At 26.0% G+C, this 136,283-nt stretch overlaps 4 protein-coding genes across 5 annotated transcripts; 2 read left to right on the forward strand and 2 right to left on the reverse strand.

Moving 5' to 3' along the window:
• Positions 1-36,941: 36,941 nt before the first annotated feature.
• Positions 36,942-59,019, forward strand: LOC145835500 (syndetin-like). 2 transcript variants are annotated; one of them, XM_082943131.1, is made up of 23 exons: positions 36,942-37,033; positions 37,774-37,871; positions 38,768-38,923; positions 39,177-39,302; positions 40,101-40,171; positions 40,640-40,793; positions 43,072-43,176; positions 46,724-46,843; positions 48,361-48,507; positions 49,300-49,414; positions 49,750-49,903; positions 50,595-50,859; positions 51,636-51,794; positions 52,206-52,312; positions 52,486-52,578; positions 53,036-53,150; positions 53,444-53,533; positions 53,709-53,818; positions 54,049-54,157; positions 54,536-54,735; positions 56,916-56,996; positions 57,196-57,294; positions 58,162-59,019. In XM_082943131.1, the coding sequence occupies exons 2-23, from the start codon at positions 37,827-37,829 to the stop codon at positions 58,394-58,396; spliced, it is 2,856 nt and encodes a 951-aa protein (XP_082799257.1). In that variant the 5' UTR covers positions 36,942-37,033; positions 37,774-37,826; the 3' UTR covers positions 58,397-59,019. The 2 variants fall into 2 exon arrangements, with proteins under 2 accessions (XP_082799257.1, XP_082799258.1); XM_082943132.1 differs by having other exon boundaries at positions 52,206-52,309.
• Positions 59,020-68,962: 9,943 nt separating this feature from the next.
• On the reverse strand, positions 68,963-71,951 carry LOC145837032 (uncharacterized). Its single transcript, XM_082944799.1, has 6 exons — positions 71,615-71,951; positions 71,456-71,530; positions 71,136-71,252; positions 70,409-70,591; positions 70,017-70,113; positions 68,963-69,421 (listed from the first exon to the last, which is right to left on the reverse strand). Exons 1-6 carry the CDS (start codon positions 71,949-71,951, stop codon positions 69,190-69,192), a joined length of 1,041 nt encoding a protein of 346 aa, XP_082800925.1. The 3' UTR covers positions 68,963-69,189.
• A 7,248-nt stretch (positions 71,952-79,199) lies between these two features.
• On the forward strand, positions 79,200-87,530 carry LOC145836495 (pyridoxal kinase-like). The gene is made up of 8 exons (XM_082944293.1): positions 79,200-79,286; positions 79,758-79,917; positions 80,627-80,710; positions 81,475-81,618; positions 81,787-81,921; positions 82,330-82,521; positions 83,892-83,995; positions 87,000-87,530. Exons 1-8 carry the CDS (start codon positions 79,200-79,202, stop codon positions 87,528-87,530), a joined length of 1,437 nt encoding a protein of 478 aa, XP_082800419.1.
• Positions 87,531-100,295: 12,765 nt separating this feature from the next.
• On the reverse strand, positions 100,296-102,669 carry LOC145836497 (protein anon-37Cs-like). Its single transcript, XM_082944294.1, has 7 exons — positions 102,516-102,669; positions 102,169-102,274; positions 101,803-102,096; positions 101,278-101,559; positions 101,048-101,216; positions 100,878-100,965; positions 100,296-100,576 (listed from the first exon to the last, which is right to left on the reverse strand). Exons 1-7 carry the CDS (start codon positions 102,667-102,669, stop codon positions 100,296-100,298), a joined length of 1,374 nt encoding a protein of 457 aa, XP_082800420.1.
• Positions 102,670-136,283: the final 33,614 nt, after the last annotated feature.

The following is a 136,283-nucleotide window of genomic DNA, read 5'->3' on the forward strand; positions in this document are numbered from 1 at the left end:
AATCTTAAATAAAATATAAAAGAATAAATGAAATCTGCTCGAGTTGCCTCTGCTCGAGTTTCTCCTGCTCGAGTTGCCTTTGCTCGAGTTACCCCTGCTTGAGTTGCTCCTGATCGAGTTGCCTCTGCTTGAATTTCCTCTGCTCGAGTTACCCCTGATTGAGTTATCTCTGCTCGAGTTACCTCTGCTCGAGTTTCCCCTACTTGATTTACCTTTGCTCGAGTTACCTCTGCTCGAGTTGCTCCTGCTAAAGTTGTCTCTGCTTGAGTTGCTCCTGCTCGAGTTGCTCCTGCTTGAGTTGTTCCTGCTTGAGTTTCCCCTGCTTGAATTACCCCTGCTCGAATTGCCCCTGCTTGAGTTGCCCCTGCTCGAATTGCCCCTGCTTGAGTTGCTCCTGCTCGAGTTTCCCCTGCTTGAGTTACCTCTGCTCGAGTTGCCCCTGCTCAAGTTGCCCCTGCCCGAGTCGCTTCTGCTCGGCTTGCCCCTGCTTGAGTTTCTTCTGCTCGAATTCAACTTTTCTTATTGTTTTCGCGTTGTGGTGAAGTTTCAACAACGATCATGGTTTAATTCAGATGGTGCTGAAAGTTTATGCAGCTCCAGTTTTAAGCTCTTCAACTAATTTTTGTATTGAAAATTTGTATACGTTTAAGATGCAGCTGACTTAGATTGAGCTTGCAGCTCTTATTTTACGATCATTTTGAACATCAAATATAGGAAAATATTTACCAGGGAAATTAACAAAGGTCATGTACACATTCGGCTGTATTTTGTATAATTTCATGACTATATAACTTTCTTATTTTTTGACCTAACATAAAAACTTTTTATTATGATGTAGTTTAAATTGATACAGCTGAAACAAGGCCCCATATAAAACAACGTATTTATAAGCTTAAAGTCTATTACTGAAACTTTTTGTACAGCTTATTTTTCTTTTTTTAAGTGGAACAACAGCTCCAGCGTTCCACCCCACGCGACGCCCCTGCTACGTACTGTAACGGACGACTTTGATCAGGGCTCTCTTTTAAATCTTAAACGACATTTATGTTAGTGACAGGAGCTGATTTTTTTTTTGAAAGTCTTTTTCATTTCCAGCAGCTGGTCGGTATAAGTATAAGTAGGTAACATTTAAGTTTAGATCTGTTTACTAATTCCTTGTGTTTTCCTGACTGGTGTTCGTTTCCTACAGGGATGTTGTTTTTCACTCTGTCTTAACCGATTGAAAGAAAGGCGGGTTGAAGCTGATAATAATCACTTTTTGTTTTTGTTCTTTCTCACTCCTTTAGCACTGTTAAAACTAAATCTACCATTGAATTTTGTTTTAGTGTTGAAAGTTTGATTGAGGACTTTTAATTTCACTCAATTTTTATGCATGCCTTAGCTTTCTAAATTATTTTTATATCAATTGAGCTACACTTTTACCTTTAACTATTATATTTCTAATCTTTATTCATCTATCTCTCTTAATTTCTTTTACAGAGTTTCGAGCTCCTTTTGAAAATCGCTTTTGTAACTAGTTTTAAACTTTTTACTCACTTTAAATTGAAAAATATTTAGAAATCAAAAATAGTATTTAGTTCTATATGCATTATACTGGTTCAACCTGTTAATACTTTAAGATTAAATCGATTAGTTTTTTATGTTAGTAAAGAATAAACTTAATAACAAACTTGACATACTATGATAAGTATATAAAAGTAATTTATGATATTTAAAGAAAGGTTTAAAAGGACTTATTATGTTAAGAAGAAGTTAAAAGCTGAGAAAATGTGATAGCTGCGTTTTTATATTTAAATTTTTGTATTTATTTTTAGAATGGTACACGAAAAAACAAACCTAAAGTTCTTATAAACAAGAAATTTTGAAAGTATTTTAACTAACAATCAAAAACCCTTTGTCTTAAGTAAAAATAAAACCAAGTAGTTTTAAAAGTAACTTTTGCCTGATTTAAAAAAAGTTATTTTTAGGGCTGTTTATTAGTGTTTACTAAAATAAATCTGAGACTTGGCTTTTTGGTAAACGTACATGTTGTTCAACTGTTATCAAAACTGCACAAAAAATATATTTAACTAAAAACTTAAAAGCAGAGGTTAGTTGAACTGGGTGTAGAACTCGCAGTTTCATACTACTTTTTATAATAAGACAAGTACTTAAAATGTCTTTATAAACAGTTACATTTAACCTTTGTCCAGTTTTAGAACATTATCAAATCTACAATGTATGCAGATTTTAATAGGTGCTTTACAGGCTTAATATTTGTTTTTAATTCTTCGTCCATTATATGAAATACTTTGGATTATACATAGCTTAATTTTAACGTTTAACTAAAGTAAATAAACTAAATAATAAGCTTATTACACGCAATGTCTAGTGTTAATTGATTAACTTCTCCATCTTACAAATATATTTTTAGTAAAATTCTCTAGTTAAAGCAGTAAAATATAAGTCTCATTTTCTCATAAATATAAAGCAAGAAATCAAATATTGGGAAGATCACTAAGTAAGGTATATGTTTTACATATGTTTTTGTTTAAAATTATTCTCTACTTAAGAATTACTCAAGAAACCACATTAAAACATAAATAAAGAATGTTTCGTTTTTTAATAAATTAAGTTTATTATTGTAGCGAATAAGCGATGCTAACTTCTTTATATGAAAAGAAAAATAACAACCAATTTTGATAGCGGAAAGTTAAGATATAAAATTGCTTTTTATTTTAGTTGGTAGTAAAATAATGTGTTTTGTCAACGTTTTTACTTTAAACTTTTTACTTTAAAGTTTCGTAAACGGATATTGTTAAATAATAAACAAGTCTGTACGTAAGAAAAGAAAAATGAAATTTGCTTCCTATAAAAAACAGACAATGTTTTGAAAGCATTGGCGTTTGGTAGTCAGGTGGTAAGTTGTGAGCTTTATAACTTAAAATATTTCGGAGTTTTGTTTTTAAGATGTAGACTGTTCGTTATCTTAAAGTGTAAGTATGCGCTTATTTGTTATCAAACTGTGTATTTGTGTTTCAATTTATTGTTAGTAGCTCTGTAGTGTGCGTTTATCTGCTGTTTTTTAGTTTGTGAGTAAAAATAAGCCTTTTGATTTGTATATTAATATAATCTTCTATAACCAATAACCATATATTTTCCTCTTTATCTAACCCGTAAGTACTAGTATACGTTACATTAAGCTCAACGTCTGTTTTAGTATACGTTATATTATAAATGATAAGGATCTAAAATATTTTAGAACAGGATAAAAATGAGCTAAACAACACTTTAATAACCAAAAATGTATGCAACAAGTACATTGTTAGAGCTTAAACAATGACATATAATTTTTTTCTGTAATTATCAATCATTACCTTGTTTCTAAATTAATAATATTGATGTTTACATGGATTAATATTTTTAGGAACTATTTCAGTAAAAATACTATATGGTTAAGAGTTCGAGATAATGATTTGATTAGCGCCATCATATTAGCGTATAACTAAAACTTAAGGCATATGAAGGTTTTCACTTATGAAACTTGACTAGCAAACACTAAATGCCTGCTAACCTTTGGTCCACAGCTTCTATTTTCTTTACTTGTTTAACTTATACTTTCCTTAATTAAAGCTAAGTATTTAATGAATTCTAACTTACTAAATATTAAACTAGACACGACAATTAAGTAATAAGTTTCCATTTTAGTAAGCAAAGTAAACATAACAATAACTCACAAGTTGTCCAAAAAAACAAAATTTTAAACTTACTTTAAAAAAAAAAATATTTCACAACTAAAATTATGTATTAAACAAACTATTATAACAAATTGTTTAAATTATTTAAATTTTGAGCTGAAAAAATTCATTTTAAACCAAAAGTCTAAAAAAAAAGTTTTCTTTAAAAAATATATACTAAAGACAACAAATTAATTAAAACGCAACAATTCAAACTTAAATTGGAAAAACTAATTATTTAAGTTTTATAAATTTGTAATGTATTAATTCAATCTGCATCGAAACACAGTAAATTTTAGATGTTTTAAATTTAAAAAAAATTAGGTACTGATGTAAAAGTTAAGTTTGTTGTTTTGCAACTAGTTTTTGTAAACTATACCTTATTAAAACCAGGATGTAAAACCCACGGTCTAATATCAAGTTTTTCTGGACTGCCCCACAAAACGAACCTGGCAATTTCGCCGTAACTCGTCTGCAGCACTGCGAACTGATCCAGAGTCCTTTCTTTATCAAACTTGTCAAAAGACCTCGCGGACAAATGAATCAAAAAATGTTCAGACCAATCTATCAAACCGTGGTGCAGCAATTCGCGCTCCGCCCAGTTGGGTCGAAACATGACAACCTCCACCACCTTTACTTCCTCCGGAAACAAGTGCCACAAAGCGTGGGGGGTCCAACAGCTCCATCCGGCCCACGACGCGTCGTCAAAGCTCTGGTACTCCTGGAACCAGCGCTTGAGGAACCACGAGTTCTTGTTGGCCATTATGCCGCCGTTTGCCAACGTAAATTGCGACTCCTCGCCGAGCACAACGTCGTTGTCACGCCTGAGTGCGTCCAGCGACTTCAGGACCACAACGTCGGTGTCAAAATAAATTCCCCGACCTGAAGAAGTATTTGGAGGCGGGCGACGTCGAATTGGTGTTCCACGACGGAAATTTTTTTACCAAAGATTTGCGTCGTCGGGGACTTTTTTACAAGTTTAAGTTTTTCACCGGCAGCCGATTTGAACAAGTCCCAGTACTTTCCTTGAGGTTCGCAGTTTCCGTGAATTAATATAAAATCCGGATTTTGATGCTTCAACGCGCTGAGCATGGATAAGTAGTGGGAAATTTTAAAAGGATGGCAGGAAAACCAAACGTAATGTACTAAATTCGGTATTTTAAGACCAACATTCTTGGTACTACTGAGATACTCTTTCAAAAAGTCTAGACTTTCTAAATTGTCGTCTCCTTTTTTTAGTCCGTCGTTTTTAATTTTTTCTAATTCGTTAGTAATAGCTTTTTCATTAATTTATTTTTTACTGTTTTTTACAAACTTTTCCGGCTTCAGTCTATTTTCAGTTTTACCAAAGGGCAAAAAAACATACCTTTTATTCATATATTTTACTTTTGCATATTGATCTTCAACTTTTACATCTTTAACTGTTACAGAATGTTTTTTTTTCAAACTCCCTTATCTTGTCTTCTCTGAAGTTTTCAAGGCTAATAAAAGAGTTGCTAAACAAATTAACATAAATGTTTTTGAAATAGCATTCAGGTAATTTTTTGATACCATTTTCTTTATAATTTGAAGATTGTCCTTTATATTGACCATAGTTAATACTAGTGTTACCGTAATAATTTTCTAACAACAGACGCAGTTGTTCACTGGTTAAATTTTGTTTTGTTTTACAAATGGGATCGACTAATTCTTTTTTAGAGTAAGCTTCTCTGATACTCGAGTTGAGTGAAAACAATAGTGCAATAGTGCAAAGTGAAATTAAAAACAAAAAACATTGAGTAATGGTAATAAGCTTTTTTTGTTCACACCTCATCAGACTTATATATTTTTATAATTAAATAATCCTAAAAAAAAACAATTTTTACAACACTCAAATTTAAAAGATGTTTGAAAACTTAGTTTATAGAAATTGACAACTCTAGAGTCTAGCTATACAACGAATTCAAAAAGTATTTCAGTACAACTATTAAAGGTTTAAATATTAAAAGTATTATAAACACTTACAAAAATTTTGCAGTGGTATTAGGTCTTGAAGACTCATTTATAAAACCTAAACATTATTATATAAAGTTAACTTTATATGTTTTGATTTTTCGAAAACTAATAAAAAGATTTCAACTTCTAGAGATTAAATTAAACTTTCAAGATATTTTAAAGCAGACTCAGTTTCGATCACAGACCTATTCAGTGCTTATTCAAACAAATCTAAAAAGGTATATGACAGTCATGGAAAACAGTGCTAAAAAAAAAAAATAATAAATACAAATAATCTTTGCTTTAAAACAAATCTTTACTTATGAAACAAAACTAACTAAATTTTTATCTAACGGTTGAATATATGTTGCAGTTTTGATTGCTTTGGGTTAAGTATCAAAATCAAATGTTAACAAAAAAGTTATTATAGAACAATAATAAGAATCTAGATGCGGGATTTTTTTCTTCTTGAAAGTTTTTAAAGTAAACATTGTTGAAATAAAATTGTGCTTATTAGTAGTGCAAGAGCTTTAAGTTAAAAGTTTGGCTAATTTGATATATGACATAGTTATAGAAAATTTAAAGAAATTTTTATTTGTATCGGCTATAACAAATTTGAATTTTGCTTGGGTTTTTTAAAAATTTTAGATTGTTAATAATAATAGTCACATAAAAGTTAACTTTGTATATTTATTCTATTAGCGTTTTTTTTTTGCAATATTTACCTAATTCTAGTGTTTTAAACGTCTATTACAATATGTAAAAAATAAAAATTAAACACATAATAAAATTTTATGTCTAAACGCTAAAATTTGATCATTAAGTAATACTTCAAATGACTTTTAAATTTATTTGTTTAAAACTAAAAAGCTCAAATTTTGTTAAAGCTGAAAGTTTTTATTACTTTCAATAGTTTAGTGAAGAAATTTGTATAAATTAACTTGACTACAATCCTAACAACAAGTTTTGTAAATTTTTTATGACTTTCTTATTTTTATTTATTTTAATTTCATTGTGTTGTCAGTTTCTGAATACGGCTAAATGACGCACCTTTTATTTTTTCATATAATCTCATCTTTAATTATAACAGAGTGTTTATTTTTAAATTCTTTAAACAATTTCTTCTGTAACTATTTACACTAATCAAACTGTTATAAGGAGAATCCAAACTAGCTTTTAAGGTAGCAGTCAGGTATTTATTTCAGCAAAGATTCTTCATCAGCCTCAAAAGTTCGTCTCCATCTGTATTAGCTTTTATAGAGATTAGTACTGTGACATTAATGTTACAAAATCACTCTGTGCTTACTTTAAAAAACTCTGTATTTTGCAAAACGAATCGACTAAAACAGTTTTTCAATGTAATTTTATAGTACTGTCTTCGTCAGTTGCTGTATAAACGTTACTTTAGTCAACTAAAAATTTGCGAAAAATCTTTTCTTGTAGTGCTTAAGTCGTTGTGAATAGAAAACGCAAATACGAATAGTATTTGAATTAGGCTGAACTTTGGTTTGATTCTTTTTCTACATCTCACCATAAAAATTTTAATTAGTAGTTTGTTATATAAGATAGCTAAAAAAAAATTTTAGCTAAGAAAAAGTTTGCATTAAAAAGATATTTTAAAAGTGTTTTTGATTAAAAATTCTAAACGCTTTTAAAAACAGTCATAAAAAGTTTTAGGTAAACAAAAGAACAGTATAATAAATCATTTTGTCTGCATGGTTCTGGCTTCAAAAAAAAAAAAACACAAATTGTTTCAAAGTTAACCTGCAACTTTTCCAGAAAGTTTTAGTGTTTTAAATATTTGTCTATTTTAAATTTTGATTAAGTTCTCAGCTGTGGACGCAAGTTGTGTTTATACATCCTGATATTTATAGACAAAAGACAAACAAATTACTGAATCAACTTATTATAAATTGGTAATAATTAAGTTGTTTAATACTTATAAAATAACTTATTTGAAGAATAGAAGTTTAACAAAAAAGATAAAATGTTGTTAAGTATTTTTAATATTGCTTGATAAAAAAAAATAAAAAGATTTCAAACTCATAGAAGGAGAATATATAAAGTTTTTTTTTTCAAAGTTTGGTAAATAAACAAAGTCAAATTTAAAGAGCACATTATTGCATTAACTAAGTACTGAGAAAACATTAGAGTCTTGGAAGATACATTGTTAATTAGGTCAATAGTCATTAGCTGATGATTAAACATTAAATAAAACTAAAAGACAAAACAAAATATCATTCTCAAACAAAAGCTAAAAGTTTAAATACCTAATATTTTATAAGTTTTTAGATAACTAATATTTTTGGCCTAGATAATTTGGAAGTATCAAAATATACTTTCGGGTCAAGAATAACAAAATAAACAAGTCTAATTAGCAAAGTTTGGTAAATCGTTAGTTGAGAGATGTTAACTGTTGCTTGTTAAATTTTAAAATCTAGGTAAATCACAATTTTCAAACATGAACCTAAAAGGTAAAAACTATAAAATCAAAAAACTTGTTTTTGTTGAACTTTAATACTTACGACTTAAAAGTTTCAATGTTATTGGTCTACTTTTAGAGCATAAATTAGGTAACTTAAAATCCAATAAAATTAACCTAAAACTTTTTGATTTTTGAGTTGTTTTGAAAGTTATATTTAAAATTAAATTATAGTTTAGGTATAAGTAAATTAAAATACTAAAAAAAAAAAATATCTATTGTTGCTTCTGTTTTGTTTAGACCAGAGTTTACCCAAAGTGGGTAATATCAATCATTTGAGAAAATTTGGCTATAAGGGGGCATTAACTAGTAAGGCTTCTAAAAATTAAATGGGTAATGAACTAGTGTTAAAGGTAACATCTAGCTATCTTGAGTAATCTAATCACTCTCTACAATTACCCAATGAAGTTGCAATTGGTTTAAATTTACATTCAAAAAAGAAAACATAAATGAACTTTAAGAACAAAAACAGTTCAACAATAAGTATGAAAAATGTACACCAAGTTAAAATGACTTTGCAAAAGTAGATTTTATTAAAAAATAAAGAAAAACTAACGTTTGTAGGTTAAACTCACAGTTTGGTGTTCTTTAATTGGCAGGATAGAACTTTGAGGACAATCTTCAGTCTGCACAAACAGTTAGTTTTATGAAACTAAGACTGTTTCTAACCAGACTATTTTGTACAATATGCAAATGAGACGTTACGTCGCACATTTTCAAACACATTTGCATATTTTAGCTAACTCAGGGCCAATTTTTTAATGGAATTTATCACACTTTGTGTTTTAAAACAAGTTTTGTTAAAAACTTAATAAACAAATTTATAAACAAACTACTCATTTTGAAGGCTCGGAAAGTTTAATTTTTAACGTCGTTTAGTGCTTTACAGAATAGAGTTGCTAAAAGTTTACAATAGTGTAGTATGCGTTTTAGTTATGTTTAAAACTTTTGGAACATTTAGCTATAAATAGTTACGTCTCCAAATATCAAGTGTAAGTATTTTGTGTAAAGGTTCAAATACGGATTACTAAACACTTTACAGATTTAAAGTTATGTTTAAGATGGAATAAATAGTACAAAATTCAAAACATCAAAGATAACAAAAAATTAACTAAATGCTGAATTAAAAGTAAAACATTACAAAAACCTACAACAATAAAAATACAAAAAAAAACGCTATTTATATAGTTTTGAGTTATAAACATCTCGTTGTTTACAAACTTTCGCTTCACAAGTTCTAACGAACAATGATTCTAGAACTGATAGATGGTAAGTGTTTCTTGCTCTAGAACCAGGGACAGGCAAACTGCAGCCTGTGGACCAAATGCGGACCTTAAAGACAAAATCTGCAATCCGCGAGGTACTTTTTAGCTGTAAATATATTTTTTTAAATTAATAAAAAAAAATATTTTGTTGGTAAAAACTACAACTAAGCTTTTAATTTTAATATTACTTTTACCCTGTTCTTTTTCATTGCTTATCTCATTAAATTTTTGCTATAAAAGCGTATTTTTTGGTTTTATGCTACAATTGTTTTTAAATAACAGCTGCCCGCGAAGACTTTTTTCTATTCAATGCAGCCCGCGAGCAACGTTTTTTATGGAAGTTGTTCCGCAACTTATAAAAGGCTGTCGACTTCTGCTTTAAATAGAATTATGAACCTACTATCCCTGTAGTTCTTAGCTGTAGTTGTGCTCAAGGGCGTTTCGTGGTGGAGCGTTCGAGCAGAGCTGAAAAAATTAATAAGTTAATGTAATATTATAAAACGGTTTAAATTAATGTTTTGTTCAAACAAACTTTTGCAGACAAACGATTTGTTGTAAATGTGGTACTTTTATCTTACTAACTTAGCTTTAAAACTATCAAACTAAGGATTTTTTAATAGTTGTAACTTTACCGTAAGTAACTTTTGTAGGTATAATCTAAAGTATAATTAAACTAAGTAGTTAACATAATACATACCCGTAGTAGTTAATGGATAACTCAATCACGTGCATGTGAACGTACATGATCGTAAACATTGAAATCTAAGGGAGGAGACGGTGTGGTGTTCATGGTAGAACATGGTTTCCGTAGTCAATATTGGCAGAAATGGGTATAAAAAAGAGTGCACACCAATTTTTTCTCAAAAAAAAATTGTTTTAAGTTAATATAGATACTTTAGAAAAAAAACTACTAATAAATAATGATATTAATTTTTCGTTGATCTTAAGTTTCTTTTATTGTTTTAATTAAAACTGCTCAAAAACTTTTATAGAGTGTATGGTGTGCGGCTCGATGACCGAAAGGTCTTCCTCCACACCCCTCCATTGACCATAGTTGTGAGCGTTTTATTTTTTATTTTTTTCACTTAAGAAAAATTATCGAAGGCTTTTAGTCTGATGGTCGGATTGGTATCATCAAATGTTTTTGTTAAAGTAAAGCATTTACATTTAAGTTTAAGTCATGTAGAACAATCATCATAACTAAACTAAATGTTCTATGATTTGTTAAAGTTTTCTCACTAAATACAACAAATTTTTAAACTTGTGGGCAGATTACGTTTTATCAAAAGTTGGTTAACTTTATGCTAAATGATAATGTTTTAAAGAAACTTCGAAACAAAAAATTTACTTAAAGTCCAAAATAAGAACTTCGAATAATTTTGTTGGCCGATAAAAATAAAGCTGGTGCAAAAATACACTAAACTCCTTTTGTTTTTAAGAGTAAAAGCAAAATTTATAAACAAGTAACGCTTGTAAGCTTTAGATTAACAATACTGGTATAAACCGATAAAAACTAAAAAATCACTCTAACACTCACTGTAGTAATAATATAAGTTCAAAAAATATGGTATTAGTAACTTTTTTATAAATATTTTTTTCTGGAAAGTACAAAAACAAATAAATAAAATAAATAATGAAGTTGTGAGACCAGTTTATAAACTCAAGTTTTAAAAAACTTAAATACTAAATAATAATACCAAAAAATAAAAAAATTAACGCTTTTTTAGCATTTTAACACTGTTTATTTCATGGTAATTGATAAACAATAAAATACATGTAAATTTAATATTAATACTTTTTGAAGCATTTCTGAGCATTAAGTTATTAATGAAGTTATCAATGAGTGTCATGAAAAAAGCCACCAAGGGAAACTTATAAATTGATATTGTATTTTTTAAGAAATCAACAAAGCAGAAAAAATATTTGTGCAATTTTATTTAGAAATAAAAAAAACTTATCAAAATCCTACATATAAAAACATGTATTCATATTTTATTTTCATGAGATTCTTTTCAAAAATTAAAAATAACAGTTTTTTTTAGTTATAACGATAAAATTAATTGTGTTTTGTACATCCTTCAAAGTTTAACACTGTATGATTTCTCTTGATTGCAGTGTATATGACATAAATTAAAATGATTTGTACAGATATATTTACATTTTTCAAAGTAAATTTTTTGGCAAATTAAGTTAAATTCTATGCGTTGCATACAAATATATACAGTTGATCCTTTTTGAAACAACCTATTTAATACAAACTAGATATAGGGTTGGTAAATTTGTAAAGTCTGATTATTGCTAATCAAAACAGTTCAAATTTAAGCAAATAAACAATATAACCTTACCACACAGCTGCAAAGTAAACTTATAATATATGATTTGTTCAATTCATAGTTTTGATTTTAATTATAATATATGTTAAACTTTAAGTCTTTTAGCTATTATAATTTCAAATATTACTTTTGTTGTTATATACATACACATAAGTGTGAACAATCATTGACAAAAAATTCTGAATTCTAGAAAAAAACTTGGAATTCGACAATTTAGGCTAAAAAAATCTGAAAAAACCTGGAACTTGAGAATTTAAAAATAAATCTTTAACAAATTTTACATGTGGAGTAATGAAGTTTCGATAATACACAAAAAATCTATCATATAACTATTTTTTTTATGTTTTCACCAACTTTTTTATCAAAGAACATTAACATTAACTTTTTAATGTTGCTATACTATTTTAGACAGTTTTTTATTTAAACTTAGTTTTATTCTAAATATAGACCTAAAAACTTGTACTTTCAAAAGCCTAGAAGAAATTCAGAGGACCTGAAAAAAATCTTTTAAAAACCTTTGGCACCCTGGAACTGTTTCAGTTGGTTAAAAATAGCACAAATGTTTATTTTTTGACATATGTTGTGTTTATACAACACAGGAAAAAACAAGTTTTTTTCTACATATAAAAAAAAACTCAAATATTTTTCTTTGAGCTCAATTTTTGATCTATTTTTAAAGTTACTACCTGGAATAAATGTTATCTCTTTTAAATTAGTGCAGAATTAAATATGTCAAGGTAATTTGCATCAAAGTACACCTTGTCTAATCGAAATTTTTATTTGATAAAAACAACTATATGGGAACGGGTCAAAATTGTACGAAGACAAAATTGCACGAGGAGACTTAGTTGCACGAAGCCAAATTTGCACGAGAGCACAAAGTTGCTCGAAGCCAAATTTGCACGAGAGCACAAAGTTGCTCGAAGCCAAATTTGCACGAGGGCACAAAGTTGCACGAAGATAATTTTGCACCAATGGTCAACTTTGCATGAGTTACATTTTTGCATGTTACAGAAAAAAAAAAAACAGAAAAAAAAGTTACTGACCGAAGGTAAGAGTTAGGGGTAACAGTGATAGTAAAAGAATAAAGTTAAAAAAAACAAAAAATAAAAACAATTGAAAAAAAAACTAAAAAAGATAATAATAACTTACCGACCGAGGGTAAGGGTTAGGGGTAACAGTGATAAATAAAAAAATCAAAAATTAAAAAATTAATAAAAAAATTAAATAAAAAATCAAATAAAAAATTTAATCCGTGCAAAAATGTCTTCGTGCAAAAGTGACTCTTCGAGCAAAAGTATTTTCGTGCAATTTAATTCCTTCGTGCAAAAAGGTCTTCGTGCAAAAGTTTTTTCGTTCAATTTTGTACGCTCGTGCAATTTTGACAGCTACCCCAACTATAAAACAAAGATATATTTATTTTAATTACCATAAACGAAGCATAGAAATTTTAATATTAAGCTATAAACGAAAAGTTTAAAAAACTCTTTTTACGAACTCGTACAACTATGTTTATTTTAATTTTTTAGTTAAGTTTATCAACTAAAACTAGTTTCTGTTACAAACATTTTTATTGGTTATCAAAAGTTATTTCAAAAAAAAAACTTTAATCTTATGAGTTTTTAAAAGTTTGATCGTGGATAAGTAATATGATGTTTAAGAAGATAGGTAAAGTATAATTTGTTGAATGACAAAACGCTCAAAATACTAGGTCCTAGTATAATCCCCAAGGCCATCCATATAAGTGAGAATATAGAACACCTGATTCATTAATAACTATATTTTATTACAATTTTAATTTAAATGAGTAACAATTTGAAACAGGACCACTATTGCTAACCGTATTTATTTATAAATAATTAAAACAATATTGTTTTATCTCTTTCTTTAACGGGTATAAATAGGTATATCAACTTAATTTAGTTATAAAATATACAATAAAAACTGTGTACAATTTATTTCTTTCACGAACAAAAGATACAAAATGGTGCGCGACGCTTGAGTTTTCTACACATTAATCTTATACAACAATGATAAATATGGAAAAGACGATGTTTCTTAATGTTTAAATTCTATCAAAATTGCTTCCTATTGTTTTATATTTCCTGTCTGCGGCCTCGCAGTCTCACGTTAACCCTTTAAAATCGTACCACAGCTTACGTCTTCGGCCTCGAAGTCTCACGTAAGCTGTTTTACATCGTTCTATAGTTAACCTCTGCGGCCTCGCAGTCTCAAGTCATCTATGTTATATCGTACTGCCATTCACGTCTCCGGCCTCGAAGTCTCACGTGAAAAGCTGCAACTGTTTCCACGGAGGAAGAGTCGCACCGTTGAAGCGGCCTAGGTCCGCTCCGTAGAGTAGTTGAGGTATAATAACCTGTTTGTCGATGTGCTTCATCGTTTATATACATTTTACTCTCTCTTTTGCATGTGGTCTGACATGTTGTCAGTTGCAGGTGTCTCGGCATGTTGGAAGCTTCAGATGACTTGGCATCTTGGAAGCTGCAAGTGTCTGGGCATATTTTCAACAGCCAGCTTACACACTCACCAGGCTTGCACACGGCACTTAATAAACACAAAATCGTATTTTTTGCATTTGTCAATCGAAAAACATCGAGTAGAGTTCAAAATATAAACTAGAAAACTGTTTTTGTTGTTTATTTTAAACTCGTCTTTTAAAAATAATTTTTAATTGAAAAAGTTTTTAAACACAATTCTAATGCATGCATCGATATATGGACGGTTGAAGTGAAAGGAGTATAATTTCACATCAATGTCCAAAACAACTATTTAAATTTTTGTAAATAACAATATACAGATGTATTTCAATTGCAATTGTTTAATAAACAACATCACGCAAACTGATAAAAATTCAATAACACACTAAAAATACTTGTGACAACTAAAAATCACCATGCTCACCACAAAAATAATAACACTCTTATTTACCAAAAACTGTGGTGGAAGTGCACCAAAAGCAACAAAATACATTTTGGTACACTACGACCTAGGGCGCAATGATTCATTGTAACTTCTTGTCCAGAATAAGCTGCTTGTATGAATAAAAGCTCTTATGTGTTATATTGCCACATACTGCAAACAAATAATTTTAAAGTATTGCTAGAAAAATACTTAAATTTATAGTATTTAGTTGGAGATCGAAAAGACATTATAATTATAGAGTTTGCAAGCTATTAACATTTTATACAGTTAGTTTTTTGAAAAATTGCTTTATGTAAAAATTATGCGTTTAAATTATTTTTAAATATCTATATTTTAGTTTAACAGTAGAATAAAAGTCTAATGTTAAGTAAGTTTATAAAATAAACGTTTTTTTTGTTAATAATATTTTCTTACAACGACCTTGTAAGATCTACTATTTTAATGTTATGAATATAAACTAACTATCAAAAATAAACAAGTTGTTTCAATTTTACTTTAAAAATTTATTGAAACATCATGTTTTTACCTAATTTGACTAAATCCATGGACTTAGGCATTAGTCATTTAATCACAGGAGATTCATTTTCATTACATGAATTTATAAAAATCCGAGATTCAAGCATTAAAAAGTTATTTAAGCATATTTATATATCAAATTGAAACCTTTTTTTTTTCAATAAAATGTTACTACAATAGTATTTTATCTGCACTTGAATATTAGTTTAATCTAATCTAAAGGTTTTTTAGCATAAAAATCTAACCACATAACTTGTACTAAAGTTCAGTTTATTTTTTTAGTAATAGCTTTATAAGAAACTAACAAATATAAAGTTTGATTGTATGGTTGTTGTAGCAGTTTTATTAGTACACACATATACATATAGTTATTTCTTAAAACTTCTGTTAAAAGTTATTTTCAATAAGTTTATATTAGTTCTTGTTTAGTTATACTTTAACAAAATATTTACAGAAATTATACAATCTAAATATGGTTGGAAAAATTTATAAAAATTTAATTACAATGAAAATTACTTACATGATATGATTACTTTCAACAAAAATCAATATAAATTGTATATACGTAAACAAAAGTCATAGTTCTAGTCTAGTCAGTTAATTTCTTAAGATAGTGCTTCAAAAACCTAACTTAACAAAAAAGAGATTTAGACCTAAAATAAAGTTTTAAATTAAAGTTAATACTGGCATAAATCGTGAGTATTGTTTTGTTTAACAACTTAATGATGTTTGTTTAAAATTCTTTGTTTCAAAAAGATATTAAACATAATAAAATTTCAGCTTGATATTGGTGCGACATCATCCTAGGTAATTACCAAAAAGTGTTTAGACTTTTACAACTAAATTGAAATATTTTTAAATTATAATTAAATGTTTGCCTGATGGTGCAGGAATTCTTATAATGATTTTGAAATGTTTAAACCCAGTTGGTTGACAAACAAATAATATAAATGCTTAAGTATAAACACAACATTATCATATAACAGCATAACACAAAAGCTTCACACAACATTATTATATACAATAAACTAACCAAAATAAAACTTTAGTGATTATATTGGAAATTTTTTTAAGTAAAATTGTACTTACTAGTTCAAAAACAATACTGTATGAAAAGTTATTTACACTAAGTTACAATTTATAGTGGGAACTAAAGCATCTTAGTACAAATTTTCCTAGAAAGAAAATGCTACTTTAAAACTTTTACCTATTATGACGTCACGATTGAAACTTTATTTAAAATCTATTTCAGCTGGGCAAAAACGAGCATTTTTTGTTAAGGAAACTTTTTAATCTTTCAGTGTTATAAATTCAATATTCATTATTAAAAGCTTATCAAACAACCAAAACAAAGTCAATAAACAACGTTTTTAGTGATATTCTAAGATTTTTTTTTCTTTTCTTTTTTTTCAGGGGGTTCACAGGAAACAGGAAACCAGTTAAAACACGCCCCTGCTATGAATGCTTTAACAAACCTTTGCGTTGTGAATTTTAAGTAATTATTTTGCTCGTTCAAGTTTTTAGGTTAGTTTTAAAAACAGCATTACAAACTTACAATAAAATGAAAAAAGTTTTACTTTTAAACCTCAAACAACATTTAGTAGTTTTATATAAAAAACAAAACATAACTAAGCTATAATCAAGGGTAAGTGTAAAATATGCACAAGAAGACTTTTTTGCACAAAGACACTTTTTTTCAAGAAATCTTTGCAAGAGGGGTCATTTTTACACGAAGACACTATTACACGGGTGAAATTTTTTTTGTTTCCTTTTTTTTGGTTTTTTTTTTAAACTTTTACTGTTATCCTTAACCCTTCTCCTCGGTCGGTAACTTTTTTTTGTTATTTTTCGATATTTTATTAATCTACTTTTTACTTATTATTTAAATTTTGTTTTGTTTTATATTATGTTTTTTAATAGTTTCTATTTAAGTATGTTTTTATTTTTTATCTTTACTATCACTGTTACCACTAACCCTTACCCTCGGTAACTCTTTGTAATATTATTACGGTCTGTTATTTTCTTGTTTTCTTTTTGTCTTTTATTTTTTATTTTACTCTCGTGCAAAAATCACCCTTTGTGCAAAAGTGACTCTTCGTATAAAAGTCACCCTTCGTGCAAGTGTCTTCGTTCAAAAGTTTCTTTGTGAAAAAATGTCTCTTAATGCAAAAAAAATGCCTTAAAGTATATTTGACTCGTCCTCATAAATCAAACCTTACAAAATTTTTGGTTGCAATTTAGAAATGTTTCTATAAAATATTATTTATGAACTTCTGTTTCTAAAGTTAAAAAAGTAAAGTAGTAAACATAACAACTTCGCTAACTTTCCAAATTTGTAACTTTTATTAATTAATACTTATATAGAACCTACAATTTGTGTAAAGTTTAAAACTTTGGATCGTTAGGAGTTTTTTAAATAAGTGCAGTAGAGATATTTGTAACATAGTTTTAAGAAAATATGTAATATATTTTTCAAACTTACAGTAGTATCTTTTTAAAAGATATTATTGGAAGAAAACCACACAATTCTTTATTTTTATTCGATTAGAGCTTAACAAGGTTTAACGATAAAAAAGTGCATAAGAGATATTTATAACACTTTCCCAAATTTTTCTGTGATAGTTTATACGTATTACACTACTTTTCGTCACAATTTAACAGTAGAACAAATTTAAAATTATGAAAAGTTTTTAAACAAAAACACAAAAAGTTAAAACTAACCAAGTAATAAGCGCAATAAATAATCAATGTAAAGAAAACAGGTAAGCCGTAACCCGGGGTCAAAAAACAACTCCAATTAACTATTGTTTCAGACAAAGCTATACTTAAATTTTCAAATACAAAAAAGCTAAACTAATAGCCCTTAAATAGCTGTCTAATGAAACAATAACCAGAACACTTTAGTTGCAAAGCTTTCGTCCTTTATTAGACATTTTCAATACAAAAATACGGCTGTAAAAACATAAATTAAAACATAAAATATATATATATAAAAAATTTTTTAATTGATAAAATGACATTTTAAACAGCAAACAAAACACTTTATATATAAAAAAACTTTTTAAAAAAAAAACACATTAACTTTATTCCCATAACATTAAAAAGAGTTTTGCTCCACAAAATTACATATGCAATTAATATATAAATGTATGTTAAGAACTACTAAATAACACAAAGAAATACAAAAAAAATATATACAAAACAGATGCATCTAACAATATGTACTTTAAGTACTCTACCCCTATAAATCACTGTATTGTGTTTTAGCTAAATTAATATATGATTTGAGTTTATTTATCCAAAAATATTCTTTATAGTCAAGGTTCTTAAAATTTGGTTCTTCCAAAAAAACAACTTCATACGCGTCATCAAAACAACACTCTTTCTGTAGATCGTTCTTGTGTTTAACATAGTAGTGTCTATATAAGGCATTTTCATCTGTTATATCGTTTGGGTTAAAATTTGACTTTGATCTATTCCAACTATATCTATGTGCTGTCCATCTTGTACTGAAGCTGTTTTTAGTTTGTCCTACATAGTTGCTATTACATTTTGTGCATATAGCTGCGTAAATTCAATAACTCTTGCAGTTCAGATTCGGTTTCAATTTTATTGTTTTACCCTGAATGTTTAAAATTTCTTTATCAAATACCATGTTTTTATGTTTGCCATGATTACCACATAGTGCGCATTTTTCACATTTTTTACTTAGTTTAGTACTCGTTTGTTTTTGTTTTGCAATTTGACTAAAACTGTTTAAAAGTTTTCTCAGGCTCGCTGGTTTTGTAAAGGATATTTTACCTGAAGGAAAAAGTTTAGATTCCTTTTTAGTGAAACTTAGAAGCTTCTTAAATTGAGTAGACCAATATACATTTTCGTTTTTAGTTATGTCTTTTTGTTCAATTGGAACGTTCTTATTCTCATTTTTGCAATAAATTTTCTTAAATTGGTCTTCTACTAGTCTGGGATTGAAATTGGATGCTAAACATTTAGTTTTAAGTTTTTTCAGACTCTCATAATAATCTTCTTTTCTTTCATTTATTCTTTTCAATCTTTTTTCTTCGCCTGTAATTATACCCTTAAAGATGTTCAGTGGGTGGAAAGATTTTCCGTTCAAAAAAGTAGAATTTACAGCGGTAGTTTTTGTAAAATTTCTGGTGTAGAAAAAAGTTTTTTCGTTTACTCTAGTAAGAATGTGCTCAATATCTAGGAAAGGTAACTTATCTACCTCATTTTCTCCCGACATTATTGTTGATGTCAAATCTAGATCGTACTCTTTAAATGTTTTCCTGAGATCTTTTATTATTTCTTTTGATACTGAAATATTCTCTGATATCAATAATATATCGTCAATGTAACGTCTTACAAATAGTGATTTGTTTAATTTAGAAGCTTTCGTCATTATATAATGTAAAGAAATATTAGCTATGACATCGGAGTTGTTGTCACCAGTAATAATACTTTTCTTCTGTTTAAAATATTTTTCCTGGAATACTATAAAGTTGTTGCGTAAAGCTATTTCTGATAGCATTACTAAGTATTTGATCATCGGTGTCTCAAAATCTGAGCACAATTCTAATGCTTCTACAAGAGCTTTGTTCACTAAATCTATTGATAATGATGGGTACAAATTTACGACATCAACTGAACTTAAAATACAATTTTTATCATCATATGACTTTTTCCAAGTTTCCAAGTCTTCTAAATAACTTTTTGAATCTTTACAATATTCATTTATTCCCTTTTTGCAATAAATAACACTAATCGGTTCCAATATTAGGTTGAGTACAGCTGTTAACCTACTTAGATATGTATTACCAGCGGCTTGGACTATTCTAGTTGGTATATCTTTAATACTGCAAGTTTTGAGAATATCTGGATTTAACTTATGGGTTTTCCATAAAGGATATATATATATCCGCAGTTATTATTAGTAAAGTATTTCGCAGATGGTCCCGCGACTTTTCTTAAAATACCAGTTTTAGTTTTTTTCATACCAGTTGTAATAAATAGCAGGTTATCGTCTAAATAGTTCTTTTTCCACATATCAACTAAAATTTGACTAATATTTTCTTTTAATTTTGTCATTTTTATTAAAATTTCTTTCTCATTGGAAGGCAGTTCCACGTAGTTTTCATCTAGAGCTTTTGTTATTAATGAAATATAATCCTTGTAATTTATTACAATAGTTTTGCCGTCTTTGTCTGAGTTTCCAATTACAATTTCTTTGTTTTTTGTTTTGATTCTAAGTTTTTGAAGAGATTTTTGAAGATTTTTATTCAGGTTGTTTTTAAACTTATGCATGTGCATAACTTGAATCTTTAAATTACGGAATTTGTTTCTAACAACTTGGATATATGACTCAGTATTATTTGTTAATTGACTTTTATCTGGTCTAGAGAAATTTGGAACTTTTAATTTGTGGCTCAAATTACATTTAAAATGATTTGTTTCAACTAAACTTTCATCTTTATTCATGAAGACATCTTTCCACTCTATTGCTCTTATATGTTTTAACAGATTTTCTTTTTCTTGATGAATAACTTTATTTTCCCACTTTGGCGTTGGAATGAATTGGGGCCCAAAAGATAAAAGCTGTAAGTCATAATTGCTAAGATTTACATCTGATTTATTTAGAACTATTTCATTATTTGATTTATTAATTTTGTTTTTCTTTCTGATTAAATATCGTTGTCGGTCCTTTTTATTTTTAAAAACTTTTCTTTTTAGGGTAAAATGTTTGATTTGGTTTGCAAAGTCTTCTTTCCTCCTTTTGTTTGTTAAAAAGCCATGAAATTTTTCTTTTGTAGTGTTGTTTTTGTTTATGGCAAGCTTTTTTTACAAAACTTTTTTGTTTATTTGATAGTTGGTCAAAATATAATTTAATATTGTTTGTATCTTCTTCAATTTCCTTAAATTGTTTATTTAGCTTTCTTTTTTGTTGTATTAACAATAAATCAAAATCAATACGTTTATTTCTATTTGAAGGTAGTAGAATGTCCAAGGTGATGCATCTTTTCAGAAAAGTAAATTTTTGATTTAGTAACAGCCGTTTAATTGTTTGGTTTACAAGCAAATTGGTATTGTTGACCTCCTGGTCCATAATTAATTAAGAAAACAGGTAAGCCGTAATCCGGGGTCAAAAAACAACTCCAATTAACTATTGTTTCAGACAAAGCTATACTTAAATTTTCAAATACAAAAAAGCTAAACTAATAGCCCTTAAATAGCTGTCTAATGAAACAATAACCAGAACACTTTAGTTGCAAAGCTTTCGTCCTTTATTAGACATTTTCAATACAAAAATACGGCTGTAAAAACAAAAATTAAAACATAAAATATATATATAAAAAAATGTTTTTAATTGATAAAATGACATTTTAAACAGCAAACAAAACACTTTATATATAAAAAAACTTTTTAAAAAAAAAACACATTAACTTTATTCCCATAACATTAAAAAGAGTTTTGCTCCACAAAATTACATATGCAATTAATATATAAATGTATGTTAAGAACTACTAAATAACACAAAGAAATACAAAAAAATATATACAAAACAGATGCATCTAACAATATGTACTTTAACTACTCTACCCCTATAAATCACTGTATTGTGTTTTAGCTAAATTAATATTTGATTTGAGTTTGTTTATCCAAAAATATTCTTTATAGTCAAGGTTCTTAAAATTTGGTTCTTCCAAAAAAACAACTTCATACGCGTCATCAAAACAACACTCTTTCTGTAGATCGTTCTTGTGTTTAACATAGTAGTGTCTATATAAGGCATTTTCATCTGTTATATCGTTTGGGTTAAAATTTGACTTTGATCTATTCCAACTATATCTATGTGCTGTCCATCTTGTACTGAAGCTGTTTTTAGTTTGTCCTACATAGTTGCTATTACATTTTGTGCATATAGCTGCGTAAATTCCATAACTCTTGCAGTTCAGATTCGGTTTCAATTTTATTGTCTTACCCTGAATGTTTAAAATTTCTTTATCAAATACCATTTTTTTATGTTTGCCATGATTTCCACATAGTGCGCATTTTTCACATTTTTTGCTTAGTTTAGTACTCGTTTGTTTAACATTGTTTGTGTTTCCGTAATTTAAAGATTCAAGTTATGCACATGCATAAGTTTAAAAACAACCTGAATAAAAATCTTCAAAAATCTCTTCAAAAACTTAGAATCAAAACAAAAAACAAAGAAATTGTAATTGGAAACTCAGACAAAGACGGCAAAACTATTGTAATAAATTACAAGGATTATATTTCATTAATAACAAAAGCTCTAGATGAAAACTACGTGGAACTGCCTTACAATGAGAAAGAAATTTTAATAAAAATGACAAAATTAAAAGAAAATATTAGTCAAATTTTAGTTGATATGTGGAAAAAGAACTATTTAGACGATAACCTGCTATTTATTACAACTGGTATGAAAAAAACTAAAACTGGTATTTTAAGAAAAGTCGCGGGACCATCTGCGAAATACTTTACTAATAATAACTGCGGATATATATATATCCTTTATGGAAAACCCATAAGTTAAATCCAGATATTCTCAAAACTTGCAGTATTAAAGATATACCAACTAGAATAGTCCAAGCCGCTGGTAATACATATCTAAGTAGGTTAACAGCTGTACTCAACCTAATATTGGAACCGATTAGTGTTATTTATTGCAAAAAGGGAATAAATGAATATTGTAAAGATTCAAAAAGTTATTTAGAAGACTTGGAAACTTGGAAAAAGTCATATGATGATAAAAATTGTATTTTAAGTACAGTTGATGTCGTAAATTTGTACCCATCATTATCAATAGATTTAGTGAACAAAGCTCTTGTAGAAGCATTAGAATTGTGCTCAGATTTTGAGACACCGATGATCAAATACTTAGTAATGCTATCAGAAATAGCTTTACGCAACAACTTTATAGTATTCCAGGAAAAATATTTTAAACAGAAGAAAAGTATTATTACTGGTGACAACAACTCCGATGTCATAGCTAATATTTCTTTACATTATATAATGACGAAAGCTTCTAAATTAAACAAATCACTATTTGTAAGACGTTACATTGACGATATATTATTGATATCAGAGAATATTTCAGTATCAAAAGAAATAATAAAAGATCTCAGGAAAACATTTAAAGAGTACGATCTAGATTTGACATCAACAATAATGTCGGGAGAAAATGAGGTAGATAAGTTACCTTTCCTAGATATTGAGCACATTCTTACTAGAGTAAACGAAAAAACTTTTTTCTACACCAGAAATTTTACAAAAACTACCGCTGTAAATTCTACTTTTTTGAACGGAAAATCTTTCCACCCACTGAACATCTTTAAGGGTATAATTACAGGCGAAGAAAAAAGATTGAAAAGAATAAATGAAAGAAAAGAAGATTATTATGAGAGTCTGAAAAAACTTAAAACTAAATGTTTAGCATCCAATTTCAATCCCAGACTAGTAGAAGACCAATTTAAGAAAATTTATTGCAAAAATGAGAATAAGAACGTTCCAATTGAACAAAAAGACATAACTAAAAACGAAAATGTATATTGGTCTACTCAATTTAAGAAGCTTCTAAGTTTCACTAAAGAGGAATCTAAACTTTTTCCTTCAGGTAAAATATCCTTTACAAAACCAGCGAGCCTGAGAAAACTTTTAAACAGTTTTAGTCAAATTGCAAAACAAAAACAAACGAGTACTAAACTAAGCAAAAATGTGAAAAATGCGCACTATGTGGTAATCATGGCAAACATAAAAACATGGTATTTGATAAAGAAATTTTAAACATTCAGGGTAAAACAATAAAATTGAAACCGAATCTGAACTGCAAGAGTTATGGAATTTACGCAGCTATATGCACAAAATGTAATAGCAACTGTGTAGGACAAACTAAAAACAGCTTCAGTACAAGATGGACAGCACATAGATATAGTTGGAATAGATCAAAGTCAAATTTTAACCCAAACGATATAACAGATGAAAATGCCTTATATAGACACTACTATGTTAAACACAAGAACGATCTACAGAAAGAGTGTTGTTTTGATGACGCGTATGAAGTTGTTTTTTTGGAAGAACCAAATTTTAAGAACCTTGACTATAAAGAATATTTTTGGATAAATAAACTCAAATCAAATATTAATTTAGCTAAAACACAATACAGTGATTTATAGGGGTAGAGTAGTTAAAGTACATATTGTTAGATGCATCTGTTTTGTATATATTTTTTTGTATTTCTTTGTGTTATTTAGTAGTTCTTAACATACATTTATATATTAATTGCATATGTAATTTTGTGGAGCAAAACTCTTTTTAATGTTATGGGAATAAAGTTAATGTGTTTTTTTTTTAAAAAGTTTTTTTATATATAAAGTGTTTTGTTTGCTGTTTAAAATGTCATTTTATCAATTAAAAACATTTTTTTATATATATATTTTATGTTTTAATTTTTGTTTTTACAGCCGTATTTTTGTATTGAAAATGTCTAATAAAGGACGAAAGCTTTGCAACTAAAGTGTTCTGGTTATTGTTTCATTAGACAGCTATTTAAGGGCTATTAGTTTAGCTTTTTTGTATAATCAATGTAAAGTAGTACATAATCAAACTCAAATGCTACTAACGAAAAAAAAGGAAAATTTATATAAATAAAGACACTTTGTAATCGAATTCCTTTTGTTTGCACAATTCTGGTTTCTCTAAAAATATGGAGATAGCCTCCGACTTCACGAGATCAAATACACTATTGCAATGATGGATTATTCCAAATCTGGGTATGTCATATTTCCTAGCACAATCTCTATTATTTATTAGATTTTTTGTAAGTGAAGATCTTTTTGCTGCGTTTTTTGTTGCCGTTGTCTTAATTTCAGGTTCTTTTTCAATGAATTTCGAAAAACAAGCAGGTAGATGTTCTTTTATCCTGGTTTTTAAGTGCCTTGAAGTCTGACCGATGTAGCTCTTTTCGCAAGAGCAATTAAACTTGTACACTAAACAATTTTTGCCTTGGTCTGGTACAGGGGCGTGTTTTAACTGGTCTCCTGTTTCCTGTGAACCCCCTGAAAAAAAAAGAAAAGAAAAAAGAAAAAAAGATTCTTAGAATATCACTAAAAACGTTGTTTATTGACTTTGTTTTGGTTATTTGATAAATTTTTAATAATGAACGTTGAATTTATAACACTAAAAGATTAAAAAGTTGCAGTAACAAAAAATGCTCGTTTTTGTCAAGCTGAAACAGGTTTTAAATAATATTTTAATTGTTACGTCATAACAGGTTAAAGTTTTAAAGTAGCATTTAATTTCTAGAAAAAATTTTATTAAGATGCTCTTAGTTCCCATTATAAATTGTTACTTAGTGTGAATGACTTTTAATTAAGTATTGTTTTTCAACTAGTAAGTACAATTTTACTTAAAAAATGTGCATTATTATCACTAAAGTTTTATTATACTTAGATTATTGTATATATTAATGCTGTTTGAAGCTTTTGTGTTATGTTGTTAGATAGAATGTTGTGTTTGTATTTAAACATTTATACTATTTGTTTATGTATCAACCAACTGGGTTTAAACCTTGAATAGTTCAATTCAGAGAGATTTCAAAATCATCGTTAGACAACTACACCACCTGGCAATTCATTTTCTTATTATTTAATGTTTTTTTAATTTTGTATAGCTGTTGGCCACAAAGTTTATTCTTGACTTTTTGAAACTTTCAACCCAAAGAGATTTCAAAACCATCATAAGAATCTCTGAAGCATCATGCAAACATTTAAATGAAATTTAAAGATAATTAAATTTAATTGTATAAGTCTAAACATTTTTTTTATTGAAATTTCAATTTTTATAAATTAAATCACTCGCAAAAAACATTTTTATTATAAATAGATATTAAAATGTAAAGAGTTTAAAATTTAAATAAAAAATTTGTAAAAACTCCATCTAAAGTAACATTTAAATCAAAATTGAATTTTTTTTTTAATTTTATTTAAATGTTTTGAACTAACAAATTGTATATCAAAATTCAAACCTGTTATTTAAAACAAAAATATTACAGACCTAACTAACTTATCTATAAAAAAAATAACTTTTTAATCAGGAAACAATGTTATAAAATAATTAAAACTAGAATAAACTTTTATAAAGATTTTTTAATTTAATTACAGTAACCTCTCGCTTATTTACGCACATTGTGTCCACAGAATAAGTGCGTAAAGATATGAGAGATCGTAAAGAAACGAGAGGTACCAAATATACTCACTAAAATGGCTGTTTTTTAATATTGCTTCTAGTTAAAAGAAGACTGGGCACTTTCCCACTTTTAACAATTTGTTTACTTTATTTATAAATATGAAAACAACAGATAAAACTATACATATATTAAAAAAAATGATTTGAATTTCTATAAAATAATAATTCGAGTAGAAATAATTTTACTATTTTAATAAAAAGTAAAAATTATCTTTATTTATATGTGAAATTTATATTCTATTCTACTTAGCAAGTTCAATTTATAATTAAGCATTTCTTTACAATTATAAAATGGTGTTTATTAATATATAATGCAAGACTGCTGTATTATTTCTTTGTGTTTTAAACTCTCATTATTTCATTATACTTTCATCATAAAAACAGTCATGTTTATTTCAGAATTTTGATTTAATCTCTTATTGTTTACAAAATTTCTGATATACTGAGGTATAACTAAATGTTTATCAATTAGTCAAGGAACATAAATTTACAAAGTCTAAAGATATAGAGAGGTGTGTTAGCATTCAAAAACATATCTTAATTTAAAAATATACATTAAACCTAATTTGTGTAAAATTAAAAAAAAATAAAAATTTTATTTTCTGAATTTTATAGAATTCTGAAATGCGTAACTAAACGAGAGTGCGTAACGTCACAAGTGCGTAAAGATCCGAGAGGTCACTGTATATAAGTCTTAACATTTTTTATTGAAGTTTCAGTTTTTATAGATTAAATTACTTGAATTTTTTTATTATTATAAATAGATGTATAAATTTAAAGAGTTTAAAACTTATAATAAAAATCTGAAGAACTCCATCTATATTCTATACTAACATTTAATTCAAAATTAAAATTTTTTTTATAAAAATTTATAATAGTTTTAATCATTTTATAATATTGTTTCCAGATAAAACAGTTATTTTTTTTATAAAGTAAGTTAGTTATGTCTGTAATTTTTTTTTATTAACATATTTGAATTTTGATTAACAATTTGTAAATTCATAACTTTTTTTCTGGTTCTTATAGTTTTAATTTATCTAGATTTAATACAGTATAAAAAATAAAAAAGTATAATATTTTTCTATTACTACTTATATGTTTTTTTTATATCTAAGCAGAAAAAAAATATTTTAAACACAGAGTTTTTCGGCTAATTATTGCGTACTTAACTGACAGTACATACCTAAGAAATGCGTACTTAAGCGGCAAATTAAGAACAAAAAAATTGTGAACCCCATTTGAAAAAAGTCTAGACACGCCCCTGGTCTGGTATCGGATCCTTCAACTGCACTTTTAATAAAGGTTTTAGAAGAAATAAAACTCCTGGACAAACTAAAAAAAGGTTTTATTCTTCAAAATCTACTTGGAAACTAGTTATTTGCACAAAAATGTTTAAGAACACTTTTAGTGACAGACTGTAAGGCTCTCTATTCTAAACTAAATTCATAAGCTAATTTCTAAACTAAACGTGTGCACAATATTTTATACACAAGTATAAAGTTTTTATTTTATATACCAGTTTTGTGCATAAAAATGTGCACAATTAAAATAATATATTCTCAGTAAGTTTGTTTACACCATTAACAATACTTGCTTCAATAATGTTATGATGTAAAATTAGTTTGACAGTTAATTTAATGTAGGTATACTGTTAATTGTTATATTTTAACGACCAAATACATACTGTTATATTAGTCGACAAATATAAGTAAATTCAAGCTTACATAAGCAGAAATAGTATAGTACTAATTTTTTTAGGAGTTTACTATTTTATTAGTATTTGACAAGGTCAGAATATTTTTCCCCGGAACCTGGTAATAGGTAATAAATAGACTAGCTAATCCGCACTTTTACTATAATTAAAATTATTAATGTAACAGACTCATTAAAAATTAAAGTAGTTCTTATTTTACCTAAAGTTTGTTTAAGATTTTTTAAAAAACCATATAATAAACTTTAATCTGAACAGGTTTTTGTTAATTAATGTTATAAAAAGATCTTTAGAAAAAATATGAAGTTTTATTAAATTTTTTTTTACTTTTATAAAGAAAACACACTTAAGTACTTCAAATTTATACTTTTTTTTTGTTAGCAGCATTAGTTTCTTTTTTAACTGCTTTAACTGTTATTATTTTTGCTATTTATAGTGAAGTTTGTATTAAAATATGAAAAAAAAAGCTTTTAAACTAACAACAATGTACAGCTTGTCTACAAATAACTGCATACTTATAACCACTAAGTTTAGTATAACTTAGATTTGACAACCATGCTTAGGAGCACACGAAATTATAGAAAAGTTATATTTGTACCACAAAGTATTACTTAAGAAATTGCATCCGACTAACGGAGTTTTGGGGCTTAACGTGAAAGTCAAAGTGATTATATATGCTAAATCTTTTATTAAGAGCTTTACTATTTATTTTGGATTATTTTTTACAAAAACCTACAATTAATGTTATCGTCTGTTAATATTTTAAGAAAAAATTTCACAATGAGCTTTAAAAAAAAAACTTTTTATACAGAATAGAATGACTTTGTATTTATCGAATTATTTTATTTAGATCAATAAAGAATTACAGTTAGACATTTTAATGAGTTTATTAAATTTTGTTTTTACAAATTAAAGCTATCTTTAATATTGAATTATCTTTTTAAAAGCACTATGTAGTCTCTAAGAAAAAATCAAAGCAACTATAATAAACATATATTTTTTTGAACTTGTCTTATTTTTTTAGCCAATGTATGAAAGTCACTAACTAATGCTCTATGCGCAAACTATAAAAAAAGTTCAAATTTGTTGTTTTAAAGTATAACGAATTAACAAGTTTTTAAAAGCTTAAAATTTTTTCAAATTTTATTTCAAATAGAATTACTTAAACCACATCGTATTAAAAAACAGCGAAAAATTAATTATAAAAAATATATAGTAAAATCATAAAACCATATGCATACTTACCAAACGTAAACATTCTATCGATTGGAAACTATAAAAAACTATTGAAACAAACTAATTATACAATTTTCTAATTTTTACAAGGTTTTAGTGATTTATTTATAAAAATAAAACTAATAAAGTCTATACATATGATTCAAAATTTAATTTAGTGTTTGTCTTATATCTCAAAAATAAATAATCCATAGTTTAAAATACCTTCTATACTAACTTTGTCTGGTATTTTGCGGAGCCGATCATTTCTAACCAGATCATTTATAACCCGATCATTTCGAACTTAATCAGTAAAAATTTGTTTAATTTATTTTTTATTTTAATCTAGATTTAATTCAAAAACAAACTAGTCTTACAAAGTTGTTAATATAATTAGGTATTTTTTACTTAAAAAATAATGACTTTATTGTGTTACGTAAAATGTAATTCTAGCATTAATTAGTATTAACTTAATATAAATTTAATAAATTACTATTAATTCATATTTTTTAGTTTTTTCAACCTACTTTAATTAATACTTTTCTTTAAATATATAGAATTTACTAAATCGTTTGAAAATATTTTGAACTGTTCTTTGTCTTAAAGTAAGTATTTATAACCAGGGGCGGGGCGTGTCTAGACTTTTTTCAAAGGGAGTTTACAATATTTTTTTGATCTTAATTTCCTGCTTAAGTACCATTTCTTAGGTATGCACTACCACAGGGGTTCCCAACCAGGGGTGCTCGCCGCACCCCTTGGGACCTGGGGGTGCGAGGCAGCATTCCAGGGGGTGCGAGATGGCTTTTCATTTTGTCTGAGAAATAAGGATTTTTTCACTCTCTAATAAAGTTACAAAGTACATTTTGTTATTAAAAGAAGTCGGCGCTAATTATCTAAAAACATTAATTGAATTAATACATAATAGAGCAAGAGCGCTTTTCTAGAAGCAAATTAATTTTACTAATTTTATTTAGTAGCTGTTAGTTTAGAATTTACATTTCAGTAAAAGTTTCTTAGAGTTTTAAATCTGTGAATTTATTCTTTAAGTATTTTATTTTCTTAACTGGCATCCATTTCCATTAACTGTTTGAAGCAACTTATGAGCTAGCATCTATTTTAAATTAAATACTTGAATTAAAATTAGTATCTTCAGCAGGTTTTTTATAGCTGTTAAGAACAGGTTCTGTTCATTTATAATGTAATCTTTTATTAAGCTGAGTTGTGCAAAAAAGTGGTGTTTAAAGATTTAACATCAGTAAATTGTAAAGTTCACAGAAATTACTGTACGTTATACTATTTAAGAAAACTTGTTTTTAGCTTTAGTGAAACCAACTTTTATAGATCAGCAAAAGTATTCAATGCATCAACTTTATTTCTATTCATTCCTTTTTTGAACTTAAAGCGTTTACCTTTTTCAATCTTTTTTTTTTCTTGTTGTAAGCATAGAAACTTTTTTTTTGTATTTGCTTTTATACATATCTTTTGACAATTTAAGACTAAATATCTTTTAACTTTTTAAAATCTTAACTCAAACCTTTATTATTTTGAAACCTCATAGCTGCTAATAGTTTTGAAAATAAAACATTACATAAGCCTAACTTAGAACAGCTGATTTTTATTTTTTATGTACATATATTCATAACAAAATGTATAAAAAGTTTAGTTTTGAGTTTAATCTTAATATTTATTACTTTTCTAGTGCTTTTTCCTCACTTCTTATGTTTTTTCAAATTTTAAATTAAATGACGAAGTCATAGGCTAAAGCATTGTTTTTGTATAAATTTTATAAAAAAAAATGTCTTAGTAATTCACTTTTTTATTTTTCTTAGAATACAGTTTATTTCATTAGTACTCAATCATCAATAGTACACAATTACACTATTATAAAAATTAAAATACAAATTATTAATTAATGAAGTCAATGATTTTATAATCAAATTATCAATAAATAGTTATAGCATACAGTGTTAGGGGTGCGAGATCAAGTTAAGAGACTTTAGGGGTGCGGGGCATCAAAAAGGTTGGGTTGGGAACCACTGCACTACCAGTTAAGTACGCAATATTTAGCCGAAAAACTCAGAGTTTAAAATGCTTTTTACTGCTTAGAAATAAAAAAAAACATACAAGTAGTAATGGAACAATATTATACATGTTTATTTATTATACTGTATTAAATTTAGATAAATTAAAACTAAAAGAGCCGGAAAAAATTATATTTATAATAAAAACATTTTTTCAAGTAATTTAATCTATAAGTATTGAAATTTAATTAAAAAAATGGGCAATTACCTAGGATTATGTCGCACCAATATCAAGCTAAAATTATGTTAAATTCAATGTTGTTTTTTACCATGATTATAGGCTTAAAAATTATACTTTAAAAATACATAAATAAAACTTGTTTATCATAAACCGATAAAACTTATATATTTAATTGCTTTTATTTTATAAATAAAGTAAATGATACAATAACTTATATACATTACTGTACTGTAAAATAAAATCAATTAAGTATTTCAGTTTATAACATGTGAATTAAATTATAACTATATATTTATATAGCTTGTTTAAAACCAAGTATAATTTTAGATAAATCATATAAGGCTTAAAATATTGATTCTAAGCCTAAAATTATGGTTCAAAAAGATATTAAACACGATATCATTTGAGCTTGATATTGGTGCGATATCATCCTAGGTAAATACCAAAAATTGTTTAAAGTTTTATAACTAAATTAAAATATCTTTAAATTATAATTAAATGTTTGCCAGGTGGTGCAGGAATTCTAATAATGATTTTGAAATTTCTCTGAGAAATTTCAAAAAATCAAGAATAAACTTGGTGGCCAACAAATATACAAAAATAAAACAACTTAAATAAAAATATTAAAATACCATTATATGGTAAAAGAATAAACTGCAAGTTTGTGTAGTTGTCTAATGATGATTTTGAAAACTCTCTGAAATGAACTTTTCAAGGCTTAAACCCAGTTGTTTGACACAACAAAAAATATAAATTTTAAAGTACAAAAGCTTCACACAACATTATTATATACAGCTAACTTGGTAAAATAAAACTTTAATGATTATATTGGACATTTTTTAAGTAAAATTGTACTTACTAGTTCAAAAACAATACTGTATCAAAAGTTAATTATACTAAGTTACGATTTAAAGTGGGAACTAAGAGCATCTTAGTAAAAAGTTTCCTAGAAAGAAAATGCTGTTTTAAAACTTTTACCTATTATGACGTCACAATTAAAACTTTATCTAAAATCTATTTCAGCTGGGCAAAAACGAGCATTTTTTGTTAAGTAAACTTTTTAATCTTTCAATGTTTTAAATTTAACATTTATTATTCAACGTTTATCAAATAACCAAAACAAAGTCAATAAACAACGTTTTTAGTGATATTCTAAGAATCTTTTTTTCTTTTTTCTTTTCTTTTTTTTTTCAGGGGGTTCACAGGAAAAAGGAAACCAGTCAAAACACGCCCCTGGTTATAACTATATTTAAGTTTGACTTTCTTGTAACTTACGTAGCTAGAATAGTTTTAACAAAAGTAAATTTAAAGAAGTAAATATTGACAATTGTAATATTGAAATTAAAAAATCTTTATATTACGGTCTATAAACTACATTGTAAATCTGGCGTAAGTGTTGTTGACTAATCTTTACTGTTTAATAGTCGGTTAGTTTTCAGTTACATCTTAAAAATTTAAACGAATTGTTCTACAACTTTCATAGGCCTGTTAAGATAATAATTTTGACTAAACATTAGGAGAAGTTAAATAACTTTGTTATATACAGTGGAAAAGCACAATTTTTAGATACAACCTCACTAATAAAACAGTTATGTCATGTAACAAACTGCAAAAGTTTGTTACGTCGATTGACAGTCTTGAATTTAATTATTAAATTACTTCTTAGACCTAAATAAAAAAAAACCTCTATAACTTAAACAGACTTGTTTATTACATAACATTTACGAGGGTAATTGAATCTTGTTTAGTTCATCTTATTTAAAACTTTTACTTAATTTTATATAATATCCGATTTGTTTTAATTACGACATAAATTAGTACTTTTCTTTAGCTGACAATTTTTTTAATCTACTTTAGTTAGAAGAATCGAAATAATGAAATCAAAAACAAAATATGAACTGATTTTCTTTTTTAATTAATAAAGCTAAAATTAATATAATTAGGAGCAGAAGCTCATAAAAACTTCATAAAAGTTTTTGTTTCCTTTAATTAACTATTTTTCAGACGGTTAATGCAGTGTATTTAATTTATTTATTACAGTAAAGCCAGGTTGAAGTTTATTGACTTTATTCTTGTTTTTTTTTATGTACCTCTAAATTTCTGTAAACGGTATTATTTTTTCTTCATTAGAAACTTTAACCTATGCATAAAGTTTTACAAAACAAACATTTTTAAGTATTTTTTTAGTAGTTTTAAAGTAATATCAATTGGTCTAATAACTTATATTTTCAACTATCTAGAAAATTACAAAAGAAAATTCTACAATTAATCGCGGAAAATTGTTTTAGCTATCTCATATTTTGAATACTTTAAAACTTTTATGAAAATTAAACTTTATTTTGGTTTCTATACTTAATGTTTTAAAAGAAAAACTAAAGAAGGCAAAATAATAAGTTTTATAGACTTATTTATAGAATAACTCAGGAGTCAGGACAGTTTAAAATATTTGAAAATCCCAGGACAACTCAGGCTATTTTAGGCTATTTTTCTTTTTTTCTTTCAAACTCTTTCCAGTTTTGTTTTCTTTCTTGAATGAGTTTATGTTTTTTTTTAGTTTCAATACTTTGATATTTTATAACCAATTTTGTTCAATAGTTTATATTTTAAAACAATAAAAAATTGTACATGTCGAGTTAGAAATGATCGAGTTAGAAATTATCGGGTTAGAAATGATCAGGTTAAAAATGATTAGGTTAGAAATAATCTGGTTAGAAATAATCTTTTTAGAAATGATCTGGGTAGAAATGATCGGGTTACTTATGATCGGGTTAGGTGTGATCGAGTTAGAAATGATTGGGTTAAAAGTGATCGGGTTAGAAGTGATCGAGTTAGAAATGATCTGGTTAGAAGTGATAGCGGGTTAGAAATGATAGTAAACCTGTATTTTGACAAAAATTAAATTAACAAAAACTAAGTGAATTTTAAAAGTTATGAATTAGTCATAAAAGTTTGTTTATACTAATGTGGACCAGCATAGTAGTAATATTCCAATTAAATATCAGGTAGTAGAATTGTGACAACAAAACTAGCAAAACTTTTTGAAAATGATAATAGCATTTATAACAATTCATTGCAAAATAAAAGCTGTTAAAGAAAGCTTTACAGCTTAAATTTATTATTGTGGAAGTTATAAAATTATATTAATGTTGCCTAATAAAATTTATTACTCAACTTTTGAAATTTTCAACCCATATAAACTTTATACTTTTACCAAAATATAACTGTTGTGACTAAACATTTCTAGGTACATACTGCAAGCAATATTATAAAATTACTTATAATATAACAAAAAAGTTAAGGACCCAGTCAAAAATGTTGAAAGTCATATACAGATTTCAAAATTTGTATATTTATTCTTTAATAAATCTTATCCCTTTTTTTACAAGTTAGTGTTGTGATGGATTTGTGCAACAAATTCTTAAATAAAACAAATATGTTGTCTAGTGGTTTAGGAGTCCTATTAAAGGCTTTAAAAACTTTGAACATTGCATGGTCAAAACCAAGTGGTTGACTCATATAAAAAAATAGTTTTAACAACATGGCTGCCAGATGTTCAAGTTACTCAGGCTAGTTTGTAAAAAAAAAATCCGACCAACTAAGGCTAGTTTGAAGTTTGTTGAAAGTTTTAAAAAACTCAGGCTTGTTTAAAATTAGTTTGCAAGTTTTAGGCTAGTATAGATACTTTTCCCAATTCTCAGCTAGTTTATATACTTAAAAGTCTTTAATTTATTAAATAATTGTGTTTTTGTTTCTAAATAGTTTTGTTATTTCTATATCTTTAGCTTTTTAAGCTTTTTTTACAGTAATTACTTTCACTTTTTGAGTAATACTACTTTTTTATAGTTCTATAATTAAACCATTCAAGTTTTAGGTCACTGTTTTAAGTTTTGGATATTTTGCTTCAATAAGCTGCAAACCTGGTTGCTTAATAACTAAATAAATGTGGCTTAGATGCATAGGGTTCCTTATGACAAGGCAGAAGACTTTAATGTTTGTAACATAAGATCTTGATAATCAGGCATATATAGAATAAATTAATAAAATTTAGCAACTAATTTTACACCTTAAGTTAAAATTTTATAATAAGTACTCAATCAAAAAAGTGCTTGCTTACATACAGTAAAAATGATCTTGATTTTGAAATTGAAATGGAAAACTGTATAAAAAACACATATTGTTTTAAAAGTACTTATAGTTTTTCTTAGTACTTGTATTAAAAAGTTAAAAGCTGTATAATTACTTAAATTTCTATAAAAACATGTTTAACTAGTTAGTTACCTATACTAGTTAAATAAGTTAAGATAGTTAAAGCAAAAGTAGTAAACTAACTTACTAAAAGTAATTAAATGTAAGTTAAAATGACTTTGTTATTAATTATAGACTTAATTTTTCTATATTCCTTTTAATAGTAAGGCATTGGTCTGAGAGACAAATAAAAATTTATTTTAATTACTAAAAGTAGAAGATGCTAAAACAAAACAGAATATTTTCTATTATTAAACAGTTTGTTGGTTATTTTGGCAAACAAAGAAGATAAATTACTCTTTTACTGCAAAGTTTTTTATTTAATTTTTAAATAGTAGTTGTTTTGGTTATGCTTAACTTTAGGTGAGCACCAATATCAAACTGAAAATATAATACATTTGATGTTTTATTTAACCATAATTTTAGGCTAAAAAACTATACTTAGTTTTAAACAAGCCACTATACAAGTTTTAAATGCATAGAAAGAACTAAATTAATAAATTATAAACTAAAATATTTAATTTATTTTTTTTTACAATATCATAATCAATATAAATTGTTGTATTGATATAATCACTTTATATTGTAAGATAAAAGCAATTAAATATTTAAGTTTATCAGTTTATGATATATAAGTTTAATTTTATTCATGTATTTTTAAAAGATAAATTTTAACCTCAAATTATGATTTAATAAGACATCAAAGGTATTATAATTTCAGCTTGATATTGGTGCTCACCTAAAGTTAATCATAACCGTTGTTTTTTTACAATTCATTGATAAAATGTATTATAATTAGATTGAAAAGATATAAACTATCTACAAGATGGAAGTAATTTTATTTTTTTATTATCGGAAAGTTTCTTGATTCTTCTTAAAACATTTAATTGCTTCTTGTAGTCATCAATTTGTAAAATATACAAATAAAACACTGTATTACTAATTGATTTATTACTTTTGCTAACTGTTGCAGCCTGTTTTGGAAGAGATGTATGATATATATTTACATTTTTTAGCTAATTTTGTAGTATATGATTTTCAAAGGCATTCAAATCTTGTGAATGAAAGATTTAGATTAGAACAAAGCTTGGTCAGAACTCCTTCAGGTATTTGTGACTTAAAAATTAATATCTAGGTCTGGTGAACTTTTTAACTTAAAATAACTCCATAAAGTTTTTTTTATTGAAATTTTCTTTTATATGTATATGATTATAATTTTATGGCTAAATATGCAATGTACAAAAAGAGTTGGTTTGTTCAGAACATTGTCAAAAGTTTGAATTATTAAGTATTTAGAGAATTAATAAAAAAATAAAAAAAAGTTCAGTTTTTATAAAAAAATAAAAATTTATTATTTAATATACATATTCAATAAAAGTTATGATGCCATTAAGATGAAATTACAAATAATAACAGTAAAAAATGTCAATAGTATCCAAAAAAAGACATCTTCATTAAATAGTTTTTAAGTTCTGGTATTTAATTTAAAATAAATATTTTTGTAAAAACTTTTTGAAGTTTGAAAAAATATGAAAACTTTGATTGCACCATAATCTTGATGCAAGATTAAAGTATGTTACTAATAATGATAATTACTAAAAACTTTCAGTTTTTATTAAACTAAACATTTATAGGTAACAAAAAACAACATAAATATTTTGAACTCTTAAAACTTTTAGGCATTTTCTAAAAAAAAAGTGTTAAAGTTTTTGAATAAAATACAAGTATAATTTAAAACTTATTTGATAATTATTTTTGTAGCAAAAAATGTTTAAAAAATTAATATATGAAAAAATTCTTTATAGATACGTATTATGTTATATTTTTAATTAAAATAAATTTACAGTCACTAACTAGAAAAGTTTTTGGGAATTATTTGTTTATACATACACATTAACCATGAAGAAGATTAAAGAGTTTATTGAATCTAACAAGTCTCATTCAGTAAGTTCTGATAAATTTATTAAACTACTTATCAAGAAATGAATGCAGTTTCTTATAATGGCAAGTATATTAAACAATTTATATAGGATTGAAAATAAACTTACACTTTCTTATTTCTAAGTCTAGGTTTAAATTTAGATATTATTTAAGATATGATTTTTTAAAAACTATTGATAAAATATTCCCTTTATAACTTGTATAGTTTATTAAAAAAGATGTATTTTTAAAAAAGTATAATTTTGTAAATCTGAAGCCTATTTTCAAGTTAAGTGTAAAATTTTTGTTTTACTTATTTGTTTTGGGTTCTTTACTTTAATTATAAAATATATAAATTTAATTTTTTAAATGCTATTTTCCATGACTGTTACATATCTTTTTAGATTAATTTTAAGCACTGACGAGGTCTTTGACCTAAACTTAGTTTGTAAAATAAACTCTTGAAAGAATAAGTTTATAAACAAGTTTAGATATATTTGTATAAAAACTACTTTACTTCCATAAAAAATTTAAACACAACAGTATTCTTCCATAATTTATCAATAGTTTAATAAGTTAATAAAACAATTTTTTTTATTCACTTCTGGATTAAGTAGCTTGTTGAAAAATATAAATACAAAAATGTTTTTAATGTACTTTAATTTTGTTTTTATTATATTTTTTGTGTCTTAAGTATTAAAATTTAGTAAAGTTACAAAACCATAAATTAATTTATGTTTTCATGTAGCCAACACCTTAATTTATTTAAACTTGTTTTAACTTTGTCATAACTATTTTAAATTTAAACTATTTAATTTTTTAAGGTTGATCTTTATGTTGTTAAGCCATTTTATTAAGTACAAACCATTTTGTACAATTTTTAGTTTCTAAATTATTCCATTAATTTTGCTTTGTGATAGGGTGGGGGCAACAACACAAACTTCAACATTGATAAAAATTCAATCAAATATTACCATCATGTAGTGGACAATCCAATAATTGACCAGGAACTCATCAAGCATATTGATTCTGACTTTTTCAAGCCAAACACCGACTCTAAACTAAAAGAACTCAAGGTTTTTTTTTACTTTTACAACAGATAATGTAATAAACTTAACTTATACATAAAGTTATACACTAGTTAAACAAGTATTTTCTATTTGAAGTTTTACTATATGTTTGCTTAGTAGAAACCGTAAAAGTACATCTTTTTCTTTTCACTTTTCACAACATATAAAATTCATCCTTATGTACAAAAATTTATAGATTTATTATTAGGATTTTTTTTAAATGCAAATTGACATACATTAAAAATCAATATGTTTTTAGATATTACCTGGAAACTTAGTATTGGAAACAGTGGAAGCAAAGAGAAATGTTTTGTGCAACCAACTTGCTGCTGTCACTAAAAAACTATCTGATGTTATACTTGAAAATCAGCCTTCATATGCTAAAGTTTGATATTTTTACTGTTTAGTAGCCCGAACATAAAAAAAAGTTTTGTTAGACAATAAGTAATTTGTTTAGCATTTTTTTTTCTTAAATTGCTGTTAATTTAATTTTAGTGTAGTTTGTTATAATGCACATTTTATTTCGTTAATTATCAATAAGTATTTTCCTCATCATTAACTTTTGATGTCTGTTCATAGATACGAACCAAAAGTTCTAATACTTTAAACTTTTTAGTGTATCTGGTGTCATAAAAGTTTGTTTTAAAAGTTTGAATAAAACACTTGAATTAAAGCTTTATGTTCATAAAACTTATACTAAATTTTTTATTGTTAAAGTAGTAGAAAGGTAATTAAAAGGAGTACTTGTTAAATAGGTTTTAATTAGGTTTGTTCAAAACGTAGTTTAGTCCAAAATCTTTTGAAGTTAAAGAGGTGTTAGTAAATTGCAAACTTCGAAAAAGTAAACAAGTATATACTATCTTTGAAAAAATTTAAAAGCTCTTTGATTTACTTTTGTTTTGTGAGGTAGTAATTTTACATTAAAACTTAACATATATATTACTAATAATAACTTGGTAAATAAGTAGTTAATAAGTCACAAAACTAAAGTTGAGATGTTTAAAACACAGTTGATTTTAATTAAAAGATATATAGACAATAGTTCATTAACTTCATTTTTAAAACCTTATCAATCTGTAAATAAATTAGTTGTAAAATAAGATTAAATTTTAGCTAAAAATTTTTTCGTAGTTAATGCAATACGAACAAATCATAATATTTTTTTCAAAATAAATTTGTTTAGGAACTGAAACAAGTTCAGGAACTTCAGCAGAGTCTTTACAATGCGTTCAACATTTGCAAAAATGGTAGAAGGTAAATTGATGTTTGTTAAATACATACAAATTTAAGTAACTGATAAAAGTTTATACTTATTTATATAGTATACACTTAAAATAATATAGCAAAATAAGTATTATTTAAGTACTTTATCTACAATCACATTCTTTAACTTGTTTATATTAATAAAATAGAAATTTAAAGTGTTTTTTTCATAAAACTAATTTAAAATGTGTCTAATAAAACTGTAAAATATCTAAAATTTCAAAGAATATTTTTTACACTCTGTTATAAAACTTTATTTACATTAAAAAGTTTGCAGGAATAAACTTGCTATTATAAATTCTGTCTCAAAGAATTCTTAAAAACAAGAAAAATAAAGCTCTTATATATTTTATCTAATTTTTATTTTTGGCTAATGATCTCTTATTTGTTTTTAGACATATTTTGATTTTATCTGTCCAAAGTCTAAGGTTTTTCAAACTTCTATTACTGAAATCTCAGGTTTTTAAATTCTGCCAAGCAACAAAATAAGGATACACATTTGTCGCTCCTTTCCAACCACAAAAAGAAAAGGCAACTTTGCATATTGCTAGACGCACTGAGGACAATTAAAACATTACAAAACACCGATATTAGACTGAGGGAGATGCTACAGGTAGGGATTTTTGGTTTTGTACTTATTTTCAATTCGTAAATATCAAGTTATCATACATTTCTTTCAGTGTTGTTTTTTGTACTATATGAATACTCATGGAAATACTGAACTTTATTTTTTTTAGTTTTGTTGTTTGATTTCTTTATTAAATAAGTTTAATTGGTATATACCTTTAAATAATAACAAATTATACAGTATCCTTCTTTTATTACACTGACATATGTTTCTGTGTGTTAACGGATTAACATACTTCAACTGAGCTCTGTAAAAAAAATAAATACTGTAAGGAAAGAATAGAAGCTAAAGTAGGTGTATACATGTGTTCATTAAAATAAAAATAATTGCTATAGATTTTTAGAGGTTAATGGTTAATAACAGATAAAATACTTAATGTTAAATCCGACTTTTATAAAACTATATAATATTTGTAATTATTAAGTCTAAACTAAACAAATTGTATTTTATCTATTATTAACCATTAACCTCTAAAAATCTTTAGTAATTATTTTTATTTTAATGAACACATGTATACACCTACTTTAGCTTCTATTCTTTCCTTACAGTATTTATTTTTTTACAGAGCTCAGTTGAAGTATGTTAATCCGTTAACACACAGAAACATATGTCAGTGTAATAAAAGAAGGATACTGTATGATCTGTTCTTATTAAATATTCCCGTGAACTTGTTTCACTAAGATCTTTTGTTAACAGACACTTGAACTTATATTTTAATTAGTTATATACCTTTAATAATCATTAACTATTCGATTTTGTAGTGAAAGCACTAAGTATAACTTAAACTAATCATATGATAATTTATTTTGTACTCTAGTAGGAGTTTTTACGGCCTAGGTTTGCTCAGGCTAACTAATGGTAGTTTGAGCGTTAAACGAGTTACTTTTTTCTATAAGTCAGGCTATATTTTGTGAACTTTAAAGAAATTAAAAGAATAAGATTGTTCAGTTTTAAATATTTCATTTTATAGCTTTACTTATATGATTTACAATTAGTTTTTTGTGCTTATTTAATATACTAGGTGAAACCTTCGCTTTGCAGCTAATTGTAATTTATAATATTTTAAATTTCTAATAATGACAATAATAATAGTAATTATTATTATTACAAGTTTATTGTCCACCGATTTTATGATTTTTAACCACAAACTTATACTTATTTGCGCTTTGATGTAGAACGATCAACATGAAAAATTTAAATGCATTGACTAACAACAACAATAAAAAATTAAAGCCCCAAGCACATTAACAATAGACAAGGCAGATAAATAATCGTTTAAAATATTGAAAAAGGACTCATCATTAATAGAGGAAAGGCGCTGCTATAGAAAATAAACTATGGACTAAGCTAACTCTCATAATAAAATCAACGGTTGATAAAAACTATTTATCAATTTTACTAACAAAATTTTATTTAAATAAAACTTTTTTAGCTTTAATCGAAGTTCTTCAACTTTTTTGCAAGAAACTAATTCATTTTGAAGTTTATTCCATATTTCAACTGACCGATAAGAAAAAAAAAATCTTCTAAAATTTGAAAGATAAGATTAGGATTTTATAAGTATTTTATGAACATAACAAAATAAAACTTTAACTTAGTTTTTAATTAGCTTATCATATTAAAATTTAAGTTATTTTCTTAAAGTTAAATTCTAGTTTTGTTTAACATTTTTTTAAATAAATACTTAACAGTGGACTGCAACTAGAAATAGAAATTATATGGTACTAAGATTGTTATAAAGATTGTAATTTAATTTTAGAAAAGATATTGTTCTTCAATCTGAATAATTCAAACTTTGTATTTGAAACTGTTTTAAAAGTTGTTTGAATAAAATATTTGTTTCATAAACTTTTATTAACTTAAATATGTTTGTTAGTTTAAAAATAATTTTAAAATGTATGTTTAGATGTTTGATGGTTGTTTACTTACAAGTTTTGTTAATTAGTACTCAGTGTTCTTTGTTTGACAATGAAAGTTTAACTTTTTTTTTTTGTTTGCAAGCATATCAAAATGTAACTGAATTGATTTTTATTTTATTTTTACAACAACTCCAGTTTTATTTAGATTTTGCTTTCATTAAAAATAAATGATTAAACTTCATTATAATAAGTTCTAAACTTTTAAATTCTTATTTAGAAATCATAATTTTCAATTTATAAAATGAAATGAAGTAGTATTTCACTTGTTAAATTTAGATCATTTTGGTTAATGCTAATTTAGTTCTTGAAAATACACATACAAATAAATAATTGTTTCTACATAGGATTCTGATTATGACGAAGCAGTGCAGTTATGTTTGGAATGCATTAACGTCGCTTCAACTTATCGACAGTACAGCTGTATCAAAGATCTCACTTCTAAACTGCAGGTTAATTGGTATACCTTTGAAATATTAATATTATATTTTAATTACTGAAGACCAATTTTTAAGTATAACAAAAGTCATACAAGCTTAAGAAGTATCTTATGTTACATATCTTTTAAACATTAAATACAAAACTTATAATAGTTTTATACATTTAAGATTTAAAACTTTTATTATACTAAATGTTAGATAGATTATGAAATTTCGGTTATTGTTTTTTTAAGTTTCATATTTAATAACACCCAAAACAAAAAAAAACTAAACTGTAATGTAATATTTAGTTATTTGTACTATTTAGGCTATTATCAATTAGTTAAACAAAATTTAAACTATGATCTTTAAACACATTAATGTTAAAGTTTTTATATTCAGCTGATAAGAGTTTAGTTGTTATAACTTGTTGTTGGTGCATCTCATTAATTATTCAAACTGTTTCAGTAAGTTTTTTAGACAAAGGAATTTAGTTTTAATGAGCAGGTTTGTACAATATAATTTCTGCAGTTGTTATTTCTTAAAAGGCTTTTGTTTTTTTTTACAATAATCTTAAAATTTATACTTTTATTATTTGTATTTATCTAGTTAAGAAAAAATAAAGTAAACCATATTCTCCAAGTTGTTTTTTTACAGCATTTTAATGACAATTATTTACACAAAAATTTTAACCAAATTTGATAAACAACTAAAAAATGCGTATATCATGTATGATTGAATAAGTTATAAGTTTCAGTCATAATTTCTTAAATGTTAATGTTTGATAATTTAAAGTATTTATAGAATAAAGTTTCCGGTGTCTTAAGTGAATTGTTCTATTATTTCTAAACATGTTTATTCAAACTACATTACAATAGAAGTTTGCCGAATTGAAAAATCAATACGTGATACGCGTGAAAGCTTTTTTAATTTATAAAGAGAAAAAGTTTGTGGTTGAAACGGGACGTTCTAGATATAATTAAACTTTCTTTTATAGATATAAGTTATTTTTTGAAATAAAGTTTTGTATAACTGAAAACTGCTCGTATGATTTGCCTTATACGGTTATAATTTAAACTTGTATGTTAATAGGGGTATTGATATTTAAGTTGTACTTTTTATTTCCTTTTATGCCTAGAAAGCCTAATACGATTAAACTAATACGTAAAGTTTTCAAATATTTATGTTCATTTATTTAACTTCTAAATTATATTTTTCCCTAGTTTTTTATTATTTTATATTTTGATAATTAAACATTATTTTACACTAAAATAATTCTTTCAAACAATATAAATAAGACTCAATTTTTCAGAACAAAATATATTTCATGCTTCTTTCGTCAGTTGTATACTAAAGTCCTTTGATGTTGTATCCTTTGATGTCAAAACTTTATTAACAAATGTACCGCTAGATGAAGTATTGGATATTTGTGTTGACACTTTGTATAGACTTTAGTCACCCAGTATTAGCAGAGAACAATTTTCGTAAACTTTTAAAGTTATCAACTAGTGGTGTACAATTTACATTTAATTCACAAATGTACTCCCAACATGATGGAATAGCCATGGGCTCCCCATTAGGGCCAACTTTGTCAAATATGTTTATGGGCTTTATGTCGACGATTGTTTTGTACTAGGAAAAGATGAGGAAGAGAAAGATGAACTCTTTAATGTGTTGAACAAAACACATTCTTCAATAAAATTTACTTCAGAAAAGGAAAATAATGATGAATTGGCTTTTCTTGACGTTCTAGTTAAACGACACAAGAACCAATTTTTGACATCCGTTTATAGAAAGAAAACTTTCACTGGTAACTACTTAAACTTTCATTCATTCTGTAGCATGAAAAGAAAGACAAATTTAATTAGAACGCTCTGCAATCGAGCACATAAGATCTGTAAAGAGAATTATTTGATGACGAAATAAAACAGATAAAATTGATATTAAATAAAAATGGCTATCCACAAGAACTTGTTAATAAAATTATAAATTTACATTTTAATAGTGTGAACAAAATAAAGCCAGCAAAGCCGGAGAAATGCTTGATTCCTTTAGTATTGCCTTATGTCAATATGAACTCAGTAGTTTTAGAAAGAGAGATTTGTCAATCAGTAAGTAGAACTTATCATTCGGCAAAGCTGACTGTTATTTTCGTATCCAAACCAATGTTCAGACCTGGAGGAAAAGATCCGATAGCAGAATTTAAACAAAGTATGGTAGTTTACCAGTTTAACTGCTTCTGTGAAGCTAGTTATGTCGGGATGACCTCAAGACAATTTGACAAAAGAATAAAGGAACATATTCCAAAAAGTATCGATGAATTTTGTAAGAGTAATAAGAAAACTAAATCTATTAGAGTAATAAATGCTTCAAAAAGATCTTCTATTGCTGAACACTTAGTAAATAACCTTGATTGTGCTAATAATTATAATTAAAAAAGATTTAAAATTGTTAAAAATTGTTTTCACATTTCGGATTTAATTAATCTTGAGGCTATTTGTATTTTGTTAAGAAAATCTAAGTTGTGTAAACACAAAGATTTTGATTATATTGTTTCGTTGTTTTCTTAAACTTTTTTTTAAGTTGTTGCTCTGTTTTATTATATTTTTTTAGTTGCATTATAATTAGAAGTACTTATGTATTGTTAATTACTCTTTGCTTTATTATTAATAATAACGTTGATTGCATTTTCACTATACAAGTTATATTTGAAAATTTATTTTTATTGCTTACTATACAACTGACGAAAGAAGCATGAAATATATTTTGTTTTGAAAAATTGAGTCTTATTTATATTGTTTGAAAGAATTATATATTTTAGTATAAACAAGTTATATTTTCATAAATTTTTTTCTCTTATGAGCATTAAAGTAAGAAAAAAAACTGTATATTAAGCAAAAAAATGTTAGAAATAAGTTTAACATATCTTGATATTTTATAGAAATTTACTGTAAAAAGTTAATTTTGAGTTGTTTATTAAAAATCTTTATTGTAACATATTTAAATATCATAATAGCATGAAACGTTAGACTAAATTGTATATTTTGATAAAATTAAATGCTCGTTCCTCCGAATTACTTTTTTTTTTCCATCAGATTGTAAACATTTTTTTTTTGTATACCATTACTTAAGATATTATTTTAAAGCCACCTGACAAAATATTCATTTAAATATCTGATAATTGAAGTACCCATTGATTTAATGTGTTATTTTTATGACAATATTGATGTAATTAAAAACATCTAGGTTTAGATTAACAAATTAATTTTCTTGCAATATTATCAAATGTTTTAAAATAGTTATTAAGCATCATAATTCATTTAAGTATCATAGAATCAAAACTATTAATGATGCCAAGTTTTTTTGAAATTTATCTATTGCCAGATGGCTTCGAAATAAAAAAACACTAAAAAATAGTTGTTTACATAAGTAGTGTGGCGTTCGCGATCTTATTCAAATAGTACCATAGTAGTACATGAAGGTTGAAAAACTAATAAATAAAAAATTTACAAGTTGCATACTGCAGCTTTCTTCAAATGAAATTAGCAATTTAGAAATTTAACTCATAACATTTTAACAGGACACGCTGGAACAAATAGAAGAGCAGATAGACGTGGCGTTGTCTTCCACGTGCAATCGGTTCGACGTTGGTTTGTACGAGAAGCTGCAGGACAGTTACAGGATGCTCGGAAAATCACAAGTATGGTTGTGGAAATTTTTTTTAATTAATTCTGTTTTATTTTTTGTAAAGTCGATGTGGTTTTAAAACATCATAAACAGTTTTAGCATTTTATGATATCCCTATGAAAATTTATGTAAATATAAAAGGTCTGAAATATTTAATTCACTAGCTGTACTTGTATATCCATATTTCAAAACCTAAACAAAATACTTGTCAAAGGAACAAAGTTATAATAAAAAATTCTATGTTTAAATAAATTAAATTTGACTTAAAATGATTAATACATAACAGTAATATACTTAAGATTTTTTATTTTTAATTTTACATAAAATATAATGATTGTATATGTTATCAAAAAGTCACCGGTGCTTAATCTTTTTTTGATATTTTTCCCTATGTGCAAAGTATTTACGAAGTTTACTAAATTTAAGAAATGTCATATACAAAGTAATTATTACAAATGTAATTATTAAGATATATTAAGATTTGTTGAACTTATGCTTTTAAAGTTTAAAGAGTAAATATAACTTAAAATCAATACTAACTAATAAAAAACAAAGAAAAACAATTAAAAAAATATTAGTTTATATAACTTGTAATCAAAAAAATTTACCTCTTTAGGTAACGGAATTTACCTGCAGGGGTAAACTTACTCTAGGTTAAGAATATCTGGTTTGTATGATTACCTATTCCAAATGTTTTTTGTTTTAGTATAACATTAATAGTTATTTAATAAAAAAAATATATGTCTATTGTAATGATTTTAACTTATCCATAAAACTGTCTTTTACAAAATTGCTAATTTGATAGTTTTAATTTGACTGTAGTAAGGAACTGACCGTTGAATTTTAACTTTTAAAATAAAACCGTACCATAAGCAATCATTTATTTTCCATGTATTTTCTTAATATGCTTAATACGTACCAAAAAAAATTATTAGAAATAATGAAACTATTTAAACTAAAAAAGTTTTTGAAGTTTATATGTCTTTTACAATTCGCATTATTTAAATGCTCTAAATATCATAATAATTGATAATTTTTGTAATAGTCTAAGGTAGCTGTGTTTTCAGGTACACAAAAGAGCTTGAAAAGTTTTAACCTGAATTTTAGTATGTGATAATTTTTATTACCCTCATTTTAAGCTATTTCAATTTTTTGCTGAACTTTCTTTTGTAATATTCAAAATTTTTTTTTTCAGTTTTAGCTACAACTTAAAAACAAAAACAAGAACTTTTTAAACATTACAAATTTTACCACTATTTTCTTAATTTTTAAAGTATAGTTATCCTAAAAAGAATTTTTTAAATAAGTTTACCAGCAATTATTACTTTATTAGAATTTTTATAAATTGTTTTGATTAATTTTTTTTTTATAGAAATAAAAACTTACCATATGTGAAACTGGAACTTTATAACTTTCTGCCTATAAATGCACATTTTCTTGTATTTTTTAAATCTAGAAAACGATGTGCATCCGTTAGCGCAATACATGTTTACAAACAAAATTTTGCATAAAACAATTGTATGCTTACAGGCGGCAGTCGACCAGTTGCTCATGCACTACACCAACTCAATTCACATCACTGCTCATCAAGTTGTGTCTAGTTTTACCACAGGGAAAAACCCCAATGAGCAATCAACACCAGACTCGAATACTTCTAACTTCATAGAGCTGTGTTCGGTCAGATTAGATTGTATTATGTTTTTAAAGAGTGAACTTTGTTATAATAAAAGTGACGAATGTTAACAATTCTTTTAAATTGTAACAGGTTTGTGTTAAACAACATTTTAAACTTGCTTGCAATATTTATTTTATTTCATTTGTGAATGTTTTATATAGGAACATGCTTTCATTTTTAATATAATCTTTTCTGTTTTTATCTTTGCTTTTTTTGTTTAAGGTAAGTTAAATACTTAAACAAATTTTTATATCATAAAGAAAAAAAAGCTACTAATGAAAATTAAAGCTACTTATGTATATGGCATACTATAAATTCACTTTTATAACTCACCACGTTTTTATTCGAGCTGTATCATTTAGGTGCTAAAAGGACAAGTTAATATGTTACTGTGAATAATCGTAATAAGAGTATTTCATTTATAACCTCAAAGTCACAGCCGAGTGTAAAGTACTGTCTATTAAATCAAAACAAGTACTAGTTTCTACTTTTGCAAGCCAAGCAAAGAAAATTCAATTTTACATAGCATAACAGAAATTGAACCATGAAGTTTAAATTTTAATACATGTTTTAAACATATTATTAGGAATTTTATTTTTCTAGTTAATGAATGTTTGACACAGTTGTTTTGACAGTGTTTCTCATACTAAATTAGTTACCATGTAATACTTTTTTGTAAAAAAAGTAAATTATTTCGTAATCCTTAAAATTTTACTTTGAACCTTCTGCTAATAGAGCACAGGTTTATTATGAACTTATAAAAGTAGAATAAAATAAACATTTTGTTTTTACAGCAAGTGAACAACGAATCCTACATACCGTGTCTTTTGAGCTTATGCAAGAGCCTGTGGAAAGTTATGTTGTCTTATCACAAAACAATAAACTGGCACACTAATAATCAAAATGATGGTTTGAACTTGTTTATGTTGTTGTGATTAATAAAAAAATATGAATGCATGTTTCTCCCTATAAACTTTAAAACTTAGAAGTTAAGTGCATCCGTGGAGGAAGAACTTTATTTTGTTTTATCAAGCTTCTTTTAATTTAGTGAATATTTCCTAACACTTTTTGTAATTTCTGTGTGTTTTTTTTTTATAGAAATTTATTTTTAAAAATTAGGTAAATTTATAAATACTAATTAAATGTTATAAAAGTAAAAATTTAATTGAGAACCATGTTATTTTTTACATGTTGAGCTAACTGTTTAATTTAAAGTATATTAATTTTAATACAAATCTCAACAGACGATTACGTCATGAAGCGGTTGGCCCACGGGCGTCGGAGGGTGTGGGGGGATGTGCAGAGCCGCGTGAAACTTTTCTTTGTGACGTCATGCAGAAACTTGATGACGTCGCTCAACTTTGAACAGTTCATCATCGTTCTCGACGTCATCAAAAAGTATTTTGAAGCTTCCATTTGTTTTTGAGCTTAATCTGTACTTTTTGTATTACGTTTGAATTGTTCATCCAATTGATGAAGTTAATCTTTAAAACAGGGCAGAACAAACGTAATAAGCTTAATTTATATTGTCGTTATAAATTATACTTCGTAATATATTTGATAACATAATAGAGGCAAATCCAGAAAATAACAGCAGAATAAAATACTAAAAATAAAAATAAAAAATCTAATAATACAAACAGTAGATACTTTTAGTTGAGCTTGTAGAGATAATTGAATTAACTTAAACTATTAAAAGTGTATCAATATTTGAGTTAGTTTTTGTTTGCTTACTTCTGTTACATACCCCAAACAAAAACGTTGAAATTAAACTTTTTTGCATTGAACTTTTATTTTTTAGTTTATGAATTCAAAAATTATAAAAACTGTTATAAAGCAATGAAATATAATTTTTAATTCTAACTGTTAAAAAAAGTCTTTTTACTGATATTATCTCAATAATAAGTTTAAAAAAATGTCAATATCTGTTGAAAAATTGTCATACTTATTAGCAATCACTATAAACTTGTTACGTTCAAATAAAAAAAAAAAAATTTAAATCGAGGTTATACCAAGCATTAAAATAAATCGACACAGCAAGAGTATCCCATCAGTGTGTGAAATTTCAAAACGCAATACCACTGCACAGGTTCATCAAGCTGGGGGAAAAGTTCAGCTGTGACCACGGCGCGATGCCTTCTCCGTTACCGACGCCCACCAGAAGCAGCGCCTCGTCATCGGAGCAGCGGACGCCCGCCCACAAGCAGCACCTTTCGACGTGCCTCCGCCAGCAAACGCTGGAGTACTTGAGGCACCAGCACGGGAGCTGCACCGAAGAGCTCGTGATGTTCATCGAGAACGAGTCCTTCCACCCGCTGCAGGTCAAGCACGGCTTCAACGTGCAGCACATGCAGGTTTAGAGGAATTGTTGAATGAGTCGGTTTGAAACTGTTTACTTAAAAAATGACATTCTGGAATAAATTACGGTTTTTGAAATTGGGAAGAAAAGGTAATCTTAGGACAGATTAAAAAAAAATTTCTATTATTGTCTTAAGACTTTTTTATTATAAATATTCATAAAAAAAAAGTCTAATTGATATAAGCTTCAAGTATTTTTCGGTGTCATTTTGATTACTTTTTACAATATTCTAGTAGTGCTGCTTAAATATTGCGATATTTCTGTATTATATTGTCTCTCCTTTCATGTTTTAGGGCTTGATTGTTTTACTTACTTAATAAATATTGTTTAGTTTGAAGTTCTAATCTAAATTAATTAATATTTTTTTTTTAAATTTTGTTTGTAGTCAGAAAAAAACTAACTCTACTACTTATCCAGATGCTACATATTCCTTTTATAAGTTGCGTAATTGGTTTTTATCACTTTAACTTTTTATAGGTCTTTATTTTTTGTACATTTTTGCTGTAACACTAGTTGGCTAATTTATTTTTCTTATAGATTTAAATTTGTAGATATATTTATAGTAAATTTCTAGTACTTATTATTTTTAAAATATGTTACAAACTAAAGATTCCGTTAAAATTTATTATATTTTTCTATGGTAATCTTTTTGTTGCATAATTTTGTTTTTGAATGAGGTTTGTGAAGCTTTTATCATAAAATTGAATATTTTACAAATACTAAATGGTGTTTTCCTTTAAAAAAATATAAAAAAAGTTATAATTATTACAGGAGTTCAAGTTTTTACAGCAAATTGTGTCAAACAAACTCGATTCATCACAAAACGGAGATCATAATAATGATGTCGATAAAGATTGTTTTGTTGGGAAATCTGATGAGACTCCATTTGATTGCTTTGATGTATTGTTAACAAAATTAAAAGAAGACAAGGTTCTTAGTTTTGTGCACGATAAGAATAATATATGAAATATGTTTTAGTTTTTTTTAATAGTGGAATATTTTGGTAAGAATTACAATTGTAGCTAACAAACCTTTAAGAAGAGACTATGTTAGTGAATTAAAACAACCAATCGAAAACATTTTTTGGTAATTTCATACTTATAATTTTTTAAATTAGATTTTAAAGATATCAATTGTTTGTATAAAAATGTAATTTAAAATAAAACACTTAGTTTTAAATATTTGTTGTATAGCCGAAGCAAATGTTATATTTAAGTTTATAAAAATAATTTTAAAATTTGATTCCTTCAAGATAAATTTAACAAACTAATTAACTATCAAGTCCGATCAATAGTATTGACCCAGTACGTATTAATCGTATAACAAATGATTTTTGTGCAGACTAACCATCGTGACGAAATAACGGACGATGATGACGTAATGAGCGATGACGATTCAAAAATTGAAGATTACGTCGAAGCTGACGATTTGGACATCGCTCTGAAGTTGTTAGTTAAAATAATATTTAAGTTTGTATAAACCACCAATTTACTATTTGTCTGTAATATTTATTAAAATGTTTTCTTTTTTTCTAATTTTTGTTCTTTGAATAAAATATATTAAAAGTATGATTAAAATTATTGATGATACTAAACAAAATACATTGAAAATAATTAAATAGACAGGAGTCTTCTACCGAAGTTATCAGTGAAATAAAGAAGATAGATCCAATAATAACAAATTGTTCATTACATGTGCTAAGACTGTGTGGAAAGTTTGTTCATTTTGATAACATTATTTGATTTACTCATGGCCAAAGTATAGATAAAGAATTGTTTAGAAACTAAAAAAATAAAGTTCCAATGACTTTATTTAAAATTTAAAGTTACACGCAAAAAAGTTTTTACGTTTAATAATTTAATCTAAGCGATTGTAACTATCAATAGTACTTTTGCATGGGTTTGATATTAAATACTAATATTGTGATAGTTTAACGGCTCTCGATACTATTTTGACAGTGTTTGGTCATGTTAAATTATTAAACACATTTTTTTAATTGAATTTTTGTACCAAGTATACCATTGAAAAGTTATATAGTTTTCAATAATCGTTTTGTTTTAAAATGACTTATATGAATTACTAAGTTGGTTGAAAATTATGAGATGAGTTAACAAAATTTTTAAACGAAAAAGTTTTCACACGTGATTTCTAATTTTAAATATATTTTATAGTTACATGAAAATGGCAGAAAAACTAAAAGAAATTTCAAGCGATGTAGTGATAGCAATGTCACAACTTTTTGACATTTACTTCTATTCCATATTCAACTGTTTGACCTCGCAACAAGTTAGTTACTGAAATCAAATATACAAACACTGAAATAGCATTAACTTGAATATATACATTTTTTATTTACGAATGGTCTCTTTTTATGTTTACTAAATTATTGTTTAATATGGTTTAATAAAATTTATACATAGCAGTTCATTATTTTTTTTTGTTAAAAACAAAAAAAAAACCTTAAAAAAATTGTTTGTATCAGTTTAAAATAGTAGTATTACTACTAAACGTTTAACTTAAAACTCATTGTTTTACAACATTTTTTATAACAAGTCATTTGTAATCAGTTTATTTAAAAGGGCCGTAAAAGAAGTATGAACGACCGTCTTGAAGTAACAATGAAAGGAATAAAACAGACTCTTTTCAGTACAAGAAAAACCACTGAAAATGTTAGATTTATTATAATGTCCACCACTTAAAGCCTCAAACTTTACTTTACTAAGATAATAGGCCTAGAAAATACATAGTTTGAAGCATTATTTCTATATCTGTTTTTTTTTGATTCGAATGTAGTACAGATAGTTGTTTAACATTTTTCTTAAATCATCAATTATATTCTTATAGGGCCATTCTTCCAGTATAAGTGTGAATGAGCCTCAAATAAATCAGCAAGTATACAACGATGAAACAACTCTGTTTGGTGTACAAGAAAGAATAGTTGCTACACAATCATTGTTTGTTTTAATTGATATTTAAAAAAGTTATTTTAAAGTTAAACAGTTTAATTTTAAAATCAGCTGTATTGGCTAAATTTTTTTTAATGTATTACGGCTTTCTTCATATTTTTTAGAATTATATAAATTAACTTCATCGTTGTTTTTAGTACAAATTTTACTATGTATATATGAAAAAATGAAATCATTTGATATTTGATCAATCATTATTATTATTTATTTTTTTAAAGGTCATGGCTTGCAGCACAGTTCGAATCTGTGAGAGAAAATTTGCAAAATTTAATGAGCAGTGACAATAACAAAAAGCAAATGGCCTTTTTAAATCATTTCTTCTCCCAGGTAACATGTATCTAGTTTGCCACTTTTTAAAGTTTAAAACGTTTTTCATAGTATAAAAGTTATTAGTATTTTAGGAGTAATAAAAACCAGTAAGTATTAAAGTTTGGATGAAATAATTAGTTTAATTTTTTTATACTTATTATTTTTATACTTTACTGCTTTTAAAAACCAATACTGTATCTCAATAGTTTAAAACTATAAAAAGAAAAAAATATTATTTAAAATAGTTTTTATAATTACAACTATTTAAAAAAAGCTAACAATTTTTTATGATTTAAATAATTTTTGAAATAAACAAATGTTTCTATACTCAAGTGACTAAGCTCATTTATAACAAAACAAATTTCTAAAACAACAAATTTTCATCCGACCAAACAGACGGTGGGTCTGACGTCAGATGTGCAGTGGTGCGTGCTGTTCGAAGTGACGTCACAACTGCCGTGTTTCAGCCAGTGCGTGCAGATGATGAAATCGGTGAATTGGAACGTGGGCGACATTATGACGCAGCACAACGAGTACGTGGACGTCCTACTGCGGCAGATGGCCGATCTGAAGCTCCTGCTCAACCACATCGTAACGTTAGAAAACGAGATGATAATTTTGTGTACTAATAAAACGGGACACGTTCAAAGTCCACCCAGTAAAATTCGAGAACCGCTTACCGATCGAGGGTAAGGGTTAGCGGTAACAGTGATAAAGAAATATAAATAAAAAACTTATTTAAAAAAATAAAAATAATGGATTTTGAACGCGGGTGAATTTTGATAGTATACCTAATAAAATAAGGGTGGGCAATTTTTTTTTGGCGGGCAAATCTATCATAAAAAATGTTTCTTGTGCCTTACTTGTTAACAAATTCTTCGCGGTCTGCATAATTTTGAAAAGACAAACAATTAGAACTGAAAACATTTAAAAAAACTAAATTTAAATGAAGTTATACTTTTTTAGTCAGTTATGTGTAACAAAAATCTTATCATTACCTTACCTCAATATGTTTGTTATGAAGAAAGCTCGACTTGAATCGGTTTTCACGAGTATTTTTCAAGCTAAAAATTACGTCGCTGGTCAAATTTTTCCAGCGGGGTTGCTCACACCTATTGTTTAACGTTTTAAAAAAGAATTATTGCTAAAAGTCAATTTTAAGCATTTACCAAAAAATGTAAATACAGTCATCTTCTGTTTGACTACAATTTTTGAATTTTTGACTACAATTCGGTTATTAGTCTAAAAGTGCGTAGTCAATTAAAAATGTTTATCTAAAGTTTATTTTTTTAAGACTTATCTAACTATTTTGAAAGTAACTGATATTAGATGATCTAAAAGTCCACTTAAAAAAATGGTTAGTATTCTCTTTATTGAAGAGTGTTGAATGGTTGAATTAGTTTGTATACATGTTTCCAACTTATAAATAATTTTATATAAGATTACCTCCTATAATTTTTTTAATGTTTATTTTTTTTAATCGCTAAACGATTTTTATTTTATTTTAGATGTCATTTGAAAATGTAATACTTCTAATATTTATACAACAATTATCATTTCAATTTACTTATGAAGTTAAATCAGTTTTCATTACAATACTAAACAGAAAAAAAATTATGACTAATTTCTTTGAAGTTTTGAATTTTTTTATCTATCACCCCATTTACCCTTGATGGTGACCTTTCCCTTTATTGCCACTTATCTTTTTTCGACCAACTAAATTAAATACAAGAAAAGTTATTTAAAAAACTGTGTTTTTATTATTGACTATTGAAAGATTTCAAAAGCTTAATGTAAAAGAAACAACAAAAGATATGCATTTTGAACACAACGTTTTTTAGCTCAAAAGTTTTATTCAACTAAACATTACTGTTTTTTTTCGGTAGGAGTCTAGTATGCACGAAGAGACACTTTTGCACGAAGACATTTTTTTACAGCGTCAGTTTTGCACGAGTAGTCACTTTTGCACGGGTGAAAAAATATTATAATTTTAATTATTAACTTAAATTTATTGTTTTACTTCACGATCAATATTATCCCTTACCCTCGGTCGGTAATAATTATTTTTTAAATAGTTTATTTTTTATTAGTTTTTTATTTATTTTTTATTCTTTTTTTTATTAACTAATAAATTTAATTAGATATATATATATATGTATATGTATATATAATTTTTTTTATCACTGTTATCCCTAACCCTTACCCTCGGTAACTTTTTTTTGTTTTTTTATTAGTTTATATTATTTTGTTATTTTTTCTTTTTTGGTTTTACTATCACTGTTACCCTGACCTTGATCGACAACTTTTTTTTATTCATTGATATTTTTATTTATGTTTTTTTTAAAAAAAATTTTTTTCTTCTTACTTTTTTCTTTTTACTCTCGTGCAAAAGTGTCTTCGTATAAAAATGTCTTTGTGCATATTTGACCGGTTCCCGTTTTTATTTGTTTCGATCTTTTTAGGTGCTTTAAGTTTTGTTTATATTTTATGTAGTTTAGTTATTAAAACTGTTAAATTGTTTACATCTTAGTTTTATCCTTTTTACTGTTTTCAGTTCTGTGTTAATTTTAAGGCTTAGATAAGTTCAAAACCGGTTACTTAAATGGGTTGCTGAAGAAATTTATCAAGTTTTTATAAACTATTACACTTACTTGTTTTTTATAATCGTGTTCAGTTGGTTGATTAGTTTTAAATATATTATAGTTTGAGTAAACCTGTCATAAAAAAGCTTACAAGTCTATTATACAACTATTTAAGACTTTTATTTGCTTTTTAGGCAATTTGCAATACCCGAATCGGTGGAACAAACAATATGGAGACAATGCATAGTTCTATCTAATCACTCTTTTGTTGAAGGGTATGTTTATATTGATGTTTAGTTGATAGCTTTAAAGCTCTCTTTTTTTTATACAATTTTAATATAGCTTCATATAAAAATCTTATTTAATACTACGAACTAGCTGTTTGTTAAAATTTTTTTGTTAATAATAGTTTACAAACAATTCTAAATAAATAACATTTTTTAATTTTACAACTAATTTAATTTAACTTTTAAGATTTTCATTAGCAAAGTCGTGCAGTAATGAAGGCAGAGCTTTAATGCAACTCGATTACCAGCAGTTTCTTAATAAACTAGAAAAAATTACAAATATCAGGTAAATGGTTTTTTTTAATTTATACATGTTGTTTTATAAAAAATCTAAGAATGCTTTACATAGCGTGATCGTAATGCTCAAACAGTATTTAACATTTCGCTGTAAATGTCAACTGATGTTATTTTGTTCTAACTTTAGTTTCCCTTGAAAGAAAAGCTTTATAAATACTCATTTCGTTCGAACTAAGTTCTTAAAATTTTTATTTGTTTCACAATAAGTTCTGCTAGTATTTATATTTTTAGATTGACTTTAGATTCGGCTAATGTTTGAACAGATGTTCATTTTAATAAATACTATCGTAAAAATAATTATCTAGTTACTAGAATTAACAAAATTATATTTCAATTAAAACTAGTTTGGTTGCTGTTTTAACATTTTTTTAAAGTTCAGTAGTATTTAAAAGAGTGACCGAGTCAACATAAGTAATCAACATCGCACTAAGAAAAAGGCATTAAGCCAAATCTACTTACTTATTATTTTTTCTAGGATGTAAAAAAAAGAATTAATAACTATAAGTGTTGCTAACAAGTTAGATATATTTTTGTCATTTTTAAAGCAAATACTTTTTTATAAATTTAGATATTTTATACCATTTCAGAAATATTTAGCTTAAATTGAAATATTATGTTAAATTTCAAATTTGAGAAAAAAAAAAGTTTTTTATGTCTATGTTTAAATAATTTTAGCTCTTTTTTTTGTTTGTTGTCTAATAAGCCAATGCATGCTTTTAAAAGACTAAGAAAAACTTGCGTGTTTTTTACTGCCATAAATGAGCCAACTAATAAATGAATTTCAACCGTCAAGCACTGCAAGTTTCTTAAAACTGCAAGTTTTATAAAAAATATATTTCAACGTTCCTGCTGACAGGCCGACGCCGAACCGCGAGCACGTCGAGTCTTACATCAAGGCGTTCTACCTGATAAGCGACCAGCTCGACGAGTGGGTGGAACAGTCCGGCAGCAAGTACACCGTCCAGCAGCTGAACAGCCTCAAGGCGCTTCAGCAGGCAACCAGCTTCGTGCAAGCGTCCCCGCACAGAGCGGAAGACTCGACCGCCAAGCAGAAAGTGTTCAAGTTCATCGACAACTTCAAGAAGCAGTAGACTTCGTCCCGGGTCGTTTGTTCTGGATTTTTGTGTTGATTATGAGTCTTAATACTTTTACATGTTAGCAGATAGAGATTTTTTGCACTGTCTAATAGCTACTAACTTATGATTGTTTGGAACACCTTCTATTATAAAGAAAACGAAAATGACTTTACGAGAGATATGTGTTTTTTAATATGTGTAGTATGTAGTACACACTGTAATTGTGACTCGAAATAAACATGCAGGGTTACCGTGATTTATAAGTTTCAATAATTATTTTTCTTTTTGTAGTTTTGCTAAACTTTTCCTTATTTATATTTAGTGAAGCTCTAAAACTTTCTATATAGAAAAAATATACAGTTTTAATTAGTTTTATTATGCACTTATATAGCTAAATTGAGACAATTAGTGTTGAAGTAAGTATCTAAAAGGTACCTCAAATTTTGAATATTTGTTTTTATGGAGTTTTAAAAACTTTAAGTAATAAATGGCTTCATTGCAAATTTGTATAATTTTATAAAAACAACATTATATTTTTTACAGAATATCAAAAAAGTATAATTAAAAAAAAATCAAATTTTTATTTTGGACCAATTTAATATTCGCAATATTTTATAATCAACTTAGTTTTTGCCGATTATGCATATCCGTTATACTATTTGTTTATTGTGAAAACTTTATACATTTTAATCATAAAAAACAATACTTGTTGTATCATTATGTTTTGTGTTTGTCCTAAAAAAATTTGAGTAGTAACTTAGTTGTTGCAAATTCACATATAGCAAAAATTCAAAAACATTTGCACTACTTGTTTCTTTAAAAAGTGCAATTTTGGATATTTTTATTTTTAGTTTGTTCATTAATTTCAAAGGGCTAATAAAATTTTTTTTTTTACAATAAACTTTGTTTTGTGTTTAAGTTAATGCGAACTAACTGTGAAAACAAAAATATAAAAATTAAAGAATTCGTTAAAACTATTCACGTAATATGTTATTTTAATCTGGTTAAAAAAATAACACGCCATTTAATTAAAGCTTATTTTTGATTAGAGGTATATTAAGTAAAATATAATACCAGAAGTGGTGAGTTTTATAAATTCATTTATATATAATACTATCAATTACAAATTGTAACATAAATAAAGTGGCTAAAATCTGTAGCCCACGATGTACTTATCAGCTAAAATAATTTTTTTTTATTGTGGTAAATATACCTACAACCAGGCTCTCAATTTAATAAATAGTATTTATTAGTGCTTTGTTTTGGCGTATTTTATCACATCATGGCTTGAAATAGTAATTTTAACTGATTGTTAAACTTCAATAAATAAATCTACCGAAGTTTTTTTTTTCTACACATTGAGGTCCAGGAGCAAATTCATTTGGATTTTTCAGAAAAAGACCCATTGCTCATAAAAACTGCCGACCCGCAGACTTTAACAACTAAGGTTAAATAAGAAAACGCTGTTGTAAAATTTTAGGCCGACAGTAATAAACTTTTGTCTTTACTTTTTCCTCGTTAAAATGTAGTATTTTGGTTTTAAACACTACTTTAACTAAATTCTGTTTTGTAAACCTAAATGCATGACGATATAAGTGTAAAACACCAGTTTGGTATAATTCCCAGATTAAAAAATTATGACTAATTCTGCAGTTTTTTAGTGTCTAGTTCACATTTTGTTTTAGTACTCTTTACCCTAAGAAGTATAAAAGTGACAATGTAATTTTATGAAAAAAGTTATACAAGTAATTTCTGTAGTTCTACAGACTAAACACTCTAATCATAAGTTTGAGTAGATTCATTATAGTAATACTTTATTCTTTTGAGGTAAAATAAGATAGCTAGAACTACCATGGAGACCGTATTACAATAAACAAGTTAATTTATTACTATTTGAACAGACTTTTTCCAAAATTTTAATTACATAGGAAATAAATTATTTTTCTGATATATATAAAAATACTAGCACTCCCTCTGGCTTAAAACATTTAATTTCAACCGAAGTAGAAAAAAAAGAATGTAACAAAAATAAAAATTTTTGTTTAGTATAAAATTTATTATATACTAAGTATCATGGACTGTCTGTTGTACAGATCCTTATTAAGTTAAGAACGCCAATAAACAAAAAATTTTCTGTTTTTTGATAATTATTTTTTAGTAAATGGTTTCCAAGCTTTCCTCAGCATAAAAATTAAGTATTCTAAAAAACAGATAATTTTTAATATTGTCTAATCAAATTTTTTTTTAATTAAAACCCTATATTTTATTAAATAAGTTGGCAGTAGTGATAAAACATTAACAGTATAATCAATTTCAAACAGCGCAGATACAATTGTTTACAATTATGTCAACTACGCACTTTCTAGCAAACTAATAAACGAAAATTTTATAAACGTTTAGACCGAAATTTTTGTAATCTCTTTGTTTTAATATATTTATCATTAAAACTACCGACGTCCAGTTTGTATAGCTACTTCAAAGTTATTCCGCAAACGACGGTGTCGCTCAGGTACGACTGCGCCCACCACTGTTGCAGTTTCATGAAGTGCTGCCTGTGGTGTAAGAAGTCATCGTCTTGCTTGTTTTAAGTTCGTCGTAGCAGTGCGGGGCGTCCAAACGTTCATATTTTGCCACACAGTCTGTCTCTGCCCCGAATATCACTTGCAGGTCATGGACAAACATTCGGTTTATAAGCTTAAAACCATTTCAAAGAGTAGGTTTTAAGCTTTGAAATGGTTTTAAGCTTATAAACCGAATGTTTTTCAACTATTATTTTTAAATTTGACAAATCAGTAAAACTAAAGTACATATAAAATTTTTACATAGTATAAAACTTTTCTATGTCAAAAGTTTGATGATACTGTAAAAAATTAGCAACATTTTTGAATTTTAAAGCCTTGTAAAATTAGACGGCTGTATTTGAGTTTAATCTGTTACTATCAAATTAGTACACCTGTATTTTAATTGCAAAGATTGGCAAACTACGGCTTGCAGATAATAAGTAAGCAATATCAATTTAACAAAGATTGAAATATTTTAGGCTGTACAACTTTGTAACTAAATTGATTAAGAAGTAAAGTGAATTTTGGTCCTGATTAAAGTGTTGTTTTAATAAGAAATTAATTGAAAATCTGTTACTTTTATGTTGAACTTACAATCTATTGAATCGACAAACTAATTGTTAATATGCTGATCCCTGTCATAGTAGATAAAGTTTTAGATTAATACATAACTGTTTGTTTATATAATTAATAACAATGATTCTATAATTTTTATTTCAACATTTTTTTTAGTGAAGTTTATGTCAAATAGAGTTAGAAATTGTGACTTTTAAAAGAAGCTTATACTTATTAGTTTAATTTACTAGTTTAAATGCTATACATGCAAAACTGGTTTTATTCTAAAGTTAAAAAGCTATTTTTTCTTTCTTTAAGAATCAAATTGAATTATATTTTTTTATCTAGCTAGTTATTAGTTCAATAAACTTAAATATTAAAAAGTTTAGCTTATAAGTTATAAAACTGCCAAACATATTTTAAAAATAATTTATTTTGAAAAAGTTCTAGTATTTGCTTAATTTTAGTTATTTAACTTATATAAGAGCATAATTTTTATACTTCAACAAAAACAAAAATGTAGACACAATGAATGAAATACATTCAATATACATGTAATTGTGCACAATATAAAACTAGTTAAGTACTTATGTTAAGTTCAAAACACTACAACTTTTCAGCACAGTTATTTTTTTAACATAGTTTCAAAATTACATGCAGTCTATAAACTTAACAGATTTATTTTCTATTGTTTTATTATTTTTCGAGCGTTTGATACGCAAAATTTAAATTAACCAAGATGAACCAGCATACGAACTGTCCGAGATTAGACACAACTCAGGGCGTTTTCACCTTCAACAACATGACGTATCAGGGTAATTCCCAATACCAAGAAACTCTTCCTTATCAAGAAAGCTCTCCATGTCCGCAATATTCTCCTTATCAGAGAAACACGCCTCAACAGGGAGTTTCCCGGTGTCAGATGTATTCCTCATTTGAGTCTCCGAATTCCCCTGTTGCGCCACCTGTAAGTTTTATCGTTAGCATGTTATCAGCTGATAATATTAAAATACAAAAATCAAACGCTAAATAAATAAAGTTTGACTTTTAAGATTTGAAAGATAGTTCACTCACAAAACTAAAAAAAGTACAAAATATTACAAATAGTATTTAGTGATGCAGAATTCATTGAGTAAAATATATAACTTTGGACTTATTAACCTTTTTTTTTTCAATTTGAATAATGCAGTAAGTTTATCTTGGTTGATTTGCAGCATGTTAGTTTGATTTTATTTCAATCAAGCTGCTTATATCCAAATATTAAATAAACACGTTTTTAATTCAAAAATATTTCAATTTAATACTAATTTTTTTTGTAAACTAAATTACTTTACAGAGTCCATATACTGGGTTCAATCAAAGTTCAACATTTTCTCATGTTAACCAGAACGCTGCAGGTTCAGCACCCTGGCGACAAAACTCGTTTCCTAGCAACAACAGTTACCTTCAAAGTTACACACCCACGGGAGGGACTTCAACTTACGAACCAACTGTTGGAACACAATATCAAAGTTCGACAATGTCGCCTGTATATGCCAATCTTACAACTGTCGAATCAGCTCCAAATGATCTTAACGGTCGGTTGCTCAGTTGCTGCATAGAATTAAAATTGAGTTTGTGTTTAACAAATAAACGTCAAATTCAAAGCTATCGTGGTGATTTTATACCGCTATCTATTAGTTTCAAACAAGTACTAATTAATAAACATTGTTTAGTTTGTAAAAAGAATATCCATGTAAAATCAAATATTTTTCCAATCGATTACAAAGTAAATAAACTGTAAGTTTGAGTGCTAGTTTAGATGTTAAAAATTTTTTTACTACATTTAAGAGATAATAAGTTGTTTAAAACTTATTCCAAATGTAACAAAATATAAGTTTATCGGTCTATAAGTTATAAAAAAACTTAAAACAAATATTGATAAGTAATAAAAGTCTAAAGCTGTAATTCGATCTAAATTTCTTCAAATATTCGATACAATATTTAATTTATGTACTCTTAAAAAAAAGATGACTCAAGTCCTAACAAAAAAACAGGACCTTTGTACCTATCAGAAATCCAACGTCCTTACAACGATCAGTTCTCAACAGATACCCAGAATACCCAGAACAAAGGAACTCTTCAAAATGGAGTTACTGATCAGAAGAGGGCAAGAGCAAGAAGAAATCGTACTTGTTACACAAGCCACCAGATGGCAGTGTTGGAGGGAGAGTTCTCGAAGAACCAGTATCCTAACATTTATACCAGGGATGACATCGCAAAACGGATCGGAAAAGACGAAGCCCGCGTTATGGTGAGATTCACAGTTTCGTTGCAAACTGTTTGGTTTCAATTTGATGTAAAAAAAGTATTTTTAAACGAAATACGAAAAATCACAATTACTTTTTAAAATTGTTAAAATTAAATTTTTTCCTTTACTTTTCTAAACAAGTGTTATTGTAGAATGGTAATGAGAAATGATGAAATTTTCAGGTGTGGTTCGCAAACCAACGTGCAAAGTTAAGAAAGACACTGAAAGCACAAGAACATCGACAAGCTCCACCTCTTTCCGGACAACCGCGGATTGCTGGACAATCGCAAGCTACCGGGCAGCAAACATAAATAAAATGATTATTTTTTTTTTTATTAATATTTGCCCAAAATGATTTTTTCAACATAAAAATAGCTGGCCTAAACAAAAACAGTTTCTGCAATAAATTCTTTGATTTTCAAAATTTTGTACTTATGTAAATTAAAAGTATGTATATCAGCAGTGAGACCACATGTGCAAAGACTATAAAGTTTTGTAATAACTATGTTGTAGTTCATATATTGGACAAAATGCTTTGATAAAAAATTAGTTGACTTATGTAACGTTTTCGGAGAATTGAAAGTTTTTATTATGTAAACAACAGTAAACATTTTTTCGCTTCTATAAAATTAAAACCGTTTCGTCAGTATGAGTAAACACTTCATATAACAATGCTTTTGAGGTAACCTATTAACAATAATGTATAGCTGTGTACTGGAATAAGTGCGTTAACAAATGTGTGAAAATTTTTAAGTTTTCCGAGTAACTAGACATTTTATCGAGTTTATAATACAGTTTATACAGAGGCATATTTTTTTTATAAGATTGAACTTAACAAACTGTGCTAGCATAGAAATACAGTTGAACAATACATTCTCTTTTATCATATTGAAACCTTTATCATATCACAATATCTGGTATTATTAACTTTATAACAAATAATTTTTCAAATGTTAAAGTCGTAGTCACTGGCTTGAGCATTTTTAATCTATCTTGTAGATTAAATCTAACAGTTCATAATATATTTCCAAGTGTTTCTAAATTTTCTATTTTACTTTTAATTTTAATCAATGATATAGGCGTTTTCGCGCGATATAGTTAAATAATGGAATACGGCTTAGTCATCTCAACGTGAAGGTACAATCAGTTTATTAAATAAGCTGTCTTGGATTGTTAAGCAGACAGTATAAAGTGATAAATTTTGGAATATTGGTCCTAGATATATTAAAGTTAAAATTAAAAATGAACCCACAATTTTTTTCTTACCTTGTAGTTTTTTAATTAAAGTAATTGACGAAGTTATAGCGTTGCATCAGAAATAATTATGTAAATAACCATACCATTTCATATACATGTAGACCACAATTTGTAAAACAAATGTGATGAGGAAGGGTAGTTATGTAAAGTGTATAGCAGGTTTTCCCAAAGTGGACCATAAGGGGACACTCGATACATTTCACAAGAAACTCTAAATTTACATTAGATATTCTGGGTTAGTTATACTGAAGACCAAAATAATAAGGACTTAGGCAAAATTTACGGGACATTTGAAACTTACACTAGGTATTCTTGGGTTGTAAAAAGTTGAAGTGTTGTTTTTTATTTTTCCGAAAAATAGGGCGTTTAAGAAATTATTTGGAAAACCCGGTTTAGACTAAGAAGGAAGTTCAATAATTTATAGAATTTGTGTTATATTTAACGTCTAAAGAAATGTTGAGTGAATTTATTACATATTAATAAAAAGCTTAATCTGGAAAGACATCAATGCTAAAGCAAAACGAACACTATTTGTATTTTTAGTCAAAATGTTGTTCATTAAATATAGTATGGTTTGAGCCTTACTTATAACAATAATTATGTAAAAACCTAAGTTTTATTCTGTAAAATTGATTAATATTTTATAAAGGTTGTCTATTATCTATTCTTAATTTTTTATGCGTTGTTTAACTAAAATAACATTTTGAAATAAGTTGTGAAAAATTGTTTGTATAACCAAAAACATTTTTTTACTTTCTATTTAAAAAAATATAAAAATGTAGACCAGGGGTGTGTTTTGACTATTTCCTGTTTCCTATGAACCCTCTGAAAAAAGAAAAAAAGAAAAAAGGAATCTTAGAATATCAATAAAAACACGTTGTTTATTGACTTTGTTTTGGTTATTTGATAAATTTTGGTAATGAATGTTGAATTAATAACATTGAAAGATTGAAAAGTTGCAGTAAAAAAAAAATGCTCGTTTTTGCCCAGCTGAAAAAGATTTCAAACAAAATTTTAATTGTGACGTCATAATAGGTAAAAGTTTTAAAGTAGCATTTTTTTCTTGGAAACTTTTTACTAAGATGCTTTCAGATCCCATAATAAATTGTTACTTAGTGTAAATAACTTTTAATTAAGTATTGTTTTTGAACTAGTAAGTACATTTTTACTTAAAAAATGTCCATTGTAATCACTAAAGTTTTATTTTACTTAGTTTATTGTATATAATAATGTTGTGTGAAGCTTATGTGTTTTGTTGTTATATAGTTTGTACTTAAACATTTATATTATTTTTTTTATGTTTCAACCAACTGGGTTTTTACCTTGAAAAGTTCAATTCAGAGAGTTTTTAAAATCATCATTAGACAACTACACAACCTGGCAATTTATTCTTTTATCATTCAATGTTATTTTAATATTTTTATTGTTTTATTTTTGTATATTTGTTGGTCACAAAGTTGATTCTTGATTTTTCAACTCAAAGAGAATTCAACCATCATTAGAACCCCTGCACCATCAGGCAAACATTTAAATAAAATTTAAAGATAATTAAATTTAATTGTATAAGTCTAAACATTTTTTTTTTGAAATTTCAGTTTTTATAGATTAAATTACTTGAAAAAAAGTATTTACATTTAAATAGATATATAAATGTAAAAAGTTTAAAATTTAAAAGAATAATTGTAAGAACTCCACCTATATTCACATTTAATTGAAAATTGAAATTCTCTTTATAATTTTTTTTCTAGTTTTAATTATTTTATAATATTTTTTTCTGACAAAATAGTTAGTTTTTATAGAGTAAGTTAGATATGTCTCTAATATTTTATTTAAAAAACAGATTTGAATTTTGGTACACAATTTGTAGGTTTATAAATTTTTTCTGGTATTTATGGTTTTAATTTATCTAAATTTAATACAGTATAACAAATAAAAAAATACAATATTTTTCTATTACTACTTATATATATATTTTTTCTACGCAGAAAAAAACATTTTAAACACAGAGTTTTCGGCTAAATATTGCGTACTTAACTGGCAATGCATATCTAAGAAATGTGTACTTAAGCGGCAAATTAGGAACAAAAAAAATTGTGAACCCTTTTCGAAAAAAGTCTAGACACGCCCCTGATGTAGACAACGTACATAAATATTTAAAAAAAACTTTCTAAAATGTATATTATTTACTAGATAATATAAACATGAATAAGAACATTTAGCTTATCAGGGTAGTAACTTGTGTACTGAAAAACCTAATAACGTAAAAGACTTTAAATGCATTTTGAAAGATTCCAGTTTGAACTGAGTGATATTTTACCAAAGAAAATTTTGTAAATAATGTATAACAGGTAGCATTGGGGTATCATTATCACATGTTCTAGTTAGAAAAATGCTTGTAATTATTTCATCTTCAAGACTTGTCATTTTTGATAACATTAATAGGTATTTTATTGTATTGGTCTAGCCACGATTGTAAACATGTCTTGTTATGTTTTTATTATATGCTAAATTGCTGCTTAAATATCTAATTTAATCGTTAATTATTATTTTTTTTGTTTGAACTTATACTTTTGCACAAGCTTACATTTTGTGCATATTTCTACCTAAATATTAATGTTTGTTGTTTAAAGTTATTACTGACTTAAGTGTAGTACTATTAACTATTTACTTATTTGTGTGTTTTTCTCTTGATAAATTTTCTAATTATATTACCAATAAATCTTTAACTAAAAGTTTTAAAAAACGTGTGTAGCTCGATGATCGAAAGAAGTTTTTTAAACCATGACCTTTGACCATATTCATAAGCGTAAATTTAAGTATTGTGCCCAATAAACAGTAAGTGTTAATTGTTGTAATCTGATTTCTAGAGCATTACCAAGTACATTGATGAAAACAGATCAAAAATGATTAGAATATTTTTAAATTAGGTACAGGGTAATTATAATAGTTTGGACATAAAAAGTTGAACAGAATTTATTTGATTCAGTCATGATTTTATTAACTTTAGTTTTTGAACAAAAAACTAACAAAAATCTATATTCTTACTTATTTGTTACAAAAAAAACATTTTAAATACAATCGTTGTAATGGTTTACAATGTGTAAAATCAAAAAAAAAAAATGTATTGATTTTAATTGGTAGAATTTAAAAATATATAATAATCAAGTTATATTATTTAAAACTTATTCATTTATTCATAGTAATTCTAAAAACCTTTACCTAAACTCTTATTACTCAATAAGGATTAGATGACATCATATAAACAAATAAAATTAAAGTTAAATTTTTTTTTAAATTTTTTCGGATAACGGCTTGTTTAAAACTAATAATAACTGTTCAAAATAGTACACAATGCAAAACTTTATTTATAGTTTGAGTTTACAATTTTGTTATGAAACTATACACTTTAAAAAAAAAGCTTCTAAAGTTTCTAAGCACTATTGACTGAGGTTATTAGTACATACTTATTAAAAGAACATATGACATGATAAACATGCTTAGTACTACAATGGTTTAAATTAATAGTTTAAACTTTCGATTAAAATTGTTACAAATACTATTTTTTACACTACTCTCGTCTTTTATATAAGTTAGTTTTGAAAAAAATGTTTTAGTTAAACATTTCTCCTAGTTTTAAATGCGCATTTATGTGAAACTAGCATTTGCTCTATAAAGTTATAGCTGAGAAATTTTAACTTTAATCTTTTAGAGTTTGTATAGATTTTTGGTTATTAGTTAATAGTTAATTTAAGTGTTTGTTTTGATTGTTTTTTTTTATTTTTATCGTTAAAAAAAAGTCTAATCATAGTAAATTTTATGTTATTTTCTTTTTTAAATTATAGTAAACAAATATTTCTTCTAACAAAAATTTTTAATTGCATTAACAGCAAAAACAACTACTGGTGTTTTAATATCGTTTTAAAACGTATATAGTAAAATAAAAATAAGCAATAATAAAAATTTCAGAAACAACCTTTGCTAAAGTAAATACAAGATAGAAATAATTATTTTGTTAAAACAAAACTAGACATAAAGTTCAACAAAAAAAGTTGTTGTAAAAATCAAAGATTAAAGAAATTAAAACATCAAAAATAACCATCAATCAAAAACGCACTTGTAAAATTTTGTTCAAAAATGCGCTTGTGTTAGTTTTCACACAAGAAATTGTAATTACTATAGCTTCTGTAACTTGAACTACTAATTTTACCAAAAAGTGAATTTTTGTTGCAGTTAAGATACAAATAGTCATTTCGATAATTCCCATCCAGTTCAAAATCTTCACTCAAAATATTTCCATCAGGTAGGACCCATCTACCGTTCTTCTTTCTTATCCCAATCCATACGTTACTTTGAAGATCGTTTTTTGTACAGAATTCCCTTTTTAAAACAATAAACAAGATTAGGCAGTTTAAGCGAAATAGATTTTTAATTTAGATATTAAAATAGTATTGTTTAAAAACAGGGGTCGGCAAACTTCGACCCTCGGGCCGAATTTGGCCTGTAAGGTACATTTCAGCTCAAAAATTATATTTTTATAAATAGTTATAAGAAAAGCTTTTCTTGTAAAGCTTACAATTATTGTTTATTGAACGAAAAAAAAAAACGCTCAAATATTTGGTCTAAGGACCTGGTGTACGAAAAAACCTTTTGGTTATCGAGGTTATATAATTAAGTTCTTAATTATATAATTGTTCGTAACTAGTACTCTACTATTGTTTATTTTATCACATTTTTGGTCAATATTCCGTATTATGTTGATTATTATAAATATTTTAAAATAACTGCGGCTCGCAGAAGACTTATTTTAGCAGTGCAGCCTGCCAGCAATTCTATTCAGGAAAAATTGCTCAACACTTATAAAAGGCTGCCGACCTTTATTTTAGATGTTAGTATATAATCGGTTTCAGTTCTTTTTATTTTAAAATTAATACAGTATAAACTACTAAAAGTTAATCAACTTAAATAAATTTACTTTCGCTTTTCAACAGTTTCAATGCCTCTAAATACTAAAGTTGTTCCTCGGTTATAACAAGTCTCGTTCGCTTTACTCAATATCGTTGCAATCATTACTGTAAATTATGAAAACAGCTTTGTTTGTACTAATCGATTTGTAAGGTTGCTAGTATCACAATTAAGTATATGCAAGCTAATTGTTTTTTGATCAAAGTATTAAGAGAGGTAGATAGTTAAAGTTATTTCTGTTGAAATTTTAAACAAAGCTATAAAGAAAGCCAAAACTAAACTTTTCCATGATTAATTTTAAATCAAAAAGTTTTGTTGTAAGTTTATACCAAATATTACATGGTAATTGTTAGAATACGTATAGCATCTACAATTTTAGAACAACCAGTGTGTCAGACTAACCGCAAGAAAACTTGAGCTGGTAAAAGTTGGGTACCCAGTTACCAAAGTTACACGTCCTATTGCCTTGGCTGCCTTGGGTGCGAGTTCTGTAATTGTACTTGCATGAGAGCTCCACTGTTGTGTTATGCGGTATTTTGCGAGGTATTTCATCACTTAAATGTTTTATGTGCTCCAAACTGCATTCTAAAGTGAAAGTTAAGTTCAAGTGTTATAAACTCAGTAGTAAACTTAACCGAACGACCATTAATCATGTTAACTTTTGCGATTTGATTTCTTCCTTATTGACTTATTAGGACTAACCAGGCAAACATAGTCATGATGAACTACTGTAACAGCCAAGCTGAAGGTGTTAGTTATTATACAAAGAAATTTTTTGTTAGTTTAATTCAAAACCAATTTAAATGGTTAAACAATCAATTTCGCTCAGTTAATAGTTTTAGTTTTTTATATTAAGTTAAACTATTTGAAATGAAACAACACATTATTAGGTTTATATTCAAAAAAAAATTTCCAAGAGTTTTTCTTACTTTATTGTTCAAGTTATTTTAAATGAAAAGTTTTAAATTTTTTAAGAGGTACCGAACTAAGAAACCTGTTTGAGTAAAATAAGTTTAAAAAAAGTCTTTTTTTCTGAACTAATAAACATATGTTCAAGTTCGGGATGTTATGAATTATACATGAAAAAAAAATTCAAGTACTTCTTTGTCGAAACAAAACAAAAACTAACCAGGAATAGTATGAACAGCGTTTGAGAATAGTTCTAACTTTTCAACTTGCTTTTTTAATAAATTTTCAAGATGTTCAATTTTTTTTTGTTGATTGAAAATGACAGTGTTGGTTTCATCTTACAAAAATTATTGTATTTAATTGTTGATTTTTTTCATTAAAATTACAAATTAAAAGTAAAAAATCTTTCCGATTAAAAACAAATTATTTGTTAATACATTTGTTTAAATCAGTCAGTTTTTAGTTGACTTTTAATAATAGTATCAAAATTTCCAAAATTACTGTATTTTTACTTGATTATGTCTTAAAAAACTGTAAAACTTATGTTTTGTTCCATTGTGTTGTTTAAGTCTTCAATCTTTTTTTCCTGAACTTTCATCTTGCTGTTCATTTCATCTATAAAAATATCAAAAATATAAATTAAATAATAGTATAAATTAATTAAACAAAAAATATAAGCAAAAATAAGCAATAAGATACCGCTACTTTGTAGTAATGATTTAATTTCTGCAGTTTGAACTGATATTGTCGCGTTCATGGACTTGACAAGTTTCTTCAACTTTGAACTTTTTCTTTCTTCTTTTAACAGTTTCTGCTCCAAGTTTCCGACCTCCTTCGAAAGGTCGACTCCGTTTTCGCCAACACTACCCTTTTCACCCTTTTCTCCCGTCGGACCCATTTTCCCTCGTATTAGGGAGTTTCCCGGAGCCACCGGGTCAAACTTGATTTGTTGCTGGTCGCATACGAGGCTGCATTGCTGGCAAACGCTCAACTTTGCAACGTAAATTATAATGAACAGCGCGAAAAAATATTTCATTCTACTACTTTGAAGTTTTGAACGAAAAAAAGCAACAATAAAAATTAAACTGTTTCCTGCTTTGATGCTCGAAAAACTGTTTTTTCTGAATAACTTATAAAAGTTTAGTTTCCTGCAGTGCAAAGAAATGCCCCAAGCTATATTTTTATAGAGAAAGGAACTGGTGCTTTTAACGATGATTGAATATCGGCGCCAGTAAGTTTCTAGCTTTGTGTACATAAAATGAAGTTCATAATAATTAATTTTTAAAATGGGAAATACGTTTACAAGATGCGTATATCAAACTTATAAACTGCTGATTGAAACAATAATGAGTTGCAAAAATTACAAAGGTATCATTATTACATTTACAGTTCTTAATAATTTGTTTTGTGAAAATGATTTAGATTTTTATAAAAATTCCAAAAGTGTAGAAATAGGCATGCTTTTTATGAAAAAAAAGGTTATCTTTAAAAAAATAAAAGTAGTCAACAATAAATATAAAAAGTCTTTATGATTGATATATCAGAATGTAAAACCTTGTCTCAATTCATTGTTAAATGCAACCTTAAAATTTTCTCTCCAAACGGTAATTCAATCTTTTTAACTTTTTTTTGCAGCTACTAGCGTGATAGCACTGAATTTGACTATGTGTGTTTGGTGGCTTGGGTTAAACATTTTTTGGTCATTGATGGTTTCCGTACATGAATGGCTTATTCGCTTTCTGCCTACTAAGTTTTTTCTTACTTTCCAGTTTGTTTTTTTATTGAAATAGTATCTAAATATTTGTATATATAGAGTAACTAAAAGGGGATGGTACAAAATTGTATCAGCTTTTTATTAATGCACTGAACCACTTTTATATATAAATATTTAAATACACAAAGTTTTTAAATATAGCTATGTTTTTAGCTTTTAGTTAGTGTTCATTTATTGTAGTTATGTAATTGTCTAATATATAAGCAAAACGCTTAATTAGTTAATACAATGATTTTTATCATCAAGGAAATACAAAGAAAAGGAAGAAGCTTACTATATGATAAGGACTTTAAATCTAAAAAAGTCTGTAATTTTTTTTCCAATTGTAAATAAACTTCAAAAAAAGGTTGATTTAGAAAAAAAATATACTCGTTATGAATATTATTGTGGCTCGTTTAAAACTATTTTTTATGAAGTTATACAAATAGAACTTGCGTTGTATATATTTTGAACTTCTTTGTAGATTTTAATTGTTCAAAAGTGACGAACTTCATTTAAATGTTTTATTTACACTTTAAAAATTGCAGACTTAAAAAAATAGAAATCTAACCTTTAAAATTTAGTAATGATTAGTAAATAGAAAATAATAAGTTGTGTGTTACACTAACTAAGCTTTTTCACATATTTAGAGAAGAGCCATGATACAATTTATTAAACATTTAGAGAACCAATAAACCAGGGTTTCCCAAACTTTTTTCACGACAACACCTTTGAAAAAATTTAAAACGCAATAACCCTCCTTTTTTTAGAATCCTATGAATTTCAAAACTTTTCTCTTAATATGTAGTCTAAGTTTTAAAACTACTCTCATTTTTACTTGTTTTTTTTGTTGTACAACGTGAACTTAAGAGTATTTAGTGTAAGTTTTAAATTATGGCATTTTGACCTTTTTACTAGTAACGGCTCCATCTTTTGCCCATTCGCAGCTTATGGCCACCTAACTTTCTAATACGGCCCACTTCAGAAATCTCTGTAACAAACGCTATCAAACTAGTGAAACATTTTGACTCGCAGAAATGCAATAAACTACAGCAGTCATAATGAAATTTCGTAAAAAAATACATACTGCAAGAAAAAAATAAAAGTATAAAGATAGTGTAGGTGAACATGTGTAATAATTAAACATTATTTCAATTATTACAGATGCAATATATGTTATCCAATTCGACTGTTATAAGTTTAGAAAAAGTCGTAAAACAGTAAGTACTAATTAATAAATTTATAAATTTATTAACTAAACTTAAACTTAAGTCTTTTAAAGTAAAGTAAACTAAAATAATGCGCAAACTGGTTTTTTATTATATACTCCAACGAACTTCTTTCGCTAAGATATATATTGAAAAACCATCAGCTTGGAACTTTCAATATTTGTATATAAACCAGGGGCGTCGCGTGGGGTGTTGCACTGTCGCAATTGCACCACCTTAAAAGTTTGTAAGATTAAATTATGTATCTATAACGTTTTAGCTGTTTTTTAGAAAAAAATCTCTTATAAAAATCCAATTTAGAGAACGACCATTTTGCTCATTACACTGCCGCAAACTCTTAGCTGATTGCCGCAAATGAACTCAAAAAAGCAAAATTTTCTTCAAAAATTGCCGCAAAATCAATATCTTGCGGTGAATAAGCTAAGTTGAAAATTCTCTAAAACAGTACAGGTTTAAGTATTATTCCACAAGCGATTGTAAACAAAAAATGAAAAGAAAGCTAAGCAGAGACAACTCGAGCGAAAGCAACTCGAGCAGAGGCAACTCGAGCGAAAGCAACTTGAGCAGAGGCAACTGGAGCAGGGTTAACTCGAGCAGGGACAACTGGACTTGGGGCGACTCGAGCAGAGGCAATTCGAGCAGAGGCAATTCGAGCACTGGCAACTCGGATTTTTTTTTCTGCACTACCTAAAAAAATACCAGGCAACGCCACTGATATGAATAACAGTTTTTCTTGCAAATAAAATGTAGAGTTTTATTTGCAAGAAGGTAGAATACAGTAGTTCATATATAAACTAATTAAAACATTAATAAACTTAAATACTTTAGTATTCAGTTATATCTAATTATTTTAGTTTAAATTTTGCCAATAAGTTAAAAAAGTTTAAAATGCTTAAATGTATTATTTGCGCTAAAATTTAAATGTAACTGTTCGTATTGCGAGTAAGTTTACTGTTTATTTAATTTCACCCTTTGTATTACACATATTATGGTTTATTTATGTTATCATTGTCTATTTAGATGACTGCAATTTGAGTTTATGTAATAAACTTTAATTGTAATAAATTATAACATACAGTCATTTTAATTAAACATATATCTCAAATGTTAATATAAAAATTAAAAAATGTTATTAATATTTTACTCCATATATACCGCTTAAATAAAAAACAACCAAGTAGGTTCGATTTACTTAAAAAAAAAGAGTTCTAAGTCGCAATTTATAACTTTAAAACTTTGAACGCGTTAAACTATAACTTAGCTCTTAAATAAAACTACAGGTGATTGATTTAAATATTGATTTTTAAATAAATAACTTAACTTTTTTATACACTGCAAAACTTTAAATATTTTACTAGTGAGTTAATAATTACGAATTGATATGAAGTTTCAGTTTTTGAATCTTTAAATAATCTTTTGCTTTGAATTTTTGTCGAAAATATATTATGATCAAATAAAATTAAACCAAAACTTTCATGCCGAACATAAAAGTCTCTAAATGTAAGATAGTTGTTTAAGTGCTATTTTTTAAGACTATATTCTTTTGCTTAATAGTATTTGAAGAATATATGTGTAAGTTTAATTAATAAAGTGACCTATTTTAAACAAGGTCACTTTTTTAACTTAAACAAATGTTTGTAAGTAAAATAAAACTTGCTTAAAACAAATATATATTTAGTATGTTAGTATATTTTTTACGGTTAGTGATAATCATTTCTAACTTGCTAGCAACAATTGTTCATAAGAACAGATTAAAATTTTATTTATATTTAATTAACTTAAACAACAAGTTAGTCTAAAAAAGCATATAAAATAAAATATTTTTTTTAAAGCTTTTTTATTCGAATTTTTCGAATATGTGATCAAAACTTGCTGTAAAATTTTGCAAAACAATATTCAATTTTTATTCGTAGGTGTTAAACTATAAGAAAAGTTAACTGTTTAGCTAAATTGAAATTTTGCTTTGAAATTTTTAACTGTACAATTTATAACTTTTGATACAAAGCACATTACATCAATAAAATTGACAGGTGTCGAATGTATAACAAACATTAGTTTGTTGCTTTTTTAGTTTACTAAATCAATGCACATTTAAAAATTTCTTGCTTGTTTTTGTGCATAAAGATTTGATTTTTGGCAGTATGTGCAGCTAACGCCTACGAATGTAACGAAGTAGCCCATACCTAAAAAAATTCAGCTAGTATGCTAAAAAATTAACTTCACTGTAAAGTGAAACAGTAAAACAAAATACTACCTACGTAATCAATATTAGTTGTGTTTTACCTTTTCTTTTACTGATTTAATGTTTTTTTTTTGTTAAGAGTTAAGAAAGTTAAACGTTACTAAAATAGTTTATTTAAGTTTTTAAAGAATTTAAAAGTAAAACTTAAAGCATAAATTATTTTTGTTCAATCCTTATCCTTTAAAACTAACAGAATCATTAGTTAATAAATTATAAAAACTCCTATAACTGCAAGAAATATGAAAATTTTAATAATTTATAAATCTAGTATAAATTTTCCTATATTCTGTTTTGAGTAAGTAGGGTTTAGTTAAACTCTAGTAATTTAAACTTAACATTTTAAATATAACTAATATAAAAATCGTTAATATTATATAATTTGGTTTTAAGAAAACAAATAAAGAGATCTTAACTACTGGAGGAGAAATAATGAATTTATTCTTTCAAGAACTTATTTTACAAACTAAGTTTCTAACTTAAAATAACAAAATTGTAAAATAATTACCAACTAAGTTAGAAACTTAGTTTGTAAAATAAACTCTTGAAAGAATAAATTCATAAAAATCGTTACTTGTAGAACTATCAAACAATAGTTTTAAAGAACAAACACCTATTAAAAAATTATCCTCATCAGATCACAAAAATATTTTAATTAAATATTTCAACTTAATCTTGAATTTTATTTAATACCTTAAAGTTTTTCAGACAAAATGTTGAACCAGAAATTGGAGTAACAATGGTTGCAAAAAGACTATAAAATACTCACTTAGTACTTTTTTCAAATATTTTTAAACCCCAATATTTTAGAAACAACAACATTTTTCTCTTTTGTTATCTTTTTTTATTAAATAATTGCATAGTTTAGTTTGTATCAAACTAAGAAAGCTTACTTCTTCTTTAGTAAAATTACTTTCTACTTGTGTTTTAGTCCTGATATTGATTTTGATAAACTCTTTTACAGTACAGTTAATCAAAAAAAGATGTAAAAAAAAACACAGACAACTTTAAAATGCTGTAAAAGTTAAAAATGTTAAATAAGTTGGTTACCATGGTTAGTTTTAATTAGTAAAGAGATATCAATAAACTACTAGGAAAGCTGTTTATACAACGACTTTAACAGCTTGTTTTTAAGTTTTCTATTTATACGTTTTTGCAATTAGTAAAAAGTTTTATTTTTGGAAAAAGATTTATTCTAACAAATTTCTTCACTAATCTTATACTTATAGCTTTAACACTTTTTTAATACTTTTTAATTAAAGTGCTGGTGAAAATTTTTAGTTTTGTATTATTTCCGTGAAATAAGACCATGTTTGTTTTAAACAAGTATCACTCATAGAAAAAAACTTAACTTAAAAAGTTGTAAAAACTTCTAGTTTTTCTGTAACCTAACTTTTATTTATATTTATTTAGTAATATTTATTTTTCTAAAGCAGAAATTCCTTTAAAAAGTGAATAGGCTTTAGTTTTAGTATTCTAATTTGTTACAATTCAAATTAATAGTTAAAATTTGATTTATTAGCAAAGCTTGAAAGATTTCAATAACTTTTGTAAAAAAAGTTAAAATCTATCAAAAAATACTGTATTTTTTTTATGTATACTGCAAACTAACTGCAGTAGAAAAATTCAAGGCGTAATGAATTTATTTTGCGTAGGTTTTTTTCTTCCGTTTACTTACATAATGTAAACTTTAACAGTTTTATTTCAATTCAAGTTTTATCTAGCAAACTAAAGGTGCATTTTTTTTTTTGAAAGAAACAGATGTTTTAAAGTTTTTACTTGAAAGACGTTGTTAACAAACACTTTTTATAATTCTTATTGAGCTTGGTTATATATTTGCTGTGTCTAGAACAAAAAATAAATGTTCTTGCTTTTGTTGAAAAAATAAAAGATAGTAGAAAAGACTTATAAGTTAGACAAGAATTAAAAAGCTCAAGTTTTATATTTAAAACGGAAAACCTAATAAAATTTTTGCGTTCTTTCTTGTTAAAATCTTTTCAGATTTTCAGACCTAAATATTGAATTTAAAAATTTGTTTTCATAAAGTCTTGTTCATACTAGTTCAATCATTAGGCCACAAGCTTTCGGTAGACTGAGAGCCGGTTTCTTTTTTAAAAAAACTCGTTAGTCAGTCGCAACCAAAAAAGTAGTTCTACAAACGGTTTATTATGCTTGGATGTTAAAATGACATGAAATTTAATAAGAACGAAACCAGGGTCTTAGTCTACCATAAGCTTGTAGTCTGATGATCAAAATGTTATGATCTTTATCTTAATTACAGCTTGCGTCACAGCATGCCAAAGTCAAGGCTTATGCTTTGTTAGACTTTCGCCGATGTTTTCTTTAAAAATTTGTTTGTAAAAACTTTGGTTTAAAGGGTTATACATAATTCTTTTAATCGTTTAAGAGAAACAAGTTTGTAAGCAGAAATGATTTTAGCAAACAAATAAGTTATATCAATCTGGCAAATCTTTTAAAGTTTTAAATATATTCAACAAGTTGGAGAAAAAATAGACAGTTCGGATAGCAATAGTTAAGGGTATTTAAAAGTTTAAACTTTTTATAGTAGTGTTTACGCAAAAAAAAAGTGCTTCATTATTTTAAAAAGAACAACTTTTAAGTCATGTTTTTTAATTTCAAACTTTGAAAAGTATCTGTGATTTCCTGCTTTATACTTAGAAGTTTTTTAAAGATTAATTAAATTTAGGTAAAAATAATGATTTAAAAATTAGTAAGAAGAACAGATAATAAATGAACTTAATCATAAGACTACAGCAAAGTTTTCCAAATTAGTTACAGCTAGCTTTCAAACAAGAGACTTACAAATTAATAAAGAATTAAATTGTAAAAAGGAGTGTTATAAAAAATAACGTCTAAATTTAATTATGAAAAAGTAACTAGGATTGTATGCTTGTTGTTTAGTAGAACTTTTAGAATACTTGAGCCAGTGATTGTGGAAAGTTAGTCTAGTTTTGAAGCACATAGTTTTTTCAACTTGCCTAGAAGGTTTATGTATGAACAGTTACAAAACACAACTTTTAAGCAGTAAATACGTTATACGCAATGAGCTCATTAAAGAGAGTACTTTCTATACAAAGCACCGTCGTTAGAGGATATGTAGGCAACCGTACTGCCTCATTCATTTTACAAGTTAGTATAATTTTCAGTGTTTTTAATAATTACTTATTACATATTAAAAAGCAATAAGTGGTAAAAAGTTTTAAACAATATTTTATTTTAAAACGATTCAGATACACCAATGTTTTTGATTTTTATTGAGTATGATTAAGTATTTTAACCAATTTGCTTAAAAATGGTTGCTTATAAAATATCTTACTAACACGTATGTTTAGAAAAGCAGTTTATCTTTGTGTTTGTCCTAATATTGATAACTTTGTCTATAAATTGAAAATTTTTACGTAATTTCATAAACAAAACATTTAAAAAATTATGTGTTTTGACAAATTTTAGCAGCAATCCAAATTAGTATTTATAGACTCAGTCTACAACTACCGTATAAATATTGTCCTTAAAACTGAAAAAATACATTAAGAAATAGACTGCAAAAAACTATTCATGATCATCTCTACTACATAAAAAACCTTTTCAAATCTTTAACAGCTGCTTGATTTTGAAGTGGATTGCATCAACATAATTCAATATTCAAACCACACAGGCTACTCTCACTGCGGTGGTCAAGAACTTTGCCCCACTGAAGTTGAAGAACTTTATGAAAATCTGAAGAAAAACGAAGTTGTTAAGTATGACTACGTTTTGACTGGTCAGTTGGGTGTTATCAGTTCTTAACATACGATAAAATAGCAAAAACAAAACCTTTTTTTTTTAATCAATGAAAAAATAAAACATTCAAAACGTTTGGTCCTACGACCTGGCGCACGAAAAACCTTTCAGTTATCGATTTGTACACCGTGGATACCTTTTAACGTCTTGTCTAGGACAAGTTCTTTTATTATTTTGTTCTTACTTCACAAAAAAATGAACACATTCGTATTTTTATAGAGAACTTACTTTTATAATTGTTGTAAGTTCGTATTTCTACAAAAATATTTTTGTTTGTACTTAAAAATTCAGAACTAATTTTTAAATTTTTATACTAAACTTTATTAGGATATCATAAAGTACATTAGTTCGTACTACTAAATATAGAAAAAATACCTTACTATTTAAACATCAAAATTGTTTTATTATGCGTTTGTGTTGAAGCGAAAGGCAAATTTAATGGACAAAAATTGTTTAAGATCACTACCTTTCAAATGTATAAAATGTACTGGTTTATTTTAATCGCATAAGTTACACTATTTTAGTTCAAATTAAACAAGAAGGTTCTTTTACTGATCATGTTTTTAAACCAGCTGTAGGTAAAAGTTTAAGTTATTTTTTGACTATATGCTTTAAAACTCATATAAACCGTTTTTTAAAATATATACTTATTTTTTTGATTTTCTATTAACAATCAATACAATAAACAGGTTATTGTAGAGATAGGAAAACACTAGAAAAAATTGCTCAAATTGTAAAAGAATTAAAAGAAATGAATCCAAATTTGATATATGGTAACTGTTTTACATAGTTTATTTTTTATTTTTTTTATTTGCAATTAACACAATATTAAAAAAATTAAACATATAAGATAGGGGTAGCTGTCAAATTAGCACTAAGGGACATAATTACACGAGTGCACAAAATTGCACAAATATACTTTTGCACAAGGTAAAATTCCACTAAGACTTTTTTGCATGAGCAGTCACTTTTGCACGAGCAGGCAATTTTGCACGAAGACATTTTTGCACTAGTTGTTTTTTTTTTACTATCAGTGTTACCCCTAACCCTTACCCTCGGTCGGTAGCTTTTTTTTTTTTAACTTTTTGTTTTAATGATTAATTTTGTTCTTTTTTTTTTAAATTTTACTATCACTGTTACCCCTAACCCTTACCCTCAATCAGTATTTTTTTTTTATCTTTTAGAGTTTTTTTAATTTTATTTATTTTTTTTCTGTTGGTTTTACTCTCGCGCAAAAATTTAACTCGTGTAAAGTTTACCCTTGGTGCATAATTGTCTTTGTGTAATTTTGTTCCCTCGTACAACTTTGTGCCCTCGTGCAAAAGTATATTCGTGAAATTTTGTGCAATCGTGCACTTTTTTTCTCGTTCAATTTAGTCTCCTCGTGCAATTTTGTCTTCGTGCAGTTTTGACCCGTTCCCTTAAAACAGATATGTATGAAGTGTATTGCATGTTTTTAATCTCTTTATGCAATTATTTATACTTGTTTGAGTTTTTATTTATCTGAACTGTTATTAATACCTTCTTTAATTTTCAGTGTGTGATCCTGTATTGGGAGATACTTATGATGGTAAAGGCATCATGTGGGTTCCAGAAGATCTTATACCAGTTTACAAAGATCAGTTTCTCCAGATGGCAGATATTCTTATACTCGATGAGTTTGAAGCTGAAATTCTTACTGGTTTATAAGGATATCAAAAATAATATATTTGCTTAAGTTTTTAGATGCAAACTATGAACTGCATTAAAAACTATGAATAAAGTTCTATAATACTCTTAATTAGCTAAAATGTGTTTAAAAATAAGCTTTTTATTATTTAAAATGTTAACTGTAATATTATTTGAACAGGTTTGAAAATTGAAACAGAGGCAGATATTCAGAAATGCATAATTAGTTTACACAGCAAAGGACCAAGTACCGTTGTAATTGAAAGTTCTACTAATAACGAAAACTCAAGTTTCTATGGGAGTAGAACTCTTGAAGGTGAGTAGTTTTTGTATTCTAAACAAGAAAACCACAGGCTCGATTGCATGCTTTTCTATAGTATATCATATTTAGGAATATAAATGTATCTAAAATATGATGATAATAACTTATCGTGATAAATAAATAAATACGAGGTTTAACTTTAACATTAGGTTTAAGAGTTTTTGAAAGTTTCAATTTAAATTTAACTAAAATATAATTTTTTTATGAATACTAATTTCTAATGGTAATTTTTAAAAATCAGAAGAGATTTGTTTGTCAGCTCTTATTTTATGTTATTCTACTTTTAAATTATTGGTTAAGTATTTTTTAAGCAATGTTTTTATATCATTTTTTTTTCGTAAAATGATTTCACATCATCGTAAAAAAAAAGTTAACATTTAAATTTGAAACTGACTCTTTAAGATAACAAATTGCCTGATGAAACGATCAAAGTGTGTATGCCGCATTTTGGAAAGTATTTTGGAACTACAGACGCTTTTGCTTCCCTGTTGCTTGCCTGGACATCCAGACATCCACAAGACCTGCAACTATCCATGGAAAAGGTGGCATCAACAATGCAGCACATCCTAAAAACAACTCAGGCCGCAGTAGAAGGTTGGTTGCAATAATTTGTTTGAACTACGAATTTAGCAATGTTTAAGTCACAGTATCCCAAATTCAGTTTCATAAACGCTCCTACTTCACAAATAACAAAATGAACGTTCTTAATCATTAAAAATCTAAAAATAATCAGTCTAAGTTTTAAATCTTCCTTAAGTTGTTTTTAAAACATTTTTTATTGCTACAAAGCTCAGAATATCACGTTTTTTTTAAATTTCTTTTGCGATTTACCTAAAACCTATTTTTTACGCTTTTCAATACAATCCATAGAATATTTAATATAAGAACATTCGGGTTTCATGTAAAATGTACCAAGTTCCCCTTACGACCCTTTTAATATTTAAACCTTTCTAGCTTGTCACCCCTTGACTTGCTAAGATGCCTCCAAGTAGCCATAAGGGCCACTTTATGAAACTCTGGTCAAAATTACTTAGCAAGTTTTGATTAAGCAGGTTTATAAGTAAAATAATTGGAAATCAACAGTACACAAATGTTTCTCATACTTTTTAAGATTTGAAGTTATTTGCAAGTTGTCATTTTTTACGAGATATTTTTAACAGGTCAAAAAATATGAAGTAGACTTCAATATATAAATAAACTATCTTTTTATGTTAATTTTTTTTTTCATTCTTACATACAATATAAGACTTAGTTTATACTTTGCTAGTTTATACATTTAATTTTGCTGAAAGTTTTTACAACATTTACATTAATACTCAATTGAAGCTAAGCAATGTTTAAGAAAGTTTTAGTCCAAATGTTAGCATGTTGTTATAAAAGTGACAACGTTTGTTATGTTTTTATGGTTCACCACAAAGTTTAACCAAAGCGTAGTGACTTGTGTAAACAATGTTTAGTACTTAATATAAGACGGTAAGCCCATTCTATCACTTTTAATTTCAAAACTTATTATTTGCGTAAAAATTTGTACGGTGTTTTTAAAACCGTGCTAAAGTAGATTTATTAAAGATAGTTTAAAGATACTAATTTATTTGTTAATAGTATTACGATTGATAATTTATTGCAAAATAGTTTTTTTCGAAAAGTATTATACTTATACACGACATAAATTAATTTTATTTTTTTCCTATAAAAAACTAACTAAAAAAGCATTATTCGACAAACGGAAATCAGCAAGTTTCAAATAAACGATATGTTTTATTACTGCTAACTATTTAAAAGTAAGTTGTTTTCAAAGCAACATCGCGAATACTTAGTTTTTTTTCTTATAGCAAAATAGAATAACAGTTTTTAGTTTTTTTTAAACTGTTAAAGCTTTTTGATTTTTATAATTTTATTTATATAATTATATTTACAAAAAAAAATATATAAATGTATTATATATATATATATTTATAAAATAGCGCAAAAACAAAATGGAGAACCACCAAAAGTTGCTGACATTGATCTAAGAATCGTACAAAGCAAAAGAGACATCGAAAATCCAACGATTTCTATAGAAACTAGTGTATTGAAAATTGATTAGAAACTTTTAGTGATTCACGTTTACATTGTTTTAATTTGTTTACAAAAGAATTTTCTTTTTGTGTTTATGTAACCAAATCAATGATTTATTCCGTCTTGTAACAATAAGCTAGAAAACAATAGTTTTAATGTTTATATATAGAAGTAACAAGTAAGTGTGTGTTTTAAAAGTATCAGTTTTTAGTTGTATTGTGTATGCAGTACTGATTTATATTCAACTATAATTTCTATATTTTTATCTGTATTTATCACTTTTGTTGCAAAAAAAAAATTATTTTATTCTATTTGACTTTTTTTACACTTATTGTTTTTTAATTGTTGTGTTTTAGATTGACAGTTATGAAAAATAATCTGTTTCGATGTGTTTTTCAAAGTGTTTTAAATAAACTTATACTCAGAAAACCTTTATATTTTTTTTATTGAAACAATACTACTTAATAAATGTTGAACATAGATTAAGTATTTGTTTAATGGTTTTATAACGTTATTTATATATTTAGTTACGTGTTTTTTCTATTCATTATAATTATTCTAATCAAACTTTGAAAACAAAAAAAAATATTTTAAAGTTTTATTTTTATTTTTTAAACAGTTAATGTATACAAATTTACAAAATAACACTGAAAAAAAAACTCATTATATAAAAACATTTAAGTATTAGTTTGCTTTAAGTTAATGAATAATTTTATAAGAAACTGTTAAGCTGTAAAAACTATGTAGTTTACTAATTACAATATATAAAGCCGTAATTCACAGATATATAAAATAAAATACTTTTAAATTTTCAAAAATTAGCAAAACTAGATAAATAATTACGTTTTAAAAATCAGCAGAAAACCTTGGACATCAGAAAAAGTAATTTTGAAAACTTAACATAGTTTCAAGTACTTAACGAATACTTAAAAGTAAAAATAAAGTTTGTTTATAACCTCTATGCATATTTTGATATTTTTAGTGAAGTAATTTCGGAAGCTTTAGCAGTTTTTTTCAATTCTCTCTTTTTGATAAAAGTTTTAAATTAAACAAAGATACTAGAAACTAGCAATAATTTGATACTTAATTCTAAATTGTCAATAAACAGATAAATTCAATGAAAAAACTTGTCTCTAAGATATATTTTTCTAGTATAGTTTATTTTTCAACTTAACTAACTTATTTGCTGTTTGTTGTTGTAAATACTGCTGGAAATAAGTTTCGTACACATAAAGATAAAAAACGTGACAACAGCTAATAAAAGAATATTTATAAATCGTTTAAATTTTTAGTGAAAACATAAAGAGTTTTATTGTTAAAACGGTATTTTATTTCCGAATTGAAAATTATTTCAATTAAAATTCCTAACCAGTCAAACTTTAATAAAGATAGAAATTAAGATATTATTTTTGCACAAGTTTTAAATAGTGTAAGTGATGATTTTATTTCTCAGTATTTTAAACAAAAATATTTTTGAAGTGTGTAATGTTAAATTTGTTGAATCAAGATTACTTAAATTTTTATTAATTAAAAAATGATGAATTAGATAATGTTACGGTTACTTCATACAATTAAAAAAGTTAGAGAAAAAGTGTTCTGCATTTTTAAAAAAATGTTAATCAAAAGTAGTTTAAAAACAAAACATGTTAAACCTAGAAAACTAAGTAATTACTTGCAATGGTTTTAAACAAAATTAGTTATTTTTCGATAGAAAACTAAGTAATTACTTGCAATGGTTTTAAACAAAATTAGTTATTTTTGGAACTTATTTAAATAAATAACATTTTAATACTCATGGTCATGGCTTATTGGCAATAAACACACCTAAAAACTTTAGTTTGTTGTTTATTTAGTTTTTATATGTTTAAATCAAAAATCAAAGTTTGAAAAATTAAATTAGAAACAAATTTAGTACAAAAATATATAAACTGTTTTTCAATTGTTCTGTTTATTAAGTTAAGCTTAAACCAGTTAGACTTTGGAGCAAGCAGAGTTAGTACAAAAAATACTTGATTATTAAAATTTTAAAGCAGTTAAACGTTTTTATGGCTTCTTAACTTCTTAAAAAGTACTTTTTTTGTTAAAAAATATATAACTACGGTATTTTGTCTTTGTAAGTAAGTTTACAAAACTTAGCATATCAAATTTATTTATTTTTTTGCTCATAATGAAAATGTTAGTTTTATATAAAAAGTAGTTATACTTAAGTTTGTGTTAATAGAAAATTGTTTATTTGTCTAGATTGTTTCATATAATCAACTTATAAAAACTAAACTATTTAGTAAAAATTGTTTTCATTTGAAGTTAAGAGCCTATTGTCAAAGAAAATTTGTAAAGAAAGTAACTTTTTATGGTTTAAATGTTTTGTTTTAGTAAACTTGTTTTTTTAAGTTTCGTTATATTTATTTCAATTTAAATATTTAAGTCAAAGTAAAGATAAGAACCTTTTTAATTATCTGTACTTGAAATATTTTCAAATCAAAAATTTGTAGCTTGTTTTTAACATTTGTATATGAAAAATTTATTATTAACGCAAAGAATGAAACTAAAACTAAACCAAAATTTAGCAAGTAAAGATTCAAAACTACCAAAAACATAAATTTAACAAGTATTTCTTACTTATGTACTTTTCATTCTAGAAAATGACATTTTTATTTTTGATTTTATATGTTTCTAGAGTAAGTAATTTAAAAAAATAAAATTGTGTTCGAAGTTGTGTGTTTTTTTTAATTTAGTTGTTAAAAAAATCTGTTTAAACTCCAACATATTGAAAAAAGCAAATTTTTCGTGTTATTAAAGTTTTGCAGGTAATTTTTTAATATAAAACTTGGTTTCAATTATACTATACGTTTTTATATTATGTAAATTAACAGAGTTTATACATTTTTATGAACTTATATTTAGCACCCTTTAGTTTTGTAATAATCTACTTTGTAATTTTTAGTACTTTCTATAAGTAAGCGTAAATATTTTACAATTATTACAAAAAAGTTAATTTCAGTTAATTCACACAGTCATTCAGCACAATAGCAACTAAAATGTCGTTTCCAACTGAGAACATCACGGAAAGTACCGCTGTAAGGATAAGAAAAGAGATGAAAAATCTCGCTTCTCGCGGCATCCTGAAAACCAAGATCAAGTCGGAAGTCAACCTCTTCTGGTGGGAGGTCGCGGTCACTGGACCCGAGGGAAGTCCCTACTTTGAGAAGAAGTACTTGATCAGAGTCCACTTTCCCATCGACTACCCCAGCAACCCGCCGTTGCTATGCATGAACACGTACATATTCCACCCCAACATTTTGTCGGACGACCCCTGTGTGGAGGACGCCCCCCACGGCAAGATCGGGCTTGATTATCTGGGGTCCGGGTGGGAGAAGGGGTTGAACATAAGCGACGTGTTTCAGAGGCTGGAGTCGGTGATGCGGAACCCCGATTTGGACCCTGGTTTCGTGGTGAACCAGCAAGCGGCCATTTTGTACACAAATGACCGGGAAATGTATGAAAAGCGCGCAAAAGAGAAGCTAAGTAAAAAATTTCATAAATGATTTTACTTCATTACTTTCTACTTCATTAATCGTTTGTCACAACTGTTATTTATATATACTCAACTATTAAAACATTTTAAAAGTTTAATTTTTACTGTTGTCCATTTATGGCATTTTTTTTGGCTACTTAATTTTATTGCAAATTACCAATTTATCTTGAAACTTCTTCGGTTTTTGAATTCGTTTGAAAGCAATATATTTAAAAAAATAGTGTAGGACTTATTTGTTTAGAATTTACAATTTAATAAATATTTTTATTATGTCATTATGTTGATTGCCAAAATAGGTTTTATATAATTTTAATAACAGTTGATCTAATTTAAAGTCTTGTTACATTTAGTTTATTCATTAAAACAAAAACGAAAAGTTAAAATGTGCAAGAAAAAAAAATCCGATTTATTTAAGTTATTGAACGATCAAAAAGCGCTCAAAAAATTTTGTCTAAGGACCTAGTGTACAAAGGAACATTTCGGTTTTCGAGTCGTACACCACATGCTTATAAAACTTCTTTCGAGCTGTTATATATAGTTTTTTTTTTATCGTTTATATATTTAAATCTTTACTAATAAAACAATCAATATAGTTTACGTTTTTGAATTAACTAACTAGAATTGAAAGCAGGGTGTCAACAGACTGTTACAAGTAACGGGCCTATTTCACTAGAATAAATTTTTGCAGGCAGCACATTATATAAAAAGTCCTTGTCGCTATTTAAAATAGTTGTTGTATTCAATAATGTACTATGTTAAACTAAATATGTGGTAAGATATGCACTGATGAAGTACTAGTGTTTACTAATTATGAATTTAATAGTGTAATTTCACGAATTTGTTTCAATTATTTTTTAGGTATGCTAAAAGTGTAAAAAACATATGACAGGCCGTATGTCACCGACCTGTGTTCTAAAGTTTAGCTAGGAAAACTAAATAAAATATTGTAACAAAACTAAAAGTGTATTTAAATTGTAGTCATTAAGGTAAACTTGTAAAACTTAAGTTTAAAACAATTCAAATTGTTTTAAAAACAGTATAAACTACAGTTATTTTATTATTGAACAGTGTAGGTTAACATAATTTAAGTTTTAGATTTAAGACCACTACAAGTAAACTTGTTTTTTTTAATCAGAGATAATAAAAATAAAAGCAACTACTTGCCAATTAAATAAAGTATTAAAAACAAAGTCATAAGAATTTTGTCTTAATTTTATTGAGTATCGAGTAATCGATAGTTAATTTTTTTAAATTCTACTTAGAAGTCTATATAACATTAAAAGTTTTTATAATATACTAACTAACTTACTTCCTTAAACCACGACGAATAGTTTTGTAGCTTGTTTATAATGTTTTTAGTTTACTAAATTTAACTTAATAAACCTGTTTTCTTAAGGTTTAAAAACGATTTACAATAACTAAAGCAGTTTTAATTCGATATTTTATTTTATATTTTAGTTTAGATTTTACAGCATTGCAATAACTTTTACCAAAGTAATCATTTAATCTACAAATAGCTTTTTCAAATCTTGTTAGTTTAAAAAATAATTTAGACCATTTATAACTGCAATTTATTTTACTCAAATAACGACAAAGTTTACGGTTTGAATACAAACAGTTTTCCGTAAAAAACTTTTTTAAACATTTTCAACATTGTGATCTATAAAAATATCTTCAGTCTTTAGCTGTAAATATTTTCAACTTTATATTAACAAATTAACAAGCAATTTAAACAAATCAACTTATATTTACACGTAGTCGAATACTACAAACATATACAAATTTGCAGACAAATAATAAACATTTATATGCATGTTGCATATATACAATAAAGTCAATTGTATATAGAACTAAAAATATTTAAAATCAGAAATAAAACTTTGATGGTATAGTTGCCTAAAAATCTAAATGTTGCAATAAGTTTAGTGTTATTTATAGTAATTTTAACAATTGTTTTAAAATTTTATAGTTATGCCCTTACTTCTTTAACTGTTTTAGTTATTAAAATTTTTTTAGATGAATTAGTTGTCAGTCGACTATTATACAATCTGTACAACGTAACGTAAAAATATTTATCACATATTTGCGTTTTGAACTTAGTACCTATTGAAAAATAGTACTAAAAAATAGTGACAACAACAACATGTTTACAAAATTTAAACTTCTACATCTTGTTTATTGCATTTTTTTTTTAATCTAAACATTAATAACACTAATAACATTGCAACATGAAAATAGACAAAACACTAAAATTTTCAAGAGGTTAGATCTCTCATATTTGTGAATTTCTCTCATCTAAAATTTGTTACTTGCACTTTTGTTGATTATATCACGAGTTAGAAAGGCAAAGTTCGATAAGTAAAAATCACACTAACTTTAGTATATAGAAAGTTTATTAAATGTATTTCTTACTTAGTTAAAAGTACTTCACTTGTATAGTAAACTAGATAATTTTATAACTTTTCTTTTGTAGTAAATTAACCTTATTACAAGAATTCTAACACATTTTAAGCTAGTTAGCCAGTTTTTTCTAATTAAGTCACTTAAATCGTTTTGTTTAGTAATAAGATAAATATATAAATTGACTATAATAGTAGTTGTTTTAACCAGTTACTTTTATTTCATTCACTGTATAAAAGCCTAAAGTGTATCAAACTTAAACATTTTCAGTTATTTTTTTTAAAGTTTTGGCTATTAACTTATTTTTAAGTTTAATATATAAACATACCGACAAAAGAATACCTTTATGTTAAATTAAAATGAATAGTCTATTTTTATTTAAAAGTAAACTTACTTTTGATAAAAGTTTAAGCTCAGAAACGTGTAGTAAGTTCACATTTTCTTTTAAGGATGTTTGCTTTTAAGAAGGCTTTTTTTTCTTCCGAAAGTTCTTCTTTAAGAAACTATAACATCAAAGCAACAATAAACTATATTTTTAAAGTTAAGTACCTTAAAAAGTTTGTGTTTAACATTAATTTTGTTCAACGTTAACAAAAGGTTTAAGTAATATAATTTTGAAGTATTATCAAGACTTTTCATGTATATACATTATACAGCAATACATTTTATATATTATTTTTAATTGTCAAATAAATTTGAATTTTGCACTAAAGTGTCACTTAAAAACATATTCTTGCAAGCATTAATCTAAAAAATTATTATTACTTGATAGACAAGTATTTTTCTTAGTATTAAACTTTATAAAATAAAAATTTACATATAAAATTTACTTTTTTTAATTATTTTGTTTTTGAAAAATATATTTTAAAGTTTTATTAAGTTGAAGCAATATGTATCGTTAAAATTTGTTTGAATGAATTATTTTGTAAATGGTGTTTTTTTGCTTTTTGTTTTTGAATCTCTGTTGATTAGTTTAGTTGTTGTTTTTGTTTTTTAGTTAAATCTAAAATAAGTACTGTTGTTTTCTATTACTTAATTGCTTAACTTATACAGTAAATACCAAGATTTAATGTAATTCTTATCAATCTATTTACATAGTTCTACCATAGAAGGTGGTCGACACTTTTTTGAAACTTTAGTTTTTACAAAACAGCCTTAACTTTATTATATGAAACATTCAAATGTCAACTTTGGTAACTGATAAAAGGATCAGGGCTGAGATGAAGCACCTCCGGACCCTCCAACTCCTCAACTTGAGAAACTTGTCTGAAATGAACCTCTACCGGTACGAAATGCACGTCATGGGGCCGGAAAATTCCCCTTACGCGGGACTCAAGTTCCTCATCAGGGTCAGCTTTCCGACCGACTACCCAAAAAACCCGCCCCTGATCACCATGGCAACCAGCATCTTCCACCCCAACATCGTGGCCGAGACGGCGGACCGAAAGGGCGAAATGGGTATGAATATGCTGGGCGACGGTTGGTCGGACAGGTTCACAATCAGTGACGTGTTTAGGAGAATTGGCAACCTGCTCATCAGCCCTGACATGACCGAGGTAGTCAATGAGGAAGCGGCCAAAAAAGACCGCCAAAAGTACGAAGAGGTGGCGCGAAAGAAGGCCCAGCCTTATTCGGGGTATTTCACCAATTAAGTTGTTACTTATTTCTACTAATGCATCAATATTTAATGTGTGTTCATTATATTTATAATTTAATACGAAAATTTGTTTTAGTTTACAAAGTTAGTAGAGTCCAAAATAAAATGCGGTTGTTAGGTAAGTATTTTCTACGATTATTTTTTATATATAAAATTTGTTTCATCATCTTCTGTAAATTCGACTGATTAGTTTATCGATTATTTTTTTGCTAAAGCAACCCTATAACAACATGTATGCTAATATCGAATTATATACATTTTGATAAATTTTCTATCAAAAAGTTTAATACCAATTTATATTTATGATATACTGTTCAAAATATAGTTTTAATTGTTTGCTAACAAAAGATCCTAGTAAAGTAACTTCACTGGAATATAAATAAAAACAAATTATACAGTAATCTTCCTTTATTCTACCAACATATGTTTCTGTGTGTCAACGAATCAACACACTTCAACTGGGTTCTGTAAAAAAATAATTACTGTAATGAGAGAATAGAAGCATAGAAAAAAGTAGGTGTATATATGTTTTCATTAAAATAAGATATATTCTACAGATAATAGTTATTAATAGGTGAAATACTTAACATTGAATCCGACTGTTATAAAATTATATGATATTTGTAATTATTAAGTCTAAAATAAATAAGTAAGCTAAATTACACAACAAAATATAATATAAACAAACAACTTACGTTAATAGGAAAGATAACTAAATCAAAATTTACCGTTGTTAACTAACGAAAAAAATATTGAATAGTTTAGGTGGCCTCATTTACATCGTGACGTAATTATTAGTTGTAACGAATGTATTTTTTTCGTTAGTTAACAACGGTAAATTTTGATTTAGTTATCTTTCCTATTAACGTAAGTTGTTTGTTTATATTATATTTTGTTGTGTAATTTAGCTTACTTATTTATTTTAGACTTAATAGTTACAAATATCATATAATTTTATAACAGTCGGATTCAATGTTAAGTATTTCACCTATTAATAACTATTATCTGTAGAATATATCTTATTTTAATGAAAACATATATACACCTACTTTATTCTATGCTTCTATTCTCTCATTACAGTAATTATTTTTTTACAGAACCCAGTTGAAGTGTGTTGATTCGTTGACACACAGAAACATATGTTGGTAGAATAAAGGAAGATTACTGTATAATTTGTTTTTATTTATGATATACAAATAAAAAACAATTTGTTTTTAATCAACAGACACTTTTATGTAAACAAGTGATTATAACTTGTTTCTGACTATTTTAATAATAATAGTCAGAGTTGTTTATGCATTACTTGTAAACACTGTTTAGTTTTAACTTTTAATCACAAATACTTTAGTAATTTTATTTTTTTTTAAGTCTACCAAATTATCGATAGTTTTTTGATTATGTTGTATGTAATCTAGTTATTCTATGTACTACTATTAACCGTTCTGAAATTTTATTTACTTTGCTAATTATATATCGAGCAAAATTCTAAAGTAGAGCAGTTAAGTAAAAAACCATGTTGAAATTATAAATTTACTATACTAATTTGTACTATACTTGTAAACAACACTTAATAACATGGTCAAAGTCTAAAACTTAAAAGTAAATTTTTTTTACCATTAATCAGCACAATAAACATTTTTTTAGGGATTAAAATAATGTTCTCAAATTAGTAATCCCTAACATTAAGTTCCATTAAGTAATGAATATGTTGTATTTTCTGTTAATAATCCTTGTTTTATAAGTATTTTAAGTTTAATTTTAGTATAATTCAATGAAACTAGTTTCACAAAAACCAGTTTACTTAAAACATAAACGTTTAGGTAAACTTACTTGTTTTTGTTTAATTAATTTCGAAATCAAATTTCTTATTAGTTTAATTCGAATTCAATTTATGCAACTTATACAACTTGTGTCGTAAAATAATCGTTTACAAGCATAAATTACATGTAATTATTGGAAAATAGTCCAAACTTTAATTATACATCAAAAGTTTTTGATTAAAAAAGTTTGCAAGAAATACGTGTATAGACACATTTTACAGTATAAAAAGCTATTTTTGAAGCAGGGGTGGGCAGTCTTTTTTTAGTAATGGACGAAGTTTATAACAAACTATTTAATCAATAAACTAGAGTTTTTATGGTACTCTAACCAACTAATTAAATAAAAATAATACTTTACTTTTCTGTATAGTTTATAAGAAAGTAATTTTTCTGATAGTTTAAAGTACAATATATGTCTAAAGCTTATGTTTTATTAAATTAAAAGATAATTTAAACCGTGTTTTACTTGTTATCATCAATTGCGCGCAAAAATTATTTACAATGTTTTCTATACTAAACTAAACACATTTTGTACCATTGAAAAACTTACAGCTAAGTTGTTTAAAATAAAAGTTTATAATTGTTATTAAGGTAAAATACTAGTTTATATTTAAACACCGTATACATTTTACTAATTCAAAAATTTTCATGCTATGTTTCAAAACTCATATTCTTTGACGTAAAATGTAAAAACAGAAATCTTATATTATTTTGACTCTTTAGAAACTGACGAAATGCTACATTTTATATTTTATAAAATAAGACATAACTTCAGCGTTTTGTAGAGAAATTAAAAATGCTGGAAATATCTTATGATATTAACTCGAATTAACTTACAAACAATAGTTAATGTTTCAATATGTCCTGTTTTGAGTTAGTTATCTCGACAATAAGCTTAACTCTTTTAGTTTTCTTTTAAAACACATAGAATTTTTTACAGCAAATAGAAACAAACATAAAAACTATATAATTATGCTTTTCTTATACAACGTTAACTATCTGTCAAACATAGTGTTGGTAATAAAAATGTTAAGGTTCATTTATGATTTTTTTATAACGTTAAAATACTTTACTCTGGTATACTAATACTATGATAATTTCTGGTTATATGTAAGAATAGTTCTTGACATAAAATAATAAAAAAATTACATAATTGACCTCAGACCTTTTTTTACAACAAGTCGCAAATTCAAAAAATCTATAAAAAAAACAAAAATTCTTAGCAACAATTTCAAAAAGTTTTTGATAATATGCGTTTTTTATCTTAAAACTTGTGTTCGGCCGATTAATCATCGACTATTTGTGAAAAAGTTGTACTGTTCTTTATAAATAAACACAAAAAAAAAAGAAAGTAGATTTTTTTCGCGCTTTTCAGTTTGAAAATCTTGTACACGGAAGAACAAAAGTGCTGTCTTTTTCGTAAAAGTTTAACAAAAAAAGTCAAACTTGTGATCATTTGTATATCACCGACCTAACCAGTTGAAGTTGTTTGTAGAATCTTTTGCATTGTATAAAAGTCAAGTTTTAATTTTTTTTGATTACACATTGTTTTCACTTGTTCAGTTGAGAAATTTTGTTAGTAATGTGTTTAAAAAGCACTTAACTGTGAATATAAAAAATATCTAAAACTAAGAATTTAAAGCTATGCATGTAAAAAGACTGCGCATTAAAAGTAAAGTATCAATGAAAGGAAAAAGGCATATTGCAAGTGTTAACAAACATTAATAAAGTACTTTCAAACCATATTTTAGTCTTAAAATTTAAGATGATAAAAATATGAAATAAAAACTTAACAGCAAAGTCAACACTTTCAAAACAGATCGACACTTTTTCAAGCTTGACGACTTAAACTTTTAAGTAAATATTAATCTAACTAGTACAACTTTTATTTAAGTAACCTAATTCGTAAATTTAGGACTGCTTTAAAACCAAAAACTGTTGAATTCAAGCAAAAAATTAAAGTTCTAACAATGTTGTAGTACCTTATTTATTAGTTTTTTTTAAGTTAATAAAAGATATTTTTTCAAGCATAACGTAATACTGTAACGATTGTTATTGTTTTCATTTTGTGTTAAAAGTGACTATTTAAATTAGTTATAGCTTAATTAAAAGTTTTTGATAAAACAAACTTTTTCATTCTTTTTAAATGTTAAGTTAGACGGTTTCACAGTAAAAACGCAATTATTTACAATTATTCTATGCTATAAAAAGTAAATATCAAACATCAAATAATATACATTTTGTTCATACCTCCAGATATACTTTAAACAAAAGAATTTTTTACCATTTTTAATACATACATCAAAATATGTATATATTTCATCATAATTAGTTTTAATAAGCATAACTAAGCATAAGTATAAAGTTCAGTTTAAATTAACTTAGGACTTAGAAATTTTAAAACACTACAGAAGTTTCTAAACTTGGTTTATCATTAAAAAAATGAAAATAACAGATAACTTTTTTTTATTAGACTACTTCGTTTTTTTTTTAATCACAAGTGAGAGTTATTGAAACTTTACAAAACACTAAACTACATGCGTAGATAATGTTTCGCGCGACGAACTTTGTGAAACACTATTTACAATTATGAGATATTTCTTTTGTTATAGTCAAATGATAAGAAAATAAATTCTGTATTGCATTTCAAATTCTAATTTTAAAAAATATATTGCAAGAGTTTTTTAACATATACTTGTTTTGCAATACTTAACCAAATTTTAATGTCAACAAGCAAGTGTTTAGTAAATCTTATGCAGTCATTTATTAAAGTTTGCTGTGTTTTATAAAAACAAAAAAATAGTAAAATTTATTTTGTTTAAAATTAAAGATAGTTTTAAGCTACAAAACTTAAATGTTACATAATTAATTGCTTTAAAAGAATTGTTTTATATAGAATTTAAAAATCTGTTTGTAACTTTTATTTATATCTTTTTATTAAAGTAATAACTTGTAACTAGACTTTGTTTTAATATTAGAATAATTTAAAAAAGATTAAAATGTACTTATTGTGTTACAAAGCTATAATTTGATGATTAAGTACATAGGTTAATACTAAATTAGTACAACTAATCATTTCTAATTAAAACAATAGTTAATTTATACCGTTTTATACAACTAATTAGGCGTATTTTTTAGGTCTTTTAGTTCAAATTATCTAAATTAAGCTACAAAAATAAACTAAACCAATTTTAAAACTTTAATTGCAAAACTTCTACAGTTATTTATGCAGAAAAAACCAAAGAAAAAAATTATATCTAGATTTATAGTCTTTTTTTAATTTAAGATCAGATTTGTTGAAAGCATGCTACGTCTTTTAGATTATAAGAACCGTTAAAAATAAATTAATAATACTTTTTGAATATTTATACAATTTAAAAAAAATTGTATATACAGCAGTTACAAACCCAAATTTTTTTGTTTTAATTGGTGGTGTAACACATGGACATTTGTTTAGACGAAAGATGCTTCAAAAGTAAGTTGTAACATTATTATTTGCTTACCGTGCTTAGTTTCTGCTTTTTAATGCTTATAAAAAGTTTTTGTTTTCTAAAGAACTTATTTTCAACACAGTGCGCAATTAAACAAGTACTAGTATGTTTGTATGCGGAAACAAAAGTACTGAACATATTGAAACTTTTTAAACTAGAGAATTTAAGAAACAGTTTTTTGTTTAATACTATGATAACTCTAATACAATTTATTTTTAAGTTGTAGTTTTTATTTAGTGGAAAAGGTTATTGCTAACAGATTAAAACAGTCACGCAATTTTATTATTGAATAAAATACTAATTTTAATTTTAATACTTTGCTTTATACTATTTGCTGAAAAGAAAAAAAAATAAAAGCTTAAAATTAAAACTTTATTTAAATTTGCTACTGTTTTAAATTCAAAAATGTATTCTTAAAAAATTAAAAATTATTCTGTTTAAAACTTTGTATATCAAAAACTTATATTTTTTTTGGTAAACTACCACTTAAACTGTAAGTTGAAAACTTAATAAGTATCAAAACAGCTCAATAAAATTATTAAGGAGAGGTAACAATTACTAAATTTAAAAAGTAACAAATAAGCATAAAAACAATCTATTTATGTATGCTTTTTTTAGGGAACGTGTTTTAGAAAATGTAGTGAGGGAAGAAAAAAATAATGTATTGAATGAGATGCAGCGGGTCACCTACCAAACTCACTGGATGTGCTCTAATCCGGATCCGGTAAAAACCAGGGAAATTTATCAGGTGCAGAAAAACTTCAATGTCGCCCTGCAAAAAATGGCTGAGGCTGGTAATTTTTTCGTATGTAGTAAAATCGCAAGTATAAATAATAACCACAAAAATTTTCTTTTAAAGTTAACCACGAGAATTAAGAGAAAAATAACTTTATTTCTAAAATGTTATAAATAATTTTCAATTTAAAAAAAAAAAGATAAAATAGCAATATTTTGCCTAACACCTCGATTTTTGAAATATATCTAATTTAAAAAAACTTATATCCCGTTAAAAGACTTAACAAACTGCTTAACATTCGTAAATTCATATCAATCATCAACCGTGATGTTCTGCTTTTTGAATCAAATACAATTTATCAGCGCACATCGGGAAATCTGGTTGATCCGAGCTGCTGCGACGCCACCACCGAACACGAGGTGGCGCAAAGAGCGCTGAGGAGCGCAATGCGGGTGAGGAGGAGCTGTGATTGGCTGATGAGGTTCGTGGAGGAAAGGTACACGAGAAACTTGTGTGAGCTGATGGACCAGGTGCGGGAGGTGGTGGGACACGTGGAAAAGTGGACGCGAATGGTTGCGGTGGCTACCCAGTTTTGAACTTTTTTAAAATTGTATGTTGTTTAAGCTGAGCGATTTGAAATGCTATTAGTTTTTTTTCTTGGTTTAATTATTTAAACAATTTTTTTTTTCTAGTTTAATTTAATAATAATTACTATCATTAAATATATAAAAGTATGTCGAAAAAAACATGCAAAATAGTTATTTAACTCATCGTTTTTGCTACAAATACTTTCAAGCCGTCTTCATTAATCTAAAAACTACTTTTTGAAAAACGTCTCGAATGTACTTAAAAACATTTTCGCTTACTAGGAGGATTTAAGGAACTTATAATGTTTATATATTATTACTGAAATAAATAAAACTTCCAAAGTCTGCCCTTAAAATAGCTTTAACTTTTGAAACTTTTTGTTGAACAATCGAAAATTCATATTACGCATTAGTTTATTTTTTTATTGTACAAAAATTCCATAGTTAACAACTGTAAAACTTTAGTTTTCAATTAAAATACAATTTCAAGTTTGTTAAAGGCTACTTAGCTGTCAAATGTTTTTAAATTTCTTAGTTGAAACTTTTAAATAAAAGTTTTAGTTGTGATCAACCAAAACAGTTTTCGAAGTTGATAAACCGTTCTTAATTGTTTATTGAGTAAACTTGTAGTACAATTTATCAGTTATGTTAAAGTTTAAGCACAGAAAAATCCTTTACTTTACTAGTTATTTGAAAGTATATCTAAAATCAGAAATATTTACAACTTTTAAAGAATGAAAAATTGTAATGTTTTCCAAAATGTTTTATCATTCGTAGAGCATTTTTATTCGTTTTAAAAATAATTTTATTTGTATCTAAAATGACAAATTAAACGATTTTATATATATTTATTTTATCTTGTAAAATCTAAACGGATATTAAATTTATTGACTTTTGGCGAACAACTTCAGGATACAATTCATACTTTTTTACATAAATGAATGCTTTAAAAAGAAATGATCAAAATAAATTTAAAAGAATAATTTTACTTGTATTGATTTAATATGAATTTTTTTTTTGATATAGCTGACAGCGGTTTTAACGCAGAAAAGCATCTGTCACCAAATGTGTACAAAAAATTATCGCAATATATGTAAGTGCTTCTACACCAGGGTTTCCCAAACTGTTTTTTTTCGTAACGCCCCCTTTAAAGAAACTAAAAAAGTTATGGCCTTCTCCGACAAAATTTCTCAAAAATCTACTATTAAATGAGTCTGAGTCCATTTTTTTATTGCACTTCATCATCAACTCCAGAATATTTAGTGTAAGTTACAAACTATAACTTCTTTATTCCCTGTTGCCCTACTACCCATGCCCTTCCCCTCATTTGGCCTCTTTGCTGCTTATGGCCCCTAAGGGGGACAAATGGCACACTTATAGAAACCCCGTTCTACAATTTTGTTAAAAACTCTGTTTTAAAAAGCTGATTTTAAGCATATAAAAGTGGCTTAATCTCATTCTTTTTTATATTTTTGATTTTACTTCAAAACTATGGTAGTTTAAATATATTTCTAAACTGGATTTTATAGTTCACTAAGGTTGCATTATTTTTAACTTTTGTTGTGAAAAAAAAAATATAACTTTGGCTATACTTTAAATATTTTGTTTTAAATTTCATTAATTTTTAAAAGTTTAGCTAAGTTAATTTAAATAACACTTTTTTTTTTGTTTTTTGATCCCGTTTTTTTTGTTATTTACAATACTCTTATCGTATAACTTATAAAAGTTCTGTATGAAAAAAAAACTGCAAGTTCTTTTTGTAAACTGTTTTTAAACTGTATCAGTAACTTTATGTTTATTGTAAAGTGTTATCAAGTCTAAATTATGTTTGTTTATAATTTACTTTTTAATAAATAAAAGTAAAAGTACTATCAACTGAAACTGGTATTTTTATTTCTTTAAAGTTTTAAAAAGCAGCACAACTTGAAGAATGTTCAAAAAATATCTTATAGACTGAAGATACAAATATTTAAAATGCAGCTGCAATGCAAAAATACGACTGTTCCTAATAAAGTCACACGGTTTTAAAAATAGTTTATTATTTACTGAATAGCTTAAACAATTTTGTCATCAATTAGAAGTAACTAGTTTGAAATTATTTTTATCAATCTTTCAGCTTCTCTTACGCCGCTTTCAAACGCCCCGTTCACCAGAGGGTACTGCGCCTCGCTCGTGGAATCGCCAGCAAACAAAATTCTCGGCCGGCGGTCACCGTCAGCTGTGGTGTGGTACACCGGGTCCGCGAGGCTTGCTATGTCCTTGATTGTACTCTGGCAGTTTATGTAAGGGAAAGCCCCTTTTGCGTACTCGTCTTGCGAGAACTTGGTCACGTAAGCGGCAAATGGGTTAGGTAAAGACGGCATGACTGTTAAAAGTTTTTTTTTTGTAGCTTTTATTTTTAATTTGAGTAGAAAAATATAGGTAAGTGTTTTGAAAATTTTAACTTAAACCTCAGTACCTTAAATAAAGTTTCCTAAATAAAGTTCTATAAGTTTTTGTTAATTTCTATATTAAACGTTAAGTTTTTTTTTTCAAGCAACTTTTGTTGACTGTCTAAATGATTGTATTTAATGTATTAGTATCTATATTAAGATCTAGGCTGTTTTAGTACAAAAAGCAAAAGTTTGTAAATCTATATAAAACAAATCTTTAAAAATGTAACCAACATCTTTTAAGATCTGTCCCAAACTCTTCAATTAGAACATCAACATTATCATTTTCTGCTAATTCAGCTTCTTTTCCGACTAACCAAATCTAAATATTTTTTTAATACTTTTTATTGATAAAAAACGTAATTTAACTATTTTTTACTTAAAAAATTAAAAGTACAAAATACCGTCATAAATTGTTCATTGTTTCCAGGAGACCTGAAAACAATCACTGAGTAGTTTCCATACTTGAACTTATCTTTTCTTAGAAGGTACAGCATGGTTTTACCTTCACTCCCAATTATGTCTTCACATTTAAACCTAAGAGTTACCGTAGCTACGCTTCCGAATCCAACTCTATCAGAAAAAAAAAACACAATCAGTATTTGCTTTATATTTGACATTTCACTATATTTACCTTTTGATTGCATCTGCTTTTTCCGCTGGCAAACGCGGCTCAAACATCTTCTCATGAACATCTTTCAAAACTCCGAGCGGCAGAGTGGAAACAACAAAATCAGCATCAAAGAAGCTCGTCGCACCAGACTCCAAGTCTTCAACTGTTGTGCGGACGTTGTCTCTACCCCAGTTGACGTTTGTGATTTTTTTGTTGCACTTCACAGTGTTTTCGGGTAAAAGTTCAATGATTTTGTTTAAAATGCTGTCCGTTCCTCCATCAACTGTTTGAAAAGTCGTAGCCCTGTGCGCATAGAAGCATAAGTTTATTTACTATTCAAAAATATCGGTTCAGTACTAAATAGAAGTTAAATAGACTTCTGCACTTTTTATAGTTTTTAAAACCCTTTTTATTTTTATTTTCAGTTATTACACACTTTGTATCAACAGAAACAACTGAATCAGTTCAGCAGTTTAAGTCAAAACTAATTTGTGTTTGATAAAACAGTGTCATTGGGAATAACTTTATAATCTACGTTCAACTAACAATCCTTTGTCGCTATTGAAGTTGTCGTAATCTTTAATATTAACAGTTTCCAAATCGCTGCAACCTTCTTTCACACTTTGGAACTGTAACATAGAATTGTACAATGGTGAAAATTCATCATTCTTACTATACGACCAATTATCGTTGATATATGCCATCAAATTGTTCGAGTTATTGATGTTCACTCCTTTTGTAGCATCTTCCACTTTAGAATCAAAACTCTGTAACACCTCATCAAGACGTTCATATTCGTCACCTTTTGCTTCATGGCTTTCAAACAGAAACCTCTTTTTTCTGTTAAAAGTACAGTGATAATACAACATCAAACAGGAACCAATAATAATCATATTAATAAAAACAATTTACGTTTGGTACGGAGAAGTACCGATCATATGTTTATCAGCAAATAACTCCAAATCGTCATCTTTTCCACATTTTACCCATTGGGCCCCGTCTTCATACAAGAAGTTGTCTGAAAATTATTAAAGTTAAAGGTCAAATAGTTCTTAAATTTTTGTATATACAGTTTTCTAATTATTTTGTATAATATTTAATATTGTATATATACACATTATTGTCTTAAATATATTTCAAAAATTATTTTTTGTTTTTTTTTTGTAAATCGATATAAAAACTACTTCGTAAAAACGTTATCAACGTAAAACAAATTGTTAGTTTGCAAATAACTTTAAAACGTTCATTTTATTTTTTACCTTCAAAACGGCGGGTGTTAATTCTGCCACCGATTCTGTTGCGTGCTTCAAGTATGGTGACGTCACAATAGTCTATTAAATTTACTGCACATGAAAGCCCGCTGATTCCTGCTCCTAATATCACTACTTTCGGCCTCTGCTTCACTTCACTCATAATTCTAACAACTTGAAAAGGTTCAACAATAAAATTTAAAAATCTGAAAATTTACGAGCTGTCCAACTATTATTCTTATAAATTTTGGCGGTTTGCTAGTTTTTTATCAAATGTAAAAAAAAGTATTGAATAAAATAAGTGCGTATTTTGTTCTTTCTATTCAAATTACTTTGATTTTGTTTATATATACACTTAATTAAAAAATTTAATCATATAATGGTAAATTAAAAGCTGTTATAAAAAAAAGAACTATTCTTTGTATAATCACTACTCTACTGTAGAATATTTATTTACAAATGTCAGATTTTTTTATTTTTTCATTTTAAAACTATTCAAACTAGCAGAACATAACTCAGTTAGGAAAAACCAAACAAGTTTTTTTATAAGATTTTTTTTTCTCTGACTTTCCCATACATCTGAAAGCAGTCAAACAAACTTTATATAGATAAAAAATAAACTGAACTTTACAGAAGTAATTTGTTAAAACTCTATTTAAAATCATTAAAATGTTTATTGCGTTTTAATAAACAACTAAATTTTCACAATTACTTGCTTTTTTGAGCTAAAACTCTACTAAGTAATTGCATAAAGTATAACCCTTGTTAACTTTTTCTCTTTAACTTGGAAATAATTTTGTAACATTAGTTACCACTAGTTTTTAAATTTAAAGTTTAAGAAAATAGAATTGTTGTCAATATTTTCGAAAGAAGTTATCTTAATTTAATTCTTGAATTGTTAGAAAACGTTGTAAAATCACCTATGCAGTGAAATTAATACCTTTAAAAAATTAGAACTTTTTCTAATTTTTAAAGTAAGTTTTCTGTAACAAGTGTTTAGCCTTTTTATTTAAATCTTATAACCTTATAAACACTTTCAAATAAAATAAAGAGATGTGGAAAAATTTTATCAGGTTATTATGTTTAGATTTTAAAGATTTTATCTTTAAAGATTTCTGCTTAATTCACATTAGAAATATTATTTTCTAAATGGTGGTTTTTACTTTACAAATAATCGGATACAGCATATGTATAACAAAATTGAGCTGACTTAAAAGTAGTGTAATCACTAACAATATAGTAACAACTTTATTAAGCTATTAAACGAATTTTAAGCAATTCTTAAACTACAAAAAATGACTTCCTTCAAAATTCTTAATTTTCAAAATCCTTTCAAGCAAACTAACAACTTTCTTGAATATAACAATAACTAGTTGAATTATATGCACATTGCACATGTGAAGCTACCGCCTACGAGAGGAAACGAATCAGCTCATACCTAGCACAGCATACGTGACAAAAATTATTTGATAAAAATGAATTTCACTGAGAAGCTTACACAACCGATGCAACTAAAAATTACCTACGCAAATTCATTGTGGATTTTATGTTTCTGCTAAAACTTTAGAATTAAAAAAAAAATATATTTAGTTTTACTAAATATTGTTTATACACTTGAAAGAGTAAACTACACTTTAACTTTTTGCTATAAAAGTTTTATTGAAGTACGAAAACATACAAATTTAAAAGAAATGTAATAAATTGAAGTAGAACAATTTAAGCACTAGTTATTTTGTAATAGATCTTCAACTTATAAAACTAAAACTTACAAAAAAGTTTGAACATATTTTATATCAAGAAATCTGAATATGTTCATAGTTTGAAACTTAAGTTTTTTAAGTTGCGTGATGTTTTTTTTTTAGTAAGTAGGCTATGAGTTCACAATAAACAATTAGAAACAAAACGTTTTCAACATAGTTTTAAGTGGAAGCATAACTAGTATAAATCTAAAAGAAGATTACATTTTAGTAAAAAAAAAACAACACGAATATCTACAACAAAAAAACTATAAATTTTTTTACAATAGATTATAAATAATAAACATAAGTACATAAATATAGTATTGAAGTGTGTATATTGTTACTTATAAAATAAATCGTAGTTATTAGTTTGCCTTTTAATTACAATCTTATCTGTTACGTTGCTTTTTTTTGCTATTTTTTTAACAAGCGTAAATTTTTTTTTTTTTTTTTATGTTTTTTTTATATATTCATAACAAATATAGTCTTAAATAAAGCCATTTAAATCCTTAAAGTCGTTTTATGCGGAATTAACAAAATAAATACAAAGTATTGCTAACAATTTAATACTTTCATGCGCTACGGCTTAATAAAGCTTTAACAATATTAAATTAAATAAACAAAGATAAGCTATATTTATAGAAACAATTATCATACTGTTTCATTATGTGATTCAACTATTTTGGTGCAGAAGTTACTTGTGTTTCGAACAGTCACTGTTGTTTGCATTTGCAACTACATAGTATGTTTTAAGCTGAATGATATATTCTATCGAATTAAACCTTGGTTTTTAAAATTTTTAACTGTAAAGTGAAACAATGCATCAAAATACTACCTACGCAAACTTAGCACATTGTGTTGTGAATTTTTGCTTCTGCTGTTGTTTTACATTTTTATCAATAGTTTACTTTGTTTTACCAACTACTGCTTGTTTAGTAAAACATTCATACTAATCTTTGAAACATTTTTTTAAATTTGAAAAGACATTATTTTTATACAACTTGTGAAAATTGCACATTAACATTTGAAGCACTAGTTACTTTTTGTTAGATCCTAAACCTATAGAATTAAAAAGTTTTTAAAATATTAGCACATAAGTTACAAAATAAACTAGGTTGTAAGAATGCTAGAATTTTCGCATTTTTTAACCAAAACATTTATTTATAAATGCTTATTTAAAACTCAAGCTTTTTACTTGTGTGACGTTATTTTTAATAGAAAGGGTTTTGGTTCACGATAAAAATTTTAAAAATCTCAACATAGCTTTAATTGAAAGTATAATTAGTATGGCTATAAGATAGGGTATTTTTAAAAACAAATGTATAAAATAAAACTTTTGAAAACTTGTTTTCAATAGATTATAATTATGTAATAATAACCTCGTAAATTAGTGTGAAGTATTAATTTTTGTATTTATAAAAGTAAATCGCAGATTTACTAATTTGCTGTTTAATAATAGTTCATCTAATACGTTACTTTTTTTTTGCTAGTTTTATAATAGGCTGACAACAACTTTCTTTTTTCTTTTTTATTTCGTTATGTTTTTCTTTAATAAATATTTTTCTAATAAAGTTAATTATATACAGTTTACAAAAGTAATAAAAAGTAATGCTAATAGTTTTGTTTGAATTTTTATTAACGGTAAGCTTTGTTAATGAAAAAAAAATTACACTCTTATAATACTAAATTTATAAAAATATCATTAAGGGCAAATGTTTACGTTTAAAATCTACAAATTAAAAACAAAATTAAAACAATTATAAGTCAGAAAATATTGCTAAAATTCATATATATCTTGCTAACCAATTTTCTTCTACAAGAAGCTTTCTTTTATAAATTGCTTTTAGAATTTTCGAAGTTTTTTTTGTTTGTATTTAGTCCTGGACATGACCTTAAAAGGTATCCGTGGTGTGCGACTTGATAACCGAAAGGTTCTTCATGCACAGGTCCTAGGACCAAGTATTTTGAGCGCTTTCTTTTTAGTTTAATAAACTAATAATAATAATATTTAAGCCTTTTTCTTACGAGACATGGTAAAAAATTGATTGTAATTTTATATGTTTTACCCTAAATATTATTTCAAATGGGAATTAAACCAGGTTACCGAATGTAACATGGATTGTTGTTGCTTACAGTGCTTATAACATTTTAAAAAGCTTTACCAATTTAGACAATTATTAATTCTTCATTAACTCCATCCCTTATTATTTCACAATACTGTAGATCTGCTTAAAACAAGAATAATTCGTTTTTTAACTTTTCAATATTTAAAACTTTTTAGTTTATTGAATTACTAAACTAACCAAAAGCAACTGACACGTGTACAGCTTTTGATATTAATATAATTAAAGTTTTCTTTATTTTATGAATAAATATTAAAAGAGCTAAATGTTAGTCTACACCACTTAAGTGCACAATCACTTTAGTTACAAACGCCCTTGATTTTTTTTCTCAAAATTGTTTAGTTAATACCGAAGCTTACAAGTCTCCGGCTCATTCCAATATAACAGTGAGGCTTTAATATGATAGCTACTTTATATACATACAGCTTTTTTTTGATACGCATTAGTGAGTTTGCTTACTTATTTATAACTTTTTAATATACCCTATTTTTAACCCCCACCCAAACGCGTATTCTAACTTTAACAGTTTTACCAAAAATGTTGCGTGTGTATGAAGCGTTGTTATTTTTTTGTCACTAGTAGTTCTATGAATTCGGCTAACACTTTTAAGCCTCTTCTAAAACGTATGAAAATTAAATTGGCACAGAAGTTAATTATATGCTAAAACAGTAATTAAATTTTTTTTTTTAATAAATTTTAACTAAGCTGAAGGAAGAGAAAACATTTAAGTTAGAAATGGTTACATAGCATATTCTTATAAAACTTATTTATTCGCCATACTTCAAAAAAAAAAACTTGAAAATACTAAAAAAAACTTTCTAAAGATCTAAAGATTTAAAAAAGATTATTTTGTGAATGCAAATATGAAACAAGCCATCTAACTAAATATTTGCACGAAAAAAAAGTAAACCACTTTTATTAATATCTTTTTTGAAGTTAAATGTTTAAAGTCTTTGTTAGTAAAGTTTTTTTTCATAATAATAAACTTAAATGCAAAAAAATTAGTTGCAACTCATATAAACAACTAGGTTTTTAAGTTTAAAACTTGCATATATTTTTTTAATTTTATTATTAATGTGTTGTTACAGGTTTTTGCAAGCAAATTATTGAACAACGTTTTTAAACAGTTATATTGTTTTTCATTAAAATTAGTTTTCGTAATTTTGTACAAATGAATGTTTTGTTTTTAATGTAACTCAGTTGAAACTAACAGTAAGACAAAAGCGGTTACTAATGCTATAAAAATCTGAAAATTTTATAATTAATATTGAATAAAGCTACCTGAATTTAACTTTACGAACTAATGGAGAAATTTAATTGGCATAGATAGACTAAAAACAATTTAAACTGAAAAACCAGAGCTCTTTTAACAAAATTAATTGATAAAAAAGTGTCTTTTTTTAGTTATATAACCTTTTTTGTTCTTTTGTATTATATTTACTTTAATAAATATTTTTGCATTTATTACTATTTTGTTCGATTACTGTTAATAATCACTTATTAGTTATTAACTTTAGTTCGTTTTGTATTTTAAAAACTGTGTTTTTGATTTTGGTTGTCTAAAATTAAGCACGTTTCCAAATAAAGTTAGTGAAAATATTTCAAAACATTTGAAAACATCGAGAGTATTCTATTTATTTACTGATAAATGTGCAATCATTTTTTTACAAACTTGTATAAAAACAAAGATATCAAAACGGCTAAAAACTTATTGATTTTTACTTTTTTGTAACAGTTTAAATTTGTTTATAGTAAGTAGCTACGTTGTATAATGTATTATGTTTTATAACTAAAAAATCTTAGATCACAAAAAGATACGGCTTTAACTGAGAAAATTTGAGCTGTTTGGGTCATTTAACCAAACCGAAAAAATTACCTAAGCTACTAGATAAATTATGTTAGTCATTAAACAATAGTAGCTATTTTGATTTCATTGAAGCTAATACTACTTTATTAACTACTATTGCTTTGAAAAAAAAAAGAAAACTGTAAATATGTTTTATTTATTCACTAAAAATCATAATCTACTCTACGTATCAAGTACGAAGATATAAAATTCTAATAAGCAAGACAAGTAAATAGAGTACGTAGGTAGTTTTTCATGGATATTCCTAGTACTTTTCTGTTAAACCAATGGTATAACGCCTTTTTAATTTTCTTTGCTTCTTTTTTCACAGGTTTCTCCATGATGCAGTCTTTTGAAGCTGCAAGTTTTAAAAGAAACTGCTTCCCGCCATTTTCTAAATACTTTGTGCAAGTCTCACAACTTTTAAGTTTAGTGCTTACTGACAACGTTACAACAACTTTGTACTTTCCACTTTTTAAACTTGCTCTTAAGGAATTTCTATCGTAAAATTTTCTCTTACTGCCTCTTTTATGAGCGAAAAGCGAGCTACAAAGCACTTTCATTCCGTCATCATTTGAAACGATAAAAATTTGAGTGTCTATTCCAGAGTAATGTTTTCTAACCACGTTTATAAGCACTTCGGTGCTTTCTTGATTAACTGTTAAATCGTAATCGACTAAATGTATTTTTTCTTTGCCTGTTAGCGCCGGCCAATTTTCAGTAAAACTCACGCAAGTTTTAATCTCTGGTATTCTAAATAGAGCGTTCTCAAAAAAAGACATTTCAAGCATGAATATATTTTTGATACAAAACTTCTTAGGAACTAGTATGTATGTACCGCCAGTGTAAAGCTTAACGATGTCGTTTTTTACTTCCACCAAGGTATAGTAATGCCGACTGAACAGGTTTAGTTTTTTAACCGTCTTTTTAAAACTGACAACCATTTGAGAGTTAGTTTTCAAGCCATGACTGATTAGTTCCTCTACACTAAAGTAAGAGTCTTTTGAGTTGGTCAGATGATGCTCAAAAAAGCTGTTTGTAAAACTCGATAGAACATTGCTTGCATTTACACCTCTCGTCGATTCGTAATCTCCTTCGTGATGCAGCTGCACGATGGCTTTTTCTAGCAGTGGACCGACTAAACTGTTGTTGTAACTTCTACAAAACATTAAACCATCACCAACTGTTGGCAAACTTCCGTCGACAACTACTTTGTGGAGCTCTCCGAGTTTATAAAGATTGAACTCAAACTTGATGTCAGACTCTGAGCTGGTTTTGAAGTTTTGGTTTCTTGGAACAACTTTGTCGTACAGATCTCTGTTGCTTGCCAGTGTTGCCATTGCAGCTATCATACCACAGTTTCCTACTTTACCTTGTATGAAATTACACTCTGTTATAATATCTTCTGAGGCATCATGATTGTTGTTTTTATTGTTTGATAAAGTCTTAAGAGAACTCTCACTTTTACTGATTTCCCTCAAAGGCGTAGAATTTTGTGAGTTCATAATATTTTGTTGTTAAAATACCTATCAAGTTGTTAATAATCTGAAAAATATCTTTTTACTTACGAACGTCTAGAAAAGTATATATATATATAGAACTAATCAAATATAATAAATAAATAAAAAAAATTGACTCTTTATAAAAAATTTTAAAACTATTGACAATTTTAAATCTTTATTTAAGTAGAAACTTGATTATGTTTTTAATAATACTAAAAGTAGGTAAAAATATCTTTACTATTAACGATACAATTTACCTTCAAATCAAAACAGATGTTTTCAAAAAACTATAATTGTGAAATAACTACAAAAACTAAAACAAAAATTTCATTCATAAACTGAAATACAATAAGAAATAGCACTAAATGTTAAAAATATATAATTATTTAAAAAATAAAAACAACATAATAAATAAAACATAAACATATATAACATAAAACAAAATAAATACTTTATTAGACTTTAGCAGTCTCTCATTTAAAAACCAACTGATGTGCAATAATTTTTTATGTATCTATGTGACCAGACTGAAATGAGAACCTGGTACCTTACTTGTTGGTCAAATATTTCAAAAATGTGACACACGTCTTCAAAATAACTTGTCTCATCTCTTAGGTTACCATCGATATCTATCTTTATAGTGGACTTAAGTTATAGAATTCTATTATTGACCATGAACCCTCTATTATCTTTTCTGGGTATGTGGAAATTATTATTGTTTAAAATACCTGATGCACACCTGGGTTTTTTATGTTTTAGTTGCTCTATTTTAATATTAGATGTTTCCCCAATATATCCTGGAAAATTTTGCTGAATAGGAATTTCATAACTTGAGTTATCTAACATTTCTAACTCAGTCTGCTGATTTTTTTTGTTTAGGGCTGCTAGAATTTTCTTTTTATGCAACTTTTTATGTAGCTGTTCTTCAATTTTGTGCTCTGAATATGTTATGGGTATGGTACTTTTGTGTTTGGGGTTACTTTTAAAAATTGTGTTTATCTCTGTAATATCTAACTGTTTGTTGAAAGATTGATTGTTCTTACTGGAAGAGGAAGCCATTGTAGGTATGGATTGTGGTACACTTATCTTATTAGTACTACCCATCATAATTAAATCCTTCCTTATTAAATTGTTATCTAGTGAATACTAAATTATATTTGATACTACTTTATATAACCAGACAAGACAGTTTTAAGTTATGTATCTATTATACAAAGAACCACAAGAATATATAAGCACTATACTTCAAAATACAAATTACTTTTTAAACTTTTATAGGTCACTTAGTATTAGTGCAACTTAATATTAAACCAAGTTTTAGTGCAGTAAATTATAAAATACTTATACAACTATCAAATTTATAATTCAATTTCAAAAGACTTCAAACATTAAGCTAAAAATTAAATAAAACTTTTAGTAAGAAATAAACTTTAAAAGGTTTAATAAACTATTAAACATGGTTGCCACAGATCAGCTGAGAAAAATTTCCTGACTTTTTACCAAGATTTTCCTGAATTTTCTAAATCAAACTCTTAATTTAAACTTATTCTAAAATACATAATCTAACACTTGAAACTATATAAAGCTTTCAATCTAATTTTATTACAGGTTAAAATCAACAGTTTTTTGCTAAATTCTATCAAACTTCCAGTTCATCACTTAAACCATCTGTGTATGATTCATGTTTGTAATAAACAGCTCTATCAGCAAAATACTTGTATTATCACCTTATAAACACAGTGTGTCTGAAAAAATACACAATGTTTTAGCATTTTCTAGCATAAATGTATCTAGATAAACAAATGATATATAAGGAACTCTTACAATTATTGTGTATATATCACAGTTTCAATATGGAAGTGTCCTTGCAACAGATCATCAATACTAAATAGCTTACAAAATCTGCTTGTTCAAGTAGGGTACTTGTTCAGTATATTAATAATTTTTTTTGCAGTTTTATAAAGCATATTTTACTAATTTATCCCAGGTGAAGGCATTGGAAATAAAATAAAATATTTTTGTAAATTTCCAGGAAAATTTTGGATTTTTTTTCTGACTTTAAAGGACTTTTAATCAATTTTTTACCATTTGAAGGCTTTGAAAAACAAGGAATTTTGTAAAGTTAAACTGACAAAATCTGACTTTTTTTTTAAACTTATAAAATTTCCTGACTTTTTTTAAAAACCCCCCATTTTTTCCTGACTTTTGTCATTTTTAAAAATTTTTCTGACTTTTTCTGATTTCCTAACTTTTCCTTACCGAGTGGCATCCCTGATTAAACATGTAAATCTGCCTCAAATATTTAAGCACTTAAACACAAGTTGAGCTATTAACTTTATACAAAACAATATTACAATAACACATACAATATGTTCAAAATAAGATTTCTTTCTTGAGGTCTATCACCCAGCTGCACACAAAACAAACTGACTAACTGCTCACATGAAAACTGAGTTGTCATGTTTTGATGTTTCATTGCATCAGTATGTATATTTCAAACATTGCATCAGTGTACGAATATGGCCGCTTTTGGTCTGGCTCGTGCACGCTATCGTGTCAAGCTCTAAATACTCTCTTGAGCTCAGCTTTTAAACAATGACAGTGCAAGGAATTTTGCAGCAGCTCATTACATTTCCTATTTTCGCTTTTTTTCCCTCTGCTTCCCTCTTGCTACCAGAATTCAATGTATTGCTCCACCTAAATCTAATTGGCAAACAGCAAAAAAATAAATAAAAAGACCAGTGTTAAGCATTATAAATTTAAACTAGTCATGAACTAATTTAAAAATAAAATTGAAGTAGAATACTAATAAGAAAAAAAAAAACAGTAAGTGTTTGACTTTTACATTCTTAAATACATAATTTTTTAATTACTTTTTATATATTATAGTTTATTGAACGACAAAAAAAAAGATTTATTTATTATTATATTTAAAGATTATGTTTCATAAAAAGGTTTCCTTGCATTGGATGCACAAAGTTTTTAGCTGTTATACTTTCACCTGCTTTTATTAATACTTAAGTTTTATTTGAAATAAAAAAAATTATTATTACCAACATATAAACCGTATGTGAATTAAAAGTGCAAGTATGCAACAAAACTCTGTATACTTCTTTAGACAATCTTTTTGTTCTAATCAAAGCACGAATACAAAATTTTATTTATATAACTAAATATATGATTTAGTCATTGTACAACATATTATTACTGTAATGTTTTGTATAAAATAAGAAAAGTATAAATGACAATGAAAAAGAAACTATCAATCTCAAACAACTGTTTTAGTATAAAGGTTGTAAGGTAAACTTTGAAAAAACAGACAAAAACAATCTATTTTCATTAACTTAAAGTAAACCTAAAGTTCTCTGAGGTAAATTTAAAGCAAGTAAATTTAGAGAAGACAACTGAAATCTTGTTTTCAAAAAAAAAGTAATCATGCTTCTTTTAGGATATTAAAAAATAAACAATACTAAAATATTTTAAGTAGTTTAACATTAATACTAACATAACTAATTTCATATAACAAATTTGAAAGAATCAACATTGAAAATAATGATCAAAAGCTCTATAACTAACAATTTTGATTTTTTATATTAACAAAGTAGTTGTAATCACAGCTAATTAGTTAAACAATATATTTTAAAACTACTTTTACCATCGTTAATTAGAATGTTGAAAAACAATAAATCAAAAAAAAACACAGTGAATATATAATTAAGAAAAGAAAAAATTAATTTTTTTTCAACTATTAAGAGTTTTAATAATAAGTATTCTTATATACATTTAGTTAAATAATTGTACTTTAAAGTTTGTTAAGCTTGGTTTTATATATTATGGACTTTAGATAACACTTATATGTTTACGACAACATTTTTTAACTTATTGAATGCAGCGATAAAAATTTTTTGAGAAGTTAAAAAAGTTGCTTAAAAGTAATATCTAATATTGATGTGTTATAGAGTTACTAGTATTAACTCACAGATTATCTTTGGATTTCTTAAACATAATACCATTCCTAGTTCTATAAACTAATTAAAAACAATTATAAAGTATTTTACTTAACTTTTACTTGAAACATAATTGTTTAATAAAGCTTTAATAAGTATGGTCCTTCTAGTGTAAAGAAAGACCTTTTGGTTATCTTGCTATAAATCACTCACCTACTTAAGTGTAGGAGCTATATTTAGCTAAATACTAGCAGTATAATTTTTAAACTTGAAAAAAAAAATCAGTTTAAAATATATGTAACAGTATACAAAACAACTCATTTAAGCTAAGCAGAAATAAAATGTATTTTGTTAATCTGTAAGACATGTAAGTATATTATTTTCATATTTCTATTTATTTAATTATATATGTCTAAACAAACCTAAAAAACAAATCTATGGTAGATTAAAAGTTTAAAGTATGTATATACAAAACCACTTTAACTAATACCATGTTGATTAATAACTAACCATATCAACTTACATATGATCAAATTTTAACTTTTAAACAAAATACAACGTTACTATTGTTGCAAAAAAACAGTATAAAATTACTATATTCTAGTCTAAACTGTACCAATGTCATATGAATTCAGTTTATTGCCAAATAGAATTTTATACCTGCAATTTACCTCATTAAAAAAAACTTTAATGATTTATAAAAACGTTAGGCAATTAGTTCAATTGAAGACAGTTTTTTAGTTAAGTTAATTAAGTAACTTTAACATAAACTTATTTATGAAAAATATATTAGTACCAAGATACGGCACAATTATCAAAAACGGTATAAACCATTTATAGGAGTTTTTTTTGTGTTTATTTATTTTAAACTGCTTTGCAACTTGTTTCGTCAATGATTAAAAAAACTTATATTTGTTTTGTAAATTGTAGTATTTACGTGATTCATTTAAATATAATAGAATTAAATAGTTAAAATTTGTATATGGTACATATCAAATTAAACTTTTTTTAGTTTTAAATTAAACTGCTCGAAATAATGCATTTAGTCTAATTGTTATTTGTATCTATGCAATAACTTCAAGTTATAAATTATAACAGAAAACTTAAGTTTATGGTTAGTGTATACTGTTATATAGAAGAAAAGTTAAAAATTGTATAAGTTAAGCTGAACATAGATGATTACGATTTTTTATTAATACCTTTTAATTACTAAACTAAACTGAATATAAGTTTTTAGCAAACTTAACATTGATTGGTTTTGAGGTAAAAATCCTTATATTTTATTATGCTATAATATATTTTGTTAATTTAAATTTTTAACGTAAATTTTAAATTCTGGTTAAAAAATACTAAAGTTTAATTAAACTTTATTTGAGAACTTGTAATCTAAGTAAGGCTAATGAACAAGTCGATGAAAGGCATAAACATGCTAGCCAATTTATTTATTAAATCACAATTACAGTAAATTGAAAATTTAAAAGGAAAGTAAAATAAATATTACTATTTTTTAAATGTTTCAATCACTTCCAGTAACATAAAATATAACATTTATTTAATCTTTTAAATCTACCTATCAATTACTTTATATTTTAATATCAGTTTTACAAGAATCATTTTGGCTGCTAATTTTTCAAGGCTTTAATATATTTTAATATTTTTGAGTAACTAACACAAAGTTAAGCAAAAATTAAAAAAACTTGTAACATGAAAACTATTTCTAGGCGGACGCAAAAAAATGCAAACTAATTTTTTCAATTTGTTAGTAATAAATAAAAACAAAAGTGGCATTTACAATTTAATTTTTGAGAATACTTTCACGTCTTTATTTATATTTTTAATAATATGTTATTTTATATTTATATTATATAATCAGATAACAGTTGAGCTACTTTTAAAGTTATATAATTACAAAAAACAAAGATCTAAAAAATATTTTCTTAAGTTTTTTGTCAAGTTACTGAAGTTTTCAGCTTTTAGTGATTATTAATATTGCAATCCTGCTAGTGTAGTTTTACTAATAAATGTGATAAGTAAGAAATTGCAGTCTTGTGTTGTTTGTTAATAAATATATATGCTGTCAATAAAAAAAAATTCTTGTAGTGTTTTTAAATGCCTGACTCTAGTAGTTTTTAATCAAAAATCTTATTCAAAAAAATCTTTTTTGTGCTTGTATTAGCTGTAAAGTGAAACAAACAAAAGTTTGTTAGGGGTTCTATTCCAAACAATATTTAACTGTTATTTAAACTACATCCTAGAATATAAAATATACTTTGTAACCAGGGTGACTTTATATTAAACTTCAAATTTTATTATCCTATACTTTAAAAAATATTTAGTTAAATATTTTTAATTATAAAGTTAGTTTGTAGAGTGAAAAATGAAAATAAAATACCATCAATCTTATAAACAGAAGCATTGATATTAGAATATCTCTAAAAGATAAAGCATTATTTATTTTTAATTAGGTGTCAAAATTTATGAAAATGTTGGAAAGTCAATATAGTAATGCATAGTTTATTAAAAAAATACAAGCTCAGATGAAAGTGAACTATAAAAAAAAATCTTTTTTTTTTTTATAATATATTAAGCTCAACAGCATGCGGGAAACTGCTTTAATTAAAAACATGTTTTAAATATCAAAGTTTTAAATAACATAACTTTACTGCACATAGACTTACTTCAAGGCAAATCTACTAACATACACAAACTTTCTGCTAAAGAAAAGTATAAAGTAAACTATCAAAGTCAATAAACTCAGTCTAAAGCTGCCCCTGCTGTGTAATACTATCACAACTATTTATCTGAATTTCGTTCATTGAAGTAACTGGAGCGTAACTCAGAAAAAAAAACAGAACTAATTTGTGTGCATATTTAATAGTTATTAACTAAAAATTTTGTGTATATTGATTTACTTATATATTTAATTTAGGCTCAGTTTTGTTTGTAAATAAAGCACCACAATCAAGTTTCAAAATTTGAAAACTTGCTTTTAAATAAAAATAATGTATTATGAACTAGCTTGGAAATATTTAACTGTTTTACAATTTTCTGAGTAGAATGATTCAAATGCAACTTACTGTGCTTTAAACTTTGAACAAATATTAAGCCACGTAGCTTCAAATATGAAAATTAAGAAGAATTCTAAAATTGGCTTAAAGAAGCCATATTGTAATACGACTGTGAAACCTTTATTATAATTAGTAAATTTAAACTGTTTAACAGGGACAAAAAAAATTTAATGTATAACTAGTAAATTTAGACTATATCATCAGGGACAAAAACTTCAAATGTAGATTTACATATTGTAACAATAAATATTAATATAACTATAAATTTGGTAAATATGACTTTTATAGCAAAATATGGTAAATTTGAGAAAATATTGCAAAATATGGCAAACATGGCAATATTTTGCAACAACAGCAAAGATGTCCAAATTGCAAAAAAATTGGCAAAAATGAAACAATGTTGCTAAATTATGACAAATATAGAAAAATATGGCAGTTATAGCAAAATATGGCATATAAAAAAAATGTTTGCAATTATAAGATAAAATAGCTAAATTGGTAAAATTTGGCTAATAAGGTAAAATTCGGCCTAATTATGAAAATATGGTAAAATTTAAAAATTTATGGCAATTTCAGTAAAATGGCAAGTTTTGGTGAGTACCTATAATATATTTTTAAAGCATCTACAATTGAAGTTATGGTCCCTGATAATACAGTTGAGTTTACTACTTATACGTTTGAAATTTTAGACTTTGGTATGATAGTTTAAAATTGCTAACTATAATTGGGAATTCACATTCGTAATACAATAGGACCCGTGCGTAGTGTTAACTTAGCTCGATTAACATTTTTTTCAATTTTTTAAAAATTTCTAAACTTTAGATCCAATTATTTTCTTTATCTTTAAAGCTAATTAAGATTTTTTTTATTTTTTTAGAGAACGCTTATTTGCCTTTAATTTAGAAAAAAATCCATTGTATTGGGGTTTGAAGTTTTGAGTGGGGTGTTTTAGAAAAAACTTTTACTCTAACGGATGTTTTAGCCAAAAATATAATTTATTTATTTATTTATTTTTAATATTCTTACTTTGCTGTGTAATGTATACAAATATGCCCGATTGTAAGTTTTAAAAACCTTCAATTTTCTAAAGGTCACTGTGGCAGAAACAAAAAAAAAGTTAAACTTATTTCAATACACTTAATATTGACTATTTTAAATGTTCCACGCATTTTTTATATCTAAACTCTTTTTATGTAATACATGACCCATGTACGTTTTACTAAAATTATCATTATTTGAACATGAAATCCCTCATATTTCTTATATGAGGGATTTCATGTTCAATTAATGATAATTGGATAAAATATGATAAAATAATAGTAATTGATTAAAATTTACTTTAAAACTCTATAAAACAAGAAAATAAATGAGCTTTTTATGTAATAACCGAGAAAGTTTTGATTTTTCAGCTTAAAAAACTAAATTCATTGTTAGAATACTGATCGAAAAAGTTTGCAATTTTGCTGATAATATAAAACAGACACATTTTCGCCAATTTAGATTGTTTATGTTACAAAAGTTTAATGAAAGTTTGTTAAACAGTTTAACAAAGTTGACCAATTGCAACTTAAAAACTTGTTACTAGTTGTTATACCAATTTTTTTCTTAACTAAAGTTTTACTTTTATCGGTATAACTTTATACTGTTGTTAATTAACTTTATGTGTTTTAAGTTTCTATAAAAAATAAGTTTGTTTTGGACCAAGTATTGATAAAAAATCACTTATGTTTGCATGTTTGTGTTTGAATTAAGTTCAAGTCTAATTTAAAAAAAACTATTGGTCACTTTTTTTAAAGTTATTTATCAACCTAACAAATAATATTTTATTTTATACAATAGGCACTCCTAAGTTAGCTATTTAACTACTTTCGTTATTTAATCTACAGGTTCTTTAAGTTTTTACTCAACCAATAATTAATTAATACTGTTGTTAAAAATGAAATCGAGAATGTTAATAGAAAGGTGTATTTCTAAGTAATAAATTCAAACATAAAGTAACGATAAAAACTAGCAAATAAAAATAACAAATACAACAAAGCTTAAAATTAAACAACCAATCACCAAAAATGCTACAAGGGCTTAACAGCCTAACTTACAACATACATAATATCTTCATTCCAACACTGAATGAATAGCTAAAATCACTACAAAATTATGTCTGTACATAAGAAAACCGATAACTAAAAAATGCTAATGCAAAACATACGCTTTTTTGCAAAAAAAATATACGCTTGGCAAATCGCGTTCTCTTGAAAAGAAGAAAATGCAAATAGCATTACAAAGGAATTATAATTTAGGAACACTTTATTTTATTTTAACATGCGTATTAAGTTTCGCTAGGTACGTATCAGCTTGATGATCAGTAACACTTAATTGAATCAATTTAAATAAAAAATCAGCAGTTTCTATTATACTGTGTGTTTGGTGAATGCTTGTTAAGTTGTACTTCAACAGTGAAAAATTAAAAGTTCCACTCATTTATACTTCAAAGGCTTGCGAATTTGTTTTGATATGAACTTTCAATTGCTTTTCACTGTTAAAATAAAATATTCAAATAAATTATTGCTTGTTTTAAAATACTCTTAATTTTCTAACATAAAGAAACATAGTATAAAACATCAATTTTACAAAGCTTTAAATTAAAGTCTAAAGCACAACTCTAATTAAGTATTTGGCACTAAATAAAAGATTCCGATAGTGTATGAAAAAAAAAATAATAATTTAGTAGTTAAACAGCATAGTTGTAAAGTAATTTATAGAACGTAATTTGTTACATACTCTTTTATATATGAAACTGTAGGTAGAGATGTATTTCTTGAAGACCTTCTTAATTTGGTTTTCTTTTTAAGAGATTTTTCCGAACCAGTATATAATTGACTAGAATTAGTCGATACTTTTTGTGTTGTATTGCTGAAAAATAAGTATTTTATTTTATTTTGATTATTTCGTTGTAACACCTGATGTAATGTAGAACTTATACTTATGAATAATTTATTTGTATATAAAATTTCGGCATCTGAAAACTTATTGTTGGCTTGTCTTTCTTTTTCATAATTTGTAAAACAGATTATAACAATTTATAAACTTTTTTTTATTTTGCACAACATTTTTACTGCAATTTAATTTTATCGAACCAAGTATAACGCAAAACTTAAGTAATTCACAAAAAAAAAACTTTAAAATTATTAAAATGTTTAATTAACAAAAACTAAATCTAACTTCCATCTTTCAGCAAAGTCCTTACGTAGGAAAGTATAAAAGAAAGGATTCAGTAGAAAATAGAGATATCCTAAAAGACTACCCATGCTGCTTAAAACTAAACAAAGGTGTTCCTATAAATTTATACAGTATTTTAATTAAAACTAAGGTCTAAATAGTCATTTATTTAAATAGATAACAGTTTTCAAAAAAACTAATGAATTAAAAATCAAAAAATTAAAAAAGTCAATGTATAATTTACGTTTTTATGTTAGTTACTTACATATACTAATTCCGAGAAATATACATCATAGTTAAAATTAGTTTTATTTGTTACGTAAGTAAGTTACATACATTTCAAAACATTTTATTATTTTAATTTCTTTTTATAAATTGAGAAAATTTCTAATACTTTTTTATCATTTGTTGTATCACCAAGCACTATGCTAATACAGTTAGAGCTTTATAACTCTTAAATAAATCACAGTCATTGAATCTTTTTTAAAAATCAAAACATTTCAAACTAAGAAATTTCAAGGACAAATTTTTCATTGTTTACTGATACAATAACTTGTATACATTTTATTTAGACGTGATTCATATATTTTTTAAATAATTAGTTTAAATTTAAACGTATAGGTTTGAACAGCTTAATTAAGTTTTTAAAGAATTAAAACGTGTAGAACAAAAAATTCTTTAAATAAAACTATATAATAACTATTTTTAATTTATTTATAATAAGCAGTAAATAGATTTTTAGTTTAATTAGTATGAAAAAGATTTTTTTAAAGAATAATTTAATTTTTTTATCAAATAAAAAGAATATTCATAGTACGTCTGAATACTACTTATTATAGGAAAACTATATATTTCTTAAATTTATATTTTGAATGTTTTTAGAAGAACTAAGCTTGTTGGTATTCTCATGGAAATATTTTTTTCTTTTGATAAATTGTTATGCACTAATAATTACATTAATTTATTTGATTTGAATTATTAGTTATGCTGGTTGCAAGTGAAACTTTTTCAAACAATAAAACAAAAAATTATAAAAACTAAAGATTGCTTTAAAAATGCAAAAATTAACTATAAAATCACAACTAACGGTAATTAAAAAACACATACATAGACTTTTTTCATAAAATACTTGTTTGCTAACCTTGTCTTCGCTGATTACTGCATTTAATCGGGCAAAATGCCAAGCGTGTTGAGGGAACCAACAAATAATAAAAGAAGCTACAAGAGTCGTGCAAATTGTGTTCACTCTACTGTTAGTGTTGGGTTTGTTGATTTTCTTTGTTTTACTAAAGAATTTTCTAGCTTTTTCAAAAACTCTAGTGTTTATAGCTTTTCTAAGCGGTTTTTTCGTTTGGTTTACCTAAAATTATTTTTGCCTGAATATTTTTCATAGTATTATGCAATTCAATTAGAGGTATTGTTGTTTTTTTCGTTTTAAGACAGTTTCTTAGCTGTAGTTTTATTAAAAACAAAAACTTAAATATAACTAATTTCCAAAAAAAAACTCTTTCTTATATATGTTTTAACTTTACCCAAAAACGGTCGCTTCAGTACTTTGTACTTAAGCCCGCTTGGTAAGATCTCAACAATGGTTTCTCGCGACTATGCCTGCCTGACCTAATAAGGAAACCGGTCGTAGGTTGTCTTAGATGCTGTTGCTGTTAGTCTCGTGGTGAAGTTCATTATTTATCATATATGTTTAAAAAGATTTGATGTTACCATTTTTTTTCTATATATTTAGTATGGTAAAAATTATAAAAAAACTGTTTAAATATGTATAAATATATTAAATATATTCAAAATAATAACTTTTAAAATGTAATACCTTATTTATTTTTTCCTTAAAAATATTTCTCATGCGAACCGATACTTTTACCTTTTACTAAAAGGTTAGATATTAAAATTGCTTCATACTGTATACACAAGTAAAATAAAGGATTAAAAATTAATAAACGTTTTAACTATTTAATTATTTAATTGACTTTCAGTATTGATATTAAAAAAAATGTAGAAACTTAGCTGTTGAAAATATTTTTTAATTAAGTTACCTTTTTCATTATAAGTCCATATGATGTTGACATTATAAAAATTGGAAGTAAGTAGAAATATGCAAAATTAAAAGTGAGAAAGTTTTTCCAGCTTTGAGGCGCATGAAAGTAATTGCAAAATGTTGATTCAGAAAGGTGTTCTGTTTTGTTGTAGGTAATATCATAATTAGAGTAATTGTAGTCTCCATATGTGTCTAGTTTATTGTTGTTACCATCATAAAAATAGTTTTCTGCGTTTTGATTTCTGTAAAAAAACTAAAATAGTAATTACCTCTACATTTTATTTAATTACTTTTTAGTGTTTTTCTTACTACTAACGATGTAAACCAAATTTAGTTATCTTTAAATGATTTATTGTTAATAGTTCTTATCATAATAATTTAAAATACTTTTATTGTAAAAGAGCTTAACTATACTATGGAACCTTAAAAAAATATTAGTATTTAAGTTTTACCCTTCATCGGCCGCACCTTCCGACCACTGATATACTGTAAGTTAAGTAATATTTATATTGGCCGGGTTTACATGCTCGCAGGCCGCAGTTTTACCTTTTGCTGGCTGCATTATACTTTGTTTTCTAAACATTGACGGGTCATTTTCACTGCGCGGGATGTACGTTATCCACCCCTACTTTATAACAAACTACTAGCAACTCATTGACTGTATTTTCTGTATTTATTTGAAATATTTATAACATATCTTAAAGTTATATGCTAGAGAACACAATTCGGTGACATCCTTTAGATTAGAGGTAAACGCTGACTAAAACATAAACTTTAATTTTTATATATATTTACGAACTTATCAGTGTTTTTCTTTTGTAGTTAAAGTTCTTTTTAGTTTATCAAGTCCTTTAGTATTAAAATGGTTGATCTCTATGTACTGTTTAAATATTTTACAAAAATGCTAATTAAACAAAAACTAACTTGTGTCTACAGTTTGTTCCTGAACTATTTGTTTCTTTTATTACTGGAATACAAAATATTAAGCCAAGTATCCAAACAAACAATATGATAATTTTCACTGATGAATTTTTTCTGAATTTTTTTAGTTTAATTGAAAAGGAATGACAAACTTTAATGTACCTATCCAAACTTATTACCTGTAAAACAACAAAATTATTAACTGTAGTCGTTACAGCTAAGTTAACGAATACCATTAACGATCAAACTTTTTGATTTTATGATGAGCAAAGAAGTTATGAACTTAATTATATTTTTTCATAACATAGTTGCCATAATGGCGTATCTGTACACAATTGTAAGTTTTCATATAAAGGTTATTTTTTAATCTAGGGGTTGCAAAACTTTATTTATTGTTAATAATTAACCTAAATTCATGACCATCTACGTGTAACAAAGCAAATAACTAAAAATCACTAATTTTACAAAAGCTGCACAGTTAATACAATACATACTAGTATTTACCTTCAAATCTAAAATAGTTCTTCTAATCATTGAAATTATATGCAGTGAAATTAACTAGGAATTTCGTGCTAATAAGTATTTTTTTCATAAAATTCATTTGAATATTTTCAAGTAAGCTTCTTTTTCTTTTGTTTGTCTTAAATAAAGTTCATTAAAGACGTTTTAAATTATTTTAATTGTTTTTTTTAATAAATGCCAAAACAAAATTTTAAGGTATAGAGTTTTTTTTATTTTATGTATATGATTAGAGTAAATGTACTGAGGTGAACATTTATACAATTAAAAACACTAACAACTTGAAATAATACTGAAGCGCTGTAGCTGAGATGAACAACAGTTTCTTTAGAAACACATATAAACCCAGGTAAATACCAACCTTGATTAATATCTTCATAAACGTTAAATGGAATTGTTAGTAACAACAATGCATCAGCTATTGATAGTTGTAAAATATACCTGTATTTCGTTATTAAAAACATAGTTTAAAGTATTTTTAAAATGTTTTTGTAGAATAAGTTACAAAACTGCTTTAAATAGTTTCAAAGTATGAAACTATGCTTATATATCTAACAGCAGTGTTACTAGTAACTAGTAAAGAACTAACAAGTTATTTTTTAACTGTTGAGTTTTAATTTAATTGATTTTTAACTCAAGTATCTGTAGTATCAAGTATATAATTTAGTTATGTTATACGTATACGTACAAGACTAAAACTACACAATAAAAAAAAATTAAATAAAACTATACAAACTGTTGGTGAGTTTAGATTAAGCTTAAAAATAGAACACTTCCATTACTTTTTAAACTAAATTTAAACATTTTGTATGCTCTATTAGTTGACAAAAGTTTAAGTTAAATTATGTAACTCTCTAAATAAAAACATATACTTCTAAAGTTTTCAAAAAAATTTAAACTTCATTAGGTGGGTAGAATACTATAATATGATTTAAAACCTAGTATATGTAAAAACTTAAATATTTTAGTTTATCAAGTTGTGTTTATGCAACTTTTATTCAACTCAAGTTTACATATAACGTAATAAGGCGTCAAACTCTAGAGGTTTACTCAACTAAAGCCTATTAGAAAATAAAAACAACTGTTTTAGGACAAATACTATATTAGAACATGTATAGCTATTCATATTTTATGAGCAGTGAAACTTCGGTAGTCATAGAAAGTTTTCTAAGTTTTAGTTTTGTTATTAAGATTTAATATGAGACTTAAAGAATTTTCAAGTTTTTTAAATGTATGTAAATTATAAATCAGATTTATACCCTTTTTTTACTTAACAGAAGCATTTTTCTCTTAAAATTTGTAATAGTAAGTCATTGAACAAAACATACTACCTAGCTTATATAAATAAGTTCTCTATACATTAAAAAAGATATAATCCAAAACAAAACGATTAAAAAAAAAAAGTGTTTAATTATAAATTTTACTAATATTTGTTAATTTTATAAAACTATAAAGCTGTAACTTTTTATTTAAGTATCATTTAAGTTATTACTTATTGAACAATATTTTAAGTATCACTAACATTTGCATAACTGATTTTTTATATTCCTTTAAAACCAGTACAATAAAGATACTTAAACCATTTCCAACCAAACCGAATAAGCATATTAAAACTGAAAGTGCAATTTTTGTTTTCAATAAGCCTGATAAAGTCGTATTCGGTACGATGAAACCTAAAGAAAAAATCAGATTAAACAAATTAGTGTTTTAGTACAGTTATTAGTTCATAAATTCAATTAAAACATCGGAAAGGTAAGTACAGCTTTTAAACAAATTTCACAACGTAGATAGCTTATATATACTTATTGTTACTAAAAATAAGATCTATCTGTTTTACTTAAAAGGTTTTTTTTAAAAGCGATTATGATCAAATTATATTACTAACTTTTGATCTCATTAACTTTCGAGATACTTTGCGTACCTACTGTACTTGTTTAAACCTCCAAAAATATATAATATATGATCAAAAATAAGTGAAAATCATTTAGTACGAATAAAAGTAGTTTTTTTGAGAAAAAAACATTTAAAACTGATTTTAAGTAAAAAAACTTGGTACATTTTTTTTCATGAACCTAAACCTTGGTTTTTATAACAAACTTAAGAAAAATACTTACTCGTTGTGTTTTCAGGTAACATTGAACTAATCTAAATTGTTACTACTACCTGCAAAGTATAAAACTTGTTTTGTATTTTTATGTAGCAAAGATTTTATGAACACTTTTGTAAATAAATTTTTGTTTAATTATACTATTTGATAGCAATAAAATTTTGTAATGCCATTCGCTAATTTAAAATTTATGAAACAGGTAATTTAAAAGTAAAAATATTTTCAGCAACTTTAAAGTAAGCTTCTACTAAATTATATATTTATTTGAAATATATTAAGTTTAAGTTTGTTTAAACTTTCAGGATTGAAAAAGTATGTCTCAAATAGTTTTTTTTTTTAGTTTCGACACAAAAGTTTACTTTGTACTTCTTATTGGGTCTGTCTAAAGCATTATGTAATAATGTAAAGCTTTTAAAATATTAATAATTTTTTATAGCTTTCCACATTTAGTTTTTAATATATGTTAGGTATATAATATTTCAGAATCTAAAAAGTGAAAATATAATAATAGGTCAGTGTGAGCTAATAAAAACATTAAAAAAAGCTGTTTTTAAAATATTAAAAAGCTTGTTGTATTTAAGTAGTTTGCCACTATTCATTCTTTTAGTTTTGAAATAAAGTGTTCACTTTTAACATGTTCTTAGTTTACGAAGAGTAAAGCTTTGTGTAATTTTTAACCTTGATTATTTAAAAAGTTACGTAAAAAAAAAACTTCGCTAAAAATTTACAAACCTGTTATAAACTGTTTATTTTTACTGCTTGCCTGTTGCATAACTTATAATTTATGGCATTCATAAAAAAATTGAAGGTTATTACTTTTTCGTAATTTAAAGATATTAGAATTACTGTTAAAATATTTTAAGCTGGTTTTATGCTTTATGAAATTTTTAACCTTGATTATTTTAAAATTACGTAAAAAAAAAAAACTTTGTTAAAAATTTACAGATCTGTTATAAACTGTTTATTTTTACTGCTTGCCTGTTGCATAACTTATAATTTATTGCATTCATAAAAAAATTGAAGGTTATTACCTTTTCGTAATTTAAGGATATTAGAATTACTGTTAAAATATTTTAAGCTGGTTTTATACTCAAAAACACTGTTTTAAACATTTTTTAAAAGTCCTGTTTTCTGAAAAAATTCAATAAAACTAGAAGTTTTTTTTTTAAATTTACTTTTGATATTGTATTATTTATACAGTACTTTTAGTTGTATGAAGAAGTATGGCGTTATTCAAAGATTTTTTTTACAAAATATTTTGAGCAAAAATTGCAATATAAATTAACAGAAAACCTATTAAAACAACAGAGTTTTAAGTTAAAGTTTATGTAATAAAACTATAAGTAATGTTATACGAAAATTTGAGATACAACTCACTCAAAACGTTTTATTAAGCAAATACATGTAAGATATATTTCGGCTAACGCTTTTCAATTACTACTGTTAGCAATTAACTATAAAAATATATTTTGAGCAAGTAAATAATTTTAAGTTACATTTAAATGAATGTGTATTTCTGAATCCGTAACAAAAACAAATTATTTATCCGTTGAATTTGTAAAAAATATTTATTTTTTTAACAACTAGAGCTAAAAATTAAGTAAGCACAAAAAAATGAATTACTTGTTTATAATGTAAAGTTAATCTATAGTTGTTATTGATTGATAAAAATTTACTTTAAAACTCTGTAAAACACGAAAGTAAATGAGCTTTTATGGAATATCCAAAAAAAGTTGTTTTTTCAGCTTAAAAAAACTAAATTCAAAGTAAGAATACTGATCAAAAAAGTTTTCAATTTTGCTGATAATATAAAACAGACATATTTGCGCCGATTTAGATTCTTTTTGAAAACAAAGTTAAAAAATGTTTTTTAAACAATTAAACAAACTTAATCAATTGCAACTTAAAATTTTGTTGCTATTCGTTAAACCAATTCTTTTCCAAACTAAAGCTTTGCTTTCATTGGTATAGTTTTATTCTATTGTTTATTAACTTTGAGCATTTTAAATTTTTATATAAAATAAGTTAACTATAGACTAAATATTGATAAAAACACATAAATGTTTTCATTTTTATGTTTAAATTCAGTTCAGGTCTAATTAACAAAACAATTGATTATTTTTTAAAGCTATTTATCAACTTGACAACTAATATTTTCGTTTATTCGTTATTTAAAATTAACATTACAATTTAAAATAAAGAAAACAGGTAAGCCGTACTCCGGGGTCAAAAAACATCTCCAATTAACTATTGTTTCAGACAAAGCTATACTTAAATTTTCAAATACAAAAAAGCTAAACAATAGCCCTTAAATAGCTGTCTAATGAAACAATAACCAAAACACTTTAGTTGCAAAGCTTTCGTCCTTTATTAGACATTTTCAATGCAAAAATACGGCTGTAAAAACAAAAATTAAAACATAAAATATATATATAAAAAAAATGTTTTTAATTGATAAAATGACATTTATTAACAGCAAACAAAACACTTTATATAAATTTCTTATTTTTATTTTTTTAAATAAAAAACACATTTACTTTATTCCCATAACATAAAAAGAGTTTTGCTCCACAAAATTACATATGCAATTAATATATAAATGTATGTTAAGAACTACTAAATAACACAAAGATATACAAAATAATATACAAAACAGATGCATCTAACAATATGTACTTTAACTACTCTACCCCTATAAATCACTGTATTGTGATTTAGCTAAATTAATATTTGATTTGAGTTTATTTATCTAAAAATATTCTTTATAGTCAAGGTTCTTAAAATTTGGTTCTTCCAAAAAAACAACTTCATACGCGTCATCAAAACAACACTCTTTCTGTAGATCGTTCTTGTGTTTAACATAGTAGTGTCTATATAAGGCATTTTCATCTGTTATATCGTTTGGGTTAAAATTTGACTTTGATCTATTCCAACTATATCTATGTGCTGTCCATCTTGTACTGAAGCTGTTTTTAGTTTGTCCTACATAGTTGCTACTACATTTTGTGCATATAGCTGCGTAAATTCCATAACTCTTGCAGTTCAGATTCGGTTTCAATTTTATTGTCTTACCCTGAATGTTTAAAATTTCTTTATCAAATACCATGTTTTTATGTTTGCCATGATTACCACATAGTGCGCATTTTTCACATTTTTTGCTTAATTTAGTACTCGTTTGTTTTTGTTTTGCAATTTGATTAAAACTGTTTAAAAGTTTTCTCAGGCTCGCTGGTTTTGTAAAAGATATTTTACCTGAAGGAAAAAGTTTAGTTTCTCTTTAGTAAAACTTAGAAGCTTCTTAAATTGTGTAGACCAATATACATTTTCGTTTTTAGTTATGTCTTTTTGTTCAATTGGAACGTTCTGATTCTCATTTTTGCAAAAAATTTTCTTAAATTGGTCTTCTATTAGTTTGGGATTGAAATTGGATGCTAAACATTTAGTTTTAAGTTTTATTAAACTCTCATAATAATCTTCTTTTCTTTCATTTATTCTTTTCAATCTTTTTTCTTCGCCTGTAATTATACCCTTAAAGATGTTCAGTGGGTGGAAATATTTTCCGTTCAAAAAAGTAGAATTTACAGCGGTAGTTTTTGTAAAATTTCTGGTATAGAAAAAACTTTTTTCGTTTACTCTAGTAAGAATGTGCTCAATATCTAGGAAAGGTAACTTATCTACCTTATTTTCTCCCGACATTATTGTTGATGTCAAATCTAGATCGTACTCTTTAAATGTTTTCCTGAGATCTTTTATTATTTCTTTTGATACTGAAATATTCTCTGATTTCAATATATCGTCAATGTAACGTCTTACAAATAGTGATTTATTTAATTTAGAAGCTTTCGTCATTATATAATGTAAAGAAATATTAGCTATGACAACGGAGTTGCTGTCACCTGTAATAATACCTTTCTTCTGTTTAAAATATTTTTCCTGGAATACTATAAAGTTATTGCGTAAAGCTATTTTTGATAGCATCACTAAGTATTTGATCATCGGTGTCTCAAAATCTGAGCACAATTCTAATGCTTCCACAAGAGCTTTGTTCACTAAATCTATTGATAATGATGGGTACAAATTTACGACATCAACTGTACTTAAAATACAATTTTTATCATCATATGACTTTTTCCAAGTTTCCAAGTCTTCTAAATAACTTTTTGAATCTTTACAGTATTCATTTATTCCCTTTTTGCAATAAATAACACTAATCGGTTCCAATATTAGGTTGAGTTCAGCTGTCAACCTACTTAGATATGTATTACCAGCGGCTTGGACTATTCTAGTTGGTATATCTTTAATACTGCAAGTTTTGAGAATATCTCGATTTAACTTATGGGTTTTCCATAAAGGATATATATACCAGCAGTTATTATTAGTAAAGTATTTCGCAGATGGTCCAGCGACTTTTCTTAAAATACCAGTTTTAGTTTTTTTCATACCAGTTGTGATAAATAGCAGGTTATCGTCTAAATAATTCTTTTTCCACATATCAACTAAAATTTGACTAATATTTTCTTTTAATTTTGTCATTTTTATTAATATTTCTTTCTCATTGTAAGGCAGTTCCACGTAGTTTTCATCTAGAGCTTTTGTAATTAATGAAATATAATCCTTGTAATTTATTACAATAGTTTTGCCGTCTTTGTCTGAGTTTCCAATTACAATTTCTTTGTTTTTTGTTTTGATTCTAAGTTTTTAAGAGATTTTTGAAGATTTTTATTCAGGTTGTTTTTAAACTTATGCATGTGCATAACTTGAATCTTTAAATTACGGAATTTGTTTCTAACAACTTGGATATATGACTCAGTATTATTTGTTAATTGACTTTTATCTGGTCTAGAGAAATTTGGAACTTTTAATTTGTGGCTCAAATTACATTTAAAATGATTTGTTTCAATTAAACTTTCATCTTTATTCATGAAGACATCTTTCCACTCTATTGCTCTTATATGTTTTAACAGATTTTCTTTTTCTTGATGAATATATGTTTGTGTTATTTAGTAGTTCTTAACATACATTTATATATTAATTGCATATGTAATTTTGTGGAGCAAAACTCTTTTTAATGTTATGGGAATAAAGTAAATGTGTTTTTTATTTAATAAAAAAATAATAAAATTTTTATATAAAGTGTTTTGTTTGCTGTTAATAAATGTCATTTTATCAATTAAAAACATTTTATATATATATATATTTTATGTTTTAATTTTTGTTTTTACAGCCGTATTTTTGCATTGAAAATGTCTAATAAAGGACGAAAGCTTTGCAACTAAAGTGTTTTGGTTATTGTTTCATTAGACAGCTATTTAAGGGCTATTGTTTAGCTTTTTTGTATTTACAATTTAAAATATTTATTTATATTAAATACAATGATTTTGATAAACATTTAAGCGTTTTATAACTTAAGCTTGTTTTTATAACTACTTATCAACATTTGGACCAAGTAATGTATGTGTTTGATTCCATTTTGTTTACGGCCAGTTACACAAATATTTAATCTACATAAAGTAATCATTTTTTTAGTATTGGTAATTCGTAATATACTCTTGTAATAGTAGTAAAAAAACATTAAATTTTTTCCTACTTTATATCAGGAACACGTAAATATTGAATTGTACTCAGTATCTTAATGTTACATATAAAGTACAATAGTGTTACATATAAGTTTTTTCGAAAATCTCATTAAATGACACGCCTAATTATTTTAGGTAGAAAATTGTTTTTTCTTCAACATAAGTGAAAAATAAAACAACGAGGTAGTTAGAATTCAAAAACAGAAGTAATTAATTTTCTCTTAATAAATAAAACTTTTTTCTATAAAATGTTTTTGATATCGATAAATCAGAAACAAAATAAAAGTTAAAATTATGTTCTTTGTTCCATTTAGTGTACTTTTTTTATTTTGATTTAATCATAGCTTTACGGTCACTTTTTCAACTTCTTTTTTCTTGTTAAGCCAACATACTTATCGTTTAAATTAAAGGTTGTCTATATTCTCGCTACTTAATTATTAAAAGTTCTACTGATATTCTATTCGTCAATATAGCAGATAAACAGTTCGTATAACAATAAGTGTCGAAATTTTCCTACCTACCATAAATAATAATTTAGTCTTATTTGAAAGTTACACGAGCCAGTAAAGTTTAGTTTTTATTGTAAAACAATTAAATTTAAAACGATGGTTAGATGCAACTAATTGCTTTAGACTAATATTGTGATTTATATAAAAGTGCTGATGAAAAGTATAATCCTATAAAAAGGTATTATGACTTTGAAACTTTTAACTCTTAATTTTTAGTTGTTAGAAACAACCGTATTTTTAGTAGTGTAAGTTTCCGAAGAGTTATTTAACTTTTTTTTAGTTTCATGACAATCAGCTTAAGTAAACTAGTAAACTATGACCGATGACTTAGTTTTTTATTAGCCAAATTTATTTAGCAAAACCTTCAGTTTTAAATAAAATTACGACAAACTGTTGTCTAAAATAGTCTAATAAATACCTTTTTGTTATAAATTTCTGAAAAAACTAAATTGCTACTTTAATAATTAAATGTGTTGGCTTTATAGTTTGAGATATTAATACTTTATATTTATTTCTTGTTTTAAAACTCGAGTTCATTTTTTTACTAGAAATTAAAGCAAAACAAGCAAAAAACAAGTGTTGAACCTATTTTTCTAACTTAAATTAGCATACTAAAGTTTTTCTATGTTTGTTAGTGATAACTTTCCCCAAAAAAAAAAAACATTTGAAATATATGTAACCAAATAACTTAGTTTGAACGACAGCTTATTGTGAGATTATATTCTATGCTCGTTTGATCAGTTTTAACCAATATTTAATACGTCCATCATCAACAAAGTTGAGATGCTTCGGACCATCAATAATGAGTAATGAACTTTACCTACTGGTTAAAACTGATCAAACGAGCATAGAATATAATCTCACAGTAAGCTGACAATGTCTGAGACGTTTGGCTACGAATAATTTAGCTGTGTCAATTTTTTGGATTTTACCCACAAACGGTTGCTGCAGTGCATATGCAGTTAAGCCCGCTTGGTCAAGATCACAACAGCGGTTTCTCGCGGCTATACCTGCCCAATGAGTCCTAACAAGGACGAAACCGGTGGTAGGTTGTCTCGGAGATTGTTGTTGATATTCGTGTGGTAAAGTTCATTATTTATTAATAAAGATTTAAAAAAATTTAAAGTCGTTAAAATTTATAAACAAAGCCAGTTCAAAACTACTTTAAAAAATTTATTGATTACTCTCAAATTAAGATCGTTCCTAAAGTTGAGGTATTAAAAACTTTGTTATCATAAATATGAAATCAATTAAATAATGCAAAAAAAACTCTTACTACGATTATTTTATACTATATATCATCAAATAACTAATTTATAAGTAGTCAGGCTCAAATACTAATATTTTTTACACTAAATTTTCCAACATATTACAAAACATTAAATTTTCTTAGCAATTTTCTTAAGTGGTTTATTTTCAAAGTTAATTGAACTTGGTAATAATTATTTAAAAATTATAATACTTAAACAAACTTAGCTCGAAGAGAAAAACTAAAAATCAAGCTGTTTGAAGAAAAGTAGTATTCATTTTTGTCAAGATTTAAATTAGATGTTTAATATTTTAGTGACTTAGTGTTATAGTTCAGTTAAATTAAAGCTCGCACAATGTATATGTTTTGATTGATAATTAAATACAATAGAAACAAAAATTTTATAAAGCGGAATGTTAAATTTAATGAAGAAACTAGTTAAGCTTTTGTATATTATAAAAGCTGCACAAAAACAACTGTTAGACTAATATGAATATATTATTTTGGTACAGTTCATTTAGAATTATTCATTTACTACAATATAACAACTAGACATTTAAAACATTAAAAATTTACATCCTTAAATTGTTTTAAAATTCAATTTTAAAACTGTTCAAACTTGTTAACTTAATAAAATTGTTAATTATATGACTTATTCTAATAATCTGAAAATATAAGCCCTAAAACCTATTTATTTTTATCGTTGTTTAATTCTTTAAGCGAAATTAATTTAAAAACAATAAGAAAACTTAAAATTCTATTTTAAACAAAATAAAATTATGCAGTTTAAAGAAACAGTTTTTGAACGATAAATAAAATTGGTTATTCACCGACCTTTTTAGTTTTTAGTATTTTTATTAAAAATATAATATAAATCTATAAACATTTTTATAAAATAAAAGGTAGTTTGTGAAGTTGAAAAATGTAAAAATATTTCTTAATGAGTTGGGTAAGTATTAAAGCTTAATAATATATTTATAAACTATAAACTTAGTATAACAAATTTGATTGAGTAAATTTTAAAAGATTGATTCTATTAATGTTCATAAATGTATAGATTTTAGGGTTTTAAATAATTTTAAAAAAAGGAAAATAATTTTTGCATAAAAAAAAAGTTATATACTTTAAACAAAGTTGTTTGATATACTTTCTGTAACAAAGAATACAACAGTTTCTTATTAGTTTACATGATGCGCAGTTTTATTGTAGCAAAACCATCTGAAATAGCTTTTAAGTTATAGTAAATCTATTTAATAAGAAATTTAATAATTAGAGTTGTCACAAAATAGGTTAACATTGATTTAAGTTTTCTTTGATTAACAACTTTGTTATTTTTTAATAATTATATTAATACTAGTGATGTACCGGACTCACTATCCGGGTCCGGGTCCGGCCGGATATTGGCATTTTTGTCTGATATCCGGATCCGGCCGGACTCTAATTAAAAAAAAAAGTCCGGATCCGGTTCCGGCCGGATTCTAATTTGAAAAAAAAGTCCGGACCCGGATCTAGTTAGTAAAAAAGAGCATACTGAAAAGTATTTTTTCAAAAACAAACCCTGTGAAAATTAATAAGAGTCATTTTCGTCAGTTAAAATTAAACACCTACCGTGATTGGCTCATTTTGTACCATGACGAATTTACATTTGTTAACATTTAAACTATAAATAAACATTTCATGAAATGCAACTCTTTACATATGTTGTAAAATTTTAAACTTTGGAATGAAAACTTGCATTATTTATTGTTTAAAGTTGAGCTCAGAGAATATTTAGAGTTAATACTGTTGAATGTACGAGCCAATGAGAATCATATGACGAAATGTTTCAAACTAAATACTGATGCAACAAAACATCAGAACATGACAGGCAGTTTATATGTAAGCAGTTAGTTAGTTTGGTGTGTAGCTTGAAGCAACAAAATATCTTTAACTTTTTTGTGAATGCTTATTAAAAGTGTATAATTCAACAGGTGTTTAATTGTTTAAATATTTAAGCCAGGTTTATAGTTTAATAATTTGTTAAAAATTTTACAGTTTCTTGTTTACTAAAAGTTTTATTTAATTTTTAGATTTTTGTTTTAAGTCTTTTGATATAGATTTAAATAGCTTCCAGTTTTTAAAGTGTTACCAAAGTAATTAATAATTTTGTTTATGCTAGTATTTCTTGTTGTGTTTTATATAAAAGATTCATCACTCAAAACTGTCGTGTCTGATTAAAGAAAGTAGTCTCAGTTAGAATTTAGTATTTGTTAGATATTAATTAAATAAGGTAGGATTTAATTATGATGGGTATTACTAATAGGTTAAGTGTACCACAATCAGTCCACAACTTTACTACCAAATTGTCAACCTTTGCTAGCTGTTCTAATGCTTATTAGATTAAAGTAATTTTTCAGTTTTTAAAAACCTCATTCTGACTCAGGCTTGTTTATACTCACTCTAGCTAGTTTTATTGACTTAAACAGTGGCAACCCTGCTAAATTGAAAATTTTTGAGAATTTTAGAAAATCTTGGACTGCCTTAGGCTAGTTAAGTTTTTTTATAAAAACTCAGGCTATTTTCTTTTAGATTTTGAATAAGTTTGAGCTGATCCAGTTTTCAATATTTTGTAATTTTCTAGTGTATTTTGTTCAAGAACTTGATTTCAGATTTTTAATTGTAAATAACACCTAAATTTGTAAGCCTTGAGGCTAGCTGTTCTACTTATTAATAGATTAAAGTTCTTTTTTTTCAGATTTTTTAAACCTCATTCTGACTCAGGCTAGTTTATTCTAGTGATGTACCGGACTCACTATCCGGGTACGGCCGGATATTGCCATTTTTGTCTGATATCCGGATCCGGCCGGATTCTAATTTAAAAAAAAAGTCCGGATCCGGTTCCGGCCGGACTCTAATTTGAAAAAAAAGTCCGGGTCCGGTTCCAGCCGGATTCTAATTTGAAAAAAAAGTCCGGATCCGGTTCCGGCCGGATTCTAGTTTGGATCCGGATCCGGCCGGACCCGAAATTGTGGGTCCGGTACATCACTAATTAATACTGAAGTTGTCATACCGTTCTACAAAATTGTGAAAGCCATACGAATAGTATAGTATGAAAATCTATAAAATTTAACCGGTTTATAAATAAAATAAAACATTCCTTTTAAAACTAAAAAGATTTTGTTTTGTTAACTACTTTGACTTAAGATGATATTTTGTTAAGTTAGTTTAATTTTGTTAGTTAGATTACTTTTAAGCTTTTTCCATTTAAATTAATACTACTTGAAAGAAAACTTTCATTAGGTGTAATTCTTTTTTGTTTACTGATTAATTAGTTGATGTTTATTATAAACCTTTAATGAAGATAATAACTTAAACTATTTTACTTACAAAAGTGGATAATAGTTTAGACATAGGAGCACGTTATTT

This window comes from Thalia democratica, chromosome 5 (assembly GCF_965202585.1).
Source record: "Thalia democratica chromosome 5, ktThaDemo2.hap1.1, whole genome shotgun sequence".
Taxonomy (NCBI): domain Eukaryota; kingdom Metazoa; phylum Chordata; class Thaliacea; order Salpida; family Salpidae; genus Thalia; species Thalia democratica.

Excerpts from the sequence above, each read along its gene's own strand:
- LOC145837032 (XM_082944799.1), bottom strand. The coding sequence starts at position 71,951 with ATGAAATATTTTTTCGCGCTGTTCATTATAATTTACGTTGCAAAGTTG. Across the intron at positions 71,253-71,455 it reads CACAATGGAACAAAACATAA|ATGAAACCAACACTGTCATT; the intron begins GTTTTACAGTTT and ends AATTTTTGTAAG. Across the intron at positions 70,114-70,408 it reads CCAGCTCAAGTTTTCTTGCG|TAATGATTGCAACGATATTG; the intron begins GTTAGTCTGACA and ends CATAATTTACAG.
- LOC145836495 (XM_082944293.1), top strand. The coding sequence starts at position 79,200 with ATGAGCTCATTAAAGAGAGTACTTTCTATACAAAGCACCGTCGTTAGA. Across the intron at positions 80,711-81,474 it reads GAATCCAAATTTGATATATG|TGTGTGATCCTGTATTGGGA; the intron begins GTAACTGTTTTA and ends TTTAATTTTCAG. Across the intron at positions 83,996-86,999 it reads CGATTTCTATAGAAACTAGT|TCATTCAGCACAATAGCAAC; the intron begins GTATTGAAAATT and ends TAATTCACACAG.
- LOC145835500 (XM_082943131.1), top strand. The coding sequence starts at position 37,827 with ATGAAGAAGATTAAAGAGTTTATTGAATCTAACAAGTCTCATTCA. Across the intron at positions 39,303-40,100 it reads ATCAGCCTTCATATGCTAAA|GAACTGAAACAAGTTCAGGA; the intron begins GTTTGATATTTT and ends AAATTTGTTTAG. Across the intron at positions 53,151-53,443 it reads ACTGTTTGACCTCGCAACAA|GGCCGTAAAAGAAGTATGAA; the intron begins GTTAGTTACTGA and ends TTTATTTAAAAG.
- LOC145836497 (XM_082944294.1), bottom strand. The coding sequence starts at position 102,669 with ATGAGTGAAGTGAAGCAGAGGCCGAAAGTAGTGATATTAGGAGCAGGA. Across the intron at positions 101,560-101,802 it reads TTCAATAGCGACAAAGGATT|GGCTACGACTTTTCAAACAG; the intron begins GTTAGTTGAACG and ends CTATGCGCACAG. Across the intron at positions 100,577-100,877 it reads TGGGACAGATCTTAAAAGAT|TCATGCCGTCTTTACCTAAC; the intron begins GTTGGTTACATT and ends AACTTTTAACAG.